This window comes from Lissotriton helveticus, chromosome 11, assembly GCF_964261635.1.
Source record: "Lissotriton helveticus chromosome 11, aLisHel1.1, whole genome shotgun sequence".
In the NCBI taxonomy this organism is placed as follows: Eukaryota; Metazoa; Chordata; class Amphibia; order Caudata; family Salamandridae; genus Lissotriton; species Lissotriton helveticus.
In genome coordinates, this window is record NC_136072.1 from 130,957,116 (window position 1) to 131,101,294 (window position 144,179).

Sequence of the window (144,179 nt, forward strand, 5' to 3'; positions counted from 1 at the left end):
TTTGCGCACCTGCTGTGTGTGGCCTGGGCCTGCGTATTTCAGAAGAAGGAAACTGATGTTGTGAAATATCTAGTGAAACAATTCAACAACGAGATGTGTTCAAGGTGAATGTTTTTGTCTTGACAACGTACCAGTTTTCTAATGTATGTGATACGACATCTGGATCAAACTTTAAATCAATTTCTTTTACCTTTTGAAAAGAATAGCTTGGGTTTCAATATTCTCTACTCAGTATTATTCCCTAAGAGTTTTAAACTTCCTATCTTAGAGTAGGTAATTCCCTTCACTGAATGTATCTTGCTTCCCCTTGGTACAAAAGATAGACAAAAATATTACTTGTTAATTTTGCCAATTCAGTTAAGCTCAAAAATGTCTTAAACAGATCTGAATTTCTTGGAGACTTTGATCGTCCAGGAATACTCATCTGATGTCAGAGGAAGATTACATCTGAACAGAGTTCATTATCTGATATTGAAAATTCCTGGTGGCTTTGCATGGCCAATTTGGAGTTATCCAAGTTGTGAACAGAGGTGCAGTGGATTCTTAGGTTTAATATGCATGCAGCCTAGGGATTAGAGGATACAGGAAAACATAATATTAATTTTTCATGCATTAAATAAGACTACAACAAACTTGTGGTTCTGCTCACATGCTCCATATATCATGACAAGAATGAAAATGACCAAATATCTACTTGTAAAATGAAGAATAATTTAGAATTGTTCTTTTGAAGTTTTGAGATGATGGCTCTATAAATCGGGTAATACTGTTAGGTTATATTGGGGTTGAACTTTTTTATAATAGTCCCTTTGGTCAAGGAGACCATTGCGCTCGGTGGCGTGTTGCTACTGGAGAGAATTCACTTGCTGACATCTACTTTTCGTTAGAAAAAAAGTGTCAAGTAATCTTGCGAGTAGGCACATGAACGACTAGAATACAAAATAAGAGTGCAATGAATTTGCATTGGTTATGTGTGCACAATTTTATCAGAAACTGGGATATAAGTAAAGGGTGTGAAAAGAGGCAGTGTATGTGATCGGATTCCCAATCTTTACCAAAACAAGCAAATGGCATCCATGTTTACACAGGCAGATAGTAGCCAAAGAGAGTAGCTGAAGGGAGCACAGGGTGTTTTGTCAGACCCTCCAGGATTTCGCGATTTGCAAATAAATAAAATCGCAAAAATCGGCAGTTTTGTAAAAATGCCGCGATTTTTACAAAACTGCCCGCGAAATTTCGGAAATCTTTTTTTTTTTTTTTACAAAAGTTTGTGAAAACAGATATTTTCACCTCTCAATTCCCAACGTTTGTTAAACGGAGGACCTCTTGTGGCCATCTCGTAGAAGCGCTCACTTTCTCTAAGAACAATTTTGGCAGCCTACGCAGCAACCCCTTACACACGCCTATTCCCTGCTGATGGGAGGTAACAACCTCGAAACACGTGTCCAGGGATGGCCAGCACAACAGTGATTACACTCAAGATTCAAGACTCTGGCAGAAGCGCACCCGCCGATACTGACTTCATCGACCATCATGCTCCGGGGTAACACCCTGTTAGGACGAGCAGTGTGCGACCTCTTTCGTGAATAAGCTCACTTTCTCTAGTCCGATAGTGCAGTTAATCCCTCAGACACCAGTGTAAACAGCTAAGATGCACACAAACTGAGCCTAGTAACCCTTGATTGCCCCTGGACTAATCCAAAAAGTGATGGCAGAGAAATGCACTAGTTTAAACATAGTGGAATAGATGAAACACTAAGAACGCTGAGGGCATATCTGGTTTCAGCAAACAAAGTTCCACTGTCTCTGAAAGAGCAGCAAATAAGACCTCGGGATGTAGATTCCCATCTGATTGGAAGTGGATTTTTGGAATGGGATTTGCCCCGCACATGTAATTTAGAGATTCTCAAAGTTAAGTAACAGGGCCTCTTGGCATGGACAGAATTAGAAGGGCAAAGAGGCTTACTCCTGTTTATATAGGATTTCGCAGGAGAGGCTAGTTTCGAGGGAGGTTATCACAGCCGAACTAAGCATGTTAGTTTGTCAATTAACAACATCCTTAGCTTTGCTTGCTGTCTCTAGAGTTCCTTTGATGCCTCATACCGCCCAGCGGTTCAAAGTGGTGTGAACTTGCTCACAGTGTGCACGTCTTTCACTAGCACTTGAGCGCCTAGGTTAGCATCAGAGGCATAAGAACAACAACTGGTGATCGTGTGGACATAGAGGCTTCTCTGTCAGACTGTTGCAGCAACAATCAGGTGATGTGGTTTGATTTCATCCACCCCACTTCTATTGCTGAGGTGTCCAGTGTTCTAGTGGGGAGCGTTTCAGTACTACCTCATGAAAAAATACAGTGCCCATTCAGATATGGGTCCAGCGGTATACGCAAGGTGAAGGACACAGTATGCACAAATACTTTCCTTTGCCATGGGCTACGGGTCATCGAGAAGTGATCCTGATATGTCATATTTCCATTGATCTGAGGTAATTTGTGACCTCTTGACTCTGGAACGGGAGCCCACTGATGCAGTGCTTTCAAGAATCTGAGCTGCACGTATCTTTTCCAGTATGGGGGTGACTTCTTCTCTTGACATGGTTGATACCGTTTCCACTTCGGGTTACTTGGAGTGGCCATCAACAATAACTAGGAAATATCTCTCATCTGGAAGACAGACAGAATTTGCACTCTCCTGGAACCACGGATGGTATGATATATCTTCTCTGAGGAGAAGGGCAAGTGGGTCTGGCGGCCCAGCAACTTGGCAAAAACCACACATTCTCTCACCATGGCTTTGATCATGCCGTCCACTATTGGAAAACAAGCACTGTTTGTCAATATTGTTTTGGTGTTCACCACTCCCTGCATTAGCTGTTTGGTAGACATGTTGGTTAGGGCCATAGGAATAACGAGACAGTCATCCCTCAGGTGAATTCCATCATAAGTCACTGCAGGTTCACTGAGGATATGGTGAACTGGTGCTTAGTTTATAAAATAAGTGCCGGGCCCCTGACCAGGTGGAAGAGGTGTCCTGCCTCACTGATCCAGGGGGCAACGCTGCCCCGGCAGGGGTGCATACATGGGCGCTAGATCACCCCAGGGGGAAATACAGCTCCCTCCAATGAGGTTAGGACTGGAGCTTTGCTTCTTTAGACTAGACACTTTAAACATGCCTAATTCAAAGTGGAATACTCTGCTAAAGCAGTTTCCATTGATTTCAGGCTGATAATGAATAATTATGAGTAACATAAAGTGCCGCTAAATTGTCGCTAAATTTCCATATTTGTGCCGCTAAATTCCCATATTTGTGCCGCTAAATTTGCTAATCCATGCCGCTATATCCTGGGGGGTCTGTTTTGTGTTACAGACTGTTGTATTTTCTGAGCGGTTATTTACCTGAGACAATAGAGGATTCTGGTCACTGACTGTAATCCAATAGAGACATTCTTGGAAAGAACAGGCAAAGGCATGCTTTAAACCTTATGCGGTAGTCGAGTTGAGCACTAGGTCTGTGTGCTTAGTGACCACTACAGGTGCTCGGTCTATAAGGTACGCAATAAAACAAACTGTTTGGAGTTAAAGGTGTATTGCTAGAACTAGGCACTTTATAAAATTCAAAAAGGCTGTCATTTGTCACCCAATTTTAAAAGTTGGTGTGTATTATTTTCGCACTTACATATTTGATCCCAGACAAATAAGATTTTACTTTGATTCTGCCTATCGCTGCATCCTTAAATTATAAGCATGTTTCCACTTGCCAAGCGCAATATATTTTCACAAAGATAGTGCCCTGACATCAGTTTCCTTTTTTTACTGAAACAGGTATGCTATCTTAATTTACTACATTACAAGGTGCCCTACAGCTACAGTCCAACACATTTTTATGGAATATGATCACTTCTCTGGTAGGCCACCATGTCAATATATGTATCAGTGGCTTTCTGTAATAAATGTAAAATAGCGATTTTTAGTTGTACACAAAAAAACTAATTACAATTTGTTTTATGTGGATTAATATGATATTTAGAATGAAGTGTTCACCATTTAAACAAGGGAAGTTCAGGGTCTGGTTTCTTTTGTTTTTCACCTAAAATACCTTCAATCAATAACAGCTGGATCCTTTTTAAAATAAATGTGTGTTTGAAAAGATCACAAAACTATATATGCAATTCATTTCAAATCATATTGTAACAATATTTTGGAGATTAAAAAATGACCCCTTGGTGCCATCGTTCGGTTTTAACCCCTTCGCTGCGGCGGCTATTCCGCCGCAGCGCTAAGGGGGCGGGGCTGCGGCGTGGCGGTCCCGTGCTCGTGACGTAACCGCTCCGTCACAGCACGCGGGTGAGCTGTGATTGTGACGGAACGGTTCCGTCATGGCCCCGCCCGCTCAATAGAACACGCCGCGCAGGCGCGAAATCAGTGCCGCGCAGGTGCGGCGGCGGGGCCGTGACGGAACCGTTCCTTCACCAGCACAGCCCACCCGAGGCTCATGACGGAACGGTTCCGTCACGAGCATGGGAGGGGTTAAACTGGAATAGAAAATATAAACATTGCTTTAGGAAACAATTATTTTGTGACTGAGCAGTATGAAATATATGCCTCTTATTTATCAATGTTAATTTATATTTGTTAGTTTGTATGAGATTGGGCCATATGGGTTCTAAACGTGGGTAATTATCATTGGTGCCAAATGTATACAACTTTCTCTAGCACTGGTAGTTAGACATTATGAAAAACAGTAAAAGAAAAAAAAAAAAAATCAGACATTCATAACCCAGACAAATCAAATTTCAAAGCTTTATTCGACGTTTGTCATAAAAGCATCCTTCCTAACCCTATTACAATAAATACTACATTTAAAAATAATTCTAAAACACATATTAAACAATGACAGTCGAATATTATACATGAGAAATACAGAAAATTTCCAATTATTTCTAAAAATGTTTCTTTTAAAAACAATTCATACAATAGACTAGTTAGATTAGGGCAACACTATTTCATTTACATTTGACTTTAAAGTGCTTGTGCGAATTGTCCATGCCCAGGCAAGAAATTTAGCTACGGCAACAACAAATGGTGTGGAACAATCAGATTCAAGTATTCTGAGGGCTGTCGATTGGCTACGGGTGCCGATATTTAGGCACACTGGCTTCAGCCATTTACGTCTAGGGCTAGCATATAATGGGCAACAGAACAACAAATGGGAAATGTGCTCTATTTGATCTTTACAATAATAGCAATGATCATCCCACATTGGAGACCAGTGTTTTTTAAATGCATTCACTGGTAAAGTTCCTATACGAAATTGAAAGTATAGTTTCCTATCATGTGGTCGATCTATTATGTCCCAATATGCTTCACATGATGGATACATTTTAATGTCACAAAAGCGAGTTGTCCGTTTTGATTGGGAACCTTTACAGAACATTGTTACATAGACCATCTCCCAGTATAATTCTTTCAATTTCGCTTTCGAAGGGAAGCTAGCCCCATCATGGTTGCCCCAGAGGTGTTCCAGCTTTAACAATGCAAGAAGCCCCCGTAGTTCTTTTAGCCATTCAATACAATGAAAACGATCGAACTCAACAACATCTTCCAGAGCTGCAGCATAATGGCTCAGCTCTGGGGTGACCATCAAACGTCTCCAGTATAGGAGTGGCCGTAGTCTGGCTATATCCTCGATATTTTTCCTACCAAGGTCCAGTTTCAACGGAATTGTGGGTGTGCTTTGGGGAACCATAACAAGCCCTCGTAGGAATCTGTTTTCCGCACGTCCCAACTCTCCCAAGTTTGAAAACCCCCATAATTCAGATCCATATAAGCAGGCGCCTAATACTTTCATATTGTATATTTCAAGTGCACAGTTAACCGGCTTTGTTAACGATTTGCGATGTTTTAAGGCAACTGCGCCAGCAAGCTGGTTAAACTTCAACAATGTCTTGTTAATATGCGATTTCCACTTCATGTTTCCCTGAAGGGTGATGCCTAAATAAGTAAAAGCATCCACTTTCTCTAAAGGGGTACCTTTGTATTTAATTACACCTTTGAAAGAGGACTGATAGTTTAGGCACATGAATTTGGTTTTGGTGGTATTCAATTCAAGGCCCCTACTATCACAGAATTCGCCAAAGGCATCAACCACTTTTTGGAGACCGCTCGGGGTGCGTGAAAGTAAGAGCGTGTCGTCCGCAAACATTAGGACAGGGACGTGGGAGCCTGCTATGATTGGAGCATCGCTTGGGGATTTCATTAAATGGGCAACAATTCCGTTTATGTAGATTGAAAATAGTGTTGGTGCTAGGACGCACCCTTGCCTTACTCCTCGTTCTACTGGAAAAGAATCTGTGACTTCTCCTTGCTTGCCCCATCTGATTTTAGCAAAATTATGATCATGGAGGCGAACTAGGAGGGTGAGGAGTTCTTGGCTTAGACCTACATCGGCCAGGGTCTGCCACAGTTTTTCTCTAGGGACTAAATCGAAGGCTGCTTTTCAGTCCACAAAGACAGCATACAACAAGCCCTTTTTAAGTGTGACATTTCTCCAATAGATGGTTATAAAGTAGAGAACTTGGTCAACACTACTAGTCAGTGGCCGGAACCCTGCCTGGTAAGGGGACAATATGTTCTTTTCGTCGATCCATTGCTGCAGCTTATTCTGGACTAAGCGCCCCATCAGTTTTTGCGCTGTGTCTATAAGACTGATGGGTCTATAATTTTGGGCTAATGTTTTATCTCCTTTTTTGAATATGGGGATTATTTCTGCTCCCTTCCATGAATGGGGCACTTCCCCTCCCATCGCCACAGCATTTGCCAACATTTTAAAGTAAGAACACCAGGCAATCCGGTCCGATAGAAATACATCGGCCGGGATGCCATCCATGCCTGGCGCTTTCCCCCCGCTATACAATCCAACGCTTTGCTCACATCCTTCTCGTCAAATATTTGGCTTTTGAAAAAGGTGGATGGGGGGGGTTGATCAGAAATGTGGGCAGGGTTACAGGCATACTGTGGTTTAAAAAACTCTATCCATTTATTTGTGGCAACGTTATTTTGTGGCTGGGCAGCTATTCCTCCCCTCTCCCATTTTACTATAGCCCAGAAACGCTTAGAATCCCTTGCTGCACAGGCCTCCTTCAAGTCCAGCCAACCTTCTTCATCCCAGCGTTTCCTGGCCTGTTTTTGGGTTTGTCTGTATACATCTCTCGCCCTCCTAATTGCTATTGCATTGCCTGTTTTCAGTTCCAGGCTTAGGTTGTGTCGTGCCACCCTGCAAGTCTTGTCATACCAACCTTGCCTTGGGGGAATTTTTTCCACTTTACAGGGATCTGCTCTTTTGGTGAAAAAACTTTGTATTTTAGAGAAGAGGTTATCATGGGCCTCCATCACGTAGTCTTGGAAGTTGGGCTTCCCTTGATGAGACTTGATGATATTTACTTCATCGACTACCAGTTTTTTAAGTACCTCTAATTTTGCTGTGTCCTCTATCAGCATTCTCCATTCGAGATGGCGTAGGTTATTCGAACATGCTACATGCTGCGTCACCATTCCAATGTTATTGGTTTGCACTATAGACTCGTAGTGGGAATAGAATGTCAATCGCAGGGGGTTGTGATCGCTTTCTAGTCTATCTTCTACAACCATATCTAGCATTTTACTCCAGATCCTTACGTCTAGAAGTATGTAATCAATTCTGCTAGTTGATCGACCATTGTCAAACGTATTATTTCCTTTTTGGTCGGAAGGAGAGCGCCCATTTGCCGCCCTCAAGCCTCTAGCTAGACAGAGACTTTTTAGCTGGATTGCCACACTACTCCATTTTTTAATGGCTGGCAACTCCAGCTGCGGTATTCCCCACTTGTCCTCCTCTTCCTCAGACAAGATCCTGTCCTCTTCACCCAGGGGCTCAAAGGTGGCGTTGAAATCACCGCCCACTATTATTTGGCTTTGTGGTGATAACATTTCAATATTCTGCTCTAAGATTGTTACAGTATTTGAGAAATTGCCACTAGCCACTCCCCTGGCGTAGACATTAAACAGGGTAAGCTCTTGACCATTATCCCATCTAACGATGAGCGCCATAATATCATTAGATGGTATGGATAATTGTTTTATGGTACAATTCAAGGACTGGCTTATCCAAATTAACAAACCTCCAGAGGGACGTCCCAGAAGATTTCTAGTTGCTGGGATATGGAAATTTAGATACCCCTCTCTAAAGGTTGGAACAAGTGACCATGTTTCTTGCAGCATGATGATATCATGTTGGTCAATGAATTCAACCCATTCCAATGTGGTTATCTTACTTGCTATGCCTGCAATATTCCAAGATACAAGGGATAGTAAGGTAGATTCTTGTTGGGGCACTAACTGGCCATTTTCAAATTTGCTTGCAATTGCTTGACTTTCTGTTATTACTATTTTTCCCTTCTTTGATGTAACCTTGGTCTCTGTCACCTCTGCAATACAAGCAATACCCTCTGTAACTATTTTTGGCTCTTCAAGAGCAGGGTTTTCGCATACCATATGGGGTGGTTTCTGTTTATCCATAATTTGATTCGCCAAGTTGGTGCATATCATATTTCCTCTGCTTACATACTTCTGCAACATCGGCCTATCACAGCTTGTGAGTCAATCACATTCATTTAAATCGGATAAAGCCGAGTAGCAGTTTTCCAAATTTAGCCCCCAATCACAACTTTGTCCACCCCTAGCCCTTCTAGTTCCAACTACTGACCACTTAGTCCTTAGGATACTTGGCTTTGCCACTAAGCCTCTTCTGCTATAAAAGAAATCCAACGTTAGTGGGATTATTTCTGCCATTCTACGTTGTGGTGGAAAAATATTAAGCAGAATGTCTGGTAATACATCTGGGCCCTTGAGGTTTAATACCACACAATCCCCCGCAAATTTCTTTGGTTTAGTCCCTATCCACTTTACTCTTCTTGCTGTTAGGAGATCTTCGGACAGCTTTTCTTTACCCCATGGAGATATTTGCATGTTATTACCTAACCACTGCAAAGATTTATTTAGAAGGGAGTCCGGAGTCTCAATCTGGTCTTTTTCCAGCAGTGGGACATTAGCAAGTACTAAAACCAGGGGAGAGGCTTCCACTATCAATTCTACAGGGTTTAATTCTAAAAGGGGATTAGGTGTTAAAACATTCCCTTGGGTTGTCAGAGGTACTACAACTGTGGGGTTACTAAGATCATTTCTAACACTGGTTACACCTGTCTGAGTTGGAACGGGTATTGCTTTTAAATTATCAGTCATAATCACCTGTTTTTCATCTATCTTATTCATGATTAAGTTTGGAATTTCACCCATGTTATCATTTGTGATTTTTAAGAGGGTCTCCAGTTTGTGAACTTTATCGGACAAATGGTCTATTTTGGATATGAGCGGCTTGATTATACGTGATATCTTGGTTTCTAACATACCCATAAACTTGTTTGATAACAACTCTTCCAAGTCTATTGTGCTGCTCCCTTCCTCCCTTATTTCATCAGTAACATTTTTGTGTTTAATTTTGGGGGGGGGTTGCAGGTTTTTTGCTACTGGACCGTAGCCCTAGTCTTTTGGGGGGGACCTTAGTGGACCTTTTAGTCACTCTTGGGGCAGGGACTGGCGTTGGCGAAGAGATGCTCTCTTCAACTATCTCTAAGTCATTGCAGGGCATATGTAGCTCCTCCCCCGTTAGTAGGTCGACATTTATATCTGGATATAAGACATTTATAGAAGCATTTAATACTGAGCAATCATTATTTTCAGCATTTTGAGTATCTATTATATTCATTGCTTCAAGATCCAGATCAATTAGATCTAAAGCTTCTCTTTGGGAACAAGGAGAAGAGTCATTAAGCCCCAAGGAGGACCTCCGTTCACTATTTATTTTTGCCACCCTGTGTACTAAATAATTGTCCATAGTATTGGCAGGAGTGTTGGGTGTTTTCTGTTTCGACATATTTCAACACGATTGTAAGTGCTACGGGCAAAATGTTACCCGTACGTCTGTAGACAGTCGATAGCAGTAGAGAACAGAGGCAGGTGACTCACGGTACTGATGATATTAGAGTCCTGGTCCAGTCTAGTCGTGGCCAGTCTTGGACTGTCTTAGACTGTCCGCCCTTTGTCCGGGCTTCGTCCGGGCGTCCCGCGACGCGGAGGACGGCGGCAATTTCAAGCGCCTCCGGGCGCGGTGACCCCAGAGATGTTTTTCCGGGTCGCTGGGCAGTCTGGGCAATGTAGTTTCCCTCCGCTCGGCGGCCGCGAGGTGGACTCGAGCGGCGGCGGGAGGGAAACCAACGGAGTCCGAGGTGAAGTTCTGGCAGCTCAGCACCCCCAGGCAAGTTGAAGCAAGTTGTGGCAAGACACCCGCTCCACCGAGGACGGCGGCAATTTCAAGCGCCTCCGGGCGCGGTGACCCCAGAGATGTTTTTCCGGGTCGCTGGGCAGTCTGGGCAATGTAGTTTCCCTCCGCTCGGCGGCCGCGAGGTGGACTCGAGCGGCGGCGGGAGGGAAACCAACGGAGTCCGAGGTGAAGTTCTGGCAGCTCAGCACCCCCAGGCAAGTTGAAGCAAGTTGTGGCAAGACACCCGCTCCACCGAGGACGGCGGCAATTTCAAGCGCCTCCGGGTGCGGTGACCCCAGAGATGTTTTTCCGGGTCGCTGGGCAGTCTGGGCAATGTAGTTTCCCTCCGCTCGGCGGCCGCGAGGTGGACTCGAGCGGCGGCGGGAGGGAAACCAACGGAGTCCGAGGTGAAGTTCTGGCAGCTCAGCACCCCCAGGCAAGTTGAAGCAAGTTGTGGCAAGACACCCGCTCCACCGAGGACGGCGGCAATTTCAAGCGCCTCCGGGCGCGGTGACCCCAGAGATGTTTTTCCGGGTCGCTGGGCAGTCTGGGCAATGTAGTTTCCCTCCGCTCGGCGGCCGCGAGGTGGACTCGAGCGGCGGTGGGAGGGAAACCAACGGAGTCCGAGGTGAAGTTCTGGCAGCTCAGCACCCCCAGGCAAGTTGAAGCAAGTTGTGGTTTCTTTTGTTTTTCACCTAAAATACCTTCAATCAATAACAGCTGGATCCTTTTTAAAATAAATGTGTGTTTGAAAAGATCACAAAACTATATATGCAATTCATTTCAAATCATATTGTAACAATATTTTGGAGATTAAAAAATGACCCCTTGGTGCCATCGTTCGGTTTTAACCCCTTCGCTGCGGCGGCTATTCCGCCGCAGCGCTAAGGGGGCGGGGCTGCGGCGTGGCGGTCCCGTGCTCATGATGTAACCGCTCCGTCACAGCACGCGGGTGAGCTGTGATTGTGACGGAACGGTTCCGTCATGGCCCCGCCCGCTCAATAGAACACGCCGCGCAGGCGCGAAATCAGTGCCGCGCAGGTGCGGCGGCGGGGCCGTGACGGAACTGTTCCGTCACCAGCACAGCCCACCCGAGGCTCATGACGGAACGGTTCCGTCACGAGCATGGGAGGGGTTAAACTGGAATAGAAAATATAAACATTGCTTTAAGAAACATAATTATTTTGTGACTGAGCAGTATGAAATATATGCCTCTTATTTATCAATGTTAATTTATATTTGTTAGTTTGTATGAGATCGGGCCATATGGGTTCTAAACGTGGGTAATTATCATTGGTGCCAAATGTATACAACTTTCTCTAGCACTGGTAGTTAGACATTATGAAAAACAGTAAAAGAAAATAAAAAAAAAATCAGACATTCATAACCCAGACAATAAAATACTAGCGTTCGATCCCACAAATTAATTGCAATTCATGGACAATTAGCCACTGAAAAATAAAGTAGCTCAATGCTGTCCTCAACTTACTTGCATAGAGCAAGAAATCTAGTACAATCATTTTTATTCTGCTCTGGAGAGAATTTCAGACTTCTAGGAGTACTCTTACTGCCAAAAAGATACTCACAGACGTTACGCTAGAAGAAACATCGGTATGACAATATCATGTACATTTGCATATATTTTAATTTCTCTACTTGAATGTCTCTGAAGAAACCCTTACCTATATATCACACTAAAATATGGGTTTGTTGCCTTACAGTTCACGCCCAGGATTGCCACTTACTCCTACCTTCCTCACAAGGTTTTCACCTGCGGTTTCAAGACGGAAACTATCAACTAAAATGTTTGTGAATACCCACAACTGACAAATGTGCAGGTGCTCCCTCCACTTTAAATCACCCCGATTTCTGTAATACTCCACATCCCTGTTCTTTTCAGCAGCCCCAAACGATGATCGGATATCTGCTGAATGGTGAATTTGCATTCTAAGTAAGTGAAATTTTAAAATCATGAAATGTAAGTTTGATGCACAATATTCTTTTCCAGCAGCTGACAAAAAATGGCTTGTAAGTTTCTTTTGAGAAGGTACTTTTTCAGTGGAAAAAGGTATCCAAACAACTACAGTAACCAGTTCTGAAAGAAGATAAATAAATGCTGAATGAAAACAAAGCTGCAAAGTATTTCACAAAGTTACATACCTGAGAAATATTGTTTTTAAGCAATTGGAAAAGTTATGATATAACAATTTGTGATACTTCTGCTGTATAATTGACCTACACATCGACCTGTCGCTGTTCTGTCATTAACTACTGTAATAAAAGGAAACTTTTTACTTGGTAAACAACTGATAAATACTTTATTTGTTTCAGTAAAACTGCATGCATGTAGATCTACATTTAGATCCTGTTCATACTTTTTTCTCCCAAGATCAACTTCGTTTTCACAGAAACAATGGGAACTTTACAATGTTATTTGTGAGTCCCTCACCGAACATATTTTATTTTGCGTATAGATAACAAGTAATTAAGTAAAGGCCACGCACAATATATATATATATATATATATGATGCATTTGCACTAACATCCAGTCTACTAAAAGAGAACATAGTACAAGCTTTACTATTTGACATTCACATTTGATTTAGCATTACAATAAAAGTTATGGACTTTTCCAATGGCATTTTAATAAATATCCCTGCTATACAAACTAAGCCATTTCAAAGATTCCACCACAACACGTTTAACAATTATTAATCCATATATTTTCAATAAAAAAATAACATTTATTTTAATGACTTCACGCGCAGTCCAAACAAATTGGCTGCTAATATCCGATTTAAATATACCTTGATTACAGTAGATATACTCGTCAGGATGTTTTTATTTGGTAGAAAAGTACACAATGGCATGTGTGTTCTGTAAAAGGGTACCTTTTTAAAAATATCTCTTGAAAATGGGCCAGCAATTGAACTTTGTAACAGTACTTTAACACTGTGCCCAAGACAACAAAGGTATAAAAGATTGGCAGAGTACTGCAAGCACTCGTGTAACATTGTGCTTCAATATACTCTGTGCAAACTGTGCTTAATCTGGTTATGGTCATCACATTATGTACAGATCACAAATGCAATTTTACATGGGAGATACTGTCCTCCATCAGGTGCGCCTGTACTGGTACCAATAAGACATCTGTCAAAAAATCATCTTGTTCATTCTCCCCGTGGTCTCCAGAATTGGTGTCATCTACTTCACCTACGTTTCTTAATTAGCACCAGAACCATCATAACCACTATATTAAGAAAGCTTGGGTAAAATGTTTTGATTTACTTTGCATAGTTACAGTTATGAACCCAGTGGAAGACAATTCTGAACTATTTGGTGAACATCAGGGAACTGTCAGAGGCAAGAATTCAATTTCCAAATTATTTTCACAACACAAAAATGTGTAATAATAAACTGGTATGTTTTGTAGATGAAAAGCTGGTTTAGCTGGCATTGTCCTCTCTGAAACCAAGCAATAAAATCATATGCAGTGAACCAGCAAGGGTCAAAAAGCTCTACAACAAAAGGCAAGTCTGACAAATATGGATTCCCAGTTGATGATACTTAAACTCCTTGACGGAATGCTATGGAAGTGTACATGCACATAGCCCAACAGAGGAACTTACAACTACATAAATTGTGTTTTCAGTGCATTCAAGAAGCAGAAGTCCCATTGTCAGTACCAAATGCAAACAGGTTACTTTGCGATTGTAGTCTCTGCTGTTCATGCATATTTGAAAATTTGTCAATCATCCAGCTACAAAAGGGAAAAAGCAGGAGAAAACCATTTTCCAAGCAGTGCATGTAGGTCAGGCGTTCTCAACATTTCACAGGAGAACAATCTCGGTGTGAGTAGCCATGGTTCAGTTTATGAGAGCAACAGTACTTTCATGCTGGCCTCCACATATGCTTGAAAAGAACTCCAAAGCAAGCCGGACATGGATGGGAATGAAGACATAAGATGTGTATACAACCATGGCGATGGCCGTCAACAACACAGTGTTGAAAATGTTTTGTTCCCACGGCTCCAAGACATAGCTGCATGTAATCAGTAGGTACTGGTAGTAAAGCCAGGACAGGTATTCCTTCATGTGCTTCACATCCATTTTGTGCAAGAGGGAAGATCCTAAATGCCAAAACAAAAACATTACAATTAAAATTGGCTTCTATGACATACCCAGTACAAGTGACTAAAATAGATAAATGGTAATTGACATTAACTACCAATTAATTTTAAAATCACTTTTCTCCATAAAAAACATACTATCACAAAAGCAGCAAACATTCCTGGCTAGATGAAGAATGCGCTACTGAATTTGCAAAAGAGCTTGAATGAAATGTTGACATCAAAGCAATAAGATAGGAATCAAAAGCAAGAGGGAGTTCAACATCTGGACACTGCTTTGAAGTCTTTCCAGCCAGGAATCTGTGGTGCTTTCCATAAATGCGCAAACAGGAACTGGTACCATTATAATATTACACATTCCTAAAGCTGGACTGAATAGGTACCAGGGTTCACAGCTTTACAGAGCTTTAACTGCAATGTCTGAGTACAACTGGGGTAATATGCTTATAATGGAAGCAGCCTCAGTTTTAATTATAGAAATTTCTCTACCATCTGGAGCCCCTTTAACAATCCAAGGGTAGCACTTTCCAATATATGCTGTACCGAGCAAAGGAATTAAACAGATAACATTGAAATAAAGGTGCAAGTCTGAAAGATTCAAAAAATGGTTCCACCACATGTACAACCAACTACAACAATAAACAGGTTCAATCCAATAACCATATGAACCAGAGTAATTTTAGTACATCAATAATTGGTTCACTCAGGAAATTCTTAGCAAAGTAGGTAAGCCAATATTTATTTTAATGAATTTAAATGCACAAATCAAGATCAAAAATCAAGTACAGTGATGAAATTAAAGAAAACGTTTACCACGCAATAAAAAAACAATGAAATTCAGGGGCAATCAAACATGTAATTCAAAATAATAGGCTTCCTTAAAAAGCAATAAATGTAGATATCAAATAGTAGATTATGGATATTTAATTATAACAGAAAATATTCCAACAGATAGTGCAGTCCATATTAAATATTTAATTTATAGTGAAAACCATTATGAAGCAACAACCACAATCCTTGCCAGGGTGAAACACAAAAGTCACTAAATTAACCTGTGCTTAACCCTCCGCTAGCTTGGCACAAAAGCAGTAAGGCTTAACGTAAACAGTGGTAAGTATTTATACTGTACACAAACAACAATTAAGTGTAAATGCAACATTAAAAAAATCCCTCACAAATTTAGAAAAATAGAGTACAATGTAATAAATAATTTGAGGCCAAAGCAAAAATAAATATTCCATCAGTAGAACCGGAGTTATGAATTTTAAGAAGCTTTCAGTAAAACCTAGGTCCCAAAAGGACAAAGCACCAACCACTGGTACCTGTTGTGCAATACTGGGGAAAAGTTAAAGCTGACCATGATGGCCCATTGGCTAATGGTCTGCTAATAGTTGGCGAGTACCCGAGTTGACGGTGCAAGGGCGGATGGACGGAGCGAAGTCTCGCCCATCTGCAGCAAAAATGAATGCATTCACTAGGGAAGAAACTTCTGGATTCAAATCAATCTCTGGCCTTTCAGAAAGAAATATTTGTATATAGGACCCTGTTGACAATGTACATATCGTTCACTTTGTCACTATTTTCACTATGCACAATTGTCACTCAAAACTTTTTGCATATATTGAATTTCACGGTCTTTTTTGTAATAACTATATTGCTCATAATGAAATGAACCAATTCAGATAAACGCTTGAGTACAGAACTAATTAATTGAGTACTGTTATGTGTGTCAGAGAGCATACCTCATATTACATTTACTGTACCCAGAATTAATGTTAGTTCTACCCGACAGAACCAATTTCTCTTAATCGTCTAACTACCCAGGTTCTGAGGGACACAGGGTCACCCCGTTTTTTTGAACTATAACTTTAGACAAAGCTACAGCCCGAACTGCTGAACGGAACTGCACCAAATTTGGCAAAAAAGTAGGTCTTGGTTCAGAAAGAGCCTTTTTGTTAAATGGTGTAAATCCGTTCAGTAGTTTCAGAGAAATTGGAAAAAGAAAAGTTTTGATATCTGAGCACCGAGGAGGGTTTGCGAACCCTCCCGGGCACGAGCTTCACTCCTATTGGCTGTCAACACTCCAAACCAGGAAGTGTTGGCAGCTATCTTGTGACTCGGTAACCGAGTCACAAGAAAGCAGTGAAAAAGACATTAAAAAAACAAGAAAAGGGGGCGGGGTAGAAACACCCTGACCCCTAGGCCTGCTCAGCATTTTTTATATATTTTTTTAAATCGGCCAAATTCGGCCAAGACAAAAAAAAAGAAAAAAAAAAGAAAAAAAAAAGAAGTGCGGAATGAGTCCACGGGTGTGCCAGGTTCCGGGGGAATGCCACAATTATATCACAGTGGCCCGCAGGGGCTACCCCAGCCCCGGGGACCCCCATCTCCTCTGGGCTATGCAAATTATATGCTAGAGGGCACACGGCCCTCCGCAGCTCCGGGGACTGCCACCTCCCCAGGGCTGGTTTATTAATCTGTGGGGGGGCCTCCTAGTCCCCCCCAAGCCCCGGGGATCACCACCCCCGGGACTTTACTTAAATAGGCGCGAGGGCAGTGACATCACTGATTACATCATCCATGTGACAATCTGATGCACCTCCTTACACCCTAATAAAACCACTCTAAAATACAGACTACCAATATCGAAAGCATAGACAGACCAATAGCAGTTAGTACATACCCGCTCGGTGATTCCTAGGTCTACACACACACACATCCACTCATTCACCCATACAGTAACTCATACATGCAGTTACTCATCAATACAGCACTGTTATATACACTCATACACCTATACATACACTCGCACACCGCCACTCATCCATAGACTTACTCACACACCTACTCAGTCATGCAGAGAATCAATCCCACCCATTTACTAACCTATACAGTTATACACAGACCACCTCACTTATTTATACAAATACTAACACATAATTACTCTCTTATACAATCACTGATACAAGCACACACTCATCCATACAGCCACTCTCACAATCACTCTCATGTATAGTCATTTATATACTCTAACACTCTCATATACTGCCTTACACATATGTAGTTACTAACACATATACCACTGAGACATCCATTTACTCCCCAACACACCCATACTCACACTCACCCAACCTTACAGCCCTTCACAGATGCACTCTTGAACCCATAAACCCAGTGAATCACCCACTCACACATCTATGCACAGAGTCACCCATCCCCCACCCACACACAAAGACACTCAGGCACCCATACAGCTACTCAGACAACCAATCAATAACCCATATAGACAGTCATGTAGCTACTCACCAACCCATGCAGCTGCTTATACACCAACTGACAGACTGCTACAGACGTTTACAGTTTACTCACTAACCCATGCATTCAGTAAGATACCCTTAATCAGTCACTATACAATCAGTCCCGCACCTAATAAAGTATGTATATATATATATATATATATATATATATATATATATATATATATATATATATATATATATATATATATATATATATATACACACACACACACACACACACACACACACACACACACACACACACACACACGTTTGTATTAAATATAAAATATTACAAGAATTGTACCATTTTCTGTTTGGGGATTAACACACCTAACCCCTTTCATAAACCCCTTGCCTCCCCTTAGCAATCTGCCTGTAATCCCTAAAATCCTCTTACTATCCCTTCCAAGTACCTTTCTGAACCCTAAAACTGTTTTCCACATACTCCTAGCCATCCCTGAATCCTTAAAACACCGTACCAATCCTTGAACCCTAAAACCCACTTACTTATCCTAGAACCTCAATCCCTTACTATCCCTTACCCTTTTCCGTGCATGAAAGTTAAAAAAAAAACCTGCTACCCTTTATCCATGCCCATCCCTGAACCCTATATGCTAGGTACCTAAAATGGTCTGCATGCTACTTACCTGTGTGATAAAGACGGTGAGGTAAAGGTGCTGAATGATAAGGGATACACACTCTAGCTGTAGCATGCACAAAATAATATCATGTACTAAGATTAAGATTACAGAACACAAATCCTTCAAGTGTTTAGTTGCAAGATGTACAGCAGTTGACGAAAGCCATCTACTGAATATCAGATTACAACTAATTTCTGAACAGGATCCTTCAGCAGGCATTTCAACTAGAAAAACTGGCTCAGAAAAAATAACTGAATGAGGGAAGTCACCGGGTGGCCACCAATAAAAATGAAATGCCAGGTGGTCAGGGGAGAATATAGAAGCCTTGAGCTTCAACAAACTGATCAAGGCCTACATTTACATGGCGGAGGCACTCTGAACTTAATCTTCACACATAATAAAAGTCCAAGGGATGCATGGACTAAAAATCGATTTTAAAAAGTGGTTGAAATCTGATCGCAGAGACCGAGAGGACGAGTACATCCCGTAGATGATAGGGCAGAGTCCAGATGAGGACTGAGTGATGGGTGCATACATTAATACATGGACCAGCCATGTCTTTGGTGTAGGTTCCCCCGTTTTTTCCTTTAGTCGTTTGGGGATGGGAGGGCGGAATGGGGCGGGGTTAGTTTTCCCCGTTTTATGCTCCTATTATGTGTTTTGTAAATAGATATGTTTCTGCAGTCCAATTAACACTGCCAGCCTCCGGGTTGTAGGCACTAAAGCTGTGTACCTAGGATTTTTTATGCAAAAATACGCTGGCGGCCAATGTGGTTGTAGGCATATAGCTGTGTACTGCCGCAGGCTTGCTTTCCTTTTTTTCTCAAACTCGAATAAAAAAAAAGAAATTGTTCCATAAAAAGTGGTTCAATATGGAGTATTTTTTTTCATCAATTCGGATTTTGTAAACCAACGTATATGCAAGTAAGTCCTTTCACAAAATATTAAATTGAGGGGTTGGGAGGTAGGGCACAGAACAACCTACCTAATGAATATTCATTCGGCATGTAGATATTTGCTAACCCATGCAAAAAGATGCAGACTGTTTTCTTTAAAAGAAACTGGACTGCATTTCAAACTCCCTCTGCTATAAAGCTCTAAAACTTTTCTGAGATTCACAAAAGGGAAGGGGCCAAAGGGGACACCTCCATCTTTGTAAATCAGATATCACCCCCTTTGAAGTGGAAATATCGCATCAATTTTTCGCAACTGCAATTGGGACCACAAACCATTGAAAAATGTCTCTCTGACTCATAAATAGGTAGGCAGCGATCCATTCACACTATTTATTTTATTTAATCCATTTGTATGGCGCAACAGCTACCCAGAGGGTTTCCCGGCGCCTTGGAAGTTAATCAGTACCGAGTGGAATGAAACAGGGTCTTAATCTTGGTCGAATAGCCATGTCTTGATATTTTTACGAAAGGTCCTGAAGTTAGGTTCCAGTCGTAATCCTAGTGGAATAGAGTTCCATAGAGTTGGTGCCAGATGTCCGAAGGAGCGTCCGCCCATTCGTGCTCGTTTAACTCTCGGAATCACGAATTTCGTGAAGTGGGTTGATCTGAGATTACGGGTAGGGATGTATCTTTGGACTCGTTTACATAGATACGCTGGTGCTTCTCCAGTGTTTATCTTAAACATATAGCATAATGCTTTGAACTTGGTTCTGTTGGCTATTTTGAGCCAATGGAGTTTGCGAAGATGTTCAGAGACATGCGCCCTCCTTGGTAGATTCAATAGTATCCTTGCTGTCGAATTTTGGACGACCTGTAGACGTCGTAAGATTTCTTTGTTGGAGCCAAGGAGGAGAATGTTACCATAATCCATCCTTGACCCAATCAGGGCCTGCACTACCGTTCTTTGTGCGCCTACAGGAAGTTGCCATAGGATGTTTCTTAGCCATTTTAAGATGGCGAAGCAGACTGATGCTGTTTTAGCTACATGATCCCGCATAGTCAATTTATTGTCAAGCAGTATTCCTAGGTTCCTAGCTGAGGGAACTGCTATTGGTGGGGGACCCATTTCTGTTGGCCAGTGTGTTTGTCCGCAAAGCTCTTTGTGCTCTCCAAAGATTAATAGTTCCGTTTTGTCACCATTTAGTTTTAACTTCTTGGAGTGCATCCACTTAGCTATATTCTGAAGCCCTAAACGTAGGGAGGAGGTGTTGCCATTGTCGGTAGTTGATAAGGAAAATACTAATTGAGTATCATCTGCATATGAAAAAATGGTGAGGCCAAATTTCTCTGCGATACTCGCTAGTGGGGTGATGTAAATATTGAATAGGAGTGGGCTAAGGATAGACCCCTGTGGAACTCCATGTAGGGAGGGCAAGGTTTTGGAGGTGTTGTTTTTGGAAAATACCTGATAAGATCGTTCTGTTAAGAAATTCTCAAGCAGGTCCAAAGCTAGTCCTCTGACCCCAATTCCCTCTAAGGTTTCAAGTAGCATCTTGTGGGATATGGTGTCAAAGGCGGCACTCAAATCTAAAAGAATGAGTGCCACCGTCCCACCCGTGTCAAGCTGTTGACAAATCGTTTCTGTTACTCCTAATAAAGTGGATTCTGTTGAGTGCCCTGCTCTGAAGCCAGATTGTGAGGGATGAAGAAGATTGTTGGAGTTAATGAATTCTGCTAGTTGTCGGTTAATATGTTTTTTCCAAAATTTTTGAAAATATCGGGAGTAGTGAAACCGGTCTGTAATTGGAGAAGATTTCCGGGTCACTGTTGTTTTTTTTCAAAAGTGGTACTACCATGGCATGCTTCCATTCGGTTGGTATTACAGCTTCTCTTATTGATGCGTTCAATACGTTTCTGATGATATTAAGAGTGTCCGGGTCGAGTTGTTTCAAGATTACCGCAGGCATTGGGTCTTTAGGGGATCCTGATTTAATACTGTTGAGAGTTTCTAAAAACGTGGGTTGGTCTAGAGGCTGCCAGGTTGTTAGGGTTCTCTCCTGGATCGCAGTCGGCTCCTCAAGCTCATTTTGTTTAGGATTTATCAGAGAGGGTACGATGTTGGTATCTTCTGCACCAAGAGCAGAGTAGATTTTGGCTATTTTTTCATTGAAATACATCGCCAGGCCATCGCATTGAGTTGAGGACAGCGTTGGGGGTTCTGGGTGCGTAGAGGCTCCCGCTACGTCTTTTAACACTTTGAATAGTGTTCTAGAGTCATTTTGTGCCACTAGAATGGTGATTTTAATATACTCTCCTTTAGTTATTTTACATGATAAATGGTATGCATTTAACGCCTTTTTGTAGGTCTTTTTGAGTCAGTATCGTAGTCCTTCCTCCATTTCCTTTCCAACGTCTTGCATTTGCTCTTTTCTGTTTTTAGTTCTTCTGAGAACCAGGGAACTGAGGGTCTGTACGTGTTATTATTTTTTTTCTTTTTTTGCGGATTAGTTGTCTCACCCGCTTTTGTCAGCCAATTGGTAATTTTATGTTGGTCCCCAATGCTGAGATTATCTAGATTTATGTCTGGTCTAGAATTATTTAGCTGTGTATTCAATTTTTCTATATTCAGATTTTTCCAGTTCCTAAAGTGACTGTTTTCAGATTTACGTAAAACTGTGTTATCGGGTAATCTGATTTCAAATTCCGTAAGGTAATGGTCAGACCATACTAAAGGGAGTGCCGGTTTACATGCAAGGTTTTCAAAGTTAGCCAAAATAGGGTCTTGTTGGGGGCTGCTAAATGGGTAGGGCCTGTGTTGTGAAGATGAACATTAAGAGACTCAAGGTCAGCTAGGAGGTTAACTACCGTAGCATTTTTCTGATCGTCAAAATGCAAGTTAAGATCTCCTATAATTGAGAACCAGGATGTTTCTAACAGAAGAGGGGTGATAAACTCTGGAAGCATCGCTGCCCATTCCCATATGGGACTCATAAGGTTGTAAAAGCCCTTTTAGAAGTCTTAAAGAATTTTCCAACTCGGAAAAGGGCTGTGTACATGAAGGAACTCCTGTTTTCATTTGCAAACCCTGTGATTTTGTGAACCACAGGGGACATTATAGCAAAAATGTCTTTGCACATGAGACCTTAAATTTGGTCACAGCATTCAAGGTTTCTCTTTTATAAGAGAAACATGACACACCTTTGGCCCTTGCAATGAACCACATTTGCACTTATCGGGGATCAGGAAATGCAAAAACAATTAAATGAAACCTACTGCTATATCATATGCAATATTCTCCAAAGGGGTGTAACTAGCACAAGTAAGTCAAGGACACCAATAATGCATAAAATGCTGTAATATCACTTTGGCACAATATATTCTAATCAAATGTTGGACCATCAAGAAGAAAGGAGCACGATACTGGCACAAGGTGTCTCACAAACAGTAGGACAAGGAGCTTAGTAACACAAACTGAAAGGAAGGAAAAATTGAATTAACATGACCATGCCACAGTAAGAGTTTGAAGCAAAACACACATTAGAAGATATCATAATTCTGTTAAAAGAGCATACTATGCCAATTCCAACAATGTGTTGCAAGTTAATTCGGGGTAGTGCTCAAAATGCTAACCATCACCAAAGCCTTGAAAAACACCCTAGATCAGGATACGTAATACAGAAGCCATATTTCCAGTGAATCTAAAATTGGAGGGAATATAACTAGCTTTCCCTCTGCCTGCCGTCCTTCAAACCACTGCAAACTAGGTGGTGACTAGAAATTCGGCAGAAACATTTAGACTTAAAATTATTCATCATGCCATGCCAAGCATCTTGTAACTCTAAATTCTGGCACTCAACCATAAATGGGTGCCAACACTTGCCCCAGTCATCAGTACACCCCTTTACATGTGACTTATGCAAAAATGCCTTAAGAAGCCTCCAAATCTTTTTTATTTTTTTTTTAAAGCTGACCCTGAAATTCTAGACAATAACTGGCCAATTATTCCCTACCGTTTCAAAATCGTCAAATCGGAATCACAATACAACTCCTAAAAATTGTGGGGGGAAAAGTAGATGACTCCACAACAACTATTTGAAATTCAAGCTCATTACAGTGATTGACACAGCAATAGCTAAAAAATAAATAAAATATAACTTCATTTTCCAACTTGAAAAAGGCCAAGCAGTTTGAATGCTCCTCAACCATGGCCATCGTTTTATGACCCAGTGGACAATAGCTTTTATGTAAAGGATTAATGGGGCAATTTAAAATGCTTTTTTCTTCTAATTTGCATAAGCACATTTCGTGAAAAGAAACATGATGTATTTTTAGTATGTCACAGCTCTTAGGGTATTTCTCCTAAACACTGACAACTCACTGACTTAAAGAAAGGAAGACAAATTCAGATCCATCAATACCGATATCAATATTTTATCTATTTAAGCTCTTTAAAACCCAAGTACAATTCCAGAAGGATGCAGAATACACTGATTTACCAATGTGATGTACTAAAAACTGAGAACCATGTGTTCAAATCACGTCCATTACAGAGTGAGGCATTTTGTTTTACATGCATCAATAGTGACAAAACAAAAATGTTAATCCCAAGGGGGGAAAAATGCAACATGGTTGCATTTACATAGTTATCAGTCTTGGGTGCGGCCTAACCAAAAATGTGAGCAAACAAAGCAGTATTTCATCATTCAGCTCCCCAACACTTGCAAATAACTGCGGTCATAAAGGAACCATATTTGATATATCCCAGCACTTCAATAATATACTAGAACTATAAAAAGAATATTGAATTAAACTAGCCACATCACTAGTTATGGCACAGATTGGTTAGTTGAACCTACTCCAGTTGGCCTAGTCAAGAAGCATGGACAGGCTACAAGATATATAATATCAAGCTGCAATGTAGACCCTCAACTAAAATAAGAGGACGTTATCAACGAAGTCTTAAAAACAATCCACAATGCAGTGGTCCTCATGAAATTTAGGTTAGACTTGGTTACCTTTATCATGCACCATGTGTACTGGAACACGTGTTCAGAGTACATCCATAAGAAGGCCAGAATGCCAAGACAATTCTTGTGGATCCACTGTCTGGTTGCTGAAGGACTTCGGTCTCTGGTTTATTGTGGGTACAGTGGCCTCAAACTAGATTTTAGTGTTCGATGAGGGAGGACATTAGAATTACCATTGTGCAATCTAACCCACACTTCAAGCCTTCAGACCCCAATTTTAATATCCCCACAAACTTTTGTCACCTTGAAAAAGCCCAAAGTGGGTAGGTTTGGAACCAGGAACTTTTATGCTCAGAAGTCATTCTCATCCACTAGCTAGTGCCAGGTGAAAATGTGGCACCTCCAGGCAACCATTACAGAATACTTTCTGGACCTGCACAAGATCAGAAGAGGACTGAGCCTGCAGGCCTTTTCCTGGAAGTAACCAACGGCAATTGGACTCTGACTAGACCCTGCTGTTGGCCTGTGCCCGACACATTGATTCTGTAAATGGCTTCCCTGAGGGTCTGGGAGGCTTTGGAAGTGCACTCCTGTGATGGATTGGGACTTGAAGGATTAAGTCAGAAGATAACAATTTTGACCAAGACAAACCTGGTTAGTGTATTCGTCCAGAGCCTCAAATTATGCCTAGGTTTGGGTCTACCACGACTGTTGACCACCACTGGCGCCTTGTGCTTTTTGGGCCCATTTCTACTCAAAAAGTCAAAATTCATAATTCCGATTGCCTCCATGGATTTTTTTGTCATTTCATTGATTACATCATCAAAGCTTTATTTCGATACATAAAATATCATAAAAGCACATTAGAATATAAAAACACAATTCATTAACAATACATTTAAAAAAGATTAGTGATAGAAAACCTTTTATGTTACAATAAATAGTTAAAAAATATATTAAACTTTGACAGCTTTGTGGATATTTAAGCATGTAAAAAGAAATTCAGCTAAAACTTAAATCATCCGATAGCATTCAGCCTAATCGTCCAAGCCCAACTAAGAAATTTTGCCACCCCACACACTAAGGTTGTGCTAACATCAGCCTTAAGTATTCTAAGTGTGGCGGAGTGGTCCTTGGTTCCAAGCAACAGGCACACAGGTTTGAGCCATTTCTGTCTGGGTTGTGCATAGGCTGGGCATACAAAAAAAACGTGAGGAATATTTTCAGTGACTCCTTCACAGGTAGGACAAACAGGAGAGGTTTGGTGTGGTGGCTTCCACTTACAGGTATGGTCGCGAAGGGGGAGTGTTCCCAACCTGAACTGAATAAAAAGAGATCTATCTCTAGGTTTCTTAAAAAAATCTAAGTAAGGCTCCAGGAGAGGCTTTAATTTGTGCCGTCGAAATGCCTCAGTCAGCCTACCTACATTTAAGTCCCTCTGCTCATGATCATCAACCCATGTCCAATAAGCTTGCTTAATTTCAGCCTTGGATAGGGATACCCCAAGCTCCCAACCAGTTGCAATGCCCGTTGCAAGTAGGAGCTTCTTTATATTAGTTATCCAACTAATTTTATGGGTTCCATGTAGGTTCATAACTTCTCTTAAACCATCTGCATACCTTGAGAGCTCCGGGGTCCGCCATAACCGAGCCCAATATAAAAGAGGGCGTAGAGTAGCTAGGTCCTTAATGGAATGGCGAACCAGATCACTCAAGAGTGGTTTGGTAGGAGTACCCCTCGGGAGCGATGCAAGCTCCCTAAGAAACTTGTTCTCTGCGATAACTAGGGCATCAACACAATCAAAGCCCCATAGCTCTGCGCCGTAGAGGGCACAGCCTACGGCTTTTGCAGCGTAAATATCCAGAGCAAGAGCAATGGGCTTGGAGGTGGATGCACGGTGTTCCCTCCCTAGAACTCCAACTACTCTTTTATGGCTTAGCGCCATTTTATCAATATGTGGCTGCCATTTAAGCTTATCCGAAATTCTAATTCCCAAGTAGTCGAATACTTTTACACGTTCCAGTGGCACCCCATCAAGGGATAAGGTGGATCTAGACGATCTGCTCGGGTTAAAATAAAGGAGCTTTGTTTTCGATGTGTTTATAACGAGGCCCCTGAGCTTACAAAACAATCAGAAGCGGTCCAATAGCTTCTGCAATCCTGCGGGAGTTTTTGATACCAACAACGTATCATCCGCAAAGAGAAGTGCGGGGACTTTATCACCTGCCAAGACCGGGGCATCAGCATTAATTTCGAGCAAAAATGAAACTACGCCATTCACAAATAGCGAGAAAAGTGTAGGGGCTAAAACGCAGCCCTGGCGTACCCCTCTATTCACAGGGATTTTATCCGTTTTTTGCTCCTGTGATCCCCATCTAATACGAGCATAGGTTCCGTCATGCATGCGAGCCATGAGATTCAAAATGGGTAAGGGAATCCCCATCTCTTCCAGGACCAGCCATAGGCGGTCTCGGGGGACCAGGTCAAAGGCGGTCTACAGGTCAATGAATGCCAAAATAGAGACCGCCTTTGCCAATGGTAACCACCTTCCAATGTAAGAGTGCCAACCTAAATGCCTGGTCTATTGTACTTGTACAGGCCCTAAAGCCCGCCTGGAAGGGTGAAATAATGCTGTTCTCATCAGCCCAGTAAAGGATCCTCTCCAGGAGGACCCTGCCAACCAATTTCTGCCCCGCATCTATGAGACTTATTGGGCGATAGTTGGCAGGGTCCCCCCTGAGGCCCTTTTTAGGTTTCGTAACCTGGCGAGGGGCGAAGCCACTCCCAGATCGAAATCTGTTGTTTTTAATAGTGAGGTTAGGACAGCCTCTGTTTCCAATTGGCTAGCTCCATAAATGGAGGCTAGCCATTGGGAGGCAGAGGCTGTCAATCGCGCTCTCTCACGAAAACGCGATTCGGGGGCGTTTCTGGTGCTTTTTTTAAGCCCCGCCCCTTTGTCCCGGGCCGCGCTGCGATTGGCTGCCGGCCTGGGACACCCCCGTGACGTCATTCCCGGGCAGCGCTGTGATTGGCTGGCCGGCCCGGGACCTGACTTGTTATAAATGTTGTTGCCTTGCTCTACTGCAACCCCTTCCTTTTTTCTCCTGTACGATATTTCAGCAACTGATTCTGATATAAACCGTGCATTACTGTTGTTATGCATTGTCAATTGATGCCACTCATATGCAAACGCGCTATATCACTACCGACTATTAGACATGTGAAGTCGGTTTTCCTTTCATAAGAAAGCCAGCTCCTCACACTGCCTCCTTAAGTGCTCTGGTGTGGGGCGCTTGATTATTTCATTCCTGCCATGCTCCACGTCGGAGAAAGCCAGCACCTCACACTGCCTCCTTAAGTGCCTGGGTGTGGGGCGCTTGTTGATTATTTCATTCCTGCTGCGTGTGAGGGCGGACCAAGGGTGGAAGGCCGACAGCACAAAAGTTCGCCCATTTAAGGCTCGTCAAGCTCCACGTCGGAGAAAGCCAGCAAGAAAGCCAGCGGAGAAAGGCAAACACGGCCGCAGTCACTATGCACGCAGTTTTTGAAAACTTGGGGTACGTTTTCCGTTTTAAGAACAAGAAGCTGTAAGATTAAAAATAAAAAAAAGTATTAATAGTTTTCTACCTAGCCATAACGACCGCTAAAATAATATGCCTCTTCCCACCCATTCAAAGTCAAATATCCTTAAGTGACACTCAACAAGACCCCGAAAGCGAAAGAGCGGCGGCTGCCTGCTGAGAGCAATTTGTTCAGATCTGCACTTCTCTCCCGACAGCAGCGAGACCCAGGCCGCCATGTGACTGGTGGCGGTGAAGCGCCCAGGGCACACAGGCAAGGTGGGCAAGCCTCTCCCGCAGCACATGGCTTGGAGGGGAACGCTATGCGCCCTGGTGACACTGCTCCACCTTCGGGTTCCCTAAGCAGCAGCGGCCGAGACACGCACAGGTAAGATGCTGCTATCGTGCCTTTCAGTGGCGCAGCTCATCCCAGCACTGACACTTGAAAGGCATGTGTCACCTCCACTCCCCCCACCGTGGGAGACAGCCCAGACCAGCCCCTGACCCCTTTTGATAGTTGCCCGCACGGGGCGGCGCCCCCTTCGCCCCTGGGAAATTTGTCGAGCCCATATACAGGTGAGACCTGCAGCCGCTTCCAGGGAAGTCGCGAGCCCGCCCTGATCATCTGTTACTCATCTGTTACCAGCTCACTGTACCTTTGAAAAAGATTAAAGAAAAATGATTGTCACCGTAAATTCAGATTCAGGCAGCCTTTAGATCTGTTGATTACTCAGTTACATGCATTTGCATTTTTTTAAACTGTTTTTCTATCACTGGGAGGTTTCAGCAGAGACCAGGCAGCGGGGGAGGACGCAGCTTGCTGTGGGTGAAAGGGAGAGCCGTGCAGCGGCGGCTGATTCTGCAGTGCAGAAAGAGCGTCAGCTGCGGGGCCTCCAATGGAATGTTCAGGGCTCGGGGGCTCCCTGGGTGTGTCAGAATGGGCCTTCAAGCACTAAAAGAGAGGGCAGGCCTAAGTGCGCCAGGATGCCCTCCCTCAGTCGACCTCCGTTTCCATTTCACTGAAGTTAAGGTTTAGTTGCCGGTTTTTACTTTGCTGCTGCCCCACCCTGAGTCCATTAATGGTTTCTTCACCTTGACCTCCCACCCCAGCCAACCATTTCTCTGGAGTTATCAGAAGTGCACAGGGATATTTTTTCCACAATATGTTTTCTTTGGCAGGGTTCATTGCCTTTTATTGGTCTTTTTGCACCGCGCACATCCCACAATGCATGTTATTTCCATCAAGACTACTAGGCTTTGTAAAATTCAGTGCTTGCTTTGCTAAAAATAAAAAAAATAGAAATAACTGCAGGCGCTATATTGTGCTGTTGAATGTCCTGGTTTGTGAATTTTAAGCTTACCTGGTCTTGATCTCTCCTCATGCCTCTTGCTTCTTGCTTCCAACACCTCCTGTTTCTTTATCTAACTCTCGCAGGCTCTTTACTTCCTTCTTTCCTCCTGGTCATTCTTTTCCTCCCCTTCTACTTTTTCTGACTTTCTCTTTCTTGGTCTAGAACAAAGTCTGATGGTGAGAAATGAGTTTTGGTCTAAAAAATGGACTCCTGAGTCCGCTCCTGCCCAAATTAATACCCTCTCCTTAAATATGAGTAATATTTATCCTTATTAAACCTCCCAAAAAGAGAATTGCCCCCTCTGATTGGAATATCTTCTTGTTCTTCTCACCCTGGAGTCTTTAGAAAAGTGGGCCGCTGCAGAATGCCGCCCCTTGCGTTCTCCATGCTGCAAGGGGCGGACGGGAGAGACCTTGGGGCTTATGGGAAGAGGGACATTAAAATAATTGTATCACCCATTGAGATGCTAGTCTGAAGAGCACAGCTGACAACCGTGCCTGACATGGAAATATAGAAGTGCTGGTTCTCATCATCGCAGAGCGCCTGCGTGCTACTGAGAAGTGCCACTAAAATATTACATCCCTGCTGAGGAGTGCCGGTACTCTGCCATCAAAGGTTTTGTACCTGCTGAAAAGTGCTGATATCTCCACTGAAATTATTGGTCTCTTGCTGAGAATGCATGTATACTCCAATCAAAAATATTGAATCCCTGCTGAGAAACACCAGTTATCTCCCGTAAAAAAATATTGGACCCACGCTGAGAAGTGCCAGTACTCTCCCGTTAAAAAATGTTGGCCCGCTACTGAGAATTGTCACTCTCCCATTAAAAATAATAGACCCCTGCTGAGAAGTGTTACCCTCCCATTAACATTATTAGACCCCTGCTGAGAAGTGTTACCCTCCCATTAACATTATTAGACCCCTGCTGAGAAGTGCATGTACTTTTTCTTTCAAATGAAAGAAGTGCTGGTACTAAACACCTTACTGTACCTGCCCATTGAAAGCACTGGCTGACCAGGAATAATTGTTACTTCAAATAAATGGATTCCTCTAAGGAATAATAAAAAGAGCTGTTAAAAGGAGTACACCGTCCTACGGCTGCCTTGTTACTGTGTAGCAATTATGATGCACACATGAGCTTACAGTGAATAGTTGTTTGCTACCTGCAGTGAGAAGTGTGGACTTCTTCCTAATTGCTTTAAAGACGCCCTATGGTGAATGAGTCAACCAGTAGATTTGTATAGCGCTTCTTGTCACCCGTGAGGGAATCCATCCAGGTGCTGGCAGGATCCAGTTAATTAGTTAAATAGACCGATCTTCAGGGATTGTCTGAACTCTAGAAGTGATGAGGAGGTCCAGAGATGATAGGATGGCTCATTCCATGTGTTTGGTGGTAGGTAGGAGGAGTGACCGCTGCTTCTGCTATGTCAGATGCGAGGGTGAGGGTTAGAAAAAGGGATGCGGAGTGGTGGTGTCTGGTTAAGGCGGTGGTTCAAGTAGGCTGGGCCGCAGTTGTGCAGGGCTTTGTATGCGTGGCTCAGTAGCTTGAAGTGGTATCTTTGCTGTACCCGGAGTCAGTGGAGTTTGCTAAGGTTGGGGGTGATGTGGGTTTGTCAAATGAGATCCTGGACCAATCTAATGCAAGCAGTCCTCCAAAGTCAATCATTGGGCAATTCTGACTGGTTGGTGCCCGTATTGTTACAATATGGTTACAACAAGGGGTGATTTTGTCAGGATATTTGGTTTAATGAAGAGCAATTTTGCCAACTTGAATTGCTTGGATTTTGGGGGCAAACAAGAGAAGCCCAACTGGGGTGTGATTGACTTTGGAGGACTGATTGCACCGTGCCATATCTGAGCTTGCAGCCGCTTAGTTTTTTTCCACATTGTTCTCTGCCTGTGGCAAAAGTGATCTAAATTGCCGGTCCAAGGCTGAGACTGTGATTAGTAAAATATAGGATGTGGAACTTGTGATACATATACCATCGCTCTGACATGGCGGGCTAAAAGACCGAATTGCATTTTTGAATGGCGCAGTCCTACTTTGATGACTGACGTAGTTCCCGGAATGAGGACAAGTGAAAGCATTTAAGTTCAGCCCGCTTCGTTTATGTTGCAAACACTGCGGAAGGCATTACCCAAAGTGCATCTGAATGGTGCAATATATGCTGGTTGAAACGAAAACTTAGTGAGTGCCTGGTGTGTTTTTTTTTAACATATATATATGAAAAGACTTTATAGTTACCTGTGAAATAAATACATTTTCGTGGTAAAGGCATATTCTTTGTAAAGGTTTGCATGGTAAAGGCATGCATGGTAGAAACTCATGCCGTGTTGTTATGGCATGCATTGTAATGGCATGCGTGATGCCTTCATACAACCTTTCCAGGGCCTTCTAGCTTGTATGTTCTCAACAATACCGACTCCCCATACACTCAGGATCTGAGTTGAGTGGCAACAGAAAAAGCTCTGCTATCTGAAGGAAGTGCTCAGACTGAAAGACCATCCTCCATTATTGGTATTTCCTTCACCGTACTACCCCTTATGTGGAGGAGATTGTGCCAGGGTATTTTCCTGTTGGTATTGTTCTTCCTTCCTGAGGCAGAAGGACTGTAATGTTATTGGAACATTCAATCCACTGAGGCTAGAAGGAACTAAACTAAAGAGGAGAAACAGAAACACGAGCACAGTATGTCGATGCAGATGGCGCTTTGGCCCTCTGCCACCCATTGTTTTCAGAGAAGCGCCCGATATTTCACTGGTCTAATGCTCATTTTAACACGCGTGCACTGAAATATTTACGCACATGCATATTACCCACTCTCCAAACTACATGTGATCCTACTCAAACAACCAGATCTCGAACTCTGCCCTATGACTGAATCCTTGACACAAATGCGTCAGTGTGCGCAAGCTGTGACACATCCCCACGACATAACATGTATGTAAAATAGTTAGTTCTACTATTTGTAATGCAAGTAGAACATTTTTTGCATGTTTCCTGAAGCATTTTTGTTGTTAATTTCTAAAAACAAAATAAAACGACAACAAAAAAACACAAAGCGGAAACTAATTTCTCTGCGTGCTGCACACCGTAAGGTGGTTTTCGAGTCTTGTGCATTGATTTTTCAATTTTCTCATTACCGTCTCGCTTTGTGTAAACTTAATTTACAGGTGCTACCTTAAAAGCAATAGGGGAAACCTGTTTCAATTACACGAGGGAAAGGGAAATAAATGTATACATTACATTATTCTTGTAATATCTGTGACAAAATTAAAGGGAAAGGAAACCTTTCAGCAAAAATGATGGATGCTGCATGAAATCAATTTGCGCGGGGGCTGCAGCAGTTCTGTGATCTCCAGGTGGCACTGGCTGTCCACTGCTCCGAAGCAGGCTTTCATAATGTATACCAGGGTCTCCGACACCTTGGCACTCTCACAGGCCAGCATTGCCTGATACTGTACACATGTGTGCCTGTGTTCCTCAGCGAGCTAAACTGGCTGCGAATTGTGCACTGACCTTTTCCGTTTATGCAGCACTTCTGTTTGTCTCGTTGTAGCTCTTGCTACAAAAAGCTGGTATGATAGGGTAGAAAAAAATCAGCAGAGAATCCGGCTGTCGCTGTTGCGAGTTTGGATGTTTGTGGTGTTGGTCTCTCGGGAGCTTAGAGTCATCTACTTCTACGACGGTCTCAGAAGAGAGTGGAATGTCCCTTCTTCGTATCTTCTGAACTTTATGTTGCAGAGGCACGTTTAGGCACCGCAGTCGATGTCCCTGTGAATTAAGCATTTTATGCCCTGCAGATCCTGCCCAAAGACAGTCTGGTGACTTCCCATTTCTGATGAGGAACCACTTACTGACACGAGAAGAAGAGGAGAAGGGGTGTGCTCAGGAGGCATGCCCCAAAACTGTGTTTTCAGCCAGAAATCCCTCATATCAATTATGTGGCTAAAAACAAGTTGAAAGATTTGAACCTGTGACCATTAGGTCAAACACAGACCACAACAGTGGACGCATTAATCCACTAAGCCACCAGACAGGCACTCTTCAATATGTCTATGAAATACCGCTGTTTTTCTGCGCCTTCTGTTGCCTCGTCATTCGAAACATCTGATTTGAGCTTGAAAGTTTGCAATGCCAGGCACAGTTTGCTACAATTTCATCTGCCTCCACACACACCCTCACACACCACATCACTCAGGGACACCACCATGTCACTCAGGGGCACCACCACATCACTCAGGGGCACCACCACATCACTCAGGGGCACCACCACATCACTCAGGGGCACCACCACATCACTCAGGGGCACCACCACATCACTCTGGGACACCACCACATCACTCTGGGACACCACCACATCACTCTGGGACACCACCACATCACTCTGGGACACCACCACATCACTCTGGAACACCACCACACCACTCAGGAACACCACCACATCACTCTTAATACACCACCACATCACTCTTAATACACCACCACATCACTCTTAATACACCACCACATCACTCTAATACACCACCACATCACTCAGCCCAACCACATCATCACTCAGCACCACAACAGCACTGTCCTTGCTTGCTACCAACAAGCATTGCCATAGCCAATAGGACTCGCATTAGGAAAGTGTAAGCTATTGGCTTTGTGAATAACAATGCTATTAATTTATATATTTTCAAAGCCAACACCTATTTAAACAAGCATTTACAATGCAACGGTTTCGCCTTTGGAAAAGTTTGAGCTATTGGCATTGTAAATGGCAACATTTGTATTTATGTGTTGGTTTTGAAAACAGATAAATAAATGGCATTGTCATTTACATTGCAAATAGCTTTAACATTTCCAAAGGCGAAACCGTTGCATTGTAAATGCTGGTTATAAATGGGGATCACTTCGGCCGCCTTCCATGAATTCGGGACGGATGAGCCTTCCAACAGCGCATTCGTGAGATTTACAAAGTAAGAGGCCCAACCTTCAGTATTAGCTTTAAAAAGGTCGCCTGGTACACCATCCTGCCCTGGGGCTTTAGCAGGTACAATCTTAGTTATTGCAGCCAGCACCTCTTTCTTGTCGACTCTATTGAGGGGAGCCTGTCCAGAATTAATAGCCATAGCGCCACACAAGGGCCCTGGAACTCCCGGCGGTTTATCACCCCCGTAGAGTTTCCTAAAATGCTCAAACTATTCGCTATCTGTTATGTGGTTGGGGATTTGATCCGGGTCACAGCCGTTAGATCTTCTAACTAAGGACCAGAATAGCTCACCATTCTTGGTTTTACTTGCAGCCCTAAGACTATCCCAGTGAGATTCTTCCCACTTCCTTTTAGCAGTTGTAATGGCTTGTCTATAGTGTAATCTAGCCAGCCGAACAGCAACTGGATTACTAGATTTAATAGCGAGAATCAAACTATTTTTCATCATTCTGCAGTTACTATCAAACCACTCCTGCACTGGTTTGACAATTGTCGGGCTTTTTTTTACCAGGAACTACGAACAGTTTACCAATCTGGCCTATAGTATCAGTGTAAATGGTTTCTGCCACCGCAGGCCCAGCCGCGCCCTTACATGCTGCAGAAAGCCTTAAGGACTGCTCACTAAGGATTCCATCCAATGCACTTAATCTTGTTTCATCCATAATAAACTTAGGCCACTTAAAGAATCTATTGCAATTGGATGGTACAACGGTCTTAGTTATTAATCTCGCACTATTTGAGGAAGTATACTCCTTTCTCTGCCACAGATCCACCTTTGTGAGAGACAAGGGGTTATGGTCGCACTCTACTGATGGTATAATGACCATATCCACCACTGTCTTCCATGCTCTCCTATCCACCATTATGTAATCAATTCTGCTTTCACAAGATACCCTGTTATATGTATTTGCCCCCTGAGCATCGGAAATAGTACGCCCATTTACAGCTCTTAGTCCTGATTCAATCATTAGGGCGTTCAATTGGATGACAACTGGTGACCATCTCCTCACGGGCGTGAGCAAGAGAGACGGAATGCCCCATCGGGCATCTTCTTCATAAACTCCAAGAATGTCATCTACTGCCAAAGGCTCAAACAAACAATTAAGATCCCCAGCAACCAGAACTAATGAATCAGGAGAACACATTTTAAGCAAATCAAATAAAATAGAAATAGTGGAGGATTTGGCCCCCCTTGGGTGCCTCTAGCATATACATTAAAAAATGTCCATGTGGAAATACCATTCATACCCTTGATGGAAAGTCTCATAACATCCAGTGATGAGCAGGTGTGATGAACAATCTTAAGGTTAAGATCTACCCTTACCCAAGCCATAAGCCCTCCAGAGGGACGACCTCGCCCAACCGTGGTAGCAGGTACGTAAAAACAAGAGAAACCCGGCTTGTATAATGGTTCAAGGCACAAAGTCTCCTGAAATAAACATATATCATACCCGTCGATAAAGTTATTCCAATCCGGTAGTAAGAGCTTGTTTCGCAGACCTGCCACATTCCACAAGACAAGTTTAAGATTATTGGTATAAGCATTACCAGAAATTGGAACACATGGAGTTTGACATAGGTCCCGACTAGTGGTATTAGTAACCCTCATAGGTTCCAGGACTAAGGTTGGAGACTCTGGGCCCAAGGACTCTAGTGATACAGGAGAATGGGAAGAACAACTACTCAGGGTGGAAGAGGGACTAATCAATACTCCTACTCCATCATGGAGTCAGTCAACAGCCTCCAGATAGTCAAATCGATTATGGTTGGAGATAGGGTCCAAGTGGAGAGAGGGCATAAGCCATCCCCCCTGGGGTGGCCCCCTCCCCTTCCGATGCACCAATGTCCAGCCATCTGCCTGTGAGGTAAAATGACCTGGGGGGTAAAAATAGGTCAGTGGGAGAGAATGAATAGTCACACCTGCGCTAGGATATCTCCAATTACAGATGTAATCAACAATTCTGGGATTGTTAAAGTTAATCAAGATACAGTCCCCCCCTTATATTTTTAGCCGAATGGCCGACCCATGGTACCCTCCGAATCATAAGTATTTTACCCACAATATGTGGGGGCAATGGTCTGTTTATGTTTAACCAGTGTACAACCCTGTTCCGCAGTGTTGTGGGGGTTTGCACCTCATGTTTACCCAACTCTGGTACCCCAGCTAGGATTACCACAAGTGGACAAACCTCCGGGGGTAGATTTAAGATATTTTTCCCCTTGGGAGTATGGGCAAAGGGAACCTCACCACCTTTACTGTCCTGTGGTATATTACGCTTTCGTAATCTACTTATATCAGCAGATGCTAGATTCTTAACAAGAGGTGCAACTTCAGTTGCTACTGGAGGTGCAACTGAGACCCCGTGGACAGTGTTCAATGCTACAGCGTCCTTCTGGACAGCCGGAGCCTTTTTTCCACTGGTTTTGGCTAGTGACTTAGTGGCCATAGGAGTAATAACCCTTAAAGAGGGTTCTACAATTCCCTTGAAGTCGCGCTCAATCCTTTTTAGATGTACTTCAGTCTTACTCAATCTATCCTCTAGTGGACGTAGGAGAACTCTAAGAGTGTCGTAAATGACAGTTGACTCAACGTCCGTCACCCCATCTCTGTCGCCTTGTTTAGACAGCCCACCTGCTACCTGGTGCACCCTACAAGGCAGTGAAGGATCTACTGTGCCCGGAGCAGGGCTTAGAGTCGGCCACAGCGGGATGCTCCAGAGTAGCAGGAATTTCTCTCATATTTTTTTGGGCTTTCTTTTTCCTCCCACCAATATTGTTTGACAGCCCTTGCTTGTTCTTTGGAATTGCCCCCTGGTCTCTCCCACGCAATTGTCTAGTATTGTACACCTTAACTACATTGGGCACAATAGGCAACTTTTGGGGAGATAACAACAACGATTCTGAGACCGTAGACTGGCTATCAGGGGAGGCCTGAGATAAATCACAGGAGGGGAGCTGTGGAATGGGGATTTCTAAGATTGGTGAAGCACCAATACCACCATTAGCACCAGAATTAACAGGAGTCCGCACATTCGCAATATGTCCCATTGAAGACCTTCTAGCAATTGCGAGTTCCTGGGAAACACGTCACTCCATTATATTGATCCCCTCATCAACGACACAGTTCATCCTCGTTTTGAACTGGTCCATGGCTCCCGAAAAGTTGGCAGTGTCCACTCACCCCTTAGCCTCCTTAGGAGGCATAGCTCAGATCCCAAAAAGTCAGCAACAATATAATTAAACAGAGTACTCACAAGGGTAGGCCGCCTAATAACTGGAAGGGGGCTGGCCCGACCCGGCCTTGAACGGGCCCGCCCTTGTATTCAATGTATTACAGCCACCAAAATATCGATACTCTGTAGAATTGTGTCTTTAAAAAGTGTCAATGAGTTATGAAGAGTTTGCAGGCAGGCAAGAAAGTAGAAGCTTTTCTCTGTAGACTTCTCACTCTCACATGAGGCATTACAGAAAGCTTAAAAAAGAAGATCTTGATTACCGTCTGCTGACAAATTATTTGTCTGTGCCCTGAAAGTGAAGATCATATTTGAGGTCTTCAAATGCATCTTTTTGAGCTTAAACAAAAATGCTAGAAACACGTTTGAGTGTGTGAATGGCAAGTAAAGTGATTGATAACTGGGCGAAAGATGACACCTGTACACCTTTGAGCATAATACCTCTGCTAATGCAGTCAAGTGAAGAATAAATGTGGCGTCAAAGAGAGCCTGTACATTTATCAATTCCAGAAACGCAGCAGACGTTTCTCTCACTTTTGACTTCTTTTCATTCTTTCAATAAGCAACATTCACACAGCTTTATGCAAAGAAAGGAATGACTAATGAAGGCAGATATTACAACAGCCAGGTTCCTTGCTCTAGGACAACAGAGCTCAGTCAAGAATCTGCTTGCCAACAGCTTACGGTACCAATCTGCTGGTTTGCTTACAGGTATTTTTCTCTTATTCGATTCGAATTTTTTTTATTTCGATCACATGATCATAAAAGATATACATTGCACCATATACAAAAAATTTAAAAACGCATTAAACAACATTAGTGATCAGAAGTTGTTAAAAAGAATAAAGATAAAAGATGTGCCGATGATTCAAATCTGTCCCGAGTCTCCAAGTCTCTTTATACAACGGGATCGGGCGTACCACATTGAAGTTAAGAATTTGGATAGTGCAAAAACTATAGTGGGAGCTAGATCTGTCTTTAAGACTCTGTACGCGGGTAAAAAGGTTCTGAACCCCAAGTTTCTGAGCAGGGGGACTAGCCAATAGTTCCTGCTCCTCTCATAGGCCCGGCAAAAGAAAACCACATGAACATCGGGCAAATTTCTGAAGAGGAGCGACAAGACCATGATGCTGTGAATGAAGCCAGAGGGAGAGTTCCATATCTCCATTGGAGGAATAGTTTTCTGGTTAATGCCGGAGTCATGGCATCTAGGACACTTTCTAGTTGATAAGAATCTTTAATTTTTATGAACTGGTTGGATAATGATCCATCACGGGTACCTTCGGCCGCTCTGAAAAGCATGTGTTCGTAGTAAGCTCTCGCGAGTACCCTTTTAGGGATCTTAGTACTAGTATTTGCTGGGTCCAGCCATAGTTCAGGGAGTCCAATTGCCTCAAAAGTTCTCTTGATGTAAGTCAGCCAGGGTGTTCTTGTGGCGTTGGGTAACTGTAAAAATTCCAGCAACGCCGCTCTGTATTTTGAAAGGTCTGGACTGCTCCATAGACGCCGCCAGAATGCTAAGGGTTTGAGCCCCAGCTCCTCCGTTATTGGCCGAAGGCCCATATCCAGCCTGAGAGGGAGTAATGGAGTACTCTGTGGAAGGGCAACAATCTGTCTCAGAAATTTGTTCTCAATAGTTAATAGTTTAGATGATGGAATATGGCCCCACAGCTCGCCCCCGTACGTAACACCCCCCCGGGCCTGTGCTTTATAAATGTGAATAATGGGGGTAAGTGGCCGGTAGGGAGATTTGTTCACTAGTCTCATAGTACCACCCACCAACTGTGCCAGTTTGATGTTTACTTTTGACTGGTGGGCCGACCACGTTAGGTTTTCGTTGAGTGATCCCCAGATATTCAATTGAGTGTACCCGTTCCAGTTGAACTGTTCCCAACTTGGGCGGTGGGCGGTTAGGATTGAGAATCATGTATTTCGTTTTCTGTGGGTTAATTTCGAGTCCCCGCTCTGAGCAGAACTGCATAAACGCGTCCAAGACACGTTGTATGCCCATTGGGGATTTGGACAGCAGCAGGGTGTCATCAGCAAACATAATTGCGGGCACCCTGCTGCCAGTCGGTTTTGGGGCATCAGTGTTGGGAATCCTGGTCAGGTGAGCAATTACCCCGTTCACAAAGAGGCAAAACAGGGTCGGTGCAAACACACAACCCTGTCTTACCCCTCTGCGAACGGGGAACCTTTCGGTTAGATTGCCACCTCTGCCACACCTAACGCGGGCATAGTTGTTAAGGTGTAATCTCATCAGGATTGCCAAGATGTCTCCCGGGACGTTCATCTCCTCCAAAACTTTCCACAGTTTTACTCTAGGTACCAAATCGAAGGCGGCACGGCACGCAGGTCTACAAAAACAGTATACAAGGTGTCGCCCTCAATTAGTGCTGTCCTCCAATGTAAAAGGTTCAGTCTAAAAATGTGATCTATTGGGGAGACCCCCTGTCTAAAACCCGCCTGGTAGGGAGTCAGGATACCCATCTCCTCTATCCAATTCTGTAGCCGGTCCAGAATCAGTCTTCCAAAAAGCTTTTGGGATATATCAATAAGACTGATCGGACGATAGTTGGCTGGGAGCAGTGGGGAACACTTTTTGAAAATAGGAACCACTTCTGCTCCCAGCTAAGTATCCGGCACCTCCTTTCCCCCCAGGACAGCGTTAAATATCAACGTGAGGTAAGGGGCCCATATCCCTGGTTCCTGCTTAAATAGGTCCCCGGGTACCCCATCAAGACCAGGGGCTTTCCCTGCAGACAACCTAGCTATAGCCACCCTCACCTCTTTTTCAGTGATGGGGTCTCCAATTGGATCTGGCACTATCGTACTGTTTGTTACATTCGGAGACCCTTTCTCCAATGAATACAATGACTGAAAGTGGCTCTGCCATAGGCTAGGAGCTATGTTGGGCTCTATTGCTGAGGATAAGTCCTCTGTTCCATTGGACACTATTCGCCAGAATTTACAGGAGTCTTTGATGGCAAGTGACATTGAGAGGTTTTCCCAATATTGTTGATCCCATTCAGCCCTTGCATTCACCAAGAGCTTCCTATAGGACCTTCTCATGGATTGAATTTCATCCCTGCTTTTGCGCCCCTTGATTGCAAGTAGCAATTTGGTTTTTGAATCCCTGCAGGTGGCGTTATACCAGGTCCTCTTAACTGTTGGTCCTTTTTTTGCCCCTGCTTTTGAAAATAGATCCAGCTCCAGAGAACTGATTAGTTCTGCATGGGTCTGGGCCAATTTTTCTCTATTTGCCCCTTCTCCAACATTCATCCCTATCTGGAAAGCCCTCTCTAAAAGCGGGGTAATTCTTGCATATAGTTTTGGTAACTTCTCAACGCTAGTAGCCAGTTTCTCCCACCTGACTTTTCTCCGGTTGTTTTCTAGTAGAAGACCTGACTTGTCTTTGTTTGGACCAAGCAGTATATCTTCGTTCCGCGGTAAGGCATAAGAGAGTTCCAGGGCGTTGTGGTCACTATCCCATCTCTCAATAACTTTAAAGTCAACTATTTGTGACCACATTGATAGTTTGACAAGGATATACTCCAGTCTCGATTCGCTACCAGATTTGTTATAGGTGCAGATACTTGGCGTGTCTGATTTGCAACGCCCATTACAGGCCCTTAGACCCTGATTTAGGGTAAGGGCAGTTATCTGCAGGGCAAGGGGAGACCAGGCTCTGGGAGGGGGCGCCACCGTCGCCGGGACAAGCCAACATGAATCTTCCTCGAGGGAGGGGCCATCTCGTAGGCCTGATAGTGGTTCATACTGGGAGTTTAGATCGCCTCCCACCAGGCAGTGAAGTTCCCATGGGATGCCATCTAGGAACGCAGAGAGTTCCTCTATAGTGTTGGATTCTCTTGACATGGGTACCGGTCTTGAATATACATTTGCAACGACCAGTTTCACGGAATTTGGCCACTCTAATAGGACGGCTAGAATATCATCGGAGTCTGTCTCCAGGCAACTAGCCTGGCAACCTAGGTCCGATGCTACCCAAGTTGCCAGTCCTCCAGATGGCCTGTCACTTCCCCCCCACTTAGCGGGTTTAGAGAATACTGCATATCCCTGAAATGGGAGTTCCTCACGGGCCCAAGTCTCCTGGAAGAGTAGTATATTTTTTGTATTGATAAAAGAAACCCACTCAGAACAATCAATTTTACTGGCCAATCCAGCTCCATTCCATGAAATCAGAGTCATGGGATGTAATTTAGTGGTAGATGGACCTATAACGGTAGTGTTGGCACCGCTAGTCTCCAAGGTAGCCATCTGGGAAGGGGGCGAATGCCTCAGAGGGAATCTTGTATTGGTGTGAGTCTTATTTGAGTCCACTAGACTAGGCTCCAGAACTAGATTCAGTGTTAATTTGTTTTGTGCCCTTGTGTGTGGTGTTTGTTCCGGGGTTATGCTATTCCCTATCCAGTGGGATGCAGGAAGTTCACTCCCCTGAATCTCAGAGCGTCAATCTACCATTTCCAGAGTGCTGTATCTATTGTGGGTGGGAAAATGGGCTGGATAGTGCATTCTGTGAGGCCCCGGAATCCCTCTCGTGATTCCTCGCCCCCCACCCCTCCTTTCTCTTATTCCACTATTGCATCTGGCAAAGACACAATCAACAGTTTCTTAAAATCACAAGGGGAAGAAGTGAAGAGGCGGAAAGAGAAAGCAAGGAGGAAGGAGAAAACAAACAAGGCTGAATGACAGAAGGGGCCCCTGCCTTGTGCACCAGAGATGCCAGGGCAGCTCTAGACTGATAGAGCCCATCATCATTTTCCGGTGCAGTCAAAATAATACTTTATAAAATGAATTTGCTTGAGAGAACGTTACATTTTTTAAATTGAATTATGAAGTCTGCTCCTAGTAATGGGTCGAAATTGATAGAACACCCCATCCACCTTCCTTAAAATTGAATCAAAACTTGTTCTTCAAAGAACTGGCTAGCATAGTGCAGATCACTGCTTCAATATTTTTTATTTAGACAATCTTCAAGTATACATGCATTTTGCAGTATCAGCCCAAAATCCAAAAGAGCCTGGTTAAAAACACAACTCTATAATTAGCCGAATACACTCTGCGGAACAGCATTTTTTTTTTTGTGGAGTTTTATATAACGCGAACAAGACCCAAAGGTATCGGAGCGCTTTACATGGGCACCAGTTATGTGACAGACGGACACATTCATTTTTGTTAGGCACGGGGAGATTAAGTGATTTGCCCAGAATCACAGTATGTTGAGCGTCCCTGCCGAGACTCGAGCCTGGTTCCCCAGCTCCGAGGTCGATCGCCCTAGCCGTTAGGCCACTTTCTCGCCCCATTTTTAGGTCACAACATTTTTTTTTATGAGTGTGGTTTTTACAAAATATAATTCACCAAAACCAGGATGCAAGCAGTTAAATGTGTGCAGTAAGTCAACAGCACATTGAAGAAGCCACATGAGGAAAATAGCTTCCACGTGTGAAGGAGGTGTGATACAGAATCTGTGAGGAAGGAAACAGTGATGTTTTTCTTATGCCAGTTTCGCTGTACTGGGGTAATAAACTGGAATATGGCCTTTGCACTGCGTTTTGAGGACACTGGTTTTCAAAAACAGAAGTAAAATGGCTTCCGGTATAGCCCCATCAAGTGCATTTTGTAATAATGATAGAACGCACACAATTTGAGTGATGAATAACTCTTTAATCCGGAGCGCCGGGAGCGTGACCCTGCTTGCTGCGGTCGGCGCCAAGCAAACAATATGGCCGCCTTCCGCTTCCCGTCCCCTCACATCCTGTTCCGGGGACGGTACACTAGAGCGCTACCACATATCTCCACCCTTTATGCAATAATCAAACTATATAACAAAAGTCTTACTTCCAGTCCATATCATAGTCCTTGAATCTCTCAGGTACCTTTACTCTTCTTCCTGCTCGGGTCTCCACTCTCTCATCATTTCTCTCTCCTCCTGTCGTCTTGTTCTCTGTTCGCTCTCTCGCTCCATCTTCTTCTCTGTCCTTCGCTCTCTTTTCACTTCCTTCTTTGCTCCTGCTTCTCTCCTCCGTTGTCTCTCTCTCCTCTCTCTCTCCACTTGCTGTTTGACTCTCTGCACCCTCGATGTTCTCTCCTTGCCTTCCTCTACCTTCACTTTCTCCTTCCTCGAAGACATGCTCTGCTCCTTCTTCCGTCTCCTCTTCCCACTTCAGTATCTTGCTGCACTTCGCCATTCTGTCCATAGACCATATCTTTCCGTCGCTCAGTAGGGCTGACCGGGCATAGGGCTCCACTACCTTAAGGGGTGGTGAAAACTTGCTTTCCCCCTTTCTCTTCATGATGGCCAGCTTTACCCTCACCCAATCACCCTTGTCTAGCTCTGTATCCTGAGTGTTTCGTCTCTTGTTGTAATGAGCAGTGTAGACCTCTTGTGCTCTCTCCAGATTCTTCCTGACAACAGCTGGTGACCACTTGCTCTGTACGACCAACTTCCTCCATGCCGTGTTGTCTTTCGTGAAGGCCTCCCTACCTCTTAAAATCTTGAAGGGGCTGTAGCCTGTGCTCCCAGGTGTGATGCGGTAGGCCCAAATCATCTTCTCCAGCTCTTTCTCCCAGTCCAGGCCGTCCTCAATGGCTGCTTGTATGGTGCCCATTATCACACGATTGAATCGCTCCACTTGGCCATTTCCCGCGGGGTGATAGATCGGTGTGTGCTTCACTTCGATGCCATTTCTGTTGGTAAATGCAATCCACTTCGCCGAAGTGAATTGGGGGCCATTGTCGCATGTGATGATCTTTGGGATACCTTCTCTGACAAACGTGGCACGCAAGAAACGTATTACTGCTTCTGTGTCTGCCTGTTCCAAGATTTCTAATTCTGGCCATTTAGAGTACTTGTCAATGATTACCACTGCATACTTTTGGGTTCCCTCTTTATCCAGGACTGGACCCATTATGTCCACCGATATCTCCCAAGGTCCATCCGGGATCGGGAATTTCCCCAAGGGCGTTCTCAACATGCTCTGGGACTTGTCTGCCTTTGCACATGACTCGCACATGCGCACATGCCGTTCCACTTGCGCATCGATGGCCGGCCACCAGTACGCTTGTCTGGCCAGGGCTTTCGTTTTCGTAATTCCTTGGTGCCCTTCATGTAGTAAGGACATCAGATGATCCAGAATGTTCTGTGGCGGGACCACTTTGTCACCTCAGAGTAGGAACACAGGATTCTCTGCCAATGACAGCTCATCTCTAACCTCCCAATATCTCTTCAATTCTTCCTTCAAGTGTCTTTTTTCTGGCCATCCATGGACGACATACCCTTTCACAGCCTCCAAGTCTGTGTCTTCCTTGTAGGCCTTTTCCCAGTCCTGGGCGCTTATCACTTCTTCAGTGTCCTGGATGGTGGCCACCACGTAGCCTTCCCAGTCTTGTCTCTCTTCGCTCTTTGCCTCGACCATGGCTGCCGCCCTACTCAGGAAGTCTGCAACTTTGTTCTGCGGTCCCGGAATGTGTTCAACCTCATAGACGAAGTCCAATAGCCTGAGGGTCATCTTGGCTATCCTGGGTGTTGCGTGATCATGACCGCTTGATGTCAGGACACGGACCAAAGGTTTGTGGTCTGTCTTCACTAGGAACTTGGCTCCCCACAAGTATTGCCTACATTTCTCCACCGCCCAGACCACTGCCAGCATTTCTTTCTCCACCACGCTGAACTTCTCTTTGTTGGGGGCCAACGAGCGGGAGGCGAAACGGATTGTCGACAACTCCCCGGATTCAGCCTTCTGCATCAGTACTGCCCCTAGACCGCGGTCACTGGCGTCAGTGGTAAGGATGGACTCTGCGCTGGGGTCGAATCCTTTGAGGGGAATGGCCGTGCCCATCTCCTGCTTGAGTGCATCGAATTCCATTTGCTCTTCTTTTCCCCACTGGAATCTATTTCTTTCCTTGAGCAGTTGTCGAATGAAGTGCGTTTTCGTGGCAAAATGTGGAATAAATTTGCTGTAATACTCGGCCATTCCTAGAAATGACCGAACATCTTCCTTCTTTCCTGGAGTGGGTGCCTCCATAATGGCTTTCATGTTTGTCTTCTTGGGAGTTATTCCTTGTCCACTCACCTCATGACCAAGGTACGTGACAGATTGGACTCCCAAATTGCATTTGGACCACTCAGCCGTCAGCCCGTTGTCTTGTAGCCTCTGTAACACTTTGTGGAGCTTCGCGTTGTGGTCTTGCCTCGACTTCCCCATTATAAGAATGTCGTCCTGAAAGAAAAGGACATCTTTCAAGTCTTTTAAGAGTTTGTGCATAATCTTTTGGAAAACTGCCGCGGCTGAAGCTAGGCCAAAGGGCATCCTCACAAACTCGTAGCACCCAAATGGCGTGATAAATGACGTGAGGTGGCTGCAGGATGGATGAAGCTTCACTTGATGATAGGCCGACGAAAAGTCCACCGTGGAGAACCATTTGACATCTTTTGTCTTTGCCAGCATTTCATTGATGCGTGGCAGAGGGAATTTGTCTATGATGATGTTTTTGTTCAATTCTCTGAGGTCCACGCAGAGACGTACCTTGCCGTTGGGCTTTTGGGCTACAACCAGGGGTGAGAGCTACTCCGCACTCTCAATCGCTCTGATGACACCTTCCCATTTCCAGCCTGTCCAGTTCCGTTTGCACTGCTTCTCTACTGCGGAACGGGATGTTCCTCACTTTGTGCACCACCGGCACTGCTCCCTCCTTCAGCTTTATGAGGTGTGTGTATTTGCCCAGTTCACCAATCTGGCCGTTGAATACCTTGGGGTACGCCGTCTGCCACAACATCACATCTTCCTTGGTCTCCATGTCCATGAGTAAGATCTTCTCGATACCTCCTGGGTTTAGCTGGATCCCCAATGCTCCTTGGTCCTTCCAACTCAGCACGGATGGGCCTCTCTCTGCGACATATAGCTTGCAATTTGCGTGGCGGCCCCTGAATTCAAACATGAGAGGACAGTACCCCAACATGGGAATCTTTTGCCCAGTGTATGTGACTGGTCTCACATCCATGGGTAGAAGGGTCTCTTTGATTCTTGATGCAAAGTTGTCTTCCCAAACTTGTCTTTGAACGATAGATATGGGCGCCCCACTGTCTGCGATCATCTCTAGTGGTATTCCCCCAATGTGCATGTCGAGTCGGGGTCTATCTGAGTTTGAACCATCCATTTCCAGTATTTGGACATCAATGTACAGGAATTCCCCTTCTTCCACCGTGTCTTCTTGGTCGCTGTTCTCTTCCCTCCGTTCTTGGTCTACTAAGCGTACCATGGCGTTTTTTGGTTTTCTGCGACACACTTTTTCGTAGTGTCCGAAAATGTTGCAGTAGGAGCATTTAGCCCTGAAGGCTGGGCACGCCTTGTCGTTTCCCAAATGGCCCGTGCTACCACATCTGTAACATTGGGGTTTTCCTCCTTTGTTGGACCTGCTGTCCGCCTGGTGGGGTTGTCAGACCTTCCACCTCCTTGGTTTCTCCGGGTCTCGTTCTGCCTCGAACGGTCATTTCTATTTGGCACCATCACCTTGCATACGGTTTGCGACTCCTGGACGTCCCTCTTCGCTGCTTGAGCGCACCTTCTTGACAACTCTGCCTTCTTGACCATCGCCCAGATTTCTTTGAGTGGGGCATCTCCATTCACCCACAACTTCTCTTGTATGTGGGAGCTGGAAGTGTGCATGATAATCTGGTCCCTGATGAGTTCATCATGCAGTCCCCCAAATTTGCACGTGAGGGCTAACTTCCGCAACGCTACGACGTACTCGTCCACCGTATGTATGTTGTATGTATGTATGTTTGGATTTATATAGCGCTTATAACCCAGGGGTCTCTAAGCGCTTTGCCTTGGGAACCCGTCCTGGCTTTTCCCTGTGAGATAGCCCCTACAGGGCATCCCCAAGGTGAAAGCCAGGCATCCCGCCGCAGGGGGCCGTTGTGGAGATTAAGCAAGCTTAATGCCCAGAGTTGCAGAGTGTGAACCCATGATTAGGTCAGGCACCGAAGCGAGAATTATCGAGTCCGTGGATATTTGGGCTCAAGACCCTGCCGCGTCAGGAATTGAACCCTGGTCCCGGGTCTAACCTCTGCTTCAGGGTCTGCCTGCTCTAACCAGTGAGCCACACTTCTCCACTTCTCGCCGCTTTTTTGCTTCCTCTGAAAGAAGTTGAATCTGTCGATGGCGACGCACACCACCGGTCTGTAATGCGCATCTAGGTCAGCGATGGCATGATCAAATACTTCTGTGTCCCCGGCGCCTCTCTCACCTTTGACAATGGTGTCATATACCCGGAGCCCTTCCGGGCCCAAGTTATGTAGCAAGATCTTCTTTTTCCTTTTGCTTGAAAACTGGGTGTCACCTTCTTCTTCCAGTGCCTCCAGATAGTTAAGGAAGTACCTCTTCCAGTCTTCCCATTTCCTTTCCGGTTCGCCACTTTTTGTTAGGAATGGCACCAGTTGGGTGAGGGACGTGCTCTGGGCTGCCATCGCTGGTTCGTTCCTTCTGTCCCTTGCTGTAGTGACTGTCCGCCTGGTCGGACTCCCTGGAGCGTCTTGCCCCCCTTCGTCTTCTTCCCGGTACTCTTCGTCACTTTCCTCCCCTTGTCCTCTCTTAGCGGGGTTTGATAATGCCTGCGGGCTGTCTCCTGTCCCTGGGTGCGAGGAGCCTGGTGCTTCCGCTAATGTGCGCTGATCTGCCAGGGTGCCTGGTCACTAGCTAGAGACCGGGATGGTCTACTGCACTGGGTACCTTCGTGCACCTCGCCTGGTTGCCCTCCGATGCTCTGCAGTGCACTCTGTCCGCTTTGGGCGTGGCTCGATGGAGCAGAGTCCTTTTCTTTGCCCTGGTTGCAGGCTTGGGCGCTGCTGTGGTCTCAGGGGTTGCTGGCTCCCTTTCGCGCCAATTTCCTGCCTCGCGTCGGCTCCTCTGCCGCGCTCCGGGTCTCAGTGCGGTCTCTCACGCTAAATGCGTGCGCTCGCGATGTAGTCGCATGTGTCCTCGGGTTTTAAATCCCCCAACTCATCGCCATTGTAATAATGATAGAACGCACACAATTTGAGTGATGAATAACTCTTTAATCCGGAGCGCCGGGAGCGTGACCCTGCTTGCTGCGGTCGGCGCCAAGCAAACAATATGGCCGCCTATCCTGTTCCGGGGACGGAACACTAGAGCGCTACCACACATTTGTTTGTTTGCACTGCAATTCAGACCTACAAGCAAGAACAAAAGGTATTTTGAGTAAGTATCAGTTTACCATGAAAGGAATCTCAATTGCCTGGTTACATTCCACTGCGGCAGAATCTGGTTTGGTAAGTTTAGCGCCACCTACGCCTATTGCATGACACGTACCCTTTCTACTACGTTCTTGCACCGGAAATACCAAGGCATAAATAACTTAATAACTGGTAATCATTTGGTGAAACGGATAGGAATGGGCTTTACATAAATCAACCACGAAAACCACCACCTTTTGAAGATCTTCCTCGTGTTACTCGAGGCAGTCTCCATGATGGGGTTACCAGAGCCCAGCCTCCCAGAAGAAAACAGAAATGACACCCACAGACGAATCCTCCTGGCTCTCTCACTTTCAGAGCATTTTAACAGAGATTGATAGATGTACAATTCATCTGGATGATTCTATGATCGTCCACCGGGGGATAGAATTTTCTATAGCGGAAACTGATCTTGCACTCTCCCAATCACCAGCCTTAAAGGCCGCAGGGCTTGATGGGGGTCCCTCTGGATATCTTTTTTATACACATAAATGTATGGGTCCCGCTCTTGACACAAGTTTTTAACGCAGTCTTTAAAGTGGGACCTCCAGTATTCTGGAAACAATCGGTGATAGATATATATATATGGAATTCCCATGAATTCAGCATATTATCGCCCAATTTCTTTAGTGGATAGCACTGCCAAATTAATGGGGAGACTGCTCTTAAATAGGCAGGAGGAGTGGGCATCCACCAAAAATATTTTAGCAGAGACTCAATATTGGTTCAGAAAGGGGAGGGGAGCGATCGACCAAGGGCTTAATCTGGCCTTACTTGCAGCAAAGTGTGCCTGTGCGAAAAAGGGACCGTTTTATATCTCTTTTGTGGATTTGTCTGCGGCCTTCGACTGCGTGGACCATTCAAAATTATGGGTTCTTTTGGAGTCAATAGGCGTGGACAAATCCATAATTCTTTTTTATAAGGGATCTCTATAGAGAGGCCGGGTCTGTAGTTAGATTTGGCAAACAGGGGTAATGCCCAGAAATGTTTAAAATTGAAAAGGGAGTGCGACAGGGATACGTTCTGGCCCCCTTTCTGTTCTCCGTATACACCAACAAATGTAACAAAGTCCTGATTGCACAGTGCTTGGATGTTCCATCAGCAGGCAACTTATCACTGCCTGCTCTCTTCTACGTAGATGATGCGGTCTTGATGGCCATGACAACTATGGCCCTACAGCACCCGATTAACTCCTATTCATCTTTTATGGCTGACTTAGGTTTTTTGCTTAACAGATCAAAAAATATTTATATTAACAGCAGGAATGGGAAGGATAAGGTCTATTTCATTTAACTTGGATGGGGGCTCTTTGGAACGAGAAAATCCCTTCATGTACCTAGGCCTCTTCTTTGACTCCAAACTTAAATGATCCATCATGGTCGTCAATAGAATAAACATTCTGCAAAAAAGCATAGTAGCCCTGTGAAAATGAACCTCTAAATTGGGCAAAATATCAATCAGGGAAATGGTAGAAATATACCAGGACAAATCTGTTGACATAACATAGCTACATATGGCGCAGAAATCTGGGGCACAGCTGAAGTGAGTGCTTTTCAGAAAGTGGAGGATACGTTTGTTAAAAAGCTGCTTTCCGTTAATCCTGCTGTTCAAATCTGATTGCACACAAAAAACGAGGCCTCCTTTTCATTACTGATGTGGTTAAACTGGCCCGCTCCTTTTATGGTTGCGCATATGGAAAAGGGACTTGGTTGGGCTGAACCATGCTGTAATTAAAGATATTACTAATCTCGACCGAGCTAATAGTATCCCCTGGCTTGTATAGATTAGGAAGTCTTTTACAGATCTTGTTGGCCTTTTTGTATACATCACCCACTGAATGCATGTCTTTTGCTAAGAATAAGCTAAAATAAGCATTTATTACCAAATGTGACTTAGAAAGATGGCAACGAAATCAAAGCAAAGTCACAGTTAAATACTACCACAAGTTGCCCAGTGTGTGCACGGGCCTCGATTCATCTCTCTTTTGTGACCAACAATATGACCGATATCTATTAATAAGGATGAGGTTAAACTTTTTCCCCTCATGGATGGTCTGTCTACCCAAACAATGTCACATATTATAATATTTTGTGGCTTTTATAAGATGGAAAGGAAACAGTACATCCTCACTCTGATAAAAAAAAAAAACAGCCTATATTCTTATTCCTCAGCTCTTACAGTTATTTATTCCTTGGAAACCCCCTATATTTGTTTTATGTTAGAAATTTTTTTTAACTCAGCCTTTCGGACTAGGAGAAGATCCACAGATAGGGGTGTCTTTTTATGTAATAATTTTATTAACGGTCGTCAACTTCTAATATTTCTTTTGATTGAATTGCTGCTAGATTTTAAACATGCCAATTAGAAACTGTCAAAGAATAAGATAATCAGGACCGTTTCTAGGTGTTTTGCCACCCTAGGCGAGAATTGAAAAATGCCGCCCCCTCCCTTTTACTACCATCACTCTCTCCCCCTGTCATCCCGGCTAGTTAATTTCATTTAAGTTAATTTATTCTTCAGCCCACCTCTCTTGGTTACCAAGTACTAGGGAGTGAATGCAACAAGTTAACATTTTCTAACTAGCAGCCTAGTCTGCAAAAAAATCTAACACTTGGACGTGATTCAATAATAATTCATCACCAAATACCCTCGCAAAACTGACTTGTGAAGACTGAAGGACGAACTTAAAGCACACCCCAAAAATAAAATAGAAATAGAAGTGTCCAGTTAGGAGAAAGCAACTGTACCAGAAAGTTGTGGCAGTCCCGAAGAAGGATCACTTCTTACCAGGCGCCTAACACCCCCGCCCTGTAGGAGCGCTACGACTTTTATGGCGGCCGCGCTGGACATCGCTGCTTTAAGTCGCTCATTACAAATGGTCACCGACAGCTAGTTGGCGGAGGCGGTCTACACAGACTCTCTCCCAGCTACATTTATAGGAGCCACGCATGTCGAGGCAGGGGAATTGTGGACATTTTAAAACTGAATGCAGTAGCTTTATTATGAAAAGAAATGAAACTATTTATAGAAATGTCTTCTGCTATTGGCTAGGCTGTGTTTGCTAATGTGATTAATGCAGGTGGAGGCAAAAGGGGAAATAAAGCATGACACTTTCCCTACTCTCCAAGAGCTCACTTGCTACCTACCCTGCCCCCTAGCCCATGGCCACTTACCGACACCAGCAATTGTGCACAAACTTGCAGTATCTTAGAATCCCTGTCACAGAGAACTATAGAGAACACAAGTGAGGTGCCAGTTCTCCTCAACACTGTATTGTAAATCGGTCGAAAATTCAGAAGATTTGATTATAAAACAACAATCTTTCAAGAATAATGGTACCTGGCGAGAGGGTTAATGAAGATCCTGGCAGAAGTGCAATGCATTAAACCTCCGGGGCCTATAAAAAGTAAAGATCTACTATAGTGTGGTGGCAGAGAAAGTACAGCGAGTGCCAAGTAGTCAAACAAGCACCAAGGCACCTGGATACGCGTGTGATCTGCTGCAAACCTCCCATATTTACCATTTTAGGTGGGAGTGCCTATTTAGAGCCAGTGGTTTCCTGTCCTCGGCACAGGCACTTAAATGTCAAAATACATTAAAAAAAGAGCATTGAAAATGCAATAGGTCTCGCCTTTGATTAAGTTAAAGCCATTTGCTTTGATACTGGTATTGTATAGCAAAGCAAATGGCTTTAACTTAATGAAAGGCGAGATCTATTGCATTTTTAATGCTTGTTTACTTTAAGAGGGAGAGTACCGGCACTTCTCAAGAGTGACGTACAGGTATTCTGGTACAGAATACCTGCCCTTCTATAATTTTCTCATTTCAAGCACTGCTCACAAGTCAAAGAAATTGCAACCTCAATTCCATAACTTGAATGGAAATGTATTCAGGCCTAACACGGACAAAGCATTTACGATTCCAATGCTCAAGCCGCACATCCGCCATGCAACAGAACTTGGTGTTACTCCACATTACCTCAGCTGCTGTGCCTCCAGGTACAGGCCAATGCTGTAATTGTTCTCAAAATGTATTTCCAGTGAAGCCAGCCAGCATGGCGAGTCAGCGTTCTAGCCTCTTGTGGTGCCCCTTATCTATTAGGAACATCTTATTTTCGTCGGCGATGTTACAGTTACATAAAATCGATCAATTTTGAGAGAACAGGTACCCTAAGATATTCCTACCAGTTCTTAAACACACGTCACTGTGTAAGCATAAATAGTTTGTCCCGAGACATTAAAGAAGGAAAGGGATGAAAGACGGATTGCGCCGTGTCCAATATGTTTTAAAAACACATGCACCAAATACTTTAAGATGCTTTTAAGTAAGAACCTCCCTCAATTTCGTCAGCCCTTTTAAAGGTGTCTTTATATCACAGTCTCGTTCTGTCCATTGTCACTTCTGCTTTGCATACACAAACAATACTATTTGGCTAAGGCTCCTTGCACTACAGGTCAAATCACCTTTAAAATGTGTATCACTTTCTAACCTGGATAAAGTAGTTGTTAAGCCTGATCAGTTATGACCCATGCAACTAGTTTATTGGGCTTTACAAAGGAAAATATTCATACGCACTTTGAGACATTTCCCCATAAAATGAAGTGCTAGAGAACGTACCATTTGTTATAATTTGAAACAGGAAAAACTGGGGGAGGGGGGTGTGACCTTCTCATCTTTCCCTTGGCGCCTCGAAATTTTGCGACCCGGGGATAGTGCTCAAAGCATTAAGCAGCTATCACGCACGTTTTGGTCTGTTGTCGCCCACTGATGCACCATATTTTAACCCAGCCTCTGATGGTGGCTTGCCCCTGAACACTGACCGAGTAAGAGACACTGTAGATCCTAGGCGTTCAAAAAACAAAAGCACAAACGCCTGGTTACTCGCTAGCTAGGGCTTAAAATAAACCAATTTATCTGGCCTTCCACTTTACCCCATCACATCCATTCACCCGTGTCTTACATAATGTATAGATATTACTTCCATAAGAAGCCTCTTATCGTGAATAAGGCTGGCCTCCTTTAGTCTCCACAGACCTGGGCATGGCAGCTGGCAGTCTCACCAGAGACGGGGGGGCATTAGTGGCTCGGTGTCTGCACCGGCTCCCTCCTCTCCCGCCGGAGCAGGCCTCTCCAGCCCCACGCTGAGGAGAGATAAAGCCACGCTGACGGCGACTCGCTCTGAGCTGCTCCGAGTGTGAGCACGCTGCTGTGGGCTGGCACGGGGCGCAGATTGACGGTGCATGCAGTCCCCAGTGATGTAGCCTACGCCTACGCACTAGCCAACACGAGCAGACCTGTTCGCGCCTTAGAAGAGATCCTCACCTGTAGTCTGGGTGTCGGTGCGGCGTTGCCTTGTGGGATGAGCGGTGCAGGTGACCACGAGGTGGTCCTACGAGAGCGGGCACGCACGGCCCCCGACTGTGGCGCCGACCGTGACGTCACACCACCTCACGTCACGGTCACGTTGAATATTAGAAGGCGCTAATGCGCTTTCGAGGTCGAAGACAGTTCACTCAAGGGACAGGGCCGTGTCTATCATTAGGCAAGACTTGGCGGCCATTCACTCAAGGGGATTTTAAAATTCAGGGTTTTTGCCGCCCTCCCTCTTTTGCCGCCCTAGGCAGCCGCCTAGTCTTGCCTAATGGTAGAAACGGCCCTGAAGGTAATGCCTATGTGAGGGTGATACCATCGTACATTGATTATATAAATACTCCTCTTATAATGTATAGCTGCTAGTTCTAGATCTGTGAATTCATGTAAACTTTGCAATTTTATAAAGGAAAATGCTTAAAATGAATTTAACTGATTTGAATTAGTCCTCGATCAATTCGTACTGTGATAATTATTTGTACTTTTATGCATTTACTAAATGCTTATAATGTTATTTGATTGATTAATTTCATAAGGTTCCCAAGGCCTTTGAAAAATGATACATTTATACACAGATTTATATTAAGAGTTCAAAAATGTAGTTAATATCAAACGTTCTAGTATTCTCCATGCCAACACTTTTCCCGATAAAAGCAATACCTCGCATGTGCGGTTACGCCTGCTGCACAGGGCAGGAAGGCCCTACAGCACACCAAGGTAATGTTGAGATTTTTGATTTCACTTACACTTGAACATAGTTTGTGTCTGTGTATGCTTAATTTGACGAACTATTCAGAGAGAATTCCAGGCGTAGACCATCTGCAAACATGAATGAACTGTGATAATAATTAAGTATATTACCTTGGATTAGCAGAATCTTCAAAAAGGAGCTACCAAAAAAACAACAAATATATATATATATATATATATACACTCCATCCGAGGTGTGCTAAGATATATGCCATTGATCCTTTGATGTTCTTCTAGGGCAATATTGCCCAGAATACTCAGAGTCAAAATCTGTAAATAGGAAAAGTTCATGGTTCAAGTTCTCGCTCATTTTAAAATCCAAAACACGTGTCCAAAAATCGTTGCCATTAGTATTTTATGGTATAACTTTAGATGAGTTAGGTGTTGGTCCAAATGGTAAATCTGACAGAAAAGCCTGCCCAGACAGCAAGAATAATATCCAACAAATCCATGGCTTTTAGAGGCTGCCTTTGACTGAGTGAAACATATCCATGTGCTGAACAGAAACGCAGTTATTGGAAAAGTCTATCGGAAGGAAAAACAAAAAATGAGAAAACACGGATCTTAATAGGAATCTTCGAATAGTCATCAATCTTCCTGATATCCCCAAAGGCTGTTCCAATGTAAGGCTGCATGAACAAAAAAGCATAGCAACAAATGTGATTAATTAGTTTTAATTATGATTAATTAGGTTTTTAATATTTTTTATGGGGCTTTATCATATTTCATTAGATAGGAAATTTAAGCAACAAATACTAAATAAAGGATTTCTATGAATTTTAATATATAAAGAGAATTAAGGGCCTGATTTGGATGTCGGTCGGAGTTGCCTCCGACCGACATCCCCAAGGGTATGGAACTGACCGACATCAAGTCAGTGGTTCCAACACTGCAATTTGGATGAGACTGCACATGGTGCAGTCACAAACTTCCATTTCTCAATGCCAGCTTGTGCGGCTGACCAAAACCGCCCGTGGCACAAGCTCCCACTGAAAAAGTGAAGTTTTTGCACATCTCTGCACCTTGTAGCAGGCACCACAGTGCCTAGCACAAGGTGCAGGGATGTGAAAGGGGGGGGGCATAACTGGAGGGCCAGGAGGGAATGGGGCCCTGCTAGGGTCCCCCCAAAGACACTTTCAACAGCAGTTCCATGTCGGAAAGGCAGACATGGAACTGCTGTGGGAAAGTGCCATCACAATTCCTGTGGCGGTAATGCTGTCCATTAGGGATTATGAGGCCTTTCCGACTAGCCGACAGGCTCCGTGAGCCCATCAGAATGGAGTCAGATTTACCGGCCAGTTTAAACTCAGACTGCTGTCTTTGTAATAAGGTGGTCGGAGTTTAAATCTTAGATGTTGGTCGGAGGTTTTCCGACCAACATCCAAATCAGCCCCTTAGTGTTTTGATTTCACTTGTGCATACAATGAAAACTATTACAGCAACCACTTTACCTCTGATGTAAACCATGTTTAGTGTTCTAGTGTCCATCTCATGACGTAATTTGGTTTCCCTACTCCTATTAAGATGGCCACCACATTCCATAATGACATGCAGGGTATGAGTTGACTCTGGACTGTGCATTTCGCAGTAAATAAATGGCTGAGCCAATGCGGTATGGTCTCTATCCTACCTCAGTAGTAATCCCACTCAGGGCCGTTTCTACCATTAGGCAAGACTAGGCGGCTGCCTAGGGCGGCAAAAGAGGGAGGGCGGCAAAAACCCTGAATTTTAAAATCCCCTTGAGTGAATGGCTGCCAAGTCTTGCCTAATGATAGACACGGCCCTGCCCCTTGAGTGAACGGTCTTCGACCTCGAAAGCGCATTAGCGCCTTCTAATATTCAACGTGACCGTGACGTGAGGTGGTGTGACGTCACGGTCGGCGCCACAGTCGGGGGCCGTGCGTGCCCGCTCTCGTAGGACCACCTCGTGGTCACCTGCACCGCTCATCCCCCAAGGCAACGCCGCACCGACACCCAGACTACAGGTGAGGATCTCTTCTAAGGCGCGAACAGGTCTGCTCGTGTTGGCTAGTGCGTAGGCGTAGCCTACATCACTGGGGACTGCATGCACCGTCAATCTGCGCCCCGTGCCAGCCCACAGCAGCGCGCTCACGCTCGGAGCAGCTCAGCGCGAGTCACCGTCAGCGTGGCTTTATCTCTCCTCAGCGTGGGGCTGGAGAGGCCTGCTCCGGCGGGAGAGGAGGGAGCCGGTGCAGACACAGAGCCACTAATGCCCCCCGTCTCTGGTGAGACTGCCAGCTGCCATGCCCAGGTCTGTGGAGACTAAAGGAGGCCAGCCTTATTCACGATAAGAGGCTTCTTATGGAAGTAATATCTATACATTATGTAAGACACGGGTGAATGGATGTGATGGGGTAAAGTGGAAGGCCAGATAAATTGGTTTATTTTAAGCCCTAGCTAGCGAGCAACCAGGAGTTTGTGCTTTTGTTTTTTGAGCGCCTAGGATCTACAGTGTCTCTTACTCGGTCAGTGTTCAGGGGCAAGCCACCATGAGAGGCTGGGTTAAAATATGGTGCATCAGTGGGCGACAACAGACCAAAACGTGCGTGATAGCTGCTTAATGCTTTGAGCACTATCCCCGGGTCGCAGAATTTCGAGGCGCCAAGGGAAAGATGAGAAGGTCACACGCCCCTCCCCCAGTTTTTCCTGTTTTAAATTATAACAAATGGTATGTTCTCTAGCACTTCATTTTATGCGGAAATGTCTCAAAGTGCGTATGAATATTTTCCTTTGTAAAGCCCAATAAACTGGTTGCATGGGTCATAACTGATCAGGCTTAACAACTACTTTATCCAGGTTAGAAAGTGATACACACTTTAAAGGTGATTTGACCTGTAGTGCAAGGAGCCTTAGCCAAATAGTATTGTTTGTGTACGCAAAGCAGAAGTGACAATGGACAGAACGAGACTGTGATATAAAGACACCTTTAAAAGGGCTGACGAAATTGAGGGAGGTTCTTACTTAAAAGCATCTTAAAGTATTTGGTGCATGTGTTTTTAAAACATATTGGACACGGCGCAATCCGTCTTTCATCCCTTTCCTTCTTTAATGTCTCGGGACAAACTATTTATGCTTACACAGTGACGTGTGTTTAAGAACTGGTAGGAATATTTTAGGGTACCTGTTCTCTCAAAATTGATCGATTTTATGTAACTGTAACATCGCCGACGAAAATACGATGTTCCTAATAGATAAGGGGCACCACAAGAGGCTAGAACGCTGACTCGCCATGCTGGCTGGCTTCACTGGAAATACATTTTGAGAACAATTACAGCATTGGCCTGTACCTGGAGGCACAGCAGCTGAGGTAATGTGGAGTAACACCAAGTTCTGTTGCATGGCGGATGTGCGGCTTGAGCATTGGAATCGTAAATGCTTTGTCCGTGTTAGGCCTGAATACATTTCCATTCAAGTTATGGAATTGAGGTTGCAATTTCTTTGACTTGTGAGCAGTGCTTGAAATGAGAAAATTATAGAAGGGCAGGTAGTCTGTACCAGAATACCTGTACGTCACTCTTGAGAAGTGCCGGTACTCTCCCTCTTAAAATAAACAAGCATTAAAAATGCAATAGATCTCGCCTTTCATTAAGTTAAAGCCATTTGCTTTGCTATACAATACCAGTATCAAAGCAAATGGCTTTAACTTAATCAAAGGCGAGACCTATTGCATTTTCAATGCTCTTTTTTGAATGTATTTTGACATTTAAGTGCCCGTGCCGAGGACAGGAAACCACTGGCTCTAAATAGGCACTCCCACCTAAAATGGTAAATATGGGAGGTTTGCAGCAGATCACACGCGTATCCAGGCGCCTTGGTGCTTGTTTGACTACTTGGCACTCTCTGTACTTTCTCTGCCACCACACTATAGTAGATCTTTACTTTTTATAGGCCCCGGAGGTTCAATGCATTGCACTTCAGCCAGGATCTTCATTAACCCTCTCGCCAGGTACCATTATTCTTGAAAGATTGTTGTTTTATAATCAAATCTTCTGAATTTGACCGATTTACATTTCAGTGTTGAGGAGAACTGGCACCTCACTTGTGTTCTCTATAATTCTCTGTGACAGGGATTCTAAGATACTGCAAGTTTGTGCACAATTGCTGGTGTCGGTAAGTGGCCATGGGCTAGGGGGCAGGGTAGGTAGCAAGTGAGCTCTTGGAGAGTAGGGAAAGTGTCATGCTTTATTTCCCCTTTTGCCTCCACCTGCATTAATCACATTAGCAAACACAGCCTAGCCAATAGCAGAAGACATTTCTATAAATAGTTTCATTTCTTTTCATAATAAAGCTACTGCATTCAGTTTTAAAATGTCCACAATTCCCCTGCCTCCACACGCGTGGCTCCTATAAATGTAGCTGGGAGAGAGTCTGTGTAGACCGCCTCCGCCAACTAGCTGTCGGTGACCATTTGTAATGAGCGACTTAAAGCAGCGATGTCCAGCGCGGCCGCCATAAAAGTCGTGGCGCTCCTACAGGGCGGGGGTGTTAGGCGCCTGGTAAGAAGCGATCCTTCTTCGGGACTGCCACAACTTTCTGGTACAGTTGCTTTCTCCTAACTGGACACTTCTATTTCTATTTTATTTTTGGGGTGTGCTTTAAGTTCGTCCTTCAGTCTTCACAAGTCAGTTTTGCGAGGGTATTTGGTGATGAATTATTATTGAATCACGTCCAAGTGTTAGATTTTTTTGCAGACTAGGCTGCTAGTTAGAAAATGTTAACTTGTTGCATTCACTCCCTAGTACTTGGTAAGCAAGAGAGGTGGGCTGAAGAATAAATTAACTTAAATGAAATTAACTATCCGGGATGACAGGGGGAGAGAGTGATGTTAGTAAAAGGGAGGGGGAGGCATTTTTCAATTCTCGCCTAGGGTGGCAAAACACCTAGAAACGGTCCTGATCCCACTATGTATAATTTTGACCACTTCTGGGCTTGCCTCGGAGTTGCTAACTCTCCGTACCAGGACTGACGACAATGGTGAGTGGAGTCTATAAATTGTAATATGTTGATTTGTCTTCGCATACAAGTGTGCTACACTTCAGTGCTTGTTCGGGTACTATCTCTTCGCCACATGTGTAGTATACTGATCCTGCCTGTTAGTGAACCACCTAGTCCAGTCATGCTGACTCTACCGCAGATATGCCATGATTAGGACGTGGGAGCTGGAGTGGTTTTGGGTTATGTGCATTGGAAAGGGCAACAGTCAAGAAGAGGAGCTGCTATAAATCGTTCATATGAGGATTGAGGTAGCATCTCGGAGAAGAAGGTAAGTGTCTAAGACTACAAAAAAACCTGAGATAGGGAGCATAGATTGGAGTACTTGTAATGGCAGTACAGTAAACATGACCAGTTGTGCACACATGGAGGCTAGCAGTGGGGTGATCCATGCAGATATCGGTGGGTTGCAGTAGCCTGCGAATGGCTGTTTTACAAGGGTTCTGGAAAGTAAATAAATGGATATCCTGTGTCTTTATTGGCCTACCCAATCCTTGGGCAGCCAGTTAAGGAAAGTAGACCATCAAGGCTGACAAATGGAGAAGGACTCTGCTTAAGAACTTCTGCAAATTTCTTAATTTTGCTGACAAAAATGCTTTTGAATAAAAAGTGCAAAAGTCTATGCTAAATAACACATGTATGATCAAATTTAATTAGTAGAAGGTAGTTATACCTAAGCTTTATAAACATATAAAAGAAAGAACACTGTTGATTTAAGTGAGCCTGTCATGGTCATGTTAAAAGGAATTTATATATTAACATGGAAAGGCCAATTTTCACCTTGAGCTGTTTTGCAAAAGATATTTTTCTTTACACTGCAGATACTGAAACTTTCCTGAAGCCTTCTGTTAGTTAGTGAATAGGTATTCGTTATGTATTAGACAACTGGCAGTAAGGTTCTCACAGGGAGGAGAGAAGACAACAGTAAATGTGATTCATGGGAAGAACTAGTTGAACTGCTAAATGTGAACAAAGTATCTTTTCAAGTACTTATTTCTGTTGCACATTGTGAAGACGTGAGAAACTGTGGACTTTACCTACTCCCAAGAGTTTGCTTAAATCTTATTGGATGCTATGAATGAAGAACGTAAAACGTGTTTCAATTTACAGTTTACTGTGTTATTATTAGTGCTTGTTCCTAGAGTAGGAAAGGCTTCTCTCATTTGCATTTTCTGGAGATCCACCCCTGGGTTTCTTGAAACCACATCTCTATTCATGAGAGATTACTTTAGAACGTATTCTCTGCTTTATTAGAGGTCTGCTGATTTATAACTGAGAATACTTTCCAGCTTAAATGTCCTTTATTTGATGTGCAAAGGCTTCATGCTTATGCATTTATTCTCTCACCAGAACACTTTATTGGGATTCTGAACGGACACCTTATTCTATTCCATTCTAATATAATTTATGTTAAGGAAATTCATTTATGGGACATACTTGCTGTCTTATTTCAATTTTAACTCTCATAGTTACCAATATTGTACGTTTTCCTTATATTGATATGTCTATTAATGGATTATATTAATTTCTAATGATAGGTTAAGGATTGATAAAGCGCACTAATATCCGTAGGTGCAAAGGCGCTGGGCGGCCGAAGAGAGAAAGATAAACACAGAGCTGCCGACTATGTTGAGAAAAGCCATGTTTTCATCAGCTTTCTGAACACTGGGAACACTTTCGCCTGTGAAACAGAGGGGCAGGGTATTCCAAAGTTTTGCGGCCACCACAGAGAAGGAGCGTACGCTCCATCTGACCTTGTGGAATTTCAGAGAGATCAGTTTTCTCTGGGAGGAATATCTCAAGGTCCTCCCAGGAATGTATGTACCATTGAAACATGGTTTTCAGCTGCTGTGATCCTTTGCTGTGCGAGGCCTTCTAGACCATTCTCAGGACTTTAAAAGAGATGCGCTTCCTAATAGGGAGCCAATGCAGAGTATGGAGCCCATCCCTCGCTGACTGATGCTTTGGATATTAAGGATCAGCCCGACTGCTGTGTTGTGGACGACCTGAAGCCTGTTCAAGGAGGCCATGCTGATATTAAGGTACAAGGCATTGCAGTAGTCAAGCCGGGAGGTGACTAGTGCGATGATGGTGGGCCGGTGCAGTTCTGCTGGAATACACAGGAGCACCTTTCTGAGGGTTTTCAAAATATAGGAGCAGGTGTTAACAGTGCGGCTGAGAATCAAAAGGTCAAACCCTCGTCAAAAATGACCCCCAGGTTTTTAACTGTCCTAGCCGGAACGGGGAGAGGATTGAGTTCTGCATACCAAAAACTACGACCTCAGTTTTCTCTGCATTGATCTTAACGGAGTGGTTTCTGTGACCAGCTGCCAATCATTGGAGATGGAAACAATGATCTGTGTGTCGTTTGTATAGGAAATCACCTGGAACCCAAAAGATCTTACCAGCTTATCGAGAAGGGTCACATACACATTAAATGATATTTAAAAGACTAATGCTTATTGAATACATAATGAAACTAAAGATTTGGTTAATAAAACCCTTTAACACACTCAAATTCTCTTTATTGACTGTACTAAAGTCTATTTTTTGTATGGATTGATGTACATGATTGCTCCTTTTAAATTCACCTAGTCAACAAACGCCATACGACCAATTGCTGAGTTATTTAATTATCACACCCAAAGATTAAGATATAGAAAACCACACTCCATCAGAACAATTGCTTCAGTGCTGTTCAAAAAGCAAGGCTCTGCTACCATTAAATAAATAAAGTGGGCCTTCAGCCAAGGCCTCAACAAAGCCATAGGGGTGAGGTGTTGTTCAAAGCCCTTTTGGTCAAACACAGAACATCTTAAATACCAATAGCAACCTCATACCACTCCGAAAGAAACAGTCACAAAGTATCAGATGAAGTATTACATGACACAGTCTTACAGCACCCCTCACACACTAACAGAAACACTCTTACACCCCCCACAGACACACAGTATTGAAAGCATTCCCCCAATGTTTACAAACTAGAAGCAAAGAATGTGATGGTGGCACAGCGGGTGGGAGAGTAGGTACATGCAAGAATGAATCAACGGAAGGGTGCACAAACACAAGGATGACCCAGTGCATGGTCAATGAGAGAATAATTTCATGAACCTATGGGGCGGTGGCTGCATGGCTAAAAGCATTCAGGCACTTTCATTTCTAAATCAAGATTAATGGCTTTGCCAATATTGTACAATCTTGGTTCTATTTAAAAGGGCCAATTCATGAAGCCACCATGCAAATATACTCCACCTTATATTGAATGCATTTTTACAAGCTCAATGTCTCAATCTGTTGCCAAAATATCACATGGCAGTATCTTCAAATGGCCGCTCAAGGTAGTTTGACTGCCAGAGAACATGCCTCATAATATCAGAGGATATATCCAAAACATGTTCTCTACATGGAGCATGGCACTTGTATTTCATAAATCATGTCATTTATGGCGGTTCCAATAACTTGGTAACCCTCAGAGTTGGAGCATGGGCTGCAGACAGCAAAGCCTCAAGCTATTAGGAACACCTTCTGATCCGTGTTTCCTAATGGTGCTGTCTGCAGTTCATGTTCTAACTTACAATGTTACAGAGTTTGTGCATGCGAGCTATCAAGCAAAAATGTTTATGGATTTGTAAGACTGTGTGCGATAAGATGGCTGGCACACTTGCTAGAAGGGATTATTTCCTTTAAAGAAACGCCGGTAGTTCCCTTGCTTTGAAAATGGAGATGAATGGCAGAGATCCCTGTACTGGAATAGCAGAGGGGACTGTGTGTAAGGGTTGAGGTGCAGGAGTAAAGGCTTGCACAGATTCCAGTACTGGTGCAGGAGAAGCTTCCAGTCAATAGGTGCTGCAGGTCAAGATTGCATATGGCTGCAGATCTGGGTTGCTCCTTTGCCCACAGGTGTGGAAATCAGGAGAGCACCCTCATTAACAAGGAGTGGGTGGGTCTTTTTGAACAGGTGCTACCAATGTTTTTATCATGTTACAATGGTATTCTTAACAGGGTGGACACAGAATGGACCAGGGCTAAAAAGCTGAGATAGGGCAATAAAGATCCTGGACCCAGTTGCGTCAGTGCCACACCAAATAATCAATTACAGAGTGGAGATGGAACAGTTTGGAGTTGGGAGAAAACACACAAAAACACACCCACACTCTCCAACCAATCATTCATCCACATTTTTCCACAACAATCACGTTGCCAGTGCACTACCAAGCCACTCACTTTGGTACAAGTGTTGCACACAGTGGAAATAAGATACACCAGAAACTTTAGCAAGCCAAGTGTGGAAGGTCCAGTCATATATACTCTCAGTGTCTGTGACAGTACGCGAGTTATTCATTAACAGTGTCAAACATAATAACCTACATGCTGATACACTGGTCGACAGACTTTCCCACTGTTACGGACTCGGTCAATCGTAGTCAATAGCTCACATCCCCACTGGAAGGGTGGAATGGGAAGGACGGTAGTGGAGGCCAGGGTCGGAGCCAAACATTGCTTTACTCAGGGATCTGTGTAATCAGCACAGGAGGATGGAGCTGGATCCTGCATGTCACATACCAGATTGTCCCCAGCCCAGTGGTGCAACTCAGCCACTGCTGGCACTGTGCCAGCTTCTGCTCACGTACACAGAGAAGAGGAACGTACAGACATTCCAGTTATAGGTGTAGCAGCATACCTGCTCCTTTCTAAATAGCACAATGACATCTGCTCCCACCAAGTCAAAGATTTGGTAGAGAGCTGGTAAGAAAGCCCTTCAGAGACTGTAAATGCTTTAGCGTTCAGGCTGCATTACACGGATGTACTGAAAATAGCAGGTTTCTGACAAATGGTTCGAATCACAGTCTGTTTGGGGGGAAACAGAGGGCACTGGTGGAAGTAGTGGAGGCAGGAAATCAGACGACTGCTCTTGGAGTTCAGAATTAGGGTGCAGTTCCATCCAGTGGTGAACAGCGGTCGGACAGTCTGCTACACATGATTGGAGAGGTGTAAGAGTTGGAAATGAAAGGATTTGGCTGCCACAGATGTACAGGTGATTGGAAAAGCTGAAGGAGGAGAGGTCTCTAAATATAAAGGTGTAAAGAGAAATAAAGAATGGCCTAGGACTGATCCACGAGGGATGCCTACTGGGAGTATGACAGAATTTGAGGATGTATTATTCTATGTGACTAAGGAGAAGCGAACTTAGCAAGGGACCCACGTCTGGGCACACCCTGCCAACTTTGGCAAGCCTGGCTTGGCAGTTCGGGATGGACTGTTCCCATGAGAGATGGAGGAGAGTGTCTGAAATGTTACCGCACTCCCTCCGTCTTCTCCTTGTGTTTGCTTTGTTTGCCCCAAGTTGGCAGGGTATGCCCAGACATGGGTCCCTTGCTCACTTTGCCACTGGATTCAAGCTAGCCTGGATGAAAAGGGGTGTTACCCCGAAACCGGTCCCAGGATGCTTGTTTCTGGTTCAGGGAAGAACTGGCTTGGCAGTTCGGGTTGGACTGTTCCCATGATGCACAGGGTCAAGACTGATTTGCATATAGCTAGGTCTGAACTGAGGTGGCAAAGTGAGCTGAATAACGATGATGGATTCAACCCAGATCTGTTATTGGTGGTGAGTGTCTGAAAAGTTTCAGCGCTCCGTCCATCTTTATTTCATAATTTTTTCTTACAGATGGTACTACTATCTGAGAAAAGCTCTCACCTCGTTATTAAACGTTTAACAATGAAATACAGAAGTATGTAACTGAAAGATGACTAGTTAACCTTTTCTAGGGGGCTTCCACTGCACGTGAACACATCACAATGTTCTGAGTAACTTTGGATGCGTTTGATCTTGAAACTTTGTTTTTAATCTGCTGATTATGCAGCAAATAATGGACTATGTGACAAATGCGGCAAATCAACACATACACAAAATAAATTGCGGCCGTAGAATCGTATAACTCCAGGGACCCGACTATAACCATGGCAAACGAATAGCTGCTGATAGATAGTACTTCAGTTATGGGGTTACAAAGAAACACTAATGCATTCTGGGAGTTGCAGTCCTTCATCTTATCTGAGCCAACTGATCCTGGTTCCTTAACAGCTTCTCTAGTGCCACCTCTTTATGCTCTGCACACCACCAGTGAACTTCCTATGTTTCTATCTCCACCTCAAACTTCTTTTTCAAACAGTACAGCAAAACATCTAAGTTCAATACCACATGAAATATTAGTTGTTTCCTCTACTCAGTTGCAGAAAGTACATGATGTGATTTTACATTCAGAATTATGAAGGACAGCAAGTAAAGCATTTTTTCAAAATTAATGGCTGCCGTTAGATGGACTGGGCAAGATGGTTCATCTTTTTTGAAACTCAAACCCATGGCAGGCTGCCAGGAAGGGCAAGCGCCAGAATGCAGAGTAGGAAAAAAAAGCACTAGCACCAGCTTACCTGTTCCTGGGGCCTCGATTTCGGCTACTGCTACCTTGGGATCTCCAGGAACCGCCGCAAAAATGTTCTTTAGGAATCTTGGATGTCTGACAAGAGAGCAAAAGTTAAAAATAAGACCATATTTTAAAACATACTTCACGCCGCTCTTCGCTAATTAGTACCTGCCTTGTAATACAACTATTGTGGGGCCTAGCTGTAGCAGAGAGATCAGTCACACAAAGAGTAGGCAAGGATTTGGGATGATATGGGTATATTTCTAGCATTGGAGGATGCTTTCCTTTTATGAAAGTGTTAAGGGACAATTAAGGGGGGTTCCATGTGGGAGGTTTTGAAATGGAGAAAACCAGTAGGTCTACTTCCAATAGAACCTGCTAAAAGTCTAAGGTGGCCTAAAATAGGTGCCTAATTTGAAAATAAAAAATATATGTAAATAAAAATTAAAAAAAAGTGCATGGTTCCAAAGTTCTTCCTAGGAGCCACCTGTGGAATGGTGGGATTGCTGACTATTAGGCTAAATAAGTCTTAATTGTGGTGCTCTGGTCTTCCTATTCCATCAACCTACACTTCCTGTCTCTCCATTTCTCTCTCGCAGATTTGCAATTTTTTTTCTTATAACAACATTTGCTTTTGTTTTACTGAAAACACCCCGAGATTTCCCTTTGCAGTTTATACACATTACCTCCTGGCCCTCCCTCGCCTTCCTTCTTAACGTGTGAGGCCCCCACCTCCCTCTAGACCCACCCCCAGCCTATAAAAACTCTGCCCGCCCCCACCTTCTCCAGTTCTTTTTTTGTCTTCCTAGGTGAGACTTAAATTTAATCTTCCTCTCTGTGGCAGTGCTGGGAGTTTTTGTTCTGGTTTGCTGCTGCGGCGGTGCACTCAGCAGCGTTCTCTCAGTGATGCGGTGTCTTCACGGTCTCCTCGTGGTGGAGGGTTGGGGTACTGCCTCAGGAAGTCACGACGGAGTACGGCGGTCCTCCTGCGGCTGGGGCGGTGTGTCCGGGTCAGGGTTGCCATGCGGCTGCTGCACCCGAGTCTCCACGCATCGATGAGCCTTTGTAGGACGGGTTTTGACCCGTCATTTTATTTCTTCTGCGAAATTGGTGGTTTTGTCCTGATTGGGGGTTCTTGTCTGCTTTTTATTGGAGGGCGGAAGAATTGGTGTTTGCCGTACTTATTAGGTGGCTGTATGTTAGGTTCTTCATTATACAGCAACCATGGGTCACAAGAAATTGTTCAAAAGGAACAACCGGGTGTCTTCTTCATCTTCAGATGGGTCTCCGGTCCCACTGAAGAGCCCTAGAAGCCAAGGCTCGGCAGGGGGGGGGGGGGGGGGGGGGGGGGAGGGATAGCGACTTGCCTCGTGTCTAAAGAGGAGGTGCAGGGCATGATTAAGGTTGCTGTGTCTCTGGCTTTGCAGGCTCGTCCTATGCCTACTGGTCTGTCCCGTCCACGTACATTGGATCCTGGGGGTGATTTTTCCCCATTGGAGGGTAAGGGTCCTTCTACTTCCTATGGCGGAAAGTATGTCTCCAGGGACGGGATATGGGACATTCTGGCTCATGTACGGGGCAATTTAGGTTTTCCTCATTTTCACTTGGGCGAGGACTGTGGGACTCTTTTTCCTCACTACACGAAGCCCTCCCAGTTGGGCATGCCATTTGAGGGCCCTGTGAAAGAGATGGCACTGAGTGAAGGGCGCGAGGTGTGCAAATTGCCGGTCCTTCACTTCCTCCAGAAACTCTACTTGTTGGAGGGGACAACTCCTTGCCGCACAATGTGAAGTTGGACTCTATCCTGGCCACACTGATTGACAAAACAGCTATTCAACCTGAGTATTGTACCCCGACTGATGCTACTGATAAGAAGGTAGACTTTGGCCTAAAAAGGGCATTTGCAGATGAAAACTTAGAGACAAGGGCTAGCCTTTTCTCTGCCTATTTTGTGCAGTCCTTGATGCAGGATTTCAAGAAATTGGCAGTGGCTGTTCAGGAAGGCTCTGAACGGTCTGAACTTCTGGCCGCCATGGAGCAGCAGGCTAAGCAATTGGCTGACATTTCCTCTGACGTTATTAAATCGTCGGCTATGTCCACTGGTGCCTTGGTGGCAGCTAGGCATTCCTTATGACTCCAACACTGTAAGGCTGATCCAGGGGAAAAGGAGGTGGCTTTGTTGGAATTGACGTCCTCCCGGTCATCCCCAAAGCGTGAGTCCGGTCAGTCTTTCCAGAGGAGGTGTTTTCAGCCCAGTTTTTCTCCCAAGGCCGCTGCCTCTACGCCTAAGGGCTCTGCCAAGAAAGGTCCCCGACAGTTACGGTCTGGAAGGTTCACTGCCCGTAGGAGGCCAACTCAGGCATTTTCTTCCAAGGTGGCAACAGGATGTTTCAGATTGCTGGGTCCTGAACTGTCAATCATGGCTACATGGGTTTGAAGGACTCCTGCGCTAGTCTCTGGTCCATGCAGAGTGGCTCTGCTGAAGGGGGGTGTCAAGTTTGCTTGCCAAAACAGGCCATCTGCCGGGTTTGGGTCAGAGAAGTTGGCACTAGGGCGAATTTCATTTAGTTCCTGGTAAAGAAGGAGTCTGGCGGTTTTCGACCCGTTCTGGATCTCAAATGGGCCAACTCCTGGGTTTGAACTGTTCACTTCCGTATGTTGACCCTTCAAATAACTATTCCCTTGGTTCGGTCGGGCGAGTTTTTGGCCTCCTTGGATCTCGAGGATGCCCATCTCCACGTCCCTGTCGCCACCTCTTCTCAGCATTTCCTGAGGGTCGCAGTGGGGGACGCTCATTTTCAGTTTTGTGTTCTTCCCTTCGGCCTAAAGTCCTCGCCCAGGATCTTCACGAAGTTCCTGGCACCTCTCATGGCTCTCCTTCATCCTTATTTGGATGACCTCTTACTACATGCAGCCGAAGAGTCTGTTTTGCTTGCTCATTTCTGGAGTGCCTTGAAGGTTCTTTAAGGACACGGCTTTTTGGTGAACTGGAAAAAGTCTTCTTTGTCCCTCTCTTAGAACATGGTGTTCATCGGGCTTGTTTTCAAACTCTAGTCGGCCAGGTTACTCTGTCCGACCGGTGCCTAGTCTCTCGTCCATTACAGGTCCTGGCGTTGATGTCCCTGGAGGATACTCCAGCGGTGGAGTGGGTGAGGGTGCAGGGGAATTTGGCTTCTGTGGTGTTTCTGGTACCCTGGGTTCGTTTTCACCTTCTTCGCCTGGCCAACTGGATTCTGTTGGGTTGGTCTCCAGGGTCTCGGAGTCTATTGTCTCCCCTGCCAATAGTTCAAGCTCAAGTTCAAAATTTGTATAGCGCACTACTCACCCAGAGGGTCTCAAGGCGCTTGAGGGAGGGGGGGATGCTTTACTTATCGAATATCCAAGTTTTTAGTTGTTTTCTGAAGGAGAGGTGGTTCTGTGTAAGGCGGAGGTGGGTGGGGAGAGAATTCCAGGTCTTGGCCGCTAAGTAGGAGAAGGACCTTCCCCCCCATGGTGGATCTTTGGATACGTGGAACTGCGGCGAGGGATAGGTTGGACGATCGAAGTTGGCGGGTGGGGGTGTAAAAGGACAGGCGCGTGTTGAGGTATTCAGGTCCTAGGTCGTAGAGGGCTTTGTGTGCGTGGGTGAGGAGACGGAATGTTATTCTCTTGTTGACGGGGAGCCAGTGGAGGTCTTTCAGGTGTCCGGAAATGTGAGCTTGGCCGGGGATGTCTAGGATGAGTCTGGCTTAAGCGTTTTGGATGCGTTGGAGTTTTTTCTGTAGTTTGGTTGTGGTTCCAGCGTAAAGAGTGTTTTCGTAGTCCAGTCGGCTTGTGACCAGTGCATGGGTGACCGTCTTTCTTGTTTCGGTGGGGATCCAGCGGAAGATTTTTGTGAGCATACGTAGGATCTTGATGCATGATGATGAGACGGCGTTGACTTGTCTGGTCATTGAGAGGGAGGAGTCGAGGATGAAGCCTAGGTTACGTGCATAGTCCGTTGGTTTGGGTGCGTTTCCCAAGGCCGGTGGCCACCATGAGTCATCCCAGACGGAGGGGGATGATCCTAAGATGAGGACTTCCGTTTTGTCCGAGTTCAGTTTTAGACGGCTGTTCTTCATCCACTCGGCTACTTCTTTCATCCCTTCATGTAGGTTGGTTTTGGCGGTTTTTGGGTCTTTGGTGAGGGAGAGGATCAGCTGGGTGTCTGCGTAGGAGATGATGTTGAGGTTGTGTTGGCGCGCGATGGATGGGAGGGGACTCATGTATACGTTGAAGAGGGTGGGACTGAGTGATGATCCTTGTGGTACGCCGCAGATGACTTTGGTGGCTTCTGATCTAAAAAGGGGGAGGCGGACTCTCTGGGTTCTTCCGGCGAGGAACGAGATGATCCAATCCAATGCTTGTCCTTTTATTCCGAAGTTGCTGAGGCGTTGTTTAAGGGTGCTATGACAGACTGTGTCGAAGGCCGCGGAGAGGTCAAGTAGGATGAGGGAAGTTGTTTCCCCGTTGTCCAGTAGAGCTCGAATGTCGTCTGTTGCTGCGATTAGGGCGGTCTCGGTGCTGTGTTTGGCTCGGAAACCGGACTGTGAAGGGTTGAGGGATTTGTTGGATTCGAGGAAGGCGGCTAGCTGACGGTTGACGGCTTTCTCAATGACTTTGGCAGGGAATGGGAGGAGCGAAATGGGGCGGTAGTTCTTAAGTTCAGTGGGGTCTGCTGTGGGTTTCTTCAGGAGGGCACTGAGTTCAGCATGTTTCCAGCTTTCCGGGAAGGTAGCAGAGTTGAGGGAGCAGTTGATGACGTCTCGGAGATGGGGTGCGATAATGGAGTCTGCTTTGTTGAAGATGTGGTGGGGACATGGGTCAGTTGGCGATCCTGAGTGGATGGAGTTCATCAGGCGGATGGTGTCTTCAGTGGTGATTGGGTTCCAGGCGCAAAGGTTGTTGGAGGGGGGTTTTAGTTCGGAGGTGGGTGGGGTGGACTGGTCGCCGAAGCTGTTATGTATGTCAGCAATTTTGTTGTGGAAGAACGAGGCTAGAGAGTCGCAGAGGTCTTGGGATGGAGTGAGGTCGTTGGTGCTGGCGGTGGGGTTGGTAAACTCTTTGACAATGTTGAATAGTTCTTTGCTGTTGTGGGCGTTGTTGTCGAGTCGATCCTTGAATGCTGATTTCTTGGCGGATCGGATCAGTTGGTGGTGTTTGCGGGTGGCGTTCTTGAATGTGGCCAGGTTGTCAGTGGTTGTGTTTTTTCGCCAGGCTTTTTCGAGGGTGCGACAGATCTTCTTGGAATTCTTGAGGTCGTCATTGAACCAGGGGGCTTTTTTGCTACCTTGCTTGATTTGAAGGTTTTTCAAGGGTGCTAATTCGATAGCGCTGTGGGTGATCCATTGTGTTAGGTTGGTGGCTGCTTGGTTAGGGTCCTATGATTTGGCAGGGGGGTTTTGTTGAAGTGATGAGAAGAGCTGATTGGTGGTAAGTTTGTTCCAGTTTCTGCGGGGAATTGGTTGTGGGTGGTTGTGGGTCGTAGTCTTTTTGTAGTTGAAGTGAACGCAGCTATGGTCCGTCCAATGGAGAGCTGTGGTGTGGTTGAAGGAGATGTGCTTGCTGGAGGTGAAGATTGGGTCGAGCATGTGTCCGGCATAGTGGGTGGGGGTGTCAACGAGTTGTTTGAGTCCGAGATTGGCGAGGTTGTCCAGAAGGGTGGTGGTGTTGCTGTCGTTGTTATTTTCCAGGTGGAAGTTGAGGTCTCCCAGTAGAATGTAGTCCTCGGCGGGGAGGGCGTGTGGGCTGATGAAGTCAGTGATGTTTTCGCTGAATTGTGTGCGGGGTCCTGGTGGCCTGTAGATGAGGGTGCCTCCGAGTGTGGTCTTGGGGTCTGTGTGGATCTGGAAGTGAAGGTGTTTGGAGTTTGCAAGGTTATCGTCGGAATTGGTCGGGATGCGGATGGTATTCTTATGGACAATGGCGATGCCTCCTCCTTTTTGGTTGATGCGGTCCTTTCGGATGATCTTGTAGCCGTCCGGGATGGCTTTGGCGATGTCGGGTGCTGATGAGGCGTTCATCCAGGTTTCTGTAAGAAAGGCGACATCCGGCGATGTGGTGTCGAGTAGGTTCCAAAGTTCAATGGCGTGTCTGTGGACCGAGCGGGTGTTGAGTAGGATGCATTTCAAGTTGTTAGTGTCGGAGCTCTGTTTGGAGTTTGTGGATTTGGTGTGGGTTCTGATGCAGTCGAACTTGCAGGAGTGGCAGGTGAAGGGTCCATGGGTGTGTCCTGGGGCGGATTGGTAGCAGTCTGGCATTCGGCCGGGATTAAGTGCTGAGAGGGATGCGGAGTCGTACGTTATGCGGGTGGGGTGGATTTTGCGGGGGCCAGGGGGATTGGCGCTGGGCGCGGTCCAGGCGCGGACGGGCGTAGACGGGCTTAAGTCTTCGTCATATGTGGATAGTGGAGGGGTGGGGCGGGCTACGAGGCACAACAACAACAAAATGGCTGCAAAGCAAAAGCGAAACAGGGCGAGATTGGGGCACAGTTTGTGGTGTCTCAGAGATATGGGCAGAGGCACAATCGGGCACAAATGACTCACGAAGCAATGTGATCAGTGTAATACAATTTAGTTCAACGATCGTACCAGGCAGCTCCTAGAAACAATGCAGGCAATGAGAGCAATGCTAAAGCAATACAGCTCTACGATATAACAAACAAGCACAAACAATATTACAATAGACAATGCCAGCTAAGCGAGCGATGCGCAAATCAGCTGTTAGCAGCAAAGAACAGAGGGAGCGTACTAGCGCTACGATACCAGGAGCCAGGGAGCGACCGCCTCTGAGCGAGTCAGGAGGGTCACAATGACAGGTGGAGGTGGGGGCAGGCAGAGTTTTTTTTAGGCTGGGGTGGGTCTAGAGGGAGGCAGGGGCCTCACACATTAAGAAGGTAGGCGAGGGAGTAGGACTAGGAGTAATGCGATTATCAATAGTAATGGAAGCATTATTTACATCTTTCACGTGTTACAAGATTTACAATGTCACTTTTTTACAATGTCACTTTTTATAAATCAATCAATGTTATTTCAGTTTAAAGTAAAAAGTAATTCAACAATGTGTTAAAATCCAAAGTGAAATAATGCCACAGTTAGCTGACAGAGTAGGCCACATGTTGAGTTAATCAAAAAGCATACTTCTGCCCTCACAGCTTTTCAGATCAGAACATAAGGGAGTAAATATGAAAATGTGAAGGTGGCTATTGTAAATAGCTCACTCATGACCCATTTGTATCCTCAACACATGATAACTTCACCTCAGCGATGGCCTAGTTTTTAAACCTCCCTGTACCTTTGAAGGGTTGTTTCTAGTGCAGCTTCTTTTTCATCCGCTGCTTTCCCTCTTTGTCACGGTTTTCATCTCCTTCTCTTCCTGCTTCTTTCTCCCCTTTCTGTCTGTCTCACACTGATGAAAAGGATCTGCCGGTCTCCACAAACGAGTGTCAATACTCCCCACCTACACAAATTAAGACTGCTTAACCGCTACCGCGTTTTCCCGCTGTGCGCTGGAATTTAAAAAATGCGCGGTTTGTGACAAAGCCAGCTCGTCATCCGCGTAGCGCAGTTAACGCCCATGACGAGCTGGCTTTGTCATCAGCACTGAAGGGGTTAAAACCCACCGGTGACCGTAACCCAGCCAGGTTTTGCAAATTTGGAAGGTGAGTTCAGTGGCAGAGGGTGGGGTGGTGCGGGGGAGGGGGGATGCAAATATATATATAAATATATATATTTCAGCTCGCTCAAGGAAAGAAGATGCCGCACTTGCAGGTGATATCACTCGCTGTTTTCACTCGCTGTTTTTTCAACAGAAAGCAGGACGCGTTTCGGCTCACGCCTTTTTGACCACAATGTTTACCGAAAGAAAAACGCCATTTCTATTCTACATTTTCGCATGTGCAAATACGCTTACGTCATGAAAATAAAAAATGGACTTGATTAGTCAAAGGCATTGCCTTTTTTGAATGGTTTTCAATCGTGATTGTACATGATTCAAACATTCATAATAATCCTTGACAACAGCCAACATTTCATTTTTATATCATGATTGTAATATCGCTCTGTATGAGTGTGCGCACCATTTTTATAATGAATAATTATTTTAATGCCAAAATATTCGTTTTACACAAATTGAAAACTAGAATATCTCATGTCACAATTGTGACGTTGCCAGATTAGGAATGATTCTTCCATATTCCTTGCACAACAGCCACATATAAATAAAGCACAATATGCCCCTAAACTAAATTCCTAGGAACATGTTCCTATTATTCAAAAACCATTCTCAAAATGTCGGCATTATTTATATTATTAATATACTTGGTAACTGCGCATGAACCATACATGACAATTATATAACGAGTTGGAAAAAAAACACTGAATTTCCTCCTATAAATTTCATGAGCAGCCTTCACCTATTTAAATATACATATGTTACCAATACATTACCATTCGAGGACATGGTGTATAAAAAATACAAACATTAAATTCAAATCCACTACTAATAATAAAGTGGCATAGAAAGGCGAACAGTTAATTTCATGAAAATACTTTAACCTAAATGTATGGCCAATTCTTACTCAGGGTTTAGACCTCTAGGGGTCTTAGTCTGTTGATCTATTATAAATCTAGACTCTAGTCTCCTCCACCGGTCGTCTCTCTTTCACGAAGGCTCCAACCAACTCTCCTAACCAAGCCTAGGGCTGCTGTCAACAGCATGAGAGCAGCACCAGGATTGGTTGGAGCTGCCGCGCTCAGCGCTCTCAAGAGCAATGGAGGCCTGAACTTTCTCTAACCCAGCTGTCTAAGACAGCTAGGTTAGAGAAGTTTAAAATGCACGGCTGGCTGTTGAAAGATGGCCGGCCAGAGAGACATGCACATTTTCAATTGCACAGCTCCCTGCTGCCACTCTGCAGCACTGACTCCGCCCAGTCCGGTCACTCAGTTCGGGACGGGTCAATTGTTGAAAAATAAAATGATAATAAATAAACGTTATAACCATTTTTTTCAGCTCTGGCCTGGGGCTTTTCATTGTGGGGTCACACTCCTCTGCTCAAACGGAGGAGCCGCCCCTGGGTGGGTCCCAAGAGGGAATAAGGCGTGAGCACAGCCTTGCGACAGTATTCAGTGGAGGGGAGCATACCGGTCTTTAATACAGTATTCAAAGGGGTTGCACACCACAACCTACTGGGTGATGTTATCAGCATTTGTGTAGCGTCGCTGACCATTAGATATGCACTGTAGTGCTTTCATGATCTGGCTGCCATTTATGTATATATTCTGACTTTTCCACTGGCTGATTGGTTCTGCCTGGTTAGTATAGATTTCTTAAATGACGTTTAGTTATGGACCAAGTTGATTCATGGGAAAGTAAAAGTGCCGACGGTATGCCAAAAATCTGGGCAATTGTTTGTAGATGTAGGTTGTCTATTGCCCATTACACAGCCCATTCAGATTGCCTAATAGGTGCATTTCTAGCTAAGTAAATAGCTGAGCCTTGTGGTCAACAACGCCTTTGTGGAAAAAAAAAAAGTGACCCCTGTTTAAGGAGCGTGGGTGGCTTTAAAAAAGAAAACAAAATGTACCCCAGTTGGTAATGTGAACACAGAGATGAAGTCTTAGTCTGTGGCAGGCCACCATCTCTAGGATTGCATCCAATCACAGGGAGTAGTGACCTGCATAATTGATGTTCATCAGGTTTTTTTTTCTGAAACCCACTGCCAAAAGGCATTTTGCGATGTGACCTATAAGCAGAGGCCAAAGTGGGCGGGATCCATGGATACTATGTACAAAAAGAGTCCCCCTACTTTTTGTTAACAGACAATCCTCTCAGGCTGGCTAATTTCAAGAGTCAAAGTGCCTCAGATTTAGTAGGAGAGGAAGTCTCCTGTGCTGTGAAGCCAAACGAGTGACAGACAGATAAACAACAAACAAGCTTTTTTGCCTGGGTGTCTGCGGCCTGAAAGAAATTTAAATGTGAGCAATTGGTTAACATGCAAATGTAAAGGCTGCTCTGAAGCTAGTATTGGATTTAATTGATGGAGTCACTTGAAGCTATTTGATGACAATGATTTATTTTTTTTGAGAGATACTGAAAGGGTGTCATGAGCCATCTGTGGAGCACGTTGTTTTAATTGACACTTTAAAAAATGTTTGATGCAGGTACTGTCTGCGTAACACTAAAATCTACATTTTGGAATTACTTTTTTTCAATCTAAACCCTCTATCTTTCTGTGCATTTTGTGGCAGCATATGTTATACTGTGTGTAATTCTAGTTTAAAAATAATGACTTGCATATTCACAGTGCTTTCTGTCACAGGCTGGGACCTTGTTGCACAACAAATGCAAAAGTTGCATCTACCAGGATTACATTCTGTGCCTTTCCCACTGATTAGTTTAACTTGCATTCATTTAAGGCGTGCTTTATTTTAGATTCTGTTACCTGAACGTAAAACACCAACAAAACTACTGGATATTTTAGGCAAGCATGTGACTCTTCCCCCACGCTTAGTGACTCCACCCCCATTCTGGTAAGGATCGAAGTTCAAACATTTTTAATGTACTTTGACCACTGTCTAGAAGTACATAGGTTGTATTCCAAAATGACAAGCAGGTCGCAAAAAGTTGGTAGGCATTTTGCACCCACTATTTACGACATGCCTTTTAGTACATCTGGCCTATAAATTTGCATGGTAAGAAGAGTATGGCTTAATAGTTTTTAGAGTGGCAGGGGAGTTTCAAGCAAGTGGAATTGGGAGATCTAAACTGACTGCATGGTTTAATGACACCCAATACACATTCTCAGTGCCTAGTGCCCTTAGGCAACCCAAACACCACGTTGTGATCACAGGTCTTGGAATCTACATCTGAATTTGACATCTGAACTTCCTCAGAGAAGCACTGCAATTTGGGGAGGCAGAACAGGTTATCTAGGTATGGCTCATCAGTTTGAAGCAGTAGTTTATTTTGTGGAGTCGGAATGGATTCCGGAGGAACTCAAAAATGCTCAGGCTGTCAGTAGACTAATCAAGCCATGACAGTGACACATTACATGCAGATGCATGGGAAAATGCATGCTCATAGGTAGAAATAACAAGGGTAAATGTATTTTATTTTGCACTTTGACTTCGTCCTTTATCCATTCCAGTGTGGAGATTGAGATTGCTCAGTACAATTATTATTACACAATCCTATGAGAGTGCACCTGGACTATAAGGTGGTATAGTGTGCTATATATTTGGAGTCTGTAGAGGAGATCTGCATACAGCCTCTGCTCTTTTTTAGGGGTATCTTAACCTTTTAACCTTTTTAGCTGGATAAAAATATAAACGTTAATTTAACATGCTACTTTTATCAAACAATCTGAAGTCTGTAGCACTGTGAATAACATGTCTTAATAAAACCCACTCTCACCTATCAGGAGCCTCAAGGGGAAGAAAGGGTTTAAACAGGTCGCCCCCCACTCAACACATTTTAAACAAATGACCTGCCCTGATTCAATATGGAATCAAAGATCCCTGGTTTTTGTACTTGTATCCATTCAACAGAGCGTATTCTACCACCTCCTGTCTACGTGTGCTCAGTAAAGTCACAAGTTTCAAACTAAAAAATGTAAAAATGTGTGCAAGACACTCATGTGACTGAGCCCTCACCTCATTGTGCTTTTCTGAACAGGTGTATCATTCAAAAAAGGGGGAGGGGAGTTGACAGAGCCTCACGGGAGCAACACCCGGGGAGGAATGTGCAGGCTGGTACTCGCCTGTGTCCTTACGTTCTCATCATCAGCTATTGGAGTAGCTAACAAGGCGATATATCTGCTGCAGGTCTTGGCAGAAAGCCTACAATCACCTTCGTGGCCGCAGAGGAGGGAGAGGCGCCGGCCCCGGGACTGCGAGGACCAGTACAACACCTTCAGCTGGGTCCTCTTCCCGCGTGAGCCGCGCCCCCTCCCAGTGCCACGCCCCCAGTCAAGTGCCAATAACTACTCGCGGCCCCTGCTTCGCGGGGGCCGCTCGTGTAAGAGACGCTGCTGCTGCTGTGTTTGTTTTCCCCTCGCTACTGGAGTAGCTAACAAGGCGATATATCTGCTGCAGGTCTTGGCAGAAAGCCTACAATCACCTTCGTGGCCGCAGAGGAGGGAGAGGCGCCGGCCCCGGGACTGCGAGGACCAGCATACAACACCTTCAGCTGGGTCCTCTTCCCGCGTGAGCCGCGCCCCCTCCCAGTGCCACGCCCCTACAACCAAACACACTACTTATTAAACCCTGTAACGCGCATCGCGGGACGCGCGCGGGTCGGAGCACGGGGCGAAGCCCGGGCAAAGGGCGGGCCGTCTGTGGCCATCCGGGGACGTACCAGGACGGGACGGGCCACCTTATTTTCATTTTTACTTTTACCTTTCAACTGCGACCTATTAGATCCTGGTACCCTAGGGTCCTAGGGTCGAGTAATAACCGGCATCAGTGCGGTAGGTGTAACATCTGTCTTGTTGACTCTACCATCGGGGAGACGACTCTCTGAGCTGTCGGCGCATCAATCAACAACAGAGAAGGAAATATCACCTATACCTCGCTAATTCCTTCCAGGAAAACTATATGGCTTTTAAAAAGCTTAGATCTCGCACTATATTCATGAAGCGAATGGGCACTGAGGAAGCAGTTAGAAAATCTTCTGACAAAGCAATAAAACACGGCCAGATAAGTAGAACACCGGCAATTAGTAACTATTTCACAGCCTTATCACCAAAAAAGCAAGCTCCTACTCATGTATGGGAAATTCCAACAAGTATTGAAACATCAAAAATCAATGAGGTAACAGAGTTGCCCCTCCCAGACCATCAAATTATTCAAAATTCTACCGTTTCTGGTCTTGAATCCAACCAAAAGATATTATTCTCAACACAGGAATCACAAATTCCGAATCACGAGTCCTTACACTTAACATCTCTAACACCTATAAAACGAATAGGCAGCCTTTCTTGCACTGAGGATCCTTTTCAACACGAGATGAAGTCGATGGAAAATATCTTAGATCTTCAGTCAAATCCAGATAATTCACTCTACAAGTCCCAGGAAAAATCATTAGATCACGAAATAGTCCTTGATTCTTCATTGGACCCATTTCTTCTTAAAAACACTAATTCAATTAATACTACAACACCTATATCAAAAGCTCTTTACACCTTACAGGAAATACTGGAATCGGTTCTTTCCTTTTTAGGTAATATCTTGGAAAACTCCGATCAAACTTTAGATGTCCAAATTGGCATATTAAAATTCTTAGTAGAAGAAAAAAGGAAAAAAGAATTCGCTGATGCAACAAATAATAAACAGATAACTGATGCGAAGCAGGACAACCACATCATTTCTTCTAATATCATCAAAAGCACTGAGCCTCAAATTAAATGCGACATTAGTACCCAAACACTCGATGTAAAAATACTAGAAAAGCCAAATAAGAAGATCCGGAAAGATCTTAAGGACGTCAAAATATACTCCTTGAAGAACCTTTTTAGAGAAGAGCCTTTACCCACTGTTAAAGAGTACCCCATTTTTTCGGTTTCCAATAAACTAAACTTGCAAAAGTCAGGGTCCGATAAGGAAGAACAAGGAACCTCCATTAAACTTACACCTAATGATGTCGGAGACGACAAGATCTCCCAAACAAAACTCAACCAAGAAAAAAAGGGAAAAAACAGAAGAAGGAAACCGCTAAGAAGAATTATTAAAAAGAAATCCCGAAAGCTAAAATTCAAAAATACAATCACTCCTCAAAAAAATCAAGAGGGACAAAATGATAAAATAATATCTAACTTTCCTTTAGTAGAGGCAACTAGTGTTAGAAAAAATATACAATCAATAAAGCTACTGAACTATAGAGCGAATGAATATATACCTTCCAAATTCACTGAAAGAGCAGGACAGACAAACAAGGAAACAAGTGAAAATAATAATAAGATGCCTCTAGGCGGTGATCAAATTTTGACTAACCATTTACAATTTGAAGAACTCTTTCCAATCGATAATTTACCATTAAATCGAGGGAGGATAATTAATCTTCTACAGCAAATACATCCTTTACAATCTATAACCAGCAAAGAAATAGATCTGGTGACCTTCCCCACAAAAGAAAATTGTAAAATAGCGGAAGTAGCATTTTGGTCATCAGTAATTCCCTGGGATTATTATAAAGGAAAAAGAAACATTACACAAATGTGGTTATGATGTGATTGAAAGATTTCTTCCTAAGGAAATTAAAATTAAGAACAGGACTATTGGCCTCCTAGGCACTAATTTGAATACTCCAATTGAGAATTGTTATTCTAATAACTCTAACCAAGATGATTTAGGATCAACTCGCGCAAAAAAGGAAATTTTGAAAATACATGTGAATAATGGCGAAGGAAAAGTCTGGAGCCAAGACCTAGAAGCAACAGAGGACAAAAAATCAACAAAGTCTTGGGCTGGGGTCTCGGAGACATTAAACAGTAATAAATTACTTTACCATCAACATCTTACCGTTTAACAATGGTTTAGAGATCACTTCATGGAACATAGCCGGAAAAACAAATAATAAAATGAATGAAGCTCTCAAAAATCATCCTGATATCTTGGCTTTGCAGGAAACCTGGGCAACAAAATCTTTCAACCAGACGGGCTATTATGTCTATGATATTCCAGCTAAAGCTACAAACAGAGGCCACGCAAAGGGCGGATTGGCAATTTTGTTGAGTGAGGATCATTCATGGCCCCAAGAAGTTGTTGAGTCTAACTCTGATAACTTCCAATATTATTAAGGTTTCGCTGAAGACTCATAATCTAGACCAAAAAAAGGCCTTTCTACTCTTTAATATGTATGTCCCCCCCCGGGACCAACCAGGACGTCATTTTTGTCGAAACCTTGGATGCAATTGCACAGATAATTGAAGACCGAGCAAATATATCTTATTTAATCATGGGCGACCTGAATGGAAAAATTTCTAATGTCGAGATTGCAAAATGGGCAAAACTCTACGAAGAAGAATCGCTGGATCTATCTATCCCAATATTTCCTAAAGGGAAAGCTTCAGACAAGAGAGGAAAACTGTTATTAGCATGTTTACCAAACCTAAATGGGACAATTCTGAATGGCAACGTGGACGGAGACATACCGGCGTCTTTTACAAGACGAGGGAAAGGATCTCTAACAATTATTGACTATATAATATGTGGCATGGAGCTGGTGGATACAGTTTCATATTTGAACATCAACTTTTCAGATGATAGCGACCATGCTCTATTACACTTAATCACTGCTTGGTCGGTTATGCCCTCCTCGACAAACCGAATCATGTTCCATAAAAGTAATATCGAAATTAACAACAACCAGAGACGGATCTTTTGGAACTCGGCGACCTTGGATCATATCGCTGAAATGATTTCACATAGTCAACTTTTAACTAGTATACATTCTAGCGACCAAATAACAAACTTTGAAAGTATTATCAACAATCTTAAGAGAGCTCTCTTAGATAGGATAAAACAAGATAAAAATAGTAATCACAAGAAGAACAATAAAAACCCAACCAGGAGATCTTTGACCTCGAAGAAGCTCAACAAACTCATTCGAGGCCAATACTTGAAATCTTCACCTGTAATTCAACAAGAAATTAATAAACTAAAAAATCAATTAAGAAGAGAGAAGAATAGCCAAAAAAGAATGTTGCAGGATAAAAATTGGGTTGATATCCAAGTAGCGGCTAAAAAATACAATCAAAGAAAATATTGGTCCCTAATTGCCAAAATGACAGGAACAAAAAAGAAACTACAAGCTATACCAGTTCCACCGCAGGAATGGGAAATCTAACCGACCTATACAAGGAAAATTTAATAAAATCAGACAGAAAAGACACTGACACTATTTTGGAAAACAAATCTATTATGATAGCAAAAACTACAGCATTTTCCATAGAAATGCATATCAGAAAAGCAAGAAGCACCGCCGCGTCAGGTCCTGATCAAATACCCATTAAGGTTTTGCAGTCATATCCTAAAGAATGGAGTCAGATGTTACAACCGCTCTTCGACTATATCTTCAACACTGGGAGACTACCAACGTCGTGGCAGGGAAGTATTATAATTCCAATTTATAAAAAGGGGAGTAAATATACCGCTGGCAACTACCGCCAAATAGCGTTGATGGACGCTACTGGAAAAATCTTCGCTGCAGAGGTTTTGGATAGACTAAAAGACTGGGCCTTCTCGCAGGGTTTAATACCTAAGTACCAAGCAGGCTTCCGACCTAACCATTCAGTTACTGACAACATATCAATTCTCCAGACTATTTTAGATAAATACATCGTACAGAAATTACAACCAGTGTACGCTGCGTTTATTGACTATTCTACAGCTTTCGATCGCGTAGACAGACCTACACTGTGGAAAAAGTTAAGGAGACTGGGAATTCCGGAATATCTACTGCAGATCATAATTAACCTTCATACCAACACTTGGTCCCAGGTGCAAATGGGGAATGAAAAAGGACTAACCAAATCGATCAAAACCGCTAATGGCCTCAAACAAGGGTGCCTTTTAGCAGCAATATTATTTTCACTGTATCTTAGTGATTTACCGCACCATTTGCAACAATGCTCTAGTTTGCCCCCAAAGATTGCTTCACATAGTGTTCACGCTCTGCTATACGCAGATGACATTGTAATGTTGGACCTTACACCCTTTGGTTTGCAAAAGCTACTGGATACTTTAAATGATTACTCAAAGGACCATTTTTTTATTCCAAACTTAACAAAAACCAAAGTGGTAGCTTTTTCTGGTAGGAAACAAAGTGTAAAATATTGTTGGAAACTTGACGGGGTTAGAGTAGAAGAAGTTGATGAATATACTTACCTCGGCAGGATTTTCTCAAAGAACTTGCAAAATACAAAACAGATAAATAATTTAAAGAGAAAATCAGAATTACACGCCGGGGCTCTTTCCAGATTGTACTCTGCTACAGGAAACAGGCACTTCTCTTCATTGTTAAAAGTGTATAGAGTAAAAATTCCTCCGGTTTTATCTTATGCTACCGAGCACATACCAATAAAGCAATGGTCCTATATGGACCTAACCGAAGGGAAAATTTTGAAAAAAATCTTAAAGGTTTCTAAATCAACACCTGTTCAAGCCCTAAGACTGGAATTTTCATTAACAAGCTCTTATGCTACAGCTGTTGCCAACGTCATCAGATGGGCTTATAATATCCTGCACGCAAAGGAAGGATCATTGCGATCCTTGCTAAAGACCGTGATATTTGAATTAAACGCATCAAAACTCAACTTTTACAGGAATATGTCAGCTGCATTTGAAATTGCTAAACTTACTAAAGACATTTTGCTTACCTGGTCAAATTTCCAATTGAAACACTTTCTAAAATGCTTTACACCTAGACTGAGCTTTGATCTTGATCTTGCATATTGTAGTAAGTTATCTACATATAAACTCTATACTGAGACATTGGAATATAAGCAAATACAGCCATATTTAAGGTTTTCCCTTACGCATGGTGCAAGAAGGGCTATATCAATGTTGCGCTTAGGTATTTTACCCGTGTCAACCTTTACCTCTAGATGGTCACTAGCTGGTTCTCCGATATGTAAACTCTGTCAAGGTGGTGATCAAGACATTGAGCATATTTTATTCGTATGTCCTCATCCAAATACAGTTTCAGCACGGGCAAGATATCTCGACCCGATATATCGCAAATGTAAAATTACTACAGTAAAAAATGTTTTACTAGTGGGCAAACAACCACCCAGTGAATGGGTTTGTTATAATTTTTATAAATTTCTAAAGTCTTCTTTAATATTATATTAACTTTTGTTGATTTATCCTCATGTAAACTGTTTTTAAATTTGTGGTCCTCAGTTGAGTACCAAAACAAATAAAAATCTTTTTGACTTGACTTTCATCAGCATCTGCCAACTGTCAACAAAAAAGGGGGACAAAAACAGTGCGGAAAAGGAAACCTGTACGTGTTGTGTAGGTGACCCACTGTGGTATGCCAAACTCACACCTTGAGATCTGGTCCCACCACCTTTAAAAAGAGCTAGGCTACACTGGCTCGTCTAATTTTATTCCATGCTTTGTGCCCACTCTGCTTAAAAAACCAACATGTTTCATTGCCTAGTCTTCTTTACCGGCAATTTCATCAGGGTTAAGGGTCAGCGTGATCTCTGCACATCTTGATTCTCCGTATATTGTACCTATGGTTGTACATAAAATAAAAGCACACACAAACATTTACTCACTGTGTCTTGCTAGGAACCCCCCAGATTGTACACACTTTTAGGTCTGGCTACAGACCACTTTCGTTATCTTCCCCTCTTTTGTTACTAGTTTGTGTAAGTTTCCGTGGAAGATCCTACTGAACTACCTAAAGCAGTATAGCTTTCATACCTCATGCTGTTGCATCTTCAGTAAATCATTCTGCCTCCTGTGGAGTGCTTTTAATGCAATGCACAAGGGACTATTTTACAGCTACAGTACACTCAACCATTACACTTTTTGCCACATACAATTGCTTTTCTCTCTACTATTATCACCACCAATAACTTACCAGAAACACCGTCAATACCAATAACACCACAAATGCCAATATAACCAACTATACCACAGTGCCGCCACCACTGCAACTACCACCAGAAATACCAATATAACCACCATCTGTATTTACAAAGTATTGGCAAAGCGAATAAGTCTGGACTTAATGTGGGATCACGAGACATATCAACACACACCCCAAAGTAGTGGTCACCACACTTGTAACTATACTTGCATCAGAGTTTTTATAGGAAGAGTATTTTTTGTTTTGCTAATACCTTTAGTGCCATTTCACACAACTGCATGAAACTTATTAAAAAAAAGTTAATCCACATCATCTCTTTTCTGGAAGGTTTAGGCCAATAAGTCAAGCAAGAGGCCAAACAAAGGGGGTGGGTGGGTCGGTCACAAAATATTGATTTCCCATTTTAATTCCCATATGAAACTTTGCTCTTCCATGCAGAAAAACAGCTGAACAGAATTACATCAAATTTGGCAAAAAGTAAGAACTTTACTCAAAGTGTGCTTTGTGACTTGGTAAAAATCTTTTCAATTGTTTTTGAGAAATGAGTGTTTAAAGAGGTGGTAAGGTTGTTCTTTGAGGGATGAAAACGTTTGGCATATCTGGAAAGGGCTCTCTGAGGGAGATTTGTTTCCTGTGGTCATTTCAGTACCGCTTTTTGATTGGCTGACTGCAACTCGGATGACATTGTTGCGACTTCCATCACAGGATTCTGTGACTTAATCCCTGTGTCCTGAAAAGGTTTAAAACATAGTATATAAAAGGGCCAGAGTATTGACTAAGACCCCCTAGTCCTGGTGGGTGGGACACAGAAGGCCACTCAAGGTACCAAAATGTAAAGTTGTTTTTTCCATGCCTCAGGTATTATAGTACTCCCGCAAGACCCAGTGTGGATTCCCAAGAGGTTCCACGGTTTACCCTGCAAGCTTCCTCAGGGAAGTTTACAAGGCATTGCAGTACCATGGGGGTAAGGCTTAAACACCCGTAGGAGTACTACAGTACATGTGAAAAAAGGAGTAAAAAATGTTTTAAAAAAATAAATGTCATGTATCTGCAGGGGCTTGAGCACAGGGCATTGCTGAAGGCCATTCACAGCAGTAAGCGTGCCACTATGCATGGGCAAAGGCTATGTGTAGCGCTGGGTTGGGCCCCACAGACTTTACAGCCAAAGCCCTAAAGCGGAGTTTATTCAACATATATGTGTGTGTGTTTTTTTGTGGAAATCTTTTTATTAAAAGAAAAAAAAAATCAAATAATAGCACAAAGAACAACGCACATACAAAAGAGCAGTCGTATAGCAATATGATCAGGATAAAAACAAATGTGTCCAACAAATAATCGTAAACAACTCGATTGGGCATATTGTATTGGAGCTAAAACCCGGGATGTCTACTGAGGGGTTGATCTCAGGGAGCATGGGACTACAGCAATTCCCTGTCAACGGCAAATGGAGAGGTGTCTTTAAAGGGGGGCATAGCCAACCTCTGCTTTCGTTCCAGGGGGCCCACATTTTTGTCCACTTGCCCGGGCAGCCTCTGCTTTCATACACCGCTCTATCAAGCCTGCATGCACCAGTCCATATCGGACTCCCAATATGAACACTTCAAGGCCACTCCCCCCTTCCACATTCTCACAATGTTGCGCTTAGCAACCATGCACCCCACAGAAACCCACAGTAGCTCTGGCCTCATCAGGTCAGTGGCTTCCCACATATTCAAAAGAAATAGCCTCGGAGTAGCTTCAATCCCCTTACCGCAAATCAAGAATAAGGATGAGATGATCTCTACCCAGTAGCTCTGGGGAGTTGGCCATTCCCACCATTGAGGCAAATAGGTGCTCACCTGGCCACAGCCACGTGGGCACACTGGAGAATTAAGCAGACCCAGTTTAACCAAAGCAGAGCTCGTATAATAGACTGTGCAGCAATTTAAGTTGAATTAATTTGAACCTGGATCGAACCGCCACCTCACGAGGGGAAGCGAGGGACTCCCGCTAGTCCTCATCGTCAATATCACCCACGTCTGCGCACCATTTCGTACGGACTTTATCAAGAAGGTCCAACTAATTATTAAGGAGGCTTCGGTAGGTTAGAGAGATGGCCTTATCTGGAAGGTAGTCATCTAGGAGTCTATCCTCCAAAGGGGAGGACACAGGTAGTTCGTCTCCCCTGGAAAGTGCCTTAGATGGGGCTGCGCATCTGGAGATAACGGAAGGCTTTGTTCTCATGCAGGTGAAATTTGTGCTGCAGGTCACTATTCACCCGCCACCCACAAATCCCCCAACCTGGACAGTCCAATCAGGTCTCACTTATCAAAGCCCGGCTGACGCCAAAGCAGGCCCAAGCGACAGGAATCGAACAGTGGTGTCGCTTGCATGAGTCTGCTCTTCCATCCGAGTGCCGAATTTGCCGCATGCCAGATAGAAACAGTCGTAGAGGTTGGAGTAAATTTCTGTTCCAGTTTGTGTCCCCACACAATGCCCTCAAGTATGTACCAGGTAACATATTGTGCCTGTCCATCTGATATGCAGGGTTGGTAATGGATTGAGAACAATAAGTTGTGAAGCCCAATAGTAGGATCTGATGGCCTGTAGCGCTATGCCACCATCATACCAGCTCTTGGTGAGTTTGGCGAGTGCGAAGTGGTGTGGACCGTCGCTCCATAACAGGCGGCGAACTTCAGAGTCTATGGAGGCAAAATATTGAGGCAAGACCAAGTGAGGTGTATTCTATAATACATACAGAAAATGGGGGAGCGCCTTCATTTTGTAGAGGGCTGCCCTCCTCAGGAGCATGAGAGAAAGGGTCTTCCAATGCTGTACGTCAGCTTTGAGGCGCTGGAGGGGGGGGGGGCAGCAGATTGCGTTGATAGAAGGTCTCCATTTCTGACGTGATATAAATACCCAAATACTGAAAGCCTCCGTCATTACTTTGGCCCCACAGCCCGGTGGGAGTCTGGGTGGGTAACCGCTGAGGATATATATATCAGGGACTTATCCCAGTTGATGGTATAACCTGAATATTTTTGAAAAAGGAGTAAATATATGGAGTGCGTAATGAATCGAAAATCTAGGCCTAGCCAAATAAAGCAAAATATCGTCCACAGAGGGACACTTTGCCCATCCAGTCCGGTGACCAATTAAGTCCCTGAATCATGGGATCTCCCCTGAGCCAAATAGCTTGAGGCTGAAGCACCAGGGCAAATAACAAGTGAGATAAAGGGCACCCCTGTCTAGTGCCAAGTCCCAACTCAAAAAAGGCAGGTCTACAACCATTCACCACAATTCTCGCCAGGGGTTTAGAGTAGAGGAGATGCACCCAAGACAAAAATAGATCACCAAAACCATATCTCTCCAACTTGGCGAAGAGGAAAGGCCATTCAATCATATCAAACGCCATTTTAGCAGCCAAGGACATAATAACTGAGTCCTCCTGTATCGTGATAGTTCGCTCCAGAACCCCGAATAGACGGCGCAAATTAAGTGCAGTGTTTGTGGTTGGCATAAATCCGTTTTGATCCGGGTGGATCAGTTTCTGATGAAGGGGAGAGATGCGAAGAGCCAGGATTTTGGCCAGAATTTTAACCTCGGGTCGAGAAGAGAGATAGGCCGATGGGAAGAGCATCGATCCGAAGGCTTTCCATGTTTATGGATGACAAATATACTGGCTAACCGCTGCATAGCCAGGAGAACACCTGCTTGTACACTTGCGTTGTACACACGCAGTAAGTAAGGGGAGATGAGCAAAGCCTCATTTTTATACAATTCAAATCGAGAGTCCGCTAGGGCCCATGGCTTTCCCAGACTGTAAAGAGGAGATGGCCTTAGAGATTTATTCAACCGTTAGTGCCCCGTCTAATCTTTTGATCTCCTGAAAGTCCAGGCGCGGCAGCGTAGCCTGCAACTCAGCTGCCTCCTCTCGAGTGGAGGCAGACACAGGGGAGTAAATTTGGCGAAAATGGGTGGCAAAGGCATCTGCAATTCCTACTCTGTCATGATGTCGAATGGCACAGTCGTCAACAATTTCCACCACCCATCTATTAGCCAGATCCCTCCTGTCCAGCCAGGCCAACAACTTGCTGGCTTTATCCCCAATATATATGTGTGTTTTTTTATCATTAAAATATATATGTTTTGGTGTTTTTTGTTGTTGTTTTTTTTAGATCGTATTGATTCAAATTCCCCTTTGGTGGTCAGCCAATCAAACAGCAGTACCTAAATGGCCAACAGGAAACAAAACTCCTTCAGCCAATCAAAAAGCCCTAGTTCGGGTTGTAGTCCTGTTCAAAATCCCTATGGGAAACTCACATTGTTAACACCCCATTTTCTAGGCCATCGCTTGAAGGATTACTCCGAAACTTTCCATGCACAACTAGATTAACCGTGCTACTTTTCTGGGAACATTTTGTTAAGATAGCTTAAACTGTGTCAATGTTATTGGCAAAACAAAAAATGCTTTTCCTACGGAAACCAACTCCTAACTATAAGTACCTACTGGTGACAATTAAAACACACAATATTATATATAATACACAAAGGTTGCCCCTCGAGATGCCTCACACAGTGAAAGATGCGCACACCACAACACAGGTAGCAGTTCGTGGCAAAAATGTTCGATCCCCAGGTTGCATACTATCCAAAAAGCCAAACGCGTTGCGAGCTTCAAGGAGCTCTTGATCACTGGCAAATACAAAGGCAAGAAACAGCCATTGGGAACACGCGTAGCGGAAATGGCATGCTGGTACATATAGTCCAAAGTATAGCCACTGTAGACTCATGGCACTTCTTTAACCGAGTGGCTGGCGTTTCTGCCTTCAATACAATCAAAAATCCATGTACGGTAAATGTGATGCAGGCACTGTGCTTCAGTGCTAATATCACTGCATGTGAGGCCCCCCACTGTCCATACCTCACGCTGGTGTATCCCAGCGCGCTGGATCCGCCAAACACGTCGGGGCATCTCGCGGCCAGGCGAGCCGCTCATTTAGTCAATACACAAAGGTTGCCCCTCGAGATGCCTCACACAGTGAAAGATGCACACACCACAACACAGGTAGCAGTTCGATCTGAAGGCAGAAACGCCAGCCACTCAGTTAAAGAAGCACCATGAGTCTACAGTGGCTATACTTTGGACTATTTGTACCAGCATGCCATTTCCACTAAGCCCACTGGGGCGGTACTCTGCAAATATTAAAGAGCATGTTCCCAACGGCTGTTTCTTGCCTTTGTATTTTCCAGTGATCAAGAGCTCCTTAAAGCTCGAAAGGCGTTTGGCTATTTGGATGTATGCAGCCTGGGGATCGAACATTTTTGCCACGAATTCACGTGGATGTCCCGCACTTGTATTTTTCCTAAAGCTCCCCCGGTGGGAATTGTGAGATAATGGGGGGGACTGAGGGACAGGCGACCCACCCCTCCCGGATTTAATCACCGGGGGACCCATATCCTGGGGCTCAGCCCTATAAAATATTTGGAAGGAGCGTGCAGCCCCCCATCCCAGGCAGATTATTGCCCCAGGACCACCACCACCCCTCCTGGGGCTGGCCAATCAGAATTAAGGAGGAGGGCCCCGGCCCACCTTCCTTGGGCCATTATTGGCCTTGGAGACTTCATACCCCCCCCCCCCCCCCCCGAGGCCCAGCCTTATAAAATACTAGGAGGGGGGGCACAAGGTCGCCCTCCGGAGCTGATTTTGGCCCAGGGGACAGCCATCACCCGGGGACTAGAGATATCATTAAACGGGAGGGGGGCCAAGCAGTCCCCCCTCCCTCTGCCATTTTCGGCCCAAGGTATCCCAACCCCTGGGGCCCAGCCATGCAGAAAAATGGGAGGCGGGCAATGCACGCCTCTCTTAGAGCTATTAATAGCTCTGGGGACTGCATGCCTCAGGACCAGCTCGGCTATGTCCCGGGGTGTCCACCCCTGGGACATAGTGGTTAAAGTGCAGGGAGGGGAACCTGTGTTTGCTCTTGCATAGCAGGAGCAATTTCAAAAGGTCCTGCCATGAGAGAGGAAACACCAAGTGTGCTCCCAGCGGGCGGGACCAAGAAAAATGTCCTGCCCACTTAGAGCAGACTTTTCATCAGTTTCCTTGCCTGATGTGGGCAGGTAACTGGATGAAAAAATGTATCCCACCCTCAGGGAGTGGCTGTTTAGCTGCTCCCTGCAGGTGGGAGCAATGTCGCTGGAGGCAGGGACCTGTCCGGGGTCATTGGGTCTACCCCCATGGCCCCAACAATAACACAGTGAGTGCCCTAGGTGGGATTCAGGGCAGCCACCTTATGGGGACCCCAGGGCCAATACTGGTCGAGGGAGGGAGCTGTGTGGCCCCTCCCTCTTCAGACAATGGCAGGGGAGATGGGGTCCCTCAGCAGGAAATCAGCCTGGGAGGGGGGCTGCATGTCTCCCTCCCCATTTATAGTAAGGCAGAGACACTGTAGATGGGGTCCCCGGGGCAGGGAGCTGCATGCCCCCTCCCCATTTACATAAGGCCGGGCCCTGGGAGATGGGGTCCCTAGGCGAAATACATCTCGGGAGGGGGGGCTTGCCTGCCTGTGGGGGTTTGGCCACAGGGAGTGAACACAGGCCAGGCTTTCTGGCCAACGACTTTGCACTGCACAGGGGTGGTTGCATGTGAGGGGTTGGCTGCAGGCCCTGTGGGCAACCACCCTACTGAGTTAAAAAAAAGCCTATAAATTCACTGACAAATAGAAAGGTCATAGGGTTGTTATAGTTAGGTTCAGAATTTTACACACAAAACCATACAAAATTCAGTTGCTATAGTCAGATATCTCAAGTAACCATACCTTATGCCTGAAGGTAACTAGAACTTGCATCTTCGCAATGCATTGCTAACTACCCCACATATTACACTTGTAACATCTTCTATGACATCCCCAATAATATCAGTGCAGTATCTGCAATAAAATTATTGATGAGAACACTGTGCATGGCGGGGCGCGAGTTATAGTTACCGGAGATAACTGGTACTAGAACACCTGAATTTCAATGGTTGTGTGTGTAAGTTTTTTTTATTTTAATTCCCAACTGTACTGTCCCTGTAACATTTGAAATGTACTGAAAAAAAGGCTAAAGTTTCATTATGGTTAGGTATGGTAATAGGATTTTAGCTTACATTTAAAAAATAAAAAAATAAAAAAAGAAATTCACTGAAAAAAAGCAAAGGTCCACATGAGATTTTAGTTATGTGTTGAAATAAGATAAATACTAATGTTTGCATAGTAAAAAAAAACAATTTTTTTTAAACACATATTGAAATTCACGGGTTATAGTTCACTGATCCTACTAGAACTTGCACCTTTCCATGCACTGCTTTGTACCTTACATACACCACTAATAACATCTCAAATGACATCATACAATCATTGTGAATCTGTTCTATACGGCTTGTGGACTTGAAGTGTTTCAGCACTCTACACCTGTGGACAATGCTCTATTCACCTTGGTGGGATAACCCTCTTAAAGACGCCACGTGACCCGCAATTTTAAGTCGAGAGGTTGCCAGGTGCGCATTTGCTACTGAAAATAAACCTTCTGTTAGGCCACCATGGATAACCTGGTGTAGTTTAGTAAAGTACAGTACACACATTCCCGAAATGGCTGCATACAACTTTAAAACCATGATAACAATATCAGTGTGAGATAAACACCTTCGAAGTTGGGCAACTCTATATTCTACATTATTCAACAATCTGCAATGCCTAAAAATCTTCAGCAAAGTTCTGGAAATAAACTGCCAAATCTTGTAAACATCCTGGCTAGATAAAATGTGTCTATACCACTATTTCAACTAACAGGGGTGTATCTCCTGATGTCCACTAGTGGATAGATAATTTATTGACAACAGGAGCTTTGGCTTTTTGCACGGATTCTTTTTTTGACAGCCTTTGGTGTTAATCCGCAACCTATTTGTAAACATACCTCTGCAACACACAGAGGAACTCAGCCTTTACCTTGTTTAACATGGAGTATTTATTGCACCCCAATCTTTACTAATTTGTAAACTATTCGCCTTATAACTTTTATCATGCACAATCAGATTTGTCTCCAGCGTTACACTATTTTCATTTTATGGACTCACGCTTGTATAATCAGTAACTATATGACTATGGTGTTATCCATGATCAATGAGGTAATTTCAGATGTTATCCGCTTAACCGCGGCCGCAATTCCACCGTGGTGCGGCAGTTTAGCGGAGTGTGCCCGTCCATTGGCCACGTTGGCCAATGGACGGGCGCAGCACTACGAAGGTAGTGCGCGCGACGGCCGTTGGCTGACAGAAGCACGCAAGGGGTTATTAGTGATACCATGATGATACCATGAATTAATATGTCATGAGTGATGTAATATGTGAGGTCAAAAGCAGTGCATGGTGGGGCACAAGTTATTGTTAGCTTAGTAAATTACAACTGGTGAATTTCAGTTTTTTTTGCTTTCTGAACATTCATTTTTAATCTTTTTTCAACACCTAATTATAAAGTAACTTTAACCTTTTGTTTTTTTCAGTGAATACACGTATACCTGTCTCTGATTGCACACATTGTCACGTGGTGCCAGTGGGACATGTTGTGCGGAATGGGTCACCAGTACTGCTGGATACATGTTCCTTTTGATATGTATAAGATGTTGGAAGGGTTTAGAAACAGCAGGGTAAATAACAGAGACCTGTCGATTAAGTGCAAATTAAATCATACAGTTCCCACCCACATACAATTGTAGGTGTCCATGTAATTTGTTAAAACATTTTGTTATCTCCGGACCCACATTTCCTAAGAGAAAGGCTACTCGAAAGCAGTTATGTTTTCTGCCCCGGCGTGGCTGCATACGCAATGTTTACCAAGTGAAGCTTGTTCATCCTTGAACAATAGATACTCTGTGGGAAACCAAGCTAATGAAAAACAGATCACCAAGCCAAAAAACTGCAACTCAAAACAAGGAGAGCAAGAAAAACTGTTCTTTCTGGACTGCCTTGCCTACCTACACTGCCAGTGGAACTGCCCCCTCCCAGCCCCCAAAATAAGGCAAGAGGAAATTCCGGTACTGCAGGTTTCGCGTGTGTTTTCAGCTAGTCCGTCTGGTTTCACGAATTCAACCTACTGTAACCTTTGATTTAACAACCTACCATGTGCCACAAAAAGATAGAAACATTTACTGACAAACACCAACAATATAAGTGTGATGTTTGTATGCCCCGAACAACAGCTTCTCGCGCATTTATGCATGGCATTAGAGCCATAGAAGGCCAATTTTAACTATTCAAAGTGTAATAAAAGTTGCGTTCATTAGAACTGCTCTAATAACGTTCTTCACTGCCTGGCATCTAGACACACACCCAATATGTTGCTGTGCTCTTAATACATGCCACCATTCCAGTTGCAACACTGATCATCATTTACAATGCACATCTTAAAAGTACATTAAGTTGTAAATGGGTCATAAAAAGTTCTCATAATAACAGTGCTATCGCCCAACTGAGTTAACATAATTGGACTGATCTAGCTAAGATGAAAGGCGGAGCAGCAGAATTGGACCACCGATTTCTTCAGAAGGCGCTGAACGAAAAGAACTGCTGTTCTTTTTGTCTGTCATCATTCTGATTTATGGATTTAAAAAGTCAGAGGCAGGCAAGCTTGGCTATTCTTGTGTTCTCCTTCGTATTCTGGGACTTGTAGTGCTATTATTTTGTAAAGGGAAATAAAAAAAACTACTGGCACAAAAATACGACTAGAAGACAGGGCGAAGCACTCACGCCTACAGCGACATAAGTCTCTGGTTCTTTTGATGTAAGTGACCGGTAGAAACCAAAGTACCCTTCAACACTGTACCCAAATCAGCACTGCAATGGGTGCCTGGAAGCATTCGTGAAGCGCCCGAGGGTGAGGAGTGCATTTTTGGCGAATTAATACTTACTGGAGGTTTGGTTCCTCACAAACTGGAACCCTCGAGTTGCCCAGGTGGTCCATGTGTGAGTCCCACATCCAGTCCAAGCGTTAAATTTCAATTCCAGGGCATCTATTCCTGGTTACGCCATTGCGCACCACAAACTACAAGTCCCAGAATGCAAAGCAAACACCTAGAAACGACTAAATCCCCACAGGTGTGCCTGGAAAGCTCGAAATCTCTCAACAACACGTGAGAACATTTAAGACAAACTCCACAATGTCACAGAAAATAATTAAAAAATGTAAACCTATATTTTCAGCACATCCTTACATTTTACAACGCGCGTGCGTGCTTTAATTATGTGGCACTTAATTGTAACTTAACATATTAAAACGTTTTTACAAAAATGACCCCCCCCAGACAAAACTTCTTAACCAACCAGAACACTTTCCCAGTTTGTGTATCCTCCAAGCATGTCTGTGTACGAATGCGGCATACTTAACAGTCATTGGTAACATTAGTTTGACTTAAAGCCCTCCAATTGTGGTTTCCCATGGGCTTATACGCGCATTTGTTTCCTAACCAGGTACAGCAGCCCCCCTTTCCCAGTACTATTCTGCCCTCCCCTTTAACGTATTACAAAATGTTTCCCGCGCTATTGCAAGGCTCACCTCGGCGTTTGGGCGTGCTATACTGCCCTGGCGCCTCCGCCGCGCAGCGTGCGCTCCCCTGCCGCGTGCACAAGTGTACACCTCCGACGCGCTCCGTGCAAGTAGGTCAGGTGCTCGCGCCACACCCCGCTCCCCTTTGTTTCCATCCACCTATGGCTGGCGCTCCTTCTAATGATTACTTATTGACTGGAAGACAACGGCACGGATCGTTCCCAGCGTCACCTTGGAGATAATGAGAGCTTGTTGTGTTTTCATTCCTGCGCTTGGCTCGAAGCGCCCCTCTGTGAACCGGGGGTGGAGGAATGCGTCTCCTCGGCGTTTCTGTGCACACCGACCCGCCCGCCTCGGATAAAATCAGTGTTCTGTCTCCCTCAGCTGCAGTCAGGACTGCGGGCTCCAAACAGCATTGCATATAAATTTCAATAAAAAATTGAAACACAAAAAAAAACAACAGACAGCATTGCAGCAAATACGGCTGAGGCTTACCTGACCGTCTCCCCGATACTGCAGTAAAAATGCAAAACCCACCGCGGAATAAAGCCCAGCAAGCAAGTTGAGACCCCCCCCAACACCACGCGCGCACAAATGCGCATAGGTGTGCATTGTACAATTAAACGAATGCGTCTATACCAATAACTATTATTTCAATGCTGTTTGCAATAAGCATTTTTGTTGCAAACTGGAACAACGCGTCACAAATAACTTAGGCAAAAGTACATAACGTAATATTACGTTTATTTAAAGCTTTTACGTGCCAGGACTCACTGGTAAGTCCTTACCTGAGCCGTTCATAAAACTGCTCTTTTACACTGTTGACTGACCCTGCGTCGGGAATGCCAGGTAATTTCGATCAGTGTTAAACATCTTGACAGACACACTGTTCAAAACAGTGTGCCACGATAACAAAGAACAAAAGGTACACTGTGTGTTTTTACGGTCAAATGTTCCCATTACTTGTTAGGTTCGTTGTTGTAAGACCTAGATTTTCACTGTCTCACATTTACTAAATGAGGCGTGTCTGCACCTGCCAGATAGGGACATTGACACATTTCAGGTTCCGTGCCAGTGTTTCATCCAGGTCAGGTTTTTTCTTTTACTATTAGGATAGATGTTCCTATCCTGCTACAAGGAAAACACTCCACCAGAAATAGCGTAAAAGGCCATTTTATTAGGACATGGTTGCATAATTTCAACTTTATTAACAAATACCATCAACTTTGTCACTAAGGCCCAAAACCCTCAACCGCATGAGTTCATTCACACCTTCCCCCAAACTATCATTCCTGAACATCATACCTCGTTTTATCCTCCCCTGATAAGGTACCTCCCCCGGCATTTTCTCCTGCACGCCGTTTTCAGACTCTGTACTGCAGCAAGATTGTCACATAATTCACTTTAAAAACTCCTCTCAGGTCAAAACTATCCTAGCAAACTGGAAATGCACTAGCAAAGCGACCTTTAAGAAATGGATAAACTGGGTGACCTTCCTGAGAGGTGCGGACAATATCACAGCAAAGCACTCAGCCAGCCACAAAGCTAGAAGCGGGATGTGGGCCGCCCTGGATGCACACACAGTGTCACACAAACAGACCACAGGCTATTTTCTTTCCCACTTGGAGAACTAGAGCCGCCATCTTAGGTTAGCGCTCTAGTTGTCAAGTCCGGCCCGGCTATTTAATGCACACCGGGCCGTAAATGTGCTGCTTGTGCGCTGTTGGCATGCCAAAGGCAATCCCGTCTGCACCCAACCATTGCCAGCCAGGGCCTGGGGCCATAACCCCTGCCTGTTTACCTTCAATGCCTTTGGCTTTCTCCCCAGTGGAACTTCGTCAGTTTAACCTGCCGATGGGTAAGGGCTGTGACCACTTTGTTGATCTAGACAATGCCCGTCTCATTTGTAAAGGGTGTAAACTTGAAGTGGGGAATTTTAAACTATTAAACAGTGGCTATAGGCCAGTGAAAGGAACTGAAAACAGCCACAAATGAATGACAGTTGTGGAAGTGCTAAAAATGTACTGCATGATCTGGCTGCTGTCCAGATGACTCAACTCTTCAAACTCCCCATTCATAAATTAGGCCACTTATTGGATCCCATTTTTATAAATATTAGAGACATGGCCACTGGCTTTCCCATTCTAATATACTGGTCAGATCATTACATAGGACCTATTTTGTTTATGCACTACTGGAAACAAATCAATTCAGCCTCATCCTCCCAGACCTAGTCATTGCTGGTCAAAGCTGGATGCAGCGATGTAGGAAAGCTGTCTTACAAACTGTGCCCCCATAATGTAAGGGGATACTGCAGAAAGGTATAAAATGTTTGAGGGATGGGAACGGAACTCCTTGGATGTCCTTGTCCCTCGGAGGATTTAAATTGCTTACCGCCCAGGTGGATGCACCCAGTGGTTTTCATCTGAGCTCGTTAAACTAAAAAAGGAGGAAAACATACGATGAGTGTAGTAGGGCAATTCACAAGATAGCCATGAAAAATATCAATATGCAATAAGAGAGGCAAGAGTCTCTTATATTAGCTCAAAAAATGAAAATGTGCCTAACTCATCCAAATAGTTATTTAAGTTGATGGACTGTCTATCTGTGCCGGCAATGAGTCAATCCGCCACATCCCGAGGTACTGCAATGTTGGCAAACTTTTTCTTTGAAAAAGTAAACAATATCCTTCTTTCTGGTCTCAGCAGGACCTTTCATGCAGAACATTCTGCTAAGGATACTCTGTTGGCATTTCCTGCAATCAACAAAGAGGTTACCGAAGAGATGTTAAAGTCAATTAAATCAGAGTCAGAGCAGGAGCCAGCCCTTCCAGATATACTTAGGAAAGGGGGAAATGCAATTGTGTTTATTTTGACTAAAATCTTCAGTCACTCTCTGGAAAGTGAGATAGTCACTGCTGCAAGAAACATGTAATTGTGACACTTGTGTTGAAAAAACCCTCTGGGGATCCTTTACAAGCTGAGAATTACAGACCAATTTCCCTTTTTCAAAGGCTAGGAAAGCCCTGGAGAAGAATGTGAACAAACACCTGTCCCCATTTCTGGAGACACATGATATTTTACACCGAACCCAAACAGGTTTCAGACTTGGAAGCAGTACTGAAACTACCCTACTAGCAGCTACAGAATAATTGAAAACAATTTTGTATCATGGAGGCTGATTTTGTTGGATATGACGCAGCCTTCGAACCCATCTCCCATTTTCTAATACAGAGGATAGAGGAGGCTGGAATTTCTGGAACTTAAGTCATATGGCTTGCCGCCTTTCAGGCCCGGACTGGCTGTTGCGGGCACCGGGCAATCCCCCGGTGCGCCGCAAGGGTGGGGGCCGGTTTTGGGCCCTGGGGGCCGTTTTTGTTACAGGGGCGTTTTTGCAGCATAGCTGCAAAATCGGCCCTGTAACAAAATCGTCCGAAAACCGACCCCGGCAAAGAGCTCGGTCGCACCCCAAGGGGGCCGGCCGAGTACTTTGCCAGGGCCGGTTTTGGTTCTCAGTCCGGCCCTGCCGCCTTTCTTGAAAACAGGAGTTTCTAGTATGAAAAGAGTCCCTGTATTCTGCTACCCACCCCTTAAAATGTGGGGTTCCACAGGGTTATTCCTTAAGCCCCACATTATTTAATTTATATGTGTTCCAGTGTTATTTGTCAACAATAACCATTTGGAACTGTGCTGGCCTGTCATTCTAGGTGAGCACACTCATTCCACTCAGGCAGTTAAAAGCCTCAAGATCTGGATTTACAACAAAGTTTCCGTGGAGGTACAGGCTAGGAAATTTAGATCACGCTGTTTAGGACTTCTAAGGACACTCAGAAAACTGTTGCGTTGTGTACCGTGCTCTTTTGAGAGAGTGGCTGGTGATTTCATGCTTGGACAATGGAAACTCTACCTACCTGGAAACTCTTAAGCTGGTGATAAAGAGGCTTTAAGTGGTTCGGAATACTGCACCCATATTCTCTTAAAAATTCCAGTCGGCTACACCTACCCTAGCAGTTTTCCACTGGCTACCTGTGCATAAGAGAATCCAGTTCAAGACACTCTGCTTAGCCCATTGTGGTATGCATAGTAAAAGCCCACAGCTTATACAATGATTGCTGAAGCATTTTATTCCAAAGAGATCACTGTACTTTTGGGATCTAAGGCTAGCGCTGGTTCTCCGGATCAAGAAGGAAAGAAGTGGGGGTGCCCCTTTGCCTGCTTACCTCCCAAACTATGGACTGCCCTCCCAGTGGATCTTAGATTAAACCAGTCAGAACTTAGTTTTAAGAAACACTTAGAAGACCTTTCTTTTTTATTCTGTCTTCTGGACGTGCACTGACAGATGTGATACTCTCAGCACTGGGAGGCCCATTGGGTAGCTATGCACCCTAGAAATTCTACAGAATAATATAGAACAGAATGGATTCTTGTCTACTATCATCTTTGACTTATATATGCAGCAACTTGGAACTTTCCCCACCAATAACAGCATCAAGATTCACAGCTAAAGCAAATGAAAGTCAACTCTTCATGAAATTATCCTCCTCAAATATACTTGTACCTCATCTAGACCTGGAAGTTTTACACCTACCCGAAGCTCAACCCCACCAAGAATGAATTCTAACTATTCACTAAAAATAATAACCAAGTCTGTCATAATCACATGGACTTGATAAGATTTGAATCCCAACTTTCTTCTAATGTGAAGTCCCTTGGATTCACCCCAGACACCAAACTCACCCTAAAAGCACACATTGCAAAGAAAACCGAGGCAACCTGGTCCCAGCTATCTCTGCTGAAAAAAGTATTAATCCCAGAAAACGACTTCAGAACTGCTGTTCAAGTAATTTGGTCCCTGGCACTGTCACATCTAGATGGTGGACACCATTCTCAATTTCCTCCCAGACTCCACACTGGCCTGCCTTTAATGTCATTTTAAGAAATCCACATTTTCAGCATGCGCTCACAAGATTTTTTGCCTTTTGCTGGACTCTATATTTGTTCTGATTTTAGAACTCCATGCACTTTACTCCTGCTAGCCAGGAGTAGAGTGGCTGTGCTTTTACACTTTAAATATAGTTGAACTTGCTGATTCACAATTGGCACATTTAACTTTCAAATAATTTGCTAGTATATGGTGTAGAAAGTGATGCCAGTGCCTGGAAGTTAAATGTCACTAGCGGACAGCAGCACCTATTGTGCCATCTATTGTAGTTGTAGGGTAGGCATGACTTTAGGACTATCCCATGGGGACTGACTGATTCAGTGTAAACCTTGCAGTAAAACCTGTCAAATTATCAATTTTTCATAGGAGAGAACGTTTCGTTTAATTACTGCTAAGTCTCCACCATGCAAGTCTTACAGCCTGAAGGGTGGATGGAGTTCAAAAGTGGGACATGTAGAATATTAATGATACCAAGTCCATACAGTGACAAGGCCAAAAAAGCTATTTCCACTGCTGTATGCAGACCTAGCTGTCCTATGTAGAAAACCAGAGTACAGATTAAAATACTAATACTGTATCTAGGGAATGGCACCACCTAGAAAAAAAATAATTAAACAACAATTTTTACAGTACATAAAAAAAATCTAATTTAATGATGAAAGAGTTTTTTTTAATAAATATTAAGGCAAAATAAAATTTAGGAAGTTACCCTTTACTTGTCTGCGCTGTGAGAAGGCTTATTACCATAAAGGTCTGCCACCTCTCAGCCTGTGCTCTGCCTTGAATAGTTGTGAAATAGGTGTGAAATGCCTCCCGCAAGCAAGCAATAGGCTGACCTTAAAGGATGGAGAGGACTCATCTGAACACCACAGAATATTCTGAGAGGGGGCTGTGGGCATCCTGTAGCACCACACTATAAGGTCCTGCTTGATGGGTCTGGTGAGTCACATGCAACATTTTTATTTTTAAACATATAATTTGTCATTGATAGTTTTTGAGCATAACAGCCATATATGTCCACCATCTAATGTGAAACAATCATATTGACTACAGTACCCATCAGAGGGTGTAGGTGAAGGCAAGACTATACAAACATTTAAACAACAAACCTTTATTTGAACTCCAGCAACTGACCCAAGCACGCATGTGTGTATCGTGAGTGTATGTGACAAGATTCTTCTGCCTGTCCCCTACAATGAAGAGTATGTGGTACATCTCCTGGTTGATTAGGGTTGGCCTATGCTATACCTGGACCGCCCCACTTCTTCACTTCAGCTTGTTTGCATTTTTTGCCTCCATGGGTAATGCCTCCTCCACGCAATCCATGGGGAGAGGATGTAACCTTACAGCTAGAGCGGTCAACCTCAGACCTGGGGAACCGGGTTCGAGTCTCTGCAACAACGCCCCACATCCTGTGATTCTGGGCAAATTTCTTAATTTCCCCGTGCCTAACAAAAATGAATGTGTTCATCTGTAATGAAACTGGTACTCATGTAAAGCGCTCTGATACCCGATGTCTCGGGTCTAGTTTGCGCTATATAAAACTGCAGGGAAACTGTCTGGAACTTCTTGCCAGAGTCACATATAACATTTGGAACACACTTGAAAAGGAGAGAACAGGATGCCAAGACACATTTTGTTGTCCCCTTGTATGGTTGGTGAAGGACCCTATTTTTGTTCTACCAGACTTATTTCTCTGGGTTTGTTGGGTACAGTATCTTCTTCAAACTGGATTTTTGGTGGTAGATGTGGGAGGACACAAGGATTACTATGGTACACTCCACACACACATTTCCAGTCATCAGAGTCCAAGTTTGGTGGCGAATACATTTGTCATCTTGAAAATGACTTGACATATGGGATTTTCGGCCTGTTTGCAGTAAGATAAACAGGGACTACTGAGAAAGTGGGCAGGGTCACTTTTACCTCATTGGTTAGGGCATGCCTAGCTAGTGCCAGCCATAAATGTGGCACCCCAAGGCACTCTCTTCAGAAAACTATATGGGCCTGCAGATGATCAGAAGAGGACTCTGTGACTTCGGAGCAGCCCTGATGGGACTGGATCTGCTTCCTCCTTTACCCTGGCTAATGAAGTGGGCCTTTTCCTGGAAGTGCCCAGCTGACTAGTGCACTGGACCCTGGTGTTGGCCTATGTCTGACATCCAGTGAGTCTCTAAGTGCCACCCCATAGATCCTGGTGGCCTTTAGAAGTGTACTCATGAGGTTGATCTGGACTTAAAATATTAAGTAAGAAGGTATCATCTTTGACCAGGACAAACCTGGTTGGTATATCCAACCTGTGGTCAATGGCAATTGGCCTCAAATCACGCGTATGTCCCAGTCTACCACAACCATAGACTATCATTGGCGCTTTGTGCTTTTTGGCGCTATTTATATTTAAAAGTTTAAAAAATCATATCTCTGGTTCACCTTTTGGATGTTAATCATTTTTATGTCATTTTGTTTATTATATTTGACTCCATTTTCCTAATTCAGTTGTTGATTTTTATTGTTTTGCATTTTGACTTTATTACTGGTTTGGTACTGCATACTTTATACCTTGCCTGTCTGCTCTGTGCCGTAACTAACAGGGGTTGAACTCAGGTTAATGTGGTGTCTTTGAGGGTTCACCCTGACAAGGATTGTGAATATTCCTTGAGGTGGTTAGTCACTCACCCCAAAAAATTATCAATTTCTTTCCAAGCATCCTATGTACCACAGCATGCCTTATCCAGGGCCTTAAGAAATATTACCACAACACTCCAACCATGATAGAACTCTACTAGTTGCCCTTGCCATCCCACACAATCTTCTAAAACAGCTGCATTATCAACAAAGTTATCATGACTGTCACCCCCACCTATCTGAGAAGCTAAACACCAGAGATGGCTGTGGACACATCTTCAACCAGGACTCCATCAGACTAGAGCCTGCAGGGGAAGTTGCAGGAAATTATATTTTGAAACATCTTTGGGGAACAAGCATTTTAAAACGTTGCACCAGGAAAGAAGGTCTCCCAAAGGCAGCATCTTTATCTGTTGCCACATTAAAGCATAAATAACAGAGTGTGCAAGTGTGAAAAAATCTTGAACCATATGTACCACCACTTCATTTTGCGAGATCTTAATTGCGACTTTTTGCGACTACCAATTGGGAAGTCACAAAATGCAATGTACTAATGTGTCTCAAACATATTTAGCGATTCCTAAAGGAGACGCAACTGACCCACCTCATCAATATCCATGAGGTAAGTCGCAATTTGAGGCCCATTGGGAATAGCTAAAAACATAGGGTTGGTGGCCTGCTGGGAATAGAAGACCACCATGTCTGGATTTGCTTTTAAATAAAGCAACATTTTTTCCTTAAAGGAAAACCAGATGCCTTTTAAAAAAGAAAAATGAAACGTTTCAGTTTCCTTTTTTAGGAGTAGGCAGTGGTCCATGGGACCACTACCTGCTCTTAAAAAGTGTTTTTGCAACCATTCACAAATACAAAGGGGACCCCTGGGGATCCCTTCTCGTTTGCAACAGGCTTTCCACATACTTGAAGTATATGATAAAACTGCAAATGTTTTGTGACCACATTCCAGTCGCAAAACATACATACATCCCCCTGCGACTCGCTGTTAGGAAGGGACACCCTTGATACACCCCTTCCTAATACCGACTAGCAAACCCTATTTTACGAGTTGTAATAGGTTACCAGCTCGCAAAATATGGTTAGTACATGTCAAATGGTTATTTAGAGGTAGCTAACAACTCGATTCTCCGGTCGTGGCCGCTAAAACCTTTTGTACACGTGGCCCTAACTAGCTGGGTAGAAATATCTCAGCTCTGCACAATAGAACTCTGTGATGACCCGTTGGAGCCCCCCAATACACAGTGCAGGTTTAAACCAGCAACAGTTTTCTCTAATCTTGTAACCTTTCACTGTTGGCACATAAAGCTGATTAGTATTGTATCAGATGCTGATTGATGTTTGGGACCGTATTTGCATGGTAATGCCCCAGACCAAACAAAGCCACGCCTTTCTACCTACTTTAAGTTTGAAAGATGGGCCGAGATTTCTGCTATTAGGAACTTCCTGCTGCTGCTAGCCTAAATCTCTTACCCCCCCCCCCCCGGTTCGCAAAATACACATGAGCTCCCTCTGGCACACAGGGGAGCACTCAGCAGGAATTACCCTCTTTTTATATAACCAGGAGCACATTTTACACAGCATATTTGATTTCCTTAGCACAGAGTTTTCACACAGTGCTTAATTTGTAAAAAAAAAAAAGAAGTGTAGGTGCTGAAGATTTTGCCAAGGAGGCCACAGCTCACTTCTTCCTCCGGTGAGCCCCACTTTCAACACTCTCACTGCCTCAGGCTCTATCTTCTAACCTTGATTTGTTGTCTGTCCCCTAAGTCTTTGCTCTAAGAGTCTATCTTCTCACCTCTCTCATGCCCTCTATTCATTCTACCCCTGCATTTTTTCCTCTTCACTTTTATCCATGCTCTGCTCTCTCTCTCCTTGATCTTGGCTCTTTACTATCACTCTTCTAGCAGTGATTAGCTGTGTCTCCGTTTTATCATTTGTCTGCTTTTTTCCTCTGTCTTGTCCTCTACTTTCTATCATTCTATCTTCTCTCTTCTTAAAGCTCTCTTCTTCACATCATGGCTGCTTTCTCTTTGCATCTGATTTGCTCTCGTTTTCTTCTTCTACACAGCTCTGTCTTATCTCTCTCCTCTCCTGTTGTTTCTTTCTCCTCTTTACTCCTGCTCTCTCTCTCATCTATAACACTGCTGCTGCCTGTTACCCCTGTCATCAGCCTGTACATGTCCAGGCTATTTTGAACTCTGCGTTTTCCTGTTGTCTTTCCTAAAGAAGAGGAAGATGACGTGTTTTACTTTCTTACCTACACTGAGTTCAAAAACAAATTGTACACCAAATGAAAATGCTTTTTTTGTATATATTCATCAGTGCAGTATAACTGGGTTATTTGCAGAACAGGTAGCTGCTCGAGCACAGCAGGTGATGTCACTACTAGTGCTGTCTGTAATTAGTAGGTCCAGGGATGGCAACGGCATCAGCATCCACTTCTCACCTTGCTGTGACCCTGCCTGCCACAGCACAGGCATTGTCCCCGGCCGTAATGCTGCCAATGCCGGTACGTATGGCTATGGTGCCTACTGGACTCAAGCACGCTCAGCAATTACCATGCTGGGGTGCAGCGCACAGATTCTACAGGTGATGCCACGGTGCACAAAAGTTGTGTTGGGCTACAGCCACCTCGAGCACGTTGAGGATAGCAGCAATGCAGGGCTGCAGGATATGCTACTCTGGCTACACAGCAAGCGGAAAGTCCACACTTACTTTTGTGTATTCTTCCTCAAGAGCCATCACTCCCAAGTTCCAAATGCGCTCTCGCAGCTTCCTTGCCTCAACTCCGTTATGATCCAATGGGAGGCTTAGGCTTAGGCAGTGGCAGGGTGCAGTAGACTCGGAGAGTAGAATGCAAGACATAGTTTGATGATGACTTTTTGGATGTGTAATCGGCGTGATTACATCATTCATCACTAACGTGGTGAAACACAATCATGCCTGTCTGGACAGGCGTATGCTGGCCTGTCTATGAACATTTACAAGCAAGTCACCATGCAATGTATGTTATTCTTTTTATTTTTAATTTGAACAATTAATATTGAGACCATCACCCGCAGGGTCAGAAATTATAGCCCCGGCCCTGTGAAAAAAGTGCCGGTGCTGAGCACCTTAAAGCACCTCTCAAATTAAGCACTGGTTTTCAATAAAGTCCATTGATCATTCATAGACTGACAATCAAAATAGGAAGCGTTCAATAGGAAGTATGTACATGCAGCATTTCAGATCGCCAGCTGGGAGACGTAGGGTTACTTTTCAGAAGAAGGTCATACAGAATACAAGCTGAATCATGATGTACTACCCATTAATGAGATGCAAACCCATGAGTATTGATAAAAACCTAATCAATATCCCAATGAAGATACAAGACAACAGCAGCTCCAGTAGGCCTGAGTGGGGCCACATCAAAACCTCACTTTCAGTCTGTGAAGTTGTAACCGCAAAAAAAAGGCTGCATTGCAAAATCCTTCATTATTATACTGAATATCATTGGCTGGCAGAAGAGGCTGTTTGGAGCTACCTAACATGGGAAAGTGCTCTAGTATTTTGTAAAATTTGCTTCTCATTCAGCGCATGACACTTTACATTTTCTAGCTCACAACTCCATGGAGTGCTGAAGATTATTGATATGTTTTGAACTTGTTCTATTACACTGATAACACTTCTGTAATACTCGACCCACTTAAAGAAAATAAATAAATAGAAATTATTACGATTAAAATACTTAAATACGATTACGATGGCTCAAGTCAATGCAGTGAGCACATCCTGCTTCCACATCCTACACGAAAGATCTTCAAATGGTTGCCTCAGAACACCAGAGTGACTGTCATGCAAGCACTCATCACCAGCAGGCTGGACTATAACAACACTCTCAATGCTGGAATTTCCAAACAATTCCTACATAGACTCCAGACCATCCAGAATACCACCTCAAACCTCATACTCGACCTTCCACACCAACACCCACATCACATCGCACATTAGGAAGCTTGACAGGCACCCTAATCACAAGTACAGCTAATTAAAAATTCTCATGCACACATACAAAGCCCTACGCAACACAGGACCAGAATACCTGAACAGGAGCATACACTTTCACCAACCCACCAGACACTTATGCTGTGCCTCACTCTCACTCGAACGCATCTGCAAAAGCAAAACAGGAGGTCACTCACTCTCCTACATTGCACCCTAGACATGGAATGACCTTTCTCAACACATTAGAGCCTCTTCCTCACTTCTTGAGTTCTGCAATAAGCTGAATACCTTGCTTTTCATATAAGCATCTTTGGAACCACACACCCACATATCTACCCAAGTGAATGGATACCCTCTTGGGTGGTTAGTGCACCATACAAAGTGACATAACATAGCATAGCACAACATAACATAACACGATGCAACAGCCATCTAACATGAGGGTATATCGTTGCTGGTGAAGAACATTGGATGTGTTAGGAATCCTCTAATCAAAGATGGGAGCAGTGTCATTGAGAGATGAGGCATGTAAACAGCTGTTTTGAGTGTGGCTTGGACCACCTCCTCACTTCCAGGTGGGTCACTATAGACATGCAACAAGTTGGTGTTGTTGCCACAGCAATACCAATGAGCTACATTTACCAATTTTTCACTCGGGCACCCTGTGCCATCAGCCATCAGCCGCACTGACATCTAATGGAGAAGCCAACTTCCTCTGTCTCCAACTACACCTTCCGTACCTTCCCCTGTATTACTGTAGTCAGATCACACTAACGTTGCTGACACAGTTGTGGAGTGGAGGCCTCAAATAATTTTGGTTAGTATGACCTGAGCTGCGCTATGAATTCTGATGGATCTCAGTACCCTGTTGGCATTCAGCTTGTTGATGTCACTGCCCAAATCACCAAGTGGCTATGACCACCTGGCCTGCTGCTGACTGTTTGCGAAGCATGAGTACATGCACACTTTCTGGTTCTAGACTGAAGTAGTAATTCATTTGGGCTTTTAGGGACTGTTCTATGGTCCTCAACTGACAAACCAGTGCACTGCTTTGTGGAAGATCTATTCTCGAACAGCTTTTTGGCAATAGTGGCTTCACTGTAAATTACCGCATGGGAAATATACAGTGCTAACTTTCAACCCCTAGAAACAGTCATTTTCTTCCAGCATTATAGAAATTGTTGCTTTGAATCAATTTATGAATATCACAAGAGCCTATATACTAGCTTGTTAAAATCTGAGTTGCCTTTGCTTCAGTTTAAAAAAAATTAACTTCATCTAAAATTTGGAATGATCATTAAGTGGTACCTGATGAGGGAGGTATCCTGTTACTGATGGACCTAAGTGTGCTTTTCAAATTGTCTTCCTGCAGTTATGTGTCTGCTCACTATAAGGTTTTAGACTTCATTACAGGGCAACTATTCGTAAAGCTTATAAAAAGACAAAGTAATATTAATTTAACTCCAGAGATTTTGGAAAATCTCATAAAATCACAAAGCATCACAGGTAAAAACGACACTTCTAGCCCATTTTTTCAATATCTCAGGTTGTGGGTGCAAAGTCAAACTATTCTGCATTTCAGACTGCTGACTGAAATTGCAGTAAAAAGTTTTGAACAAAAAATGCCCCACCCAAAAAAAGGTCTGGCAAAGTTAAAAAGTATGTCTTATAACAAAAATGTAAACTTGATTTACTGGCCATACTAGAACTTTTCAAAAAGCTGCATGTCTATCATTACTTGTTTTTGCATTATTGTTTACTTACCTGTTTTTTTGTAATTGCTAACTAACGTGGCATAGTTTTATACTGAGCTAATGATGTTATAATTTGTGTTTTCGTAGTTTGTTGGAATATCAATACCGTCTTCCTATATTACTAACTAGTTTGCCGTATTGTCATGCTATAGACAAATAAAAAGCCTCTTGGAAAATGCATTTTATGCTTGGTATTGTATTTCAGTAAATGCCATTTAAATGTATGTAAATGCATTTTGAGTTTAATCGTTCTGCATTCATGGTAATGTCTTGTGATATGTTAGTTTGTGTTGGACTGGGCCCTCTCTTTAGGGTCACCCCAAAGTTTTTGCCTTCACGCCTCCAGTTATAGTAACCAGTTTCTGTTAGCGTTTAGGACTTTGTGCACTTTAGCACTGCTAACCAGTGCTAAAGTTCTTGTACTCTCCGCCTAAAACATCGTAATATTTACCTACATCAGATTGGCATGTTTAATTTTCTTGTATGTCCCTAGTAAAGTGGTACAATGTGTACCTTGGCCTGCTAATTAATTGCTTCTATTGGGCCTGCAGCAGTTAATATGCCACCCACTTAGGTAACCCTTTAAAACATTTCACAGGCCAGCAATTGCACCCTGCATGCAGTTGTAAACTGCCAATTCGATTTGGCAACAGAAAAGAATGTTGGCCAGTCCTAAAACGTATTTTGTAACACATATGTAACCCTTAACATAGGCCCTAAACTGCCGAGAGGGTAAGGTGCGTTGTATTGAAAAAGTTCTACAAGTAGGTTTAAGTTTTACATGTCATGTAGTGAAAAACTCTTTTCACTACTGTTACTCCTACCTCTCCCACACAATAACATTGGGTTACCTTATTGCATTTAATAAGTGATATCTTTTGTTCAGGAGCAGGTAGAAATCCCATGTTTAGTGTCTAAGAAATTGTAATTAAAAATCCTTTTAAATGGTAAAGTCGGATTTGTAGTCACCATTCTGAAAATGCCAATTTTAAAAATGTGTCCTTTTCTTGTCCTAACCATTTGGTACCTGTGACCTGTTTCCTGGCTCACATTAATATGTATAGTTGGCAATTGGCCTTTGTCTATACCTCACAGACATACTCATAATACACTCACTGGGTGTTGGGAGGATTGTCCATCCAAGCAGGATGGGGGGGCAGAGCTGTACACAGCCCTACTTGCACTTCCAAGACCCTGCTTCAACTCACACACAAAGAGTTTCACAGTAGCCTATTGTGCCCACAGACATACCAGGACAGGGAGACAGGAAATTCCAGACATTTCTGTGAGGGGAAGCTCCAGACATTTCTTCCTCTTCATTGGGTATAAGAGTAGGACCCTCAGACTCACTCTTCAGTTCACCTCTAGAACTGCTGGAGGACATTTGGAGGACTGCCCTTCTGCCTGTGGCCTGCTGTGTTCTTCAGAGGACTGCACTACTGCACCAAGAGGACTGTCCTGATGCCTGAAACCAGCTTTCCTGCTTGAACCCAAGACTTCCAGAGTGACTCCAAGGGCTAGGTGACTGGCCTCCTGATGAAAGCGTCAGGAACAGAAATGGCTCCAACCATCTTCAAACTGTACCTGGAGCCAGCCTGAGTGAATCCTGACCTTCTAAGTGGTGCCCCTTCAGTCCTGGACCTTTGGAAGTGATGTTAAAGGAACCCATATAGCCCAAATCCAAACCGTGGGACTTGGAACATTTTCTGCCCAAAAGTGCTCTCAAAATAGAGAAGAGATGGGACCTATTTGTTCGTCCATTCCCCCAAGGTGCCTCACTGGTTGTCCTAACTTTGTGGCAGCTCCCACTATGGTGTTCTCCGCAGCTGGAAATCCTGTTCAGCAGCCTTTAACAGAAGGAGTATCCGACCTTGTGGAGCCCACGTTGTAGGGCTCCCTTTGTTTCCTCTCCTCCAAGGTTTACACGGAGGAAGAACCTCCATGTAAACCCTGGAGGAGAGGAAACTAGTAATATGTTTGGGCGGACCACGGCAGTCCTTCCAAGCATATTGCAGCCTCTGACCACTGCTCCAATGCCAGCGAATGGCAGTACCCTGGAGGAGCCTGCGGTCCCAGGGCCTCCGACTGCTCAACTCCTAATGGGGCAGTTGGACAGCTTGTGCGGCGGTGGCTGAATTGGCCACCGATGTGCCACCACGGGTAATTGAGCCCTTTGTGTATCCGAACTGCGCACCATCGTGGTCGGCCATGACTTACGACTTCGCCCCAATCTCACGCGACTAAATGTCCGTGGTGGGCGCGTTAATCTTTTAGGTACTATTTTACACTTTTACCTTTCAAAATTCAGAACTGTGGTCCTATTGATTAGATGTTTGTTGTTTTGGTGTCTAATAATTTATTAAGATTTACTCTATGTTTCTAAGCTAATGTGGGAGTTTTCTTGTGTTGTATTTTCACTTAATTTTTGTTTGTGTGCTACATAAACACATCACACATTGAATCTAAGTTAAATCTGACTGCTTTTGTGTCAAGCTACAGCAGGGTTAAGCACAGGCTAATTTAGTGACTTTAGTGGTTCACCATTACAGGGATAGTGGCTGTTGCATGAGCAGGGTTTCACCACCCTCAACCAACAACTCAATTTTTCACAGGCACTAACACTTTGGGCAAACCTATTCCTTAGGCGCAATCCCATATGTATGATGGCAGATTGAGCATTGTCCAGCAGCAGCTACTTGGTTCTGAAATTGCCCTGCCAAAAAAGAGATGGTTGTTAGGAGGACATGCGAGCCTGGACTGATCAACTGCAGTTGTCTGTTGTCAGGGCCAGGAAGTAATCACAGAGTGACAGATACAGCTGTCTTGATGGTTAACTGGGAGAAATGTATCAGACATAACAATGATGTGGCATGGTAACCATGCGGTACAGAAGGGGGTGATGATGGACGGAGCATCTGAACTAATCAAACACTCACACCCAGTCAACAGATCTGGGTTGAATCCATCACCGTTCTTGAGCCCACTCTGCCACCCTAGTTCAGACATGGCCATATGCAAATCAGTCTGACCCTGTGCCTCATGGGAACAGTCCAGCCCAAACTGCCAAGCCATGACTTCCCTGGACTGGATTAAAGTCTCCTAGGACCGGTTTCTGGCATTACAGCCGTCTTCAGCCAGGCTTGCTTGAATCCAGTGGCAAAGTGAGCAAGGGGCTCACGTCTGAGCATACCCTGCCACCTTATGGCGAACAAAGCGGTACAAAAGGGGGTGATGATGTACGGAGCATCTGAACCAATCAAACACTCACACCCAGCCAACAGATCTGGGTTGAATCCATCACCGTTCTTTAGCCAACTCTGCCACCCCAGTTCAGACATGGTAACCACTGCAGGCCTGTTCAATTCCTTTTGAGGGTTTTGTGTTATTTAGAGGCCAGCAACAGCAACTCTGTGTAGTGGCCCCTGCAGTCAGTTGACAGTGCAGCTCCACGCAGAAATCTCCCTTATCAGCAACTGGACCATGATTCTGTTGACAAATAATTTTGTTCATATCAATATTGAGCATTAAAATGTGCTATGTCAGATATTGTTCACAGAAAACGACTGCTGTTCTCCTGTGGCATTGTGGTAGAAAAGATCTGCAAAGTACAAACTTGCAGAGAGAAATGCGTTCTTTAGCTTGGCAAGCTTCACCTAAAGTTAAAGTGATATCAACATGTAGTAAAAATATCTCACAATCTCGAAAAATCGTTTCATTGGGCCTTTGGGTCTTAAATGAAGGACTTTTCATATACCCCAGTTGAGTTCTCAAGGTGTGTGAGAGAGGAGAGCTCATTTTCACAATTTATTTGTTTTGTTGTTATAAAACCACATTTGAAATGAATGCTTTTTTCAAATAACTTGAGATGTGCGCTCTCCTGCCAACTTTGAAAATAACTTTACTGTGTGGGAAAGGGCACACTCTGGAAGTGGAGGGGTCGGAAATAAGGCAGGGCTATGACGATATCAAAACCCGCCAATCATGGAGGAGAGATAGGACTTAGAGCTGGTATGCCTATTCCGACCCTCCCATCAACCCACAAAAAATGATCCCCCAAAAAGGCTCCTCCAAGCTCCCTCAAAAAGACTTATGAGGCTGCCGTTGATGCCCTGGGGAGTGTAGAAAGCCCTTGATTGGCGTCAGCTTTCCAGCGTCCCTAGACAGGAACAAGAAACCCCTAACAGAAAACCCATTCTCTGCACAAGAGTCCAGCTCAGTTTCTGCTCATCCTGTGATATTGGCTCTTCACCAGGAGACCTTGTAAACAGGGCCGATATTGTGTTTCACAGGGTGGTGGCACCATGTGAGTTGGCAGGTCTGTGCGTCTACAACCAAAACGTATATTTGAATGCCACTCTGGATGACATTGACAGTAAATGTTTGGAGAGGTTATCCAAACTGAGTTACATACCTCTTCCAATGTTAGTGAAAGCATATAGAGGTGAATTTGAGAGGAAAACTATGCTAAGACATTTCATTTTATATGAAATTAGGCTAAATTAATATCCCTTGGTCATTTTGAGCATGACATTAATTGTAATTGAATTATTTGCTGATTATATGAAGTCCTTAAATTTGACCCCGCAAATATATTTATGTAGGTAACAAATGTAACTGCAAGACGCCAACTTTAAAAGGAATGTGTAAATGACACCGCTCTTTGGGCCAGATGTATGAACACATTTTCCCATAGACACAGAATGGGTAAAGTTGTTTGATAGATTTGGCCCAAATTTGCCTTTTTGAGTTTGGAAACCTGTCAACCCTCTGAAGCCAAACCAAATCTGCTTAGAAACTGGGCAGCCTGTAGAGTGTTCAAGAGCTCACTAGCTCTATCAAAGGGCTAGGCATGAGTCTGGGTGGTAGATCTTAATCTGCAATGTACAAAAAAATCAGTTCTCCAGTTTCAGGAATAGGAGCTGCAACCATTTAGCTGGTCATGGACTCTAAGAAGACATATTGATCCTGATGTGCAACATCATAGCTACTTGACCTTTGATGCTGCTCATCACTTTTTCTCACTTACAGTATGCTTTTATTTTGACAGCAGAGAATGTAAACACCAATCTGTCAGTCCTGCTAATAAGTGGGACAACTGCTGTAGTTACCAGGAGCAGTCTCTTTGTTGTTCTGCTATGAACTGGGGAGAATTATTCACTCTTTCCTCTGAACCAAAATATTAACTTCAGTTCAGAAGTTTGGGAGGTAGGTGTGTGTGTGTGTGTGTGTGTGTGTGTGTCTGTGTGCACGCGCATTGTACCACTTTCCTGTTAGCTGTTATAAAGGATAACACCATGTCAACCCTGTAATATGGTTTTCAAGTCAATATAGTAGTTCATATAAATGATCTTTCCTCCTCTGCATTGGTTCATGTACTGGATCGACTTGGAAAAGTGTCAAGACTTACACACTGTGTTGTTACTGGACTCCTAATAGTACAGGAAGGGCTTGGAAATAATGGTGGAGAGATCTATAGTAACTGAAAGCTCACAAACATCAGACTGCACAAATAAACTCACTTACTGGTTATGCATGCACTTCTAGGTGAGATTAGGCAGAACCAATATTTATGGCCAAAAGCATAGGGAACAGGCACTTGGCAATGTTCTATTCGATTCTTGAAGCTCTCTACTTCACTCTGTTCGCACTCCATTATTACATTCCCCCAGGTTTGTTTTTTTGGTGGTTCCCTCACGGTTAGAACTTTCTCCTTTTGTCCTTGCTCTGTTTCTGTGTTTGCTTAGACTGGGCACTCCCAGTTATCTACTTACCTTTTGCCAACATGGAAAACCTCACCTGTCTTGGACACAGAAAGGAGTGACCGATTGATAGCTCTTTACCGATTCTATGGGTAGTGGTGCATGGCCGTTCTTAGATGGTGTATTGAATTGTCTGTTTAATTCCGATAACAAACAATTCACTTCCATGCTAACTAGTTATGTGACCCACTCAAGGTTGACGTTCAACTTCTTAGAGGAAGCAGTGGTATTCAGTCACACGATATCAAGAAATAACAGGTCTGTGATGAATTTAAATGTCCATGACTACCTGTGTGCTGCACTGAATGGATCACCATGTGTCTACTCTTCGCAAGTGCAGTAATCTGCTGAACCTCATTTGTGATAGGGAATGAGGGAACCAAATATTTCCAATGAATGGGGAATTCTCTGCATTTGTGCATCATAAACGTGTGTTGATTAAGCCGATGCTCGTTGGACACACCGACCATTGCTACTACCAATTAGACAGTTTAGTAAGGTCCTCAGATTGGCCTCCTCCGGGCTTGCAATGTCCCTGGTCGAGCACTGAGAAAATGATCAAACTTGACTGTCTAGAGTAAGTACACACCTTTAGCTGCCTCAGGTCCAGCCAAGATGGTTTGCCTGACGTCCTGGGGTCACCGACTGGTATCCAAGTTGGCCAGATGCTCCTGATAGTGACTGCAACTAATAAGAAGGGTGAGACTGATTCAAACACTACTAATACTTTCTTTCACTCTAATAGGTACATGGTATTCAGTGTTTGTGTATTGCTGTTATAGCTGCTTCTGTGCTCTTTTAAGTTTGTTGCCTTCCCATGCTGAGGCCATATCCATCAATTTCTGTTACTTCCGTATATCAGAGACTAATTCATCTGAGGGAGATTTTGATTTAGTGTTTCTCTCTTATCCCTTTCCTTGTTTTTTGCCTGGTTCCAACTGTTATTACATGGATATGTTTGCATAAGAATTCAAGGATGATAAAAGCATTCAGCCGGTCTCCCAGGCAGAACTTGCCAAAAAGATACACAACATGTAGCACACTGTGTGATATGATGGCAGTCTTAGATAGCCACCCCACCCTCTTCTAAAGAATATGGCAGCATCTCAAGCATTGGTTCTCATTGTTTTAAGATTACTTCCTAAAATGATACTTAGCTGTATGAAAGCTGAAGGCCAAGGTATTAGGATTTCACACTCCCTTCTTGAACAGAATGTGACAGCCTGGCTATGGGAGAGAAGGACTACGGAAACGCCTTATACGCCGGAACCACCGCCAAACTTCATAAACGACTACAACGCATACAGAACGCCTCCGCACGACTCATCCTCGACATCCCTCGCCACAGCCACATATCCGCCCACCTGAGAAACCTGCACTGGCTCCCCGTCAACAAGAGGATCACATTCAGGCTCCTCACCCACACACACAAAGCACTCCACGACATGGGCCCGAATACCTCAACAGCCGCCTCTCGCTCTACACCCCACCCGCTAGCTCCGCTTCACCAGCCTCGCCCTCGCCACCGTCCCACGGATTCTCAGAACCACCACCTGAGGAAGATCGTTCTCCTACCTGGCGGCCAAATCATGGAACTCCCTCCCCGCACACCTACGAACGACCCAAGACCACCTCTCCTTCAGGAAACACCTCAAGACCTGGCTTTTCGAGCAGTAGTAGCACCCCCCTCTTTCAGCGCCTTGAGACCCTCACGGGTGAGTAGCGCTCTCTATAAATGTTTTGATTGATTGATTGAGTACACAAAGGGTATGCAGTTCCTATGGGGTGGAGGTGAAAGCTGCAGAGGAAGGAGACGGGAAAAAGGGGGAGAAATCAGGTGGAGAAGGAAGACGGGGAGGGGGTGAGCTCCAATAGGCCACTCCGCAGCCCTCATCCTCCTTGACCTGTCCGCAGCCTTCGACACCGTCTCCCACCGCACACTAATCACCAGACTACGAGAGGCCGGCTTTCAAAGAACAGCCCTAGACTGGATCTGCTCGATTCTCACTGGAAGAAGCCAAAGGATCAGACTACCTTCCTTCATCTCCACCCCCACTGACATCACCTGTGGAGTACCACAGGGGTCATCTCTGAGCCCGACCCTCTTCAACATCTACATGGCTCCCCTCGCAGACATCGTCCGACAACACAGCCTCAACATCATATCCTATGCCGAGGACACCCAGCTCATACTCTCCCTCACCAAAGACCCCACCACCGCCAAACTCAACTTCAAGAGAGAAAGCAAGAAGTGGCAGTCTGGATGACCAACAGCTGCCTAAAACTCAGCGCAGAGAAAGCAGGAGTCCTCATCCTTGGAACCACCCGCTCAGCATGGGACAACACCTGGTGGACCACCGCCCTCGGAAGCCCACACACCCCCTCAGACCACGCAAAGAACCCCGGCATCGTACTCGACGCATCACTCTACATGAACCGACAGGTCAACGCCATCACCTCCAGCAGTTTCAACACCCTACGCATCCTCCGAAAGACCTTCCAATGGATCCCCCCGAATCAGTCACCCACGCACTCAACACCAGCAAACTCGACTATGGCAACGCACTCTACGCCGGCATCAACAAGTCCCTACTCCGCACACTGCAAACAATACAGAATACCGTGGCCAGACTCGTCCTTGACATCCCCGGTGCGAACACATCAGCCAAAACATGCGGCGACTCGACTAGAAGAGGGTCACCTTCAAAATCCTCACTCACGCCTACAAGTGCTTGTACAACTACGGACCCAAATAACTAAACGAGAGAGTAAACTTCCACGTACCCAAAAGAAATGCGATCATCCAACCTCGCACTGGCCGACACGCTGCGGATCCACAGAGCCAGATCAGGCGGAAGATCATTCTCCCTCATTGCGGCAAAGACCTGGAATGAGCTACATGCAGACATCAGACGTGCCTCCTCCCTGAGCACCTTCAGGAAGACTCTCAAGACCTGGCTCTTCGGCTGAACAGAGCGGCGCTCCCCCCTCCCCCCTCCCCCAGCGCCTTGAGTCCCTCACGGGTGAGTAGCGTGGTGGAGACTGTAAACAGCTTCTGGGTTCTGTTGGTCTTATGGTTATATTACATAGCAGCTGTATCATAAGTGCTGAAGAGTCCAACCAGTGCAGCGAAGGGCACACTTTTTTTCATTGTTGTGAAGGTTGGTAAGGCCTCGCCATGTCAATCCCTGGTTGACCCTCTTGGGTACAACGGCAGCTAAGTTTTTAGTCTTCTTGAAATCCAGTTTTATTTCTCAATAAATCTTATCCTATTCTGGAGCGAGTTCCAGAGCACAACCACTTCACTGTATTAAGGAGTTCTTTCTGTACGCTTTTGCTTGTTAGGCAGAATTTTCAGTTGTGGAGCAATTCTAAATTGATGTGTTCTATTCTGTGAATATCTTTTGAGCTTTTCTTGCTAGAAGGCTGGGCCTTTGTGATTGGTGGCCCTATGGATTATCCAGAGAGGCTTCAAATGTGATTGCCTAGTGATGAGAGCACAGTGAAGGATTTCTATGGCTGACAATATGTTATCAAGTGTACAAATAGTAGTCATCTCTCTGTGGCATTTTGTTTTTAGCAGCCACAGTAAAGAGAGGTATAGCACGTTTCATTGTCACAGCGTCATAGGTCAAAGATGGTAGTTGCCTGGAGCATCTGTGAGAATTTGAGAAGAGGTAAGAAGAAAGAATTGTCGTAGCATCTATCTGGTGTGATAGACCTTTCTTGTGACCTGATGTACATATGGAATAAGGGAAAGGATTGAGTCTGTGATCACTCCCAAATTTCTCACTTCTGTGAATATCATTTGTGGTTCTCCAAGTTCTTGAGGCCAGTCTGCCAGAGTATAGCAGTGAATACAATCTCCACTGAGAGAATCTCTGTCTTGGATGCAGTGAGTTTAAGGTTATTAGTTGGCAACCATTGGTTCACAACTTGGAGGCATTAGAGGCAGCTATCTAGTCTTGAGCTTTCAAGATCGCTCAGATTTCCTAACTCACGAGGATCTCTGTATCATATGCATAGTTATAGCATGTCTGGTTGAACATTTAGATGATTTTTGGAAGTGCGAGGAGAAAGAAGTAGAAGAAGAGTGGAGCAATGAATAATCCTTAAGACACACCTGCTTTGATAAGTGGACAATGATGAAATTAGGAGTATCAATTCAACCAAAGCGAATGCTTTCTCAATGTACTACTTTGATGGTCATTACAAAGTCTAATGTGTCTTTACACACCTCTCCTGAGTTCAAAGACGTAAGCTTATATCTTTAGTGGTTTCAGGTTAAATCTTTCATCTTGTAGGAATATCCTGTAATTTTGTAACTTGAGTGTCCCTATAGTAACCTGCTGGCCTGGGTCTAATCAAGCCCAACATCCAAGGAGGCCAGAAGGAGTGGCTAACATGGCTTTTAACAAAAACTGTACAGTATTCTCAACAGACTCTGGTAACCTGAATTGCCCAGCCTTAACCCGTTAATTTTGTTCAAGATTTCTTGTTCCTCTCCAGAAGAGGGCATTTTCTCACAAAGTGTCCTGCTTTTCTGCAGTAAATACTTAAGAATGGATTTACAGCAGGTCCTAATCTTTCTAGTACATACATAATTGCTTTGATTCTTAAAGCATGCATCTTTTCCTGATACTACACATTAACAAACAATAGTATCTGCCTAAGGATTGTTATCTCAATCAGGAATGTTGGGAAATCCTTGCTCACTCTGATCACACTGTGATATAATTTACAGTAATTCCGAATAACAAATGACTTCCTGCAAATTCACACAGAAGATTCAAAACTAAAAGGTAGGAACCTGCAAGCATACAAGTATGTTTTTCTATTGGTGTGGGCCAAAACGCAAGTTGTCTATTTGACTATCACCAACCAAGCCCTGAAAGGTATCGCATTCTGCAGTTTGATGTGTACCAAGTGTTGATTTAGATCACGCCCCAAGTAAGCTTCTCTGAATACCACTTTAATTTGCTGACTCGATGAAAAAGGACTGGCAAACTTTTTTAGATCAAATAACAAATCTGCTAGAGGTGTCTCGGCATTCTTTAAAGCAGACATTGAAAGACGTGGCATTTATAGAAAACATTCGCTCTAACACTTGGCTGACGTGCTAATTTACTGCATGTTTTACATGCCTTCCATTCATTAGGGCAGTATGCTTGCGAGAACGCCTTTCACGGCATGCGATTGGAGCAATTGCTACATTACGGCTATTTTAAGTAGCTTTATTTAAATGGCCACAATAGTGCTCCAGATTGCAACATATGTTATTAAAAGATTTTTTTTGTTGCTAGGATGAAGTGGAGCACCTATCATCAAAATCCAATTTTGCCTGGAGCTGTAAAACCATTTCACAGTAATTGGGTATTATTGTAAGAATGCACTCGAGGGAGTAGGGTTGATGACCGAAAGCTTGATTGTTTTTGTATTTTTTTCCCTTCTAAAAGCAGAGATCTAGGTGTTTTTCACATTTCTAAGAGTTTCGACACACCCTTGCTGCTGCTGTTTGACTATGTCGACTGCCCAACTGGATGTTTGAATAATGCAGAACAGGTTGATGTCACCTGTGACATTAAAGGCGTTAGTAGAGGTCAACGTTGGTAAAAGATGCCATCACTGCACCCTGAATATCTGATGAGCCTGAGAGTGCCTGTAGTAACTCAACATGAATTGGCTTGATTGCCTTCCAGTCACCTGTATTTCCCCATTTGTATATATGTTGAGTGTGGTAGATTGATAGTTTACAGCTAGGTGAGATATTGGTTAACCTCGCTGATAAGAGTCTCTCTTGCTTATCCTATTAACTTTGTGCTGGTATAAATGTGTTTCACAGCAATATTCTGTTGGCGGGTGAGGAAAGCCAGGATGGGCGGCTGTTCCTTTGGTTTCTTGGCGGTGAAGCTCTGGAACTCTCTTCCTCTTCAGCTGAGGATGGAACCTTCGGAAATAGTCTTCAGTAGGAGAAGAAGCGGCTGCTACCTGTTAGCAGCAATGGGGCGGGGTGGTTGGAAGGGGAGGGGTGATAGGTTAAAAGAAAATCACTTACCATCCGTCCGCCTTTTTGACGTCTTCTTCTTGGCTTCTTGGAAGAGAGAGACAGGAAGCAGGAAGCACCAGGGCTCCCAGGCTTCCTGCCGCCAATCACATGATTGGTCTGAGCGCCGTGACAGGGATCTCAGCCAGGGGCTGGAAGGGTGAGCATGTTCTCCACACAGGCTATAATGCAGCCTGCATGGAGAATACGGTATGTGCGCATGACTGTTTTGGGCGGTCCCTCCTCCCCCTGCACTGAGAGCAGCCCTGACCCACAAAAATGCAGCAACGGGGAAAACTAAAACGATATTAACCTTGGGTTGTCATCATTTTATTTTTACTTTTATTACACTGCAAAAAGCAGTGGGGCGGTGCGCCTCCACTTTAGCTGAGGAGCCGCCACTATGTAAGAGGTTTAAAACCTTGCTCTACCAATTTGCCCTGGAACAGGGTCATGTTGGGTAGGAAGGGGGGCAGAATGTCTGCCGCTCTCATGTTCTGTTAGTAGGTAGGACTGTTGCTATGGTAGGCATTTAGGCTTTCTGTCTTGTGCACAGGGACACGCCTTTGGGCACAACCATGCGCTTTATAAATTTGGTTATTATTATTATTACTTTCTGCAGCCTTGAATAGATTCAGCAGTATTAGACTTTGAAAACACTGTTGTTACCTGTGTTTAAGTCATTGTGACGTCATGCCCGCAGTACCATTGTGCAAAATTCCTTTAATGGGCTTTTGTGTAATAATTTGACATTTTGGCAAAATTACATGAACTTATGTCTTATTACGCAAAATAAAAATCCATCATTACGTGCTATTGTAGCGTGAAATGTGTTAAAAAAGTAGTGTGAAAAATGCAATTGTTGTGGTCAACAGCTACTTGTGTACTGGTTGTTTGCGCTGAGCCTGTGTTCCTGCGCTATAATTTTGCCCCAAAGAGCAGCATAACTATGCAACGTGGCGTAATGGTGCAATTAAAATTTCATCCCATCCTAGTCTACTCCCTTCACGAGCCACTGACGTAATTTAAGTTGCACTCTGGGCCTGCTGTCCCTAGTGTGAGTGCATTTTCTCCCTTGGAATGGGAAACTAATATTTGTCACCTCATCTGTTTTAGTGAGTTTGGAGTTACCTTTTAGGGTTGACTCTCAAGCACAGTTATGCTTGTTACACAGTGGCACAGGCAGTTTACTGCTCAGAGTGTGAAGTGCTGCAGAGCTTGTCCATGCCCCTCTATTTATAATGCTTGCCTATTTCCATTTCTCCTGATCAAATCGTCAAACTCCAGTTGACACTCATTTGCTGGCCAATTTACCATCAATGTCAGCTTCAGAGAGGTTTGCTGAATCTATGCAGACATTAAGAAATGGATGTAGATGAATAATCAAAAAATCAATGCAATGTGAACCAACTTGGTAATCAGTGGCCCACAGCCTCAACTCTGGCACACACCATTCTGGCCTACTAATTAAGGACAATGGCCTTCCTCAGTCACACTGGTTAAGTATGTGAGACCTATAATCGACTATGAACTATAACCTTGCATTTCTGTTGGACAGAAGACAGAATACTGTCATTGATGATTGTTGCTGATGGTTTTCCATTTCGAGTTCATTGGTAAAGTGTGAGTCATTTGCTCTGGTTCTGTTGCTCTGAATTTTCAAAATGGATCTTACCCTGGACTCCCTTAGCACTTGCTTTCTAAGCTACAAGATTTAGCTACACAAATCCTTGCCTTAAGTCTAGGGCATATGCTACACAGACATTGCTTTTACAGAACGATACCCAATAGTATAGTATGCATTTTACAGTAATGGCCCTACTGTCTCATAAACACATAATATGGTGGTTGGGATGTGACCTGAGTAATTTCCAGTGGGATTAATTCAAGCATTCTATACATCTCTTGTTTGTATACCTCTGTGAGAGGCCCTAAGTGCAATGGGTATGGCTAGATGTATCTCCCGTGCTCCAGTATATAGAAGTTACCTGCCTAAATAATTCAGAAGGGCCCTAGGGAGAGGGTCCAGATAATAATAATAATAATAATAATCCACATTTGTAAAGCGCACAATCACCCGTAAGGGTCTCTAGGCGCTGGGGGCCGTCGGGAAGATTAAGCAAGCTATTGCCCAGAGTCACATGGTGCTGGGCTAATCTGCCGCCGGTGCCGGGGATCGAACCGTGATCCCCAGATTCCGGAGTCAGTCGCCCTAGCCGCGGCGCCACACCTCTTCCTGATAATGATAATGACACAGAACACCGGCACAGACAGATGTAAATATTGAATGGTCCAACAATCAAATTATTTTATCAATATAGTTTTTCATTTTTATTTTCATATTATCAAAAACACTTTATCAAGCTTTTGCAAAATAAATACATAACAAGATAATACTTCACAATAAATCTCTACAAATACCATGTCCCACACAACTCAATCAAAATACACAGTCATACTAGCATGCATTCAAATTAGCACATACATTCATACTATACAACAAACAATATCATAGCATCAACAGGTACATCAAGATGGTGAAACTGCCACATGATGGTAGGAGGACAAGTTCTCATATATCATCCTGGTGGTAAGGGTAGTTACAATCCAGCTACCCGAAACAATTTAAACACCAACGCACGTTTCAGTGTCTTGCCCCAGCCGGGGCAACACCTTCATCAGGGCAAGGATGGAAAAGTGATGTGGAACAAATACACCTGTACGTCAAAAACTGAACCAATTCCCACAGGCACAGTCAAGATACGAGATGAACAAATCCACTTTGGTTAGATCAGGAGTCGTCCGGATTAACCCCAATCAAGCTTCCAATCCAACGGATTACAGTAGAGTGCTGCCAGGAGAGCCATGCGTAGGTGATTATGGAGGGGCTATGGCGGAAGGCTTAGACTTGGCACATATCTCCAAATGGTTTAGTTATTTCAGGATAAGAAGATAACTCCTTCCAAAATTATTTCTTTCGAGATACGGCGTAGTGGAAATCCCTGAAGTAGCTCACCATGCCACTGGAACCAAGCTGCTCCTGACTGATGTACCACAATCAGGGTGAAACTGGTATTGATTGCTTGTGTTCTGGTTAAAGGAGTACTTGTCCTAGCAGTTTGGTCCGGGCTGTTCCTATGGGAGCACAGTCAAGACTAATTACCATATGGCTGGGTCCAAACAGAGGTGGCATGCACTGCAAAATAACAGTGGTCTGTGATGTGGCCTTGAGTAATTACTGGTGGCTGAGATTAATTCCAGCCTTCCATCCATCAGTTTTTTTAATACTTCAGTGCAACACTCTAAGCGTGCCAGTATGTCAAGATGTGGGTCTCGTGCTCACCATGTTACTGGAACCAAGCTGCACCTGACTGACGAGTGCAACTCACAGCGAAAGAGGTATTGTGTTGCTTGAGTCCCGCTTCAGGGAGGGACACAGATCAGGATGGACAGTTCATATTGCAGCAGCATCAAGACTTATTTGCATATTGCTGGGTCCAAACTGAGGTAGCCTGGTGAGCAAAATAATGGTGGACTGGGATGCTGTCCGAGTAATTACCAGTGGCGGAAATTATTTTAAGCTTTCCATCCATGACTTTCTCACAAACCAAGGAGATCCTCTGTCACCACACAGATAAGATAGGTCCCCCCAAAAACTTCTCAATGTGGCAAGGACAAAGGAACATCAAGTGGATAGTGCATCCTTGTACGTTCTTGCCCTGCACTGTTGTTATACACCTCTAACGCATTTGAGGAGATAGAAAACAAATGTATTGCTGAAAGAAATTCACATAGATTTTTTCAAGAGTGTCACAGAACTAGATTATTTCTCATCAATACATCAATGCTTCTTTTGGAAAAATATGTAATATATTTAAGAGCACATAAAAAAGATAACATATTAATGCATCCCTTCCCCCTGTATCAGGCTATAGGATAAAGCCCCTGTTTCATCCTTATTTGAATTATAAATCAGGACTAGTAGAGGAAGCTAGGACTTCCATTTTGCATTGTATCCACCTGGTTAAGGATGATTACTTGCTTAAATGTAAATAAATACTCTGGTGTGTAAGGACAAACATTGTTGTGTTTTTATTTTTAAGTAATGGTTCCTCATGGCTCAACTTATTCTTACTACTTGATATTTTGTTTCAGGCATTTGCCAGACATCTGTCATTTCTAGGTTGGAACATATACTTCCCTATAGTAGCATGTCCTACGTCAGCTGGTTTATCTCCTTTTTAACAAAATATTTTTCATTGTTTGCAGTCAAAAACACCACATAACAACAAAGAGTACAAGAAGCATGCAGAAAGTTCAGAAACAGTGCTATATATCAAGTAGATTACAATGTAGTGCAGCACCTGACAGGTCAACCATACATCCAGTAGGGGCAACAGATGGGCCAACGTACCCAGGGTTAATTTGCGGGGGCAGATCACAAGAGCATCCCCATTATTATTATTATTATTATGCATTCTTATATAGCGCTCGATTACCCGTAGGCATCTCGGCGCTTGCCTTGGGAACCCGTCCTGGCTTCCCCAAGGTGAAAGCCAGGCATCCCGCCGCGGGGGGGCCGTAGTGGAGATTAAGCAGGCTAATGCCCAGAGCTGCAGAGTGTGAACCCGTGATTCAAGTAGGCACCGAAACGAGAATTATCGAGTCCGTGGATATTTGGGCTCAAGACCCTGCCGCGTCGGGAATTGAACCCTGGTCCCGGGTCTGCCCTCTGCTTCAGGGTCTGCCTCCTCTAACCAGTGAGCCACACTTCTCCCATCACTCGCCCGCTAATACCACAGACATCTGTCAATGCTTTCAAGCCTGGACGGGTGTCCACAAATCTGCCAAGCTACTACACTCCAGACAGTTTAAAGACTGGTCAGTGGGATCAGAGCTGTTCCCCTCTGTTGGTCGAAGGGGAGGGACTAGCCACCAGTATGGTATCCCACTCAGGTAAAATCAGGATTCTTCGGACATCTCTACTCTCTTCCTTCTGGATCGCCTCCCTCTCATACTCTGCCCATTTCACCTACTTCAATTCCTACCTATATACATCAGGACCTCGGACGGATTTCCAAATCATGGTCAGTTGTCTGCAAGCAAGTATGAACTTTAGGTCTATAAATCTGTCTGTCACTTTATGGCATGTGCTGCGGTAATGTAGGCCCAGTAAACACAGTTGGGAAGTGAGCTTGAAGTTCCGTTCAGTGGCACAGCAAATGACCTGGATGACGGTGGACCAGTATGATGCCAATGACGAGCAAGACCAGACCATGTCAGAAAGCCCACATCTTCTGCTAGACATCGATTCCAGGATGACATTGTGCTGGGGAACATGTCATGTAGGCGCTGAGGGGTATGATATGCCCTATTTAGATAGTAAAACTAAATGAGCTTGACGTGTGCATTCCTGGACACCTGGGGCTGAGCTCTAGCACCCTAATCCCAGTTTTGTCAATCAGTGGCATTCCCAAGTCCTCATCCCAGTGCTGCCTCAAGCGCATCAAATCTAGTGATCCCTTCAACAGTGCTGTGTAGTGCAAATTGACAGCCTTTGTCCGGCCTGTTATCAGAAATATAACGCAGGCACTCGTGCTCCGGCGGGTCTGCGATGCCATTACACCAACACTCCTACGCCCTGAGCAACAGAGACCCGTGGAGCAAAAAACTGGCTGGTCATATGTCTCCTGTAATTCCATGAAAGGGCAGAGCTCCCCTTCCACAAATAGATCACCCATTTTAGTGATATCCAGTTCCATCCATCAATGAAGCCCTGATCAACCCTCAGTCCACCCCAAGTGGTATGTAGCACCCTAGCCCAAACATAGCGAGCTGTTCCAATTCATATATTCATATTTCGGACCATGGATTCTGGTCTTGGTTTCAGCAAGATACTGGTTAAGAGATCCTTAGAAGTTAGGCCACCCTCATGGTAGCCTACTCCATCCAGCCCACTCAATCCCACGGTGCGGACTGCCACTGGGCTACCCACTGCAGTTGTGCTGCTAAGAAGTAAAGTTCAAAATCCAGCTCCGCTAGATGAACCCTCCTCCACCAGCTAGCGCAGTGTCCTCAGCGCCACATGGTGCTGCAAATTTCCCAGCTACAGTGTCAGCACAATGCCATCCAAATCTCGGAAGAACGTCAGTGGAAGTTCCACTGGGAGGGCTGCAAATAAGTAGAGAAGTCGGGACACACCACCATCATAGAGATCGCTACCTTACCACCCACTGATATTGGAAGGGTGAACCAAAAGGTCACAGAGTGTCCCCAGGCAGCAATTGTATGGCACAGATTGCCCTCATAAAGCGAATCCATGGTACTCTATATGACTGCTCCCAAGTAGTAAATTGTAGCCTGTCCCACTGCTGGGTCGGGGCAGTAGGTATGAGCTTGTTCCTTCCCTGACTTTCTCGGAGGGTGTAAACACAGGATTTACCCCTGAGATCCGAGTCCTAGCCTCTCATATATAGGAGCATATCTTCTGCATACAATGAGAGGTAGAGGCAATCAGTAGAAAGGGATAAACCCTGATAGTGGAACCCCTACTGTATCATTCGAGTGAACGGTTCCAGAGCCAGGACAAATAATAGTGGTGTTAACGGGCATCCCTGCCTTGTATCCCGCTCCACCTCTGATACCACAGATATGAACCTGCGCCATCGGGTCCGTATATAAGAGTGTCGTCCACGTAACAAATGGCAAACCACAACCCATGCAGAGTAAGTTGGCGAATAAGAACTCCCATCGGAGCAAGTCAAATGCCTTCCTGATGTCTATAGACATGACTGGGGAATCCTGTGGGAGCCGAACTTTCTGACCCTGGGCGAGCAGCAATTGAAGTATGTTAGGCATGATGCAACGAGTAAGGATAAAGTCAGTTTGGTCAAGATGGACCAAAGAGCACATATGTGATAGAAATTGGTTCTTGAATATCTTACTAAGTAACTTATTGTCAGTGTTAAGCATTGAGAGGGGGTGATATGAATCCAAGACAAGTGGGTCTTTGTCTTTCTTAGGCAAGGATACAATTGTGGCCTCAGGCAATAAGCAAGGGAGCACTCCCCATGGCCGGGAGTCAATAAATAAGGTCACAAATCTAGAAATGAGATCTAAGGCATAAATCACAACATTCTGTGGGGAGGCCATCTAGCCCTGGGACCTTTCCCCTCACCATCTCCTTGATCACGACCCTGCACTTCCTGCTCTGTGATCTGTGCGCCCTATTTCGTCTCCACGGCAGGGCCTGAGGACACCAGCAAGGAGTCTGCAATGTAGTTAAGCATATCTACTTTACTGACCCCAGTTCTAGCGGAGTACAAGTCACTGTAGTAATGGAGGAACATGACATTAATCCTCTCCTCTGCAAAGACATCACATCCCAAGGCTCCTGTACTTAGAGTATAGTATGTCCTCTCGCCTCTCACTGCAAAAGCCACAAGAGCATTTTGCCTGACTTATCTCCCTCAGCATTGCCCTAGTAATGTAGGCTTTATAATCAAAGTGCCCCAGTCGGTCTACAAGGGCAAGCAGTTATTCCTGTTCCTCCAGTACGCGTTCATTAGCTTTTGGAGTCCACTCTAAGTCCCATCGAAGACCGAAAAGAACTGCATCCTGCTGCTGTATGTCGGAGTGCAGCTTGAACTAGTACCCCATATTGTTAGAGATACAGAAACCTTAAACTACCACCTTCATTGCCTCCCATTCATCCTTCGGCAAGGATGCTGACCCGCATTATCAAGCCAGTACCTAGAAACCCGCTTGCCCAAAGAAGCCCAGAAAGCCTGGTCCTCGAGTATTGTAGGATCCAAGTGCCAGGTGAAGAACCTTAACCTATGTGGGGACCATGTAAAAGAACATAGCAAGGGGGAGTGGTTGGAATATGTCCTCACCAAGTATTCTGTGTTAACTACCGTACCATATGATGTTTCACAACAATAAACTCTGCCAAGACACACTTCCAAAGCATGTGAACCAGAGCAGTAAGAGTATACTCGGGTTTACGGGTTCCACACTCTCCAGCAATCTGAGGTCCCACTGGGCAACCCAGGAGCAGCTACCCTCTGCCAATCTGTGCACCAGCGCTGTGTGCAGAGGGTGGCGAGGTCTATCTAAACCCAGATTGGCTACGCAATTAAAGTCGACCCCACTATCCTCAAATAAGGGTTCATTAGCGGTAAGACAGGAGCCAAGCTAGTCTCAAAGGCAGATTGGTCCTCATTTGGGGCATACATATTCTACAAGGCAACATCTCTGCAATTCAAATGAACCAGCACCAACAGATAATGACTGTAGGGGTCTGTATTGCCTGGTGTAACTGGAAGGGCAACGCGTGCCAGATCCAAATGAGTGCTCACCACGCAAAGGCTGAGTTAGTGGTGTCATATAACTGGGCCCTCCATTGCCTAACTAAGGCCAAGCCTTCAAGCTCTGTAAGGTCCGTCTCCTGCAGGAAAGCAATCTGTACCCCTCTGCGCTTCAAGTAAGTTAAACAATTATAGCATTTAGAGGGGATGGGGATGCCCTGCACGTTCCATGTGATCAGTCTAATATGGGTCATCATGTGGTCCGATCCAAGCATAATGCCACAGAGTGCCCCCGCCACCTAACAGCCTTCCAGGCCGCTCGTACCAAGCATACAACAGATCATTCACTGCCACATGTACCCCATTCACAAGTCAAAATCATAAACCCCAAACACCCCCCCGCCAGAACTGCTATATACAACATCTTGTCCAAACAATGAGTAACACGGGGCCCACTAAGGAGCCAACTAAAGCCTAACAGTGGGACCAACTATTTCCGTAACAGAGTGAGATGTGTGTGGGAAGGAACACTGAATTCCAGAGGGAGAAAGAGAAAAGAAAGAAGTAACTCAATGTAACAGAAAACTTTGTACAACTCCCCTTCACATCTCTCCCCCAGCACAGCTCCCCCATCTCATGCAAATTAAGAAAACCAGTAGATATCGACATTAATAATCCTGCAGCCCCTGTTTCTCCACAGCGTAAGGAAAACATTGGTCTACTCAGGGATCACCCACTAGTTATTCGTCAGACAAGTTCATCAGCCATGCCCGGGGTAACCTCTCATAGTATATTCTCCAGGCCAGTACCACAGACTCCTCCAAGTTGGTAGTGGCACTGCGATGGGTCGAGGATGCCTGCTGCATGGAATACCCGCTGGCCTGAAAGAACCAGCAGACTTTACTGCCCTTATCTATTTGAGTGCTGCTTGCAGCTTGGTAGGCCGTTTCGTCCATCTGCGATGGGATCTCTGCTGCCAGGGACGCAGGGGTCTCCAGTGCTCCAACATTTCAGGGCAAACAGTGCCTTGGTCGTATGATTCTTAACTAGTCCCAGGCCTCTGCCAGATTAATGAAGAAATGCACCCTATCCTCTGTCTGGACTCTCAGCTGGGTGGAAACAGTAGAGAGTAAAGCAAGCCCAGTACATGCAGCTTCTTTTGACTGAGAGAAATTATGTTCTCTGAGTTTGTACCTGGAGAGTGAAGTCAGGGAATAAAGAGACATTGGCATTTTTCACCATGAAAGGCCCATGTACACGGGCCTGCTGCAAAAGATGATCTCTGTTACGGAAGTGAATGAGGAGAATTATCTCTGGATGAGGCGAGGCCCCTGAGTGAGGAAGCTGCGTAGGCACCCGGTGAGCCTGGTCAAGGGCATAATGTTTGGATAGGCCCTCTGGAGCCACAGGTTCCTGAATCCAATCCTTGAAAAGACCAGCAAAGAGTCGTCCTAATTTTGTTCCTGGACACCCACCACTCAGATATTATTCCAGCAGACCCTCCCCTCCTGATCATCCAGCCGAGTGGCCAATCACCTTATTTAGGCTTCTAGTTCTGAGGCACTGGTCTGTAGACTGCATGGTTGCTGTCAGTGAATGTGCTGTGATTTCCAAAGGAGTTGCCCTCTCCAACAGTTTCCTGGAGGCCTCACAGATGAGGCAGAGTTTCACTATTTTGGATTCTATCTTCCCCTCCAGGCATTCCCAGAGGTATCCATTGCAGCCAGGAGCTTTTCAAACTTACTATCAAGGGAGGACGTGTCTTCACCACTTGCACCCTGCTTGGTCCCCTCCTAGGAGGGGCTCGTGGATGCAGCCTCCTTGGCTCGTAGTGTGCGACCCTTGGCGTCCCCCACCGCACAAACAGGAATAGTAGAAGAAGTGCCACTGTAAGCCATATTGAAGAGTGATCAGACCTCCACAATCTTCTTGCAGTGCTACTATTCTAATACAGGTGGCAGGTGTGGTACAAGTAACAATCAAGGAGGTCCCAGGTGACCACAGCGCCAATCAACAGCAAGGGCCCCAAAACTCTGCGGAAAACACAGAGCCCAAGTTCCCCGGATGTCATGTCCTCAGTGTGCAAATGAGGGTTAAGGGCTGTTCTTGTGGGACCATGAGAGTGCACAGGGGTTACTGAAACCAAGGGCACAGACCAGCTCCAGAGAGGGGACCAGTAGGACAGAGTATGGTCAGGGTCCAGAGTCAACTCAGTCAGCCCTGAACATCCAGTCCGTGCACTGGGAGGGAGGAGGGAATGAGGTGTCCCCCAGTAGTATCCAGCAGAGGCTCCAGACCACCAGGGATTCGCCCAGCAGCAGTCCCACTGAATCCATATGCACCAAAGGTAGCCCCACTATCCCAGGTATTGGCAGCACCTTGTGGCGGTACCAAATGAAATCACATTAAAAAAGGTCTACCCGACCCCCAGGCATCCACAAGGTAAAGGAAAGGACCATGCAGCAACAATCAGGAACAGGTCAGGTGGCACTCCATTCAGTTTCAACACATTCCCCTGCCCCCATGCAATAGGGATAGTGCCTCCAAGTTAGTAGTGCCCCCAGCTGGTCACAGGACGAGCATCTCACCTGGGATTAATGCCAGTCTGCACACATGGACAGATCCCGGTGTTGCCTCTCTGCTGGCCCCCCATCCATTTCCAGCATCATCAGATAATGGGGGCCAGCCAAACCTGTGCCACTGAGGTAATTCTGATGTTTGCGATCACCAACACTCTGCATACACTCCTTAGCAGGCAATGCCATCCTCTCTGTCAGGTTTATTTCCTCTTGCACCACCTTCTGAGCCCCCCACCATCAATCAACCAATCAGATGTCTTGTAAAGTGCGACTACTCACCCGTAAGGATCTCAAGGCGCTGAAGGGGGTAGCCGAGTCCCCGAGTCCTAAAATAGCTCTGATCATATCTCTGTTGATGTGATGTTACCCAATCAGATTTTATCTCTAGATCTGTCGTCTCTGTGGATCCTCTTCGGCGTGAAATATCTATATTTTTAAATTTTAATTTTTCAGACACTCCTGAATGGAATTACATGCTTGCTGGATCTTGCTTTCTGCCGAATTTGGTGTAGTTCTATTCAGCCATTTTGGTAGTAGCTGTGTATAATTTTCCTGTGGAAAAATTAATGGGGAAAACATATTTAGGACTCCCACCCTTTTCTCTGGCCCGCTGGATGGATCACCCCAAAACTTTCCAGGAAGGAGCTGAGGTGGATGCGTCTTTCTTCTGAAAGTTTTTTGAAGATTCTTCAAAGTGCGCACAAATTATCAGAAAAACAATAAATGCTTTTCCATTGGAAACCTAATCCTAACTATAACAACTACCCAGTGGCGACTGCCACACACACATATATGTGCATGTGCGGTCGCCACTAGGTAGATATATTTGGTGTTACTAAAAACTTAAAGAATCTCCACTAAACTTTCCGAAAAAGTGCTACTTTTTGACTAGTTTGAGCATGGAATGTTTCAGGGGGATCTGTCAAGTGGGGGCTGAGAAAAAGTGGAGGGTACTAAAATATGTTTTCCACATTCATTTTTCCATTGGAACTTTAGACACAGCTACAGCCCAAACCACTGAACAGATTCACACCAAATATGGCAGAAAGTTAGGTCTTGGTCCAGAATAAGTGCTTTTTATTATGATTTGGTCCATTCAGAAGTTTTTTTTTGCAATTTATGCTAAAAACGTTGTATATTTAACACCGCTGAAGATCCGCAGGGCTGACAGATCTCTTGGAGAGATCTCATTGGCTGCCACCACATCAGCAACAATGTGGCAGCAGCCATCTTAGGAGTCCTAAAAAAATGCAAAAAATTGTCCCTGATGGTGTCCCATTTTTTAATTTGCCTGTTGAGCGTTGTGACACATGAGATGGCCACACAGTCACGCTTACTGGTGTCCTATATGACTGACCGGTATTTCAAAACATGACTGTGTCATCTGCACTTTTTATTGTCTTGTCTACATTCTGTAGTTCTTTAGAGATTTCCTGCGTTTCAGAAGAGGGCAGCACTGTTCCTTGCACCCAGATGTCTCTCATGATGTAGAAGTTATCTTCAGTAGAAATTGCACAGATTCTGTCATGCAGTTCTACATAAGGTCTCGTGTGGTAATAGTTGTGCCCAACCTGCTGTCATAGACAACACACTTTTGTTGGATTTAGTGTTCTTGGGTACAGTATCTCTCATGTATCACTGTATCATTTCTTTCAGCTCCAACATTGATGATGGCTATAGGCATTCCTTAGTGAGTCATCACAGAGCAGCAATTTCACGAAAATAAGAAATCTGTTAAAATGTATGGAAGCTTATACTCAAAAAGAGAACCATTCAGAGAGACGCCTACCATTTTGAAGCTGTTCACACATACCTGATGATACTAGCTCAGTTTGTCCTGCAATTGGTTTTACTGAGGGAAAATGCTTATCACCGCTCGCCTTATTTGCTCACATGTCTTAATTCTTTGAATAAAGTTTTCTGAAGTGATTGTTTTGGCGTATTACCAGTGTACCATGTGTTAAAGCTCAAGTATTTGAAAAGGAAACATATCCTCTACAGATGGCCGTTTGCCAATAAGGTGTGTTTATGAATCAGTAAGTGCTTCGAGACTAAGATGATTCAACTCAGAAACTCATCGGCGTGTTCATTATTCTCAGACAGTGCTTGCTTTGTTAAAAACAAAAAGTACGTGCAGGTGTTCAAAGTTTTACTCATCACTCCCACTCTGCAGAATGCCAGGTTGGCCGAATACAAAGGCTGCCTTGGGCCTGTTGCAGACTTTGATGAATGGAGTAGTTTCCATTGGGATTACAGAGGAAATTACCTACGCCATCCCCACGGCATTCTTTCTACCAAATCTAGAGATGCCCACATTCCCAGCTGCCATCTTTGAATCTTAAATTGAACTACTGTCACAGTGGTTCCCATCAAGGTACAAAAAGTTTGGTAGACAGTTGCAACCAATTTTGAAGGCCGTTCACCAAACTTTTAAAATGTCTTTTGTTTTGGAAAGCCACTTCATTAGCAATCTTATGGTCTGCCTGCCTTTACATGAGGTGGGTGGATCAAGTGTTTGTCAGACCGGGTACTCCGTTGTGTTTCCTTTACAGCCAAATTGTAAGTCAGGCCCCCAGTTTTGATTCCATTTCATGCCTCCCTCCACTACCACCATCAATTCTTCACACTTCTCCCCCTATTCCTGGTTCTTTTTGTTCCCGGCTTTTCTCTCTTTGTTTTCCAATCTTTCTCTTTCTCCCTTTTTTCCCCTTTCTCTCTTTCTCTTGCTCTGCCTCAAAGTCTAATGGTGAAAAGTATGTCCAGGTTCCTAAAATTGAGCACCTCTTCCCAGTAACTGCAAAAACGTCCTAAACTAAGCATTTGTAAAGAGAAAATGTTTTGATCCTTTAGTCTTGAAGTCTCTCTCTCTGCCTCTCCATGGTGCTTCATGAGCATGCAGTCACATTTGAGTGGACAACTTTTCCCAGGGGTGGCTCCTCCATTTGAGTGAAGGAGTGTCATCCCACAAACCCCAGAGATAAAAAATGAAATGGTCATAAAGTTTATTTAGTACCATATTATTTTTCCGCAACCCATGACCCATCCTGAACTAAGTGTCAGAATGGGGCGGGCCAGTGCTGCAGAGTGGCAGCAGCTGGGAGCTGTGTGCTCTAACCTCATCGCTGCTGCTGATGGCCAACGGCCATCGCGTGCACTACCTCGGTAGTGCTGCGCACGTCCGTTGGCCGTCGCGGCACCACCCGCTCAATAGAACGTTCCGCACTAGCACGGAAGGTTCGGCGCAGTTAAGGAGCTAAAATGCTCAAGTCTCTTTGGTGGGCCGTCTTGGGACGGCCAGCCAGACATGCACATTTTAAAGTTCTCTAACCTATCTGTCTCAAGACAGCTGGTGTAGAGAAATCATAGGCCTCCAGTTCTCTTAGGAGCGCTGAGAGAGCCTGCTCTATCCAATCCTGGCGCTGCTCTCATGTTGTTAGAGCAGCACCAGGATTCGGTAGTGCAGTTTTCTGGTCCCGAGCTTCCAGGAGGAGAGAATACAACCGAGAGAGGACAAAGTCAAGTTCGAAAGGTAAGTTAATTTCTTTAAATTTTTTGTGCCCTCCTCTCCTCACCACCCGTACCACAAGCAAGCCGCCACTGACTTTCACCATTGCACAATATCAGTCAGTTTCACATTCGTAGTAAAAGATCATGCTGGTTTTCACTCTTTTTTCAATTAATTTTATGAGAAAACAATCAAAGAAATAAAAAGCACTTTTTGAAAACATAGCTTTCTTGAAGATCGATTTCATTTTTTTTGTTGCCAAAACAGCCAGGGATAATAGATACGAAATAACATATGCAATGGCGTGCAGATAGATCACAATGGTCTCCCCTGGCATATCTGCTAGCGAAAGTTTCAGGAAAGGCGGATTCTGGAATGGATCTGAAGAGAATTTTTAGAGCAATATATTTATCCTTGCAAAAAAAAAATGATAACTCAAATGCTTCCTAGTATTTATGTTTTGTAAGTGCCAATCACACATCTACTTCAGGATATTACCTGAATATAAATGATAAACATCAATAGGGGTGAGTTTGTTCATTGTGTCAGCAGCTGTCCCTCTTAATTTCCCTAGTATGGATTTTAGTTGTACAGAAGATTGCTTGGCGGAGGAGGTTTTTGAAGTTGGCAGGTTTGCAATTTGATGTAGGTGCGGTTGCAATTTAGGCAGGTGGTTTGGACTTGAGCCAAGTTTGATTGAGCTAAAAGCAATCAGTGCTGCATTTCCCTAGCACTGCGTGATTTGGTAGCAAGTGTTATGATATATTTACGTAAAACAAAAATATGTGTAATTGCCTTCAAGAGACCTGCAAGCTTGCACTTCACTTAATGTATAGGGACAGCAGGCATAATGACAATGTTTTATATATCAAATATAAGGGCAACTATCTTCATTGAAAAACAGGCAATGTGGTAATTAGAGTGGTTAAGATGTAGTTCTGACTAGTGTTGTAATTACTATCATTGCAGAGAGGCTTTATGTCAACACAGAACATGGCTCTACTAGATTGGACTCTGCCTGACACACAGCTCACTTTCATGAATGTTTCAGTTAAGGTTTAGTCCATCAACATCTTTTGTTCAACTTTCTTTAAAAAATCGACGTGGTCTAAGCAAATGTTTCGTCAACATTTGATCTTCCTGTGAGCATATCAAAAACACCCATGTGCCAATGGGCCATCTACCCTCCCGTCGTGTTGATTCCAGGCTTTGCTGGTGATGTTGTGGGAAGATTTTTTCGAATAATTCCTACCCTGCTGAAAAAGGATCGCCATTCTTTGTTGTGGGTTCCCTTCCTTTGAAGAAAGCAGCACTGCTAAGGAAACAAGCACAGAGAAAGCCAACAGGCTTGACCTTAGTGCTGTGATTGCAGACACGCATATCAGGGTCAGATTGGGATTACAGGGCACTCTAAAAAACACATTCACTAATCATCCCTTTCTTGGATCACCATCTGGATAGTCTCACAGCCATATGGCTGTGTTGTCATAGTTTTAAATAGTGCGAACTCGGCCTAAAGGCATTGGAGCAATGTACATGAGGACCAGTTACATTACTCAAAATCAAAGTCCGAGGGGCGCCGAGCGGCCAGGCGGGACACCTCGAGGCACTTTGCAGCACAGCGCGCCGTGAGGGGAACGGCTTGGAGCCCTCACAGTATCACCAGCAGCCAGGGGGCATTTCGCTCGGCGCGGGAGCAGCGGGAACCACATCCCCCAGCTGCCCCGGCCGGCACAGGTCCAGTGACGCCACAACAGCGCCCGGAGGCGCTACAAAGTCCGAGGGGCGCCGAGCGGCCAGGCGGGACACCTCGAGGCACTTTGCAGCACAGCGCGCCGTGAGGGGAACGGCTTGGAGCCCTCACAGTATCACCAGCAGCAAGGGTGCATTTCGCTCGGCGCGGGAGCAGCGGGAACCACATCCCCCAGCTGCCCCGGCCGGCACAGGTCCAGTGACGCCACAACAGCGCCCGGAGGCGCTACAAAGTCCGAGGGGCACCGAGCGGCCAGGCGGGACGCGCGCGGGCGACGCCGGGCGGAGCCCGGGCAGAGCGCGGGCCGTCTGTGGCCGTCTAGGGACGAAGAGGGACGGGACGGTCACCCCCCTAAAGCCTTCAACTCCAATATGGGTAAGCGCAAACTCCAAACATCAATTACCGGTGGGGCAGGTAAATCTAAGGTTCCCCGAAAAGCTCCGACTTCAGCTAGCATTATGTCCTATCTAACTTCTGCTGTGGGGAAACTGAATCAGGAGATTGCAGCAACAGAACGTGAACTGGGGCTAGACACACCTCTATTGGATAACCCGGTGCCCCCACTGTCTGGGAGACAAGCTATACCTTTAGAGCCCTCAGTTCAGATTATTACCAGTAAGGATCTGACATTACAACCCCAATGTACTGCAAAGGTTCCTGATGAACCTAATTTGTTGGGCACAGTTGATTACCAAAGTCGCGCACAAGACATTGTAACCCCAGTTATTAAGCAGACCAAAAGGCGACTAATGAGAACAAACAGGAACTTCACGCAGCTTGTTGCTACATCACGTTACGCGTCTAGGAGATTTGAAAAAGGCATAAGGGACATGGTGGAAAAAGTGTTCACAGATAAAATCGAAAGTACCCTTGTACAGATTGCTAATGATATTGTCGAGACTTTGAAAGACTGTGTCTCGGAAATAGTGGGGAAATGTGATAGGTTAAATATGTTGTTATGCCCTAAAATACCTGAATGTCCAACTCTGGCTCTTCTGGCTATACCTGCTCCCATTGTCCAACATGAAACACCAATGGAGGGAATAGGGAGTGTTACTCCACCTGTCCCAATTGTTCCAATTCTCCCCCCATTCCCCTCTGTGCCAGTATGTCCAAAAACCACCACCGATTTGGCCGGGCACACTGATCCTTCGGCGTTGACCCAAGTTGGGGATAAGGTCAACATTGTAGCTGGGAAAACCACCGTACAGTTACAGGGAGAAAGGAGGCTGCGGGGGAAGCCTCGTACTAATTTACCACCTGAGGCAACCCCCTTTGTCGCTGTCTTAGTAAATATTCCACACTTGAACCCAGGAGAGGTGGAGTCCCAGTGTACCCTATTAGCAAATATAAAAGCGTGGTGTGATGAAAATTGTTCAGGGCCAAGGGATATATCCACTCACATTACTATGGGGAGACGAGGTGACTGGTTGGGGTATACGGCAAAAAATCTTCCCGGTGATTGCATTATAGTTAATTTTAACAGACCCCATGAGGCCGCCCGTTTATTTTGGGATGCGACGGATGTAAAGGTTGGAAGGATTCGAGCTGTACCACTTGGTTATTTTTACCCACGGCCAACTATTCCCAAATTACCCCTAGGCAAGGAAAAGCAGCAAGGTGCCATCAGAGGGGGTACTAGGCTGTCATCCTGGGCATTGCAAACACCAAACCTTACCCCTAGTCACATCGACCCCATTAGACCTACAAATAGGGCTACCCTAGAACTAACAAATAGATTCACTGCCTTGTCTCATTTAGATGAAAATGATTGACTGCCTGGTAATGTTGCTGTTACAGACCAGACTCATTGTATTACCACCATTGATAGGGAAGGTGGGGAGACTGTTAAAATCGCGAGCTGGAATATTGCAGGTCTCCGCTCCAAATTTATTTTATAATGAAATATGAAATATTACTGATAATTGTGTAAATTCTGTGTGCTAGGTTAATCCATATGTATTTGCCAATGAATTTTAAATGTACAGTAATTAACAGCTCTGTATGATGTTTTCATGTATTTGTATAGTATACTTTTATGATTTTTATTTAATCGAATAAAGTGCTTTTGACTTGACTTGACTACTCAAAATCAAATTAATTTACATTTTTGGTATGGAGATTAAGTGATTTGGCCAGAATCACGGGATGTTGAGCTGACGCTGGGACGGCAACCTAGTTTCAACGTCTGCAGCTCTGACAATAGCAAACTTTTATGCAACTCTGTCTTCTCCCCCAACAGGGCCTAATAGACACTGAGGCTGAGGTGACAACACCTGGCTGCTACGGAGGCCGCTTCTCTTACTCACCCACTCCCACTGTTTCACCATGTGGGGTGCATATAATCACGTATGCCGATGATACCCAATTGGTGGTGGCATTCAATCATAAAAGCGGCCCTCCAAACTGCTTAAGCTCCTGCCTCGAGGAGTTGATGAGATGGATGTGCCATTCCCATCTTAAATTGAACGGTGACAAGACCGAGCTTGTGTTGCTCGGCAATCCTTCCCACCTTGAGGTTGTTTCCATCTGGCCAGCATGTATTGGTCCTTTGCTGGTCCCTAAACTCGAAATAAAGAGTCTGGGTTTCTTGCTCGATTCTGAGCTTAACCTTAAAACCCAAGCCAGGAAGTCGGTTGCTGCCTGCTTTGGCATCCTAAAATTGTTGCTCAAAGTGCTGCCTTTGCTTCCCCCTTTAGCAAGGAAGCTCGTAGTCCAGGCGCTCATTTTATCACGCCTGGACTACGGCAACGCTCTTTATCTTGGTGCTTCTGGTGCGGTCTTTAAAAAACTCCAAACCATGCAAAATTGATTCTTGAGGGTGTCCCTAGCCGTCAATCAGCTAAACCCGCCCTCACATCCTTGCATTGGCTTCCTATCCAGGAAAGCCCTGTGCACCGCCTATAAGATGCTTGGAGGTAAGAGACCGGATATCATCTCATCTTTTGTCCGACCCTACAAAGCCCACCGACAGCTACGCTCAAATGATCTTCATTTGGCATCTGTTCCTAGAATTAGGAGGTCCAGAAGCGGCGGGCGGCTTTTTTCCTATAATGCCTCCAAACTTTGGAATTCATTGCCGCTGCAGCTGCGTAAAGAATCAGACCATTACATTTTACGTAAGAAGCTTAAGACTTGGCTTTTCCCACACTGATTGCTACAGTTTATTGTGGTTCGGTCCTAGTGCTGGGATGCCTCCGGGTAACCATGCACTTTATAAATGGCTTTCATTTAATTTAATTTAATTTAATTTCATCTGTAGAGATGTGTCACTCTCCCTGCGCCACCCTGAGAAACCCTTGCGCCACCATGGATGTGGTGTATTTACAATACGGCGCACCTTGGCGCAAGGATTGACAGATGCGTCAGAAATTCTGACGCATCTGTTGGGGCAAAAGTCACGCATTGCTGGAGTCGTGTCGCCAGCACGACGCAACTCCAGCAGTGCATTTTGGGGCCTATTACCACTACACTGCATCACTCCTTACGCCTGCTTCAAGCAAGTGTAAGGTTTTGATGCAGTGGCATCCTAACAGTGACGCAGTGAAATCTTGGAGATTTCACTGCGTCACTTTTACAAGGCTTTCCTGCGTTGGAACGCCCACCCTGCATACATTATACCTGACACAGGTATAATGTGATGCAGGGCTTTACAACGTGACACATCTCCTTAGATGAGTCACGTTGTAATTTGGCTGCATTTTATTACGACGCCAATGCGCCACAAAAGTGATGCAACGGCAGTGCAAAAGTGTCACTAGGGGCTTGTAAACTGCCCCTTAATTTTTACATGTCTTAGTAGTGAAAAACTATCACATTTGTTTTACACTACTGTAAAGGTCTACATCTCTTATAGGATAACATTTGGTAACCTTATTACATTTAATAAGTGATAGCTTTCAATTGGGAGCAGAGGGGCATGTCGGGTTTGGTGCCTAATGAATTGTAATTTGAAACCCTCTTTAATTGTAGAGTTGTATTTTAAGTCACAATTCTGAAAATGCCACTTTTAGAACAATTGCCATTTTTTTAACCTAACTATTTGGTGTCTGCAGCCAGTATCTTATAACAGATGACTAGGCGCAGCGGACAGTTGGTGTTTGTGTATTACTCTCAGACAGTGAGACAAAGAAGGATTGGTGTTGGCAGGGTGGACAATCTCTGACTTGATGAGAGGGAGGAGCTATCACCTACCACACTTGCACATCACTAAGGTTCTGCCTGAGGGTTTGACACTAGTCTTTTGTGTCCACTGACAAGCTGGTGCCAGGGAGGCAGGAAATTCCAGACGTCTCTGGTGGTGGGAACCTCCAGATCCTTCCCCTACAAAGTGGGCACCAGGAATAAATATTGGACCCTCAGAAACAACTCTTCAGTACACCTCTTGATTTGTGGAAGATTCAGATGGACTGCTGTGCTGCTCTGCAAAAAGGACTGCTACTCTGCTGTTCTTCTGTCCTGTGGCCCAATTGTCCTGCTACCTGAGTGAAATGGACTGGATCTGCATCTTGAACCCAGGGCCACCAGTGTAACTCCAAGGGCTAGTTGGCTGGCCTGTTGATCAGAACCTCAGGGACAGAAAAGGTGCAACCACTGTGAACCCAGCACCTGGGCTCTGTCTGCTGTGAGGCCTATCACCAACAAGTGGTGCCAACCCAGGTCTGGATCCTTGAAAGAACGTCTGAAAGTGCTCTGCCAACCTAGCTGCAGAACCGACGCAGTGCGACGCATCTCCTTGCAATTCCATCTCAGCACTGCCACAGTGCGACACATCCTTGAGACCTACCATCGCATTGCAAACCCCTTGTCGACTGCACCCAATGCAGGACTTTGTATTGAAGACCCTCAGTTTCTTCGGAACTGCCGTTGCACAATGCATCCTCGACAACGGGCTTCGCATTGCAAGCCCCTCATCTATGGCATCCTCTGCGATGATGCAGGACTCCACATCATTGCAGCTTCCTCAGTACCATCACTGCATGACACTCCTCAATGCTGGATCTCTCAAGACTCTGCAAACCAGGATTTAAGACACTTTGGTCAGTGTGCCCAACTTGGTCTGGGTATCCAGCCAGCCCTCTATTGAGATCGCCTGAACTTATGACTTTGTCCCGGTCTAGTATGACCAGATAACTACAGTTGGTGCTTTGTGTTTCTAGGCACTATTTTTACTTACAACTTAGAAGTTGCATAACTCCGGTTCTACAAACTGGATTTTTGCCCTGTTGATTTCAAATAATTGTTTTACATTTTACTATATTTTACCAAATTGGTATGGAATTTTTCTTGTGTTGTGTTTTCCCTCAGTAACTGTTTCAAGTGCTGCATAAATATTTTACACATTGCCTCTTAGTTAGGCCTGACTGTACCAGGCTACCAGAGGTTTAAGCACAGGTTAATTTGGCCTTTGCTTGTGTTTAACCCTGCCATAAATTGTGGTTGTTGCTTGAGTAGGGTTTCACCAGAAACACCACTTCCAAATCATTGCGTCTCACATACCTTGCCCATTGACCCATAGCCTGTCATACTTGCCAGTCAGAGTCTATTGCACTGTATTCATTGAAGTACTGTCTATCTTCTGTGAGGGAGGTAATTTATGCTGATTGTGTCATGTAGTTACTTTTCTGGCTAAAGGAGGGAAGCCCGGCTCCCACCTCCCAGCTGCTCCTCCCTCCCTCTCCCCTCATATGGAGGCCGCGCGGTGGTGAGAGGAGCGACCCTTGACCCTGTGACCAGGCAGGTCGCTCTCTCTGCCACCGCGCAGACCCCCTGTGTGCCGCCGTTGCTGCTCCATGTTGTCTGCTGCCTCCCTGCAGGCTGGTCTGTTGCGTGTTGACTGCTTCCCTATTGTGTTAGTTTCCGTTCTTTTGCCTCCTGTTCTGCTCTTCTTCTGTGCCCTTGTTATTTTGTGCCCGGCGTCCCTGCCTCTCCTCCCCCTGCCCCACCTGCCCCCTCTTGCCTTCTGTGCCACTTTTTCCCGCCGCTCGCGTCCAACGCGGCCCCGCCCCCTCGCTACCCATTGGCCGCCCGCTCCCGCCTCCCAGCTGCTCCTCCCTCCCTCTCCCCCTCATATGGAGGCCGCGCGGCAAGCACGTCTGCGCCCATCCGTGCCTGGACCGCACCCAGCGCCAGGACCCCTGGCCCTCGACGATACCAGCCCACTCGTCTGAGCTACGATGCCGCCACCCTCCACGTACTCAACACCGGCCGGACCCCCGCCTGCCACCGAGCCACCCCGAAACGCACCCACGGACCCTTCACCTGCCAAGCCTGCAAATTCACCTGCCTCTGGACCTGCACCGCACCCGCCAGACCAGGCACCAGCAACAACCACCTCAAGTGTATTCTGCTCAACACCCGCTCCATCCACAGGCACGCCGTCGAACTCTGGAACCTCCTCGACACAACAGCGCCAGACATCGCCTTCCTCACAGAAACCTGGATGAACGCCTCCTCAGCCCCCGACATCGACATAGCCATCCCGGATGGCTACAAGATTACCCGGAGAGACCGCGTCAACCAAACCGGAGGAGGCATCGCAGTCGTCCACAGAAACACCATCCGCATCACGACCAACTCCGACGACACCCTCACCGCCGCCGAGCACCTTCACTTCCAGATACACACCGACCCCAAGACCACCCTCAGAGGAACTCTCATCTACAGACCCCCGGGATCACGCACACAATTCAGCAAAGCCATCGCAGACTTCATCAGCCCGCTTGCCCTCACCTCCTCAGACTACATCCTCCTAGGGGACCTCAACTTCCACCTGGAGAACAAAAATGACAACAACACCACCACCCTGCTGGACAACCTCGCCAACCTCGGACTCAAGCAACTGGTGAACACCCCCACCCACTACGCCGGCCACACGCTTGACCCCGTCTTCTCCTCCAGCAACCACATCTCCTTCAGCCACTCCACCGAACTACACTGGACCGATCCCAGCTGCGTCCACTTCAACTTCAGGAAAACCACGACCCACCACCACCCGCAACAGGCTCCCCGAAGATGCTGGAGCAAGATCACCACCGACCAGCTCACCACTTCCCTGAACCAAAACCCTCCCACCAACACTACGGACTCTAACGAAGCAGCCCGCAACCTCACACAGTGGCTCACCAACTGCGCCGATGCCCTTGCACCACTGAAGAAACCTCCTAGCGGACCCGGCAGCAAGAAAGCCTCGTGGTTCACCAACGACCCCAAAGACTCCAAGAAATCCTGCCGTACCCTCGAGAAAACCTGGTGCCACGACCAGTCAACAGAAAACATGACAGCCCTCAAGAACGCCATCCGCAAACACGACCAGCTGATCCGCACCACCAAAAGGACAGCATTCAGAGAACGACTAGACAACAACACCCACAACAGCAAGGGACTCTTCAGCATCATTAAAGAGCTCTCCAACCCCAGCACCAGCAACAACGACATCACGCCCTCGCAAGACCTCTGCGACGCACTTGCCTCGTTCTTCCACCACAAGATCA

General features: G+C 44.7%; 1 protein-coding gene across 3 annotated transcripts; it reads right to left on the reverse strand.

Moving 5' to 3' along the window:
- Positions 1 to 12,653: 12,653 nt before the first annotated feature.
- SPTSSB (serine palmitoyltransferase small subunit B) lies at positions 12,654 to 95,585 on the reverse strand. 3 transcript variants are annotated; one of them, XM_078665605.1, is made up of 4 exons: positions 95,429 to 95,585; positions 66,250 to 66,335; positions 54,919 to 55,436; positions 12,654 to 14,482 (listed from the first exon to the last, which is right to left on the reverse strand). In XM_078665605.1, the coding sequence occupies exon 4, from the start codon at positions 14,460 to 14,462 to the stop codon at positions 14,220 to 14,222; it is 243 nt and encodes an 80-aa protein (XP_078521731.1). In that variant the 5' UTR covers positions 14,463 to 14,482; positions 54,919 to 55,436; positions 66,250 to 66,335; positions 95,429 to 95,585; the 3' UTR covers positions 12,654 to 14,219. The 3 variants fall into 3 exon arrangements, with proteins under 3 accessions (XP_078521731.1, XP_078521730.1, XP_078521729.1); XM_078665604.1 differs by lacking the exon at positions 54,919 to 55,436 and having other exon boundaries at positions 95,429 to 95,584; XM_078665603.1 differs by lacking the exons at positions 54,919 to 55,436; positions 95,429 to 95,585 and adding an exon at positions 94,785 to 94,803.
- Positions 95,586 to 144,179: the final 48,594 nt, after the last annotated feature.

Excerpts from the sequence above, each read along its gene's own strand:
- SPTSSB (XM_078665605.1), bottom strand. The coding sequence starts at position 14,462 with ATGGATGTGAAGCACATGAAGGAATACCTGTCCTGGCTTTACTACCAG.